Genomic DNA, 110,435 nt, shown 5'->3' on the forward strand with positions numbered 1-110,435 from the left:
AGTTTGGAAATTCCTAGTCTGTGGTTTTAAAAATCATGAGGATACAGACTGAGGGAAGAATGGAATCAGCTCCTTGATGGTGTAGTAAAGAGCTGGTCAGGCTTTGTCTCTCTCACACCCCTTCCTAATGCAGCAGAGAGTTGAGAGAGTTCTCAGTGCTTTCTAGAAGATTACCACTACTGTGTACTTACTCTGGATTTTCTGATCTAGAAGTAGCTTTAGAAAGCTGCTTTCAGTCCTTAGAAGCTAAAAAATAAAAATAAATGAGAAGCTTTTGGAGTAGCTTGTCCCTGTTTAAAAAGGAAGTAATTTTAGCAACAACCATTTAAAAAAAAAGGGAGGTGGGGGGCCAGGATGCTCTGCACTGCCATAGAAAGTGACCTGGCTTATTTTTGGCTGTTTTGTTCCCAAGGCCAGTTAAACAAGCACTGTGCCTGTAGAAGACAGGAAAAACTTGTCTTGAATAAAATTAACTGCCCCAGACTATTAAAGATTAATATAATGGAGCTTCCATCTTTGTCTTGGGGTGCAGAAATGGTGGCTAGATTGTTAATTTACCAAACCAGAATAAGTAAAACCAGAAACTCTTGAGTGTGTTGAAGGGTCATAAATCAAAGCAAAGCTTTGTTAGTAGGATTGAACAGGTTTTTTTATACTGAAGCAAACTTAATGAAAAAGTCAATGTACAAATTACTTTTTTTTGCACAAATCCTTTGTTTTGTTGCATTTTAGATACTGAAGTCTGCACCCACACCTCAGATTTTTTCCCCTTGGAGTAACAGTGAGGTCTTCATCCCTTAATATGACAGTGGAAATTGAGCACTGATTTGACTGCAAGAGAAGATGCACTGGGAAGGAACAAAGCCCTCCTTAGACTATGAATCAGCAGAACAGGAATGAAACAAATTGCATAATCAGTTATTTGGCTTTTAATTCCTCTATTCTATCCTTTAGTGTGGCATCCCAATTTACACTGGGTTTGGTTTTATTCAAATACAGCATTGCCCTTAAAGGCAGGTTTGCTTTGAGATGCTACTCCCAAAGTTTTGCTAGCAAAAAATCAGACACAAATTGGATTGAGAAATTATTTCTGAAAACAGCTAAGGACTTTAGGGTCTTGGAGGTTCTGTGGCATGTAATGTATTCATATATTGTCAAAATGAAATACTACTTTTTAAAAAGTCAGATCTTACAGGCTGTCTTCCAAGTAAATGATTCCCATAGGAAATATATTTTAAATATTATTTAAATATTTACTACTATTTAAAACAATTTTAAAGCAGGAAAGCTAATACTATGGTCACAAAATGTCAGTGTGTCACCAACCATTTCTTATTTTGTTGCCAGCACTTGACATTTGGTCTCTCTTTACCCTATTATGAACCTGTGCATTCCACAGTGCACATTCTGCCATATTTTATTATTTAAGCTAATATTAACATGTCATTGGTAATAAATGCATATTTTTCTGCATATCTGTTCTACATATGGCAAAAATGAAGCTAGGGCTAATTAAGAGACACTATGCATTCTTAGTCCAGATTTTCAGGTGGTCCATAATACAATGTATGGAAATGTGAAAAAGGACAGTTTTGTACCATTCATGATGTTATTAACTAAACCCATTAAAGTGAAAACACTTTTTAAACAAAAACCTTATAATGCTTAGTCATTTGTTATTAAAACAATAAGTCTTGAAAAGTCAAGATTGTTGGAAACAAATTGGCAATTTGGAATTTTTCCTGTATTTTCTGCTTGCAACATGAAGAAATACAATTCTACGGCTGGGTTTGGTTTTTTTTTTTTTTCCCCATTATGTTGACTGAAGTGAGCATGTCTGGTTGATCTGGATTTTTTAATTTTCTGGGTTCTGAATTAATTCTTAATTCTGAATTAATTCTTAATTCTGAATGAATTTGTACAATACAGCTGCCAGATCTTCCACTGCTGTGGTGGGTGAGGAGCCTGACTGTTGGGGCAAGAGAGAATCTGCTGCTGTGATTCAGGTGGGGTTTACCTGAACTTCACTCTTATTTGTTCTCTTTCTTGCTGGACTAGGATGTCATCTCTGTGTGGGTTAGAAGAAAAGGTGCTCACAGAGTTGTGGGATTTTTGTCCCCCAACCACAAGGAATTACCCTGGATGTTCTTAGCACTGCTTTTCCCTCACACAGAGGGCTGAACCCCCATCCCATGCTGTGGATCCACAGCAGCCCTTCTCTGGGCAGCTTGTTTGCAGAAAAAGGAGCTTCTGGAGGCTGGAATATTTTTTTTTTTCCATGTCTCTCTGTATAAGCTTCTTCCCAAACCAAGATGAATATAAAACGAGTCATTTTCCCATGAAATTAATTGTTGTTTTCTCAAAAAAAAAAACTTTGGGAAGCAGGTAGGCAGAGAAAGTCCGGCTGCAATCCTGAAGATTTCAATGCTGTGTTTCTGATACAGCTTTTAATTTCTGAAGATTATTTTTTCTTTCAAAAAGAATAAGGAAGAAGCTGAATGCACACAGCTTTTTAAGAAAGGAAAGCAGCTCCTACTATCAGCAGTTTGTGGGTAAGTATCTTAGGCAATCAAAATTACGTGCTCTGCATTAGCTATTTGCCCTTTCCATAGATAACCTAACAAATCTTTGTTTCATTTCTAGAAACTGAAGAAGAGAAAACCATATTAAAATTCTTTTCATTTGATTTCTTAAAAGAATACAGGACAAATACAGAGAACAAGCTTTTTATAAAGGAGAAAAATAAATGGTGAGTCAGGGAAAACAGCAACAAACATTTCAGGGCTGTACTCTCTCATTTGTCCTGAGTATGTCTTGGGCTCTTGCTTTTAAAAGTTCCACTGGGCATTTTCTTTTCTTTGTGTGTGCTTAATTTTGGTTGGTTTTGTTTGGGTTTTTTTAGCTACCTGATGCCCAAAGGGTAGAGGGAAGCAGCAGAGCCCCATGAGCACGACTGAAGGAGCAGCTAAGGTCCTTCATTTTAATTTTTTTGAATAAATGAGGTTTTTATTTACATGTGTTATTTGAAATTGTAAACTATATAATTGGGAATACATGTTGTAGCCTTCCCAAACTCCCACAAAATGTGATTGAAAGATCTTTTAAGTAAAATTATGTTGGCTTGCATCATCCTTTCCTTTCTAACTGTGCTGGCTGCTAGAGTGATTTGTCTGTGCATTATTTATGTATCAGATATTTTTGCTGTGGCAACAGAAGGTAAGTGATATGATAATTGAATAAAAGCTGGAGCATCAATGTTTTATTATGTGCTTAGGTCAAATGGGCAGCTTGCTCAAAGCTCTGGGAGAATGAGGATTTAGAGCTCTTCCCTGAGTAAAGCAGCTTTGGTGGCTGCTGAAACCTCCCAGATTTTTGTTGTTGGTCAGAATGCAGAAATTGCTGTCCCTACAGCTTTCCTAGCAAACAACAGTAAGGGAACACTTACTTGTTTCAGTGCAGCCTCCAGCAGCTTTGTTTAGAGGTGGTTTGACCACAGCCAATGGACTTTGCACTGAAGGAGTTGAAGAGAGTGCTCACATGTTCTGTGAGAATCCAAGTGTTGCAATGCTGGGACCAGCTGCCTTAAATAAACCCCACAAACCAGGTAAAAGGAATGCTCAGCCAGCGACTGTCACTTTCTCTTTGACATGCACTGTACAAGTTCCCTTTGAGTTTAGTGGGGTAATAAAATTCTGCAGGATTCTTCTCAGGACATTTTCCTATCCTAAACCACGGGCCTGGCAAATATGGCATAATTGAGTTAGGTGGCCTCAGCACATTGTACAGTAATAGAAAATGTAAATTATAGATTCCTGCTTCTAACAGAAACAAGAAGCCTGATTCTCTGCCCCAGAGCATATAGGATATGCAGCTGTTTTCTAAGAAAATCAAAACAAGGGGTCAAAATCAGGAATTCACTTTTGCTCAGCAAATCCATTTAGAGTTCTCACTTTTCTGCCCCCTCACCCACCAGCTCCTGCTGTCTCGTTAAGCTGGTGCCACTAGTGAGTGCTTGTGGGATTATGTCCTTTTCTGACCCAGACATGGGGCAACTGAGAGCTGTTTTAAAAACTTTTATTCCATTTTCAGTCTCAGGTGAAGGGTGAAACAATACAAATGTTATAATTCACACCATCACAATCAGAAATGAACTATTTCCTAATTAAAATACATCATAAGTGTTCCTTTACATATCAACTTTTACTACACCATGCTATTAAAACCAATAATCTAAAATTATCCCTCCTAAGTGCCACTACATCTTTTATAGTTCTATTTCTCTAAAATATCTAATCTTATTTGTAAAACCCTTCTTTAAAACTTGTTTCTGGTTCCATTTCTCTCTCAACAATATCTATTCTATTCTATAATGTTTCTAAGTCAACATTTTTTATCTCAAACTTTACATACTATGTAAACCTTCTGTCAAACTTTAAGGAATTCTCTACAATTTCTTACAAGTGCTCACTGGGGAGGAGGAACATGGAACTTGTCCCACAGTGAAGTTACCACCTGTATTTATTTTGGTTTAGGGCAAATTTTGGAGAGAACTTTTTAAAGGGTTTTTTTTTTTAACAAAGTAGATTTAATTGGCTTTTCTCCCCAACCAGTCCAGGAGAAAATATTTGGAGAAAAGTGGAAAAAACCTGTTTATTAAATAATAAAATTTAAACAATAGACATAGAAACACAAGAAGTTTCAACTGTGTTTCCTAGGGAAGCCTGTGGTACAAGAGAGACTCCTCTCTTCTTGATGAACTGAGAATTGGTTATCTGAAGAGTGTTGATAGACTGAGTGCTATCTGAGGAGTGGTAACTGAATTGAGAATCCAATGTTTTGTCTTACTGTGATGTGTTAGAAATTTGGTGGGGGGGGAGGAGAAATGTTTTAGAAAGTTTTCATTCTGAGTTCTGTGTGTGTTTCTTTTTACATACAGTTGTAAGTTAATAAAGTCTTTTTCCTTTATTCCTAAGTTAAAGCCTGCTTTGTTCTATTCCTGGTCACATCTCAGAGCAGACAATAAAGAAAATATATTTTCATGAGAGCATCAGTTATTCACAGTGTCTCATTGCACTTCTGGCTGAGCAGCTTTCTGGCCTGCAGAGGACACTGAGCCTTCGCTGTTCTGAGAGGAGTCTTTGCATACTAAATATTTTTCTTTACCAGCCAGGTTCATGGCTTGATCAGGGCTATAAAATTGGTTGGGAGAGATTTGCTGTATAGTGCAAAAAATTTTTTTAACATGAACAACTTATGAATAATTAAAGAAATATAGATATTTAAATTTTCTAGTTAATATGTGTCATAGTTTGACGATATGGTATCAGTGTAAGCAATGTCCTTTTCTTAGAAGTTAGAAATATGTTACTGATTTTAGTAGGTGACTTTTAGGTTTTTAAAATGCTGACAGTTGCAAATTCTTAGTTAAAAGACTTTGCAGCTGAAATTTGCTAATGATATTAGTAATTTCATGTTCTATGTATGCTTTGGACCTAGAATGTTAGGATGATTATATTATTTGAATTTCCTAGGTCGTTCTAGATATATTACAAGTAGAAATATTAAGAGAAAACTTATTAACATACATTCCAGGATCTCTTTAATACACAGTAGCCCATACCTGAGACAGAAGTGTAACGTCTTCTTAGGAACTGTAATTCAGACAGCAGTGCCAGGACTCATTTAGGGACAGTGAAGTCATCTAATCGTGCTTGAAGTCCCAGGAAACCTCCACTAGAGGGAAAAGTAGGAAAATCCACTTCAGACAAAATTTTTTCTCTTTATTAGGACTGAGAAATGGGGGCTTGTGACCTCACAAGTGTGGTGAGGTTGCTTCATTCCCACTTCCTTGCCCTAAGGCACCTGGAGGATCAGTGTGTGCCAGCTGCTGTGGCTGCTCCTGGAGCGTGGGAAATGGATTTGTAGAGAGCTCTAGGTCAAGAAAATAGTATTGTCCAAAAAAAGTGATGTTACTCTTTTCTTAACCTAGAGATGGGGCAACTGAGAAGTGTTTTAAAAACTTTTATTCTGTTTTTAGTCTTATGAGTAAAGTGAGACAATACAGATGTTGTCAGTCACGCTATCACAATTAGAAGCTATTTTCTAATTACAATACACTTACAAGTGTTTATATCACTTTTTTACTACACTATGCTGTATATGCCTTAAAACTAATCATCTAAAACAACTCCTCGTGATTCTTACTACAATACATCTCCTACAGTTCTATTTCTCTGAAGTATCTAGTCTTATTTGTTAAACCATCTTTTGAAACTCTTCTCTAAATATCTAAAATATCTAAAGTATTATAGCTCTATTTCTGTAAAGTATCTAGTCTTATTTGTTAAACCATCCTTTGAAACTCTTTTCTAACTCCATTTCTGTCTCAACAACATCTCTCCTAATTCCGTAACATTTCTAAGGTCAGCATTTCTTATCTCCAAGTTGACATACAAATGTGTGAGCTTTCTGGAAGCTCTGTACGAGTGCACCCCGTGTTCCAGCGGGGGTCAGTGTGCAGCAGCACGGCTCAGCCTGCCCTGCCCTGCCCGCCACAATGCTCCCTTTGTCGCCAGAACCTTCTGTCCTGGCAGCTTGTTCATTGTTCCAGGCCCTTCAGAAAGGCCAGGGTGGAATCCTTACAGATTTCACCGTGACATTCCAGAGCCGCCCTTCAGGAGTGAGCGGTGCCCTCACCCAGGCCAGGTGTGCTCTGTGGTCACTAGATGGAATCATTGTATCCCTCAGAACCTGCACCTGCCGTCTCGGTTTGGAAAGACAGGAGTCTGCTAAGGAAGGCAGGAGCCTCCCCTGAAATGGAGAATGTAAACCCTCCCCACCCCTCCCAACTGCTATAAATTTTAAATTAAGGGGCTCTCAGGTAAAAATATGGGAGCAGGAAATAACAGTTCTTTAATAGGGAAGGAAAAATAAAAGGATAAAATAAACAATGCAGTACACTAGAACAACACTGACAGAATCAGAGCCAAACATGACACCCTGTGGGTCAGGGTGTTGGTGGCAGTCCCATTGGAATTGTGGCTCAGCCCTCCTGCAGTGTCAGGGGTGGTTCTGTTGGAGCAGGGGGATCCTGTAGAGAAGGATGGATTCTTCCTCTGAAGATCCAGTGGAAGGAGAGGCAGCTGCTGTTCCTCTGGGGAATCCCATGGAGAAGCCGTGCTGGTGTCTCAAAACCTCTGGATTATATCTGGGTAGCAATGCTTGGCTCCTCCCTCTGGGCTCACATCTCCCAATGGGATGCTGCAGTTCTTATCAGCCACGCAGTGACATTCAATAGCTGTTATCAGCAGGGAGGAGTGATTGTGGTCACTCAGAGAGAGAGATAATGCAAACTGCCCACTTGACAAAGGTAATCTGCCATACAGATGGTAATAGAATACATCTTGCCTTGCAATCTGGAACACCTATCTGTCGCAGAAGGTGAAGGCCTTTGTCAGGGATGAGCCATTTGTCGGTGAGGGGAGACTCAGACACTCAATATGAGTGATAAGCAAATTCCAGTTTATTGAAGAGAGCATCAGACACTTATACAGCGAGTAATAAGCTTATGAATATTCTGTAAGCTAAGCAATCTATTGGTTAAACTATACCATCAACTCTTCCTCATTCCTTAGGGGTTACATCTCTCTTTTCTCATGTCTCTTTCACTGTTTGTTATCCTACTACAGCTAGGCCCAAGGACACTGCTATCTTGCAGGTGCCGGACTTGGAATTAGCCACAGCTTTGTAATTTTCCTTTCTCTAGCAGCTAAATTCCCAACACCTATCCATGCAGGGCGACCCCAATGTAGGGAATAATGTGCTCTGACTCCATGGTTCAGAAAGCTGAACAAATGCCACACTATGAGCTATACACTATAGAGCTATAAGTACATAGCTCATAAGTATATAAGCTAGAAGTATATAGCTATAAGTTATAGTATATTACACTAGTGCTAAACTAAATTACATACTAAAGAGATACTAAAGAAAAACCTGTGGCTGTCTCCAGACAGTCACGACACACACGTGGATCCAACTGGACAATCAGTCCAAACAACCCTCAGCAGAATCCAATTAACAAATCACTTTGGGGAAACATACTCCATAACACATTCCACATGTGCCAAACAACAGGAGCAGCAAGTAGAGATAACAATTGTTTTCTCTTCTTCTCTGAGCTTCTCACTGCCTTTCCCTAGGAGAAATCCTTGGGAACTTGTCCCTGCTGCTCTCTGTGACAAGAGCTGTGACACTACACCATCCTCTTTTGTAATTCCTGTGAGGATGGGAAATGAGATGAAGCAGAGTGACTTTGTGAGTAACCTACTCTGCATCCTAAGGGAGAGTGTCTGTGCTCTGCAGCCCGTGGAGCTCAGCCCCAAGCAATGCTCCTGCTCTGAGCTGCAAACGGCAGAACCTGTTAGTCAGTACTAAGGGAGATCCCCTGTGCCAGCTCTGTAATCCACCCTCAGATCTGTCCAGCTTGTCAAACAGCCCTTTGCAATCTGCTATTTTGTGTGAATAGCTGTTCACGTTCTTAAATTTGAGATTACCAGATGTGAAAATTGTGTATTTTATGATTGGCTTTTTGCAAATATTAAAATGAATATTATATGTGTTGTGTTAGAAAGTAATGCTGTATTAATTAAGTACTGTGTGAAATATAGTTTTAGGTTATAAAAAAAATGTTAAAATAGAAACTATGCTATGTAGGATAATTTTTTTAAAGAAAGGACTCGCAGCAAGACAGCAGCCACAGGACACCTGAATCTTTCAGAGAAAAAGAATTTATTGCCCTCTTATCAGAAGAAATGAACTTTTTCCCACCTCAAAGGCGCTGTTAGGATTCAGAGGAAGAAGTTGACGATGACCAGACAGAATCCTGTATTTGAATGGAATTTATGCATCCTGTATGAGGTGTATGAATATGCAACAGGTTATTGTTTTTAAGGGTTAACGTGAGTCGTTTTTCAGGCTCGTGCTGCCCAGAAAAAGGTACCTGGATGTCCACAACCTTTGTCTCTATTGTCTTATATTGTCCTAATTCAAATTGTCCAAATTATTATTACTCTAATTGTATTACTATTTTTATAACCATTTGATTACTATTAAACTTTAAAAATTTTAAAAACAAGAGACTGGCGTTTTTCACGCTAGAGAAGAGTTTTCCCATTTTTATAGGTCCCTTTCATTACTGAAAACCTTTTGCACTGGCCTTTGCATCCTCAGGCATTGAAGTAGAGCAGATTTGACAATGCCCTGATAATTGTAGCAATTTCTGTACCAGAAGCTGTTGATTTTCCCTTCCATGAGGATCTCTGTGCGACAGTGAACCAAATGCTGAACTTTAATTTGTCTCGACATTTGTCAATGGAATGGAGCAACATTTTAAGGGTTACTCTTTATAATGTACTCCTTTCATCAACTTCACCACTGTAGTGAATACAGGCATTGTTGATATTTAAGTGGGGAAAAAACAGAAGTGTAACTGTTCTAAATAACTGGAATATTTTTCTGAATTTTTATGGTAATTATTGCTTTGCTTTTTCAGAAACAGAAAACTATTGGCTTCAACAGATCCTGATGACAATGGCAATAAATTTTATGTACATATACATTTAAGCTATGTTGATATACACTTAATCTTTAAAGCTTTATTGTTGTGGGAAGGCATTTGAAATCTAAAGAATAAAGTTTGGTATAGAAGAGAGAGCCTTCTGACGTGATTGAGATGTAAGAGAGGCATGTGAAATGAAAGTGGAATCTGAATTCATTTGAAAATAAAAAATTGGATGGTACTGTTCTGCAAAAATCCCTCTTTATTTCCTAGTCAATTTTCAGACATAAGTCACTGTTTTGGTGTTTCAAATGTGAATACTAATTGGAACACTGAACAATTCTGGGTTTTAGAACAGCTTATGTTCCAGCTTTGGTGTCCTTCCATTTTTTTTTTTTTTAAGTTATGAAATTAAAACTTTCTCCTGTGGTTTTTTTTTCATGAGCACATAACATTTCCCAGTCACTTAACCAAACATTGATCTGTTGCAGATAAAACAGCAGCACCCCTATAAAATAGAATATTTTCTATTTATATGCCTCTCATGTTTTTACTTTGTAAGGTCTTATATCCAATTAGATCTCCTTTGTTATCTGGAAGAGCAGTACTCAGAATATCTGGAAATTCCAGGTGCTGTCACTTCCCCATCCTGGTTGGCAGCCCAGATTCCAGGTTCATTATGGGAAAAGCTTTTTGCATTTTGCACGCAGGTGTGCATCATTGCTCCCTTTGTGAGCTGCAGGTTTCCATTTTGCCTTCTCTCCCCCCATGATCAGACAAGACCTGAACGTGGCTCTTTATCCTTTACCATCTTTATCCTTGAGCAAACACTTAATTGACATGAGGAAGTTAATCAACAGACATGTCTGAAATTGTGGCTGTTGAATTTAAATACTCTGTTTCTGCTTTATGCTTTTAATTAAACCCTACAGGTCTTACATGAGACTCAGAAATTCTTGAAAACCGAAGTTTTTAAGTTCTTCAAAACATAACCACTCTCTTGATCCTTTTGTAGCTGGTAGGAGTATTTCTAGATGACCTGGAAATAAATGGAAATAGATTTTTATTCTGCTGTTCCTTGCTATAAAAGTCCATTGCTTTGAAAGGACTTTTGAAAGTCCTTTCACAGTTGAAAATAATTTGACACAACTGTGGCTTTTGTTAGGACTAGGACTTCTGTTAAAAATACATTGGTCTCAAACGATTTTATGAATAAATTAACATAATTTAGTGTCTTTATAATTGGCATTCTCTTGTGCATCCCGTGTTCAGGTTTATGGAGGTTAACTGGGGGGAATCTGCTGTGGAAGATGAAACCAGACACAGGGAGTTGTGCTTTTATCCTGAGCTCTTTCCGCTATGGTCTGAGGAATTCCCCCAGCCAAAACCATCCTGGCTGTATGAGGCTACAGTATTTAGAGTGACTAAATAAAACTGTAAACGAATTATTATATTGACAATAATTATGTATATATGAAGTTTAACTGTGCTTTAGGAAAGCATTTTATAATAATATTATTTTAAGAAATAGCAAAAAATGGCATTTCTCAGATCCTGTCTGACCAGCCAGTATCTGCTGCCTGCCCCGTCAAAATTTGGGTGTCAGGGCTGTGCTCGGAAGAGTTTCTTTGCGCCGAAGGTGGCAGCGCACTGGCACAGACACTCCAGAGCCCCCCGAGCGCGTTCCTGTTGTGGGAAGACATTTGAAATCTAAAGAACAAAGTTTGGTATAGAAGAGAGAGCCTTGTGACGTGCTTGAGATGTAAGAGAGACATTTGAAATGCCTCGCCGGGGGATTGCACCGGATGGTCCCCACGGGGCCCTTCCACCCACGCCGCTCGCCCCGCGGCCGCTCGGGCGGTGCCGGGCCGGTCTCTGCCCTTCCCGCCCGGTGCCGGCGCCGCCCCGGGGCGGGGGCGCGGCAGCTCCGCCCCCGCGGGCCCCGAGAGCCGCCTTGGAGCGGCCGATGCGCGGAGCAGCCGGCGCTCGCCATGGCCACGGTGCGGGAGAAGGCGGCGGCTCTGAGCCTCAGCGCGGTCTGCAGCCCCGCCGCCAGGCCCCCGGGTACGGCCCAGCCCCGGGGATGCCGGGGAGCGGGGCAGGGAATGGGAGCGGGAGCGGCGTGGAGTGGGATGCGGCTCCCGGCGGCGGCTGCTGCTGCTGCTGCTGCGCTCGGCGCCTTTCCCGGCTCCGGGAGGTTCAAAACTTGGCCGCGCTCCGGGAGCCGCTTCCGCAGGGATCCCGTCCCGGCTGTGCCCGCTCCGGGCCGGGCGGCAGCGCCGGGACCCGCGGGACCCTTCCCTTCCCTGCCCTGCCCTGCCCGCGGAGCTGCCGCCGGAGCCGCTGCCAGGGAGGCTCGGGCAGCTCCGCGGCCCCAGCTCGGTTTAGGAGCAGGTGCCTCGGTGGCGCAGCCTAAGCGGTGACAGGGCGCGCTCGCTGGAAAGCGGTTTTGCCCTTTTTCTTTCCCTGCCTTTGCCCTTTTTCTTTCCCCACCTTAACTCTGTGGAAAGTTGTTGTCCTAATGGCACGCTTCATACCGCTTCGCTCAGAAAAGATCCGAAGCGCTGGTAAGGCTGTGAGTGGTAGTTAAAGCATTGCAGGTGCTTGTGTTTATTCTAGCGATGGAAACCAGTGTGGTTTTGTGTTTGGTGGTGTCGGGTTTGGGGTTCTTCTCTCCCAAAGAGCATAGCTGGCTGTTGGAATGTGGGGCAGGAAGCGAATTCCGTGCTCGCTGTGTTTGTTCTGCCTTCCTGAAGGTGTCATCAGGTTAAAGTGTCAGCAGTTCTGTACCTTGTCCGTCTTGTACTTTTAGAGCTTTGGAAACTGGAGGTTCTGGGAGATTTCTCCCTTGGCTGTTTCAATGCTGTGTGATAGAAAGCCGCTTTGCTTTACTTTTCTCTCATTTTTTTTTCTTTTTTTTTCTGGCTTGAATCTTTTCAGAAACAAAAGATGCTGTCTTTCTGAAGAGTTGCTGTGTTCAAATGATGGTGTGCTCCTTGCTTTCTCTCCCTCTTCCCAGTCTTCACTGCCCCTATACCTTTCTTTTTCCCCTTGCTTATTTGCCAATTTGGGCTTTCCTGCAGCTGGGGATCAGCTGAAAACTGATTGGTGATTTGGTGCCTCAAACTGGAATACACCTCTCTAGCTAAAGCCACTTCAGACTAAACAGAATAGAAACAACCTCCTCCTGCATCCCTGTGGAAAACGCTCGTGGTAATATGTTCCAGAAGGAGTTGCATGTTGTTGTTTTTTTCAAACACTGCCTTGCACTGTTAATTCATTTGGTTTGAGGTCTGTCACAATCCCAGCTGGCTTTCTGTAGGATTGCTGCCAACTCTTCCTTCCATATTTTGTCCTTCAGCTTTTGATTTCCCTCTTCTTCCTCTTCTTTCACTCTTAGTAAATTATTCATCTCACTTAGTGAAAAACACGTTCTAATTCTAGCCTCCCTGGTGGCCGCAGCTCTCCCCAGTTGGGTGCCACCTGCTCAAAAACAAACTTTCGTGTGTTTTTGAGTCCTTGTGGAGGCTGAGTGTAGCCTCAGGTCAAACTGTTGGCTGCTGGCATTTTGTTCTGATCAGACTGGTAAATGAGTAATAGTTCAGTGGTTTCACCGGGGGAGGGAGGGCAGACGGGCTGGCTCACGGGAGTGGCGCTGGGTGACAGAGGGAGCCGTGCTGGCAAAGGGCTCTCTGGTGGCATCGGTGTGGGGTCAGTGCCATCTCCAGAGAATCCATGCACCTGTTAGTGCTGTGCTAAGCACTGTGTTAGGTAATTTGTGTGTGTTGTGTGCACAATCCTGGAGCAGGCAGGGTTTTCAGGAGTCTCTTCATCCCTGTTCCCTGCCCAGCTGCGTTGTGGAGGAGCCGGGGCGTTAGGAGTGCACGCAGCTGGTTTGTGGTTGTGGGGCTTAGCAGTGGCTCTGCAGGGGTGACCATTAGGTGACCAAGGGACACAAAAGGACAAAGCGAGAGGCTGACAAAACAGGAACTCCTGGTCGCAAAGCTTTAGGCTGGTGTAGCGAGGGCAAGCAGCAAAGAGAGAGAGGGACAGGGGCGCAGAGCAGGCAGACTTGCTGAGGCAGTAACACAGTGTTAATGCCTGAGCAACCCGAGCCAAAGTGGAAGTCTGACGGATTTCTAAACCCTTCCGAGGTTGAGGAAAGCTGGAAGCCAGAGAGGGGGCTGTTCTCTGTGGCTGCAGCATGAATTCAGGCTTTGTGTGTGTTCTCAGGCTTCAGCCTGGCGCAGAAGCCGTTCGGAGCCACCTTCGTCTGGAGCAGCATCATCAGCGCCCTCCAGACTCAAGTGGAAGTGAAGAAGCGCCGCCACAACCTCAAGAGTTACCACGACTGCTTCATCGGCTCGGATGCAGTGGATGTTGTCTTTGCCCACCTCCTGCAGAACAAGTACTTTGGGGACGTGGATATCTCCCGGGCTAAGGTGGTGCGGGTGTGCCAGGCGCTGATGGACTGCAAAGTGTTCGAGGCCGTCTCCACCAGGGTCTTTGGCAAAGACAAACGCTCCGTGTTTGAGGACAGCAGCTGCAGCCTCTACAGGTTCACAAACGCCCCCAGCCAGCCGGAGCTTGAGAAGGATTACCAGCAGTGTACCCCGCAGAGGTTAGTACGGGGAGGTGAAGAGAAATGGTTTACAAGAGGAAAATATTATGTGTTCTGGGGGAGAGAAAAGCGAACTTGCGCGTTTAAGGGGTAAAAATAGACACTGCATAGATGTTTGTGAAGATGTGGGTGGAAGACAGGTAGGAAAGAGCAATTTGAAGAGAGTAAACCACACAGCCTTACATGGCTGCTTGTTTTCTCTGTTATCACCTTGCCTTGGGGGAGGGAGGTGAGAGGGTAGAAATTAAGTGCATTTACATACTGATCTAAATCAATATAACCAGCTGGAATGCATCAAGCAGGCTAATGCAACAGGGCAATCTTTAGTAACTGCACATCTAGCTCTGGCATAAACCAGTAATCCATGCACCCTCTAAGAAAAAAATGTTTTCTCCTTTCACCATCTTCGCTTTGGTACACTTCCAACTTTACTCTTTTTTTAGCTGTTTCTTTATGCATGTATGACCTGTCCCCAGGCAGGGTAGCAGGCTGTTCTGCTGTTCTGCTATTGCAGTCCATCCTAGAACCAGAGGCAAGTGCAATGGTGAGGTTTTTTTGTTTCCCTGTCCCTTTAGGAGTGGGCAAAGAAATCCCTGGTGCTAACTAACCCCACACAAAGCAGAAGGTGTAGATGCCACTTTGCCACATAACTTCCCTTCAACAGTTTTTGTGAAGCGTTCATCTCTTCACCTATTCTGACATATTCTTACAAGAAACTCCGTGGATGTATTTAATGCAGCAGTTTTAGCAATGTGCACTGTTGGAGACTGTAAATGGTATTGACCCAAAATTCCTTATTTGACTGACATATTCATGTGAGTAGCAAATGTGAACTTGAGTGCATCAACCCTGATGAAAAAAAGTAGAGGAACAGAGATTAAAAATATTTCCTTTGTCCTGCTTCTCCCCTCTCTCCCACTGGCTCTTGTTCTTTCCTAAAGCATACTGTCCCAAGTCTTTATTTAAAAGGAGAATTCATGAGAAATTAAAATCACTTTAATTATATGTGGTATTTAAAAATACTTCCATCACAAGAGCTGTTAAATTGAGACTTAGAATATATTTAGCAAACAGTCATTAAACAGGATTATTCCTGTTTTATTAGTGTAGAATGAAGGTGTTTTTCTTGGCAGGGCACAGATCCATCGGGTTACATTTCTTCATTTACTCAAAGGAACAACTCTGTCAATACATGCATATCCATGTCAAAGGTAGTGGACATCAAAAAGATATTGCAGTGCCCTAAAACAAAGAGCTGGCAATTGAAATCATACAGCTCTGCTTGGAGAAACAGTAATTTTGTGGCTGGAGTGGTTCTGTTACATGCAAATAATTTTTGCAGGTATGATACATTCTCTTGGGTGACTTGGACAGAGGAAATGTCAGGCAGGGGAGATGAGGGGGATTATGTAAATATCTATACAGGAGAAAATTTTTGATCTTGGGACAGTTACCGATATCTGTATGTTGCATCATATATTTGGTTATCCATCTATTTGGTTATACATATACAAACTGGTTTTAATTTCAGATACGGGAACAGCACGTTGCTCTACTCTACCCCATTCAAATCAGAAAGCTTGGAGGATCTTTGGGAAAACCTGAGTCTAAATCCTGCAAGCAGCCCTCAAGTAAACATCTCCGACAGCTTGTCCCGTCGAGGTGAGCCAAATAATGTCCCAGTCACTGTCTGTGGGAGAAGGAAAATCCATCTGCAGGACTTGTGTCCCTCAGGTTGGAGAGGGAGGCAAACTGATACTCACAGTGTTTTGGTTTAACCACCATGTCATGAAAAGACAAATTATATTTGTTGCAGGCTTGCCTTTTGCCTTTTCATTTCATCAGACAAGAGGCGTTATCTCTTGATTGAAATAAATCAGCGTTGACTTTTGTGGAGAAGAATACCCAATGTGTGGAGCTTGATTTGAGTTAGAAATATTCATAATACTCAGTGACCTGCACTGATTGTGCTGGTTTTAGTCAGGGCAAATAGTCTGCTGTTAGCTGGAAGTGAATTGTGTATCTGCACACCCAGCACTCCTTCAGTGTTGTGTGAAACTCTTCTTGACAATTCACTGCTTGTCTTTCAGACCAAACTATGATCTGATGTGTTTTTTCCTTTGGTTGAAAGTGCTAATGCATCCTAGAAACTGTGGTTTCATCATAGGGAAATATTCAAGGAAGCTGTGATAAGGAGAGTATCACTGCTGTGCTTTATTTTTCATCCCTTATCTAGAACAAAGATTGTTTGCAAATTAGAGCACAAAGAGTGTAAGGCACTTCAGATTTATTCGAAAAGCAGTTCTCCCACACTTGTAGCTAACTAAACAAATGGGTAATTCTTGCCTTTTTGTGGCGATAAAAGGCACTTCAAGCTGATAAGAGCCACATGCTTTGCTACTGCAAGTCTCCGCTTTGGTAAAATCAATCTGTTAGGTTAGGCCCGATGGGAGGAAGGGAGTTATCTTCCTTGGGATCAGTTTTTGCACATTGCTGAGTCTCCCTGTGCTTTGTGTGTGCACCTTCCCCAGTTATTAATGAAGTGTGGCAAGAACAAACGATTGCTCGCCTGCTGCAGCTGGTGGACCTCCCTCTGCTGGAGTCTCTGCTGGAGCACCAGGAGATCCGAGCTCAGCTGCCAGAGCCCAGGAAGGCACCTGGCTGTGTCATCTCCAGCAACTACCTGGACAGAGAGATCCTCAAGGCTTTCAGTGACTCTCAGTAAGCAATCCTTGCTGTCCTCTGCAGCTCTGACAAACTTTCTGCTTTCAGGGGAGTGTAAAGCACAGTTGGGGTTCAGGGGGATGTAGCAAATGTAGCAGTCTCAGTGCTGCAGAAAGGATGTGAGTGTTTTTTCCCTGTTGGACTTGACTGGAATAACTGGTAAATATCAATTGCTTGGTGAGAATGTCTGCTGAGCACTGGGATGAGTTTTGAATGCAGTGACAATAGTTGATGGTGTTCAGAGGGGAAATTTTTTGTTGCATTGAGGGTTTGTAATCATCGTGAAAGTTTTTCCTGGAGACATTGCTTGTGAGGAACCAGTTTAGTTTCTCCTACTGTATTCAAAGAGCTAAGAATGTTGAGCTTGAAACTGTGCATAGAGGTGAAAACATTCTCAGAAAAACTTGTACCAGTCTGAATCAGATCAAGGTTCATGTTTCTGTTTATCCAGCGATAATTGTGTCCTTATCTAACAGTAGAGGACATGATTGACTTTGGGTTTTACTGCTTGGGCCTGTTTACTTGTGGGTTACTAATTTTTCATCTTGATTAAATACATAACAAAGAGGCTTATGGCTGTGATCTGCCCCAGCGTGTCAGGTGAGGTGTCTTGTGTGTGAATTTCCAGTGGGTTTTCGTGCCCGCACGCTCAGTTCTCAGTGTGATGAAGGAACCAGTCTGCCTGCTCTCTGTGGAAAGCATTGCAGCCAGCTCTGAAGGGCACCCACAATTAAAGGCACAACCCCAAACCCCTCTGTCTTCCAGGACAGACGAGTGGCTCTCTGCAGCAATTGATTGCTTGGAATATCTTCCTGATCATATGGTGGTGGATATTAGCAGGAACCTGCCTGATCAGCCAGACAAAGCCGATTCCTGGAAGCTGCTGCTGTTTGAAAACATTGGGAGATACTACAGCCAAAAAAAGGAGCCACTCTTAAGCCATGCATCTGAAATTCATTTAGGAATTGCAGAACTATTAGGTAAGTAAGACAGAGCTGTGTCCCAATGCTTACATATCTCAATATGTACTGCGAAACTGAGTGTTTACCTCAGGAGCTGAGAATAAAAGCTGACTTCTACAAGTGGCGTTTTGGTTTGGGTTTGTTTGTTTGAGGATTTTATGTATGGTTGGGGTTTTTTTTTTTTAATTTCTAGTCATAAAGACTGTTCTTTGACATTTTAGTTCTTACTGCATGCAGCTCTGTAATCATTGTTTAGGTGTATGTAGAATGGCTGTGAAACCAGAGTGTTATTATTTGGTACTAGCTGGTATCCATGGAAGTCAGATATCCAAGGGAAATGAAATATAAATATAGCCTAATAGTAAATATTTAGGCTGTAAGAGCTAAACTGAAAGCTGTACATACTTGGTATCCCATTGGCAACTTTTAGTTTTTCTTCTTTACTTGTTTTTAAATTTTGTTTGGACACCATTTTAGAAAGCTTATGATGTTTTAGTTCTCAACATTTTATCCCAGATCTTCTTATTTTTCATAAGTTCTCTGCCTTGATTATTCTCCTTTTTTCATGTCAACTGGAATCCTTAGCCTTTATATCCCATTCTTCTTCTCTACATGATAAAGGATATTAGCACAGCCTACTTCATTTAAACAATTCACAACTCTAAAATGACTATTCTGCATAGTAAGGCAAATCAAAACTTAGCAAAGTTCCAGAAAGTAATTTGCAATTAACTCATCAAACTAGCCCATGTATCTAGGACATATTCCTCAGGTTTTCTGAGGTCTTTATTACCACAAGCAGAGGTCGGGATTTTTTTTTGTTTTTAATAGAACCATTTTCCTTTTTCAGTATTTCTTACTCCCTTTAAGATGGCTGAACTGTAATTGAACTTAATTACAAGGGAGCTTTAATGCCAGGCTGAAGGTCTGTGTGTGGGATGTTGTCAGAGGCTCTGCAAGCAGCTCTCCTCAGCCTGGGAGAGGTTTTTGGGAGAATGGATTGCTGTGTTTGGCAGGTTCTGTTAAGAGAGAAGGGCATCTCTTCAGTGGCTAATTCAGGTGTTTTATGGTAACATTTACTGAAATGAATATGGCAATGGATCCCTTTCTCTCTCCCCAGTGAATGGGAAGATGGAGCAGTCTTTAGAAGCTGTTCAGCTCTATTTGAAGCTCCTAGACAGCCAAGTGAGGGAGGAGTTCAGGAGACTGCTGTACTTCATGGCTGTTGCAGCACATAGTTCTGAGCTCAAGCTACAGAAGGAGGTAAATCTGCATTCTTGACAGTTGTTTTGCTCTTTCTGAAATCCAGATTGCCCAGGTACTGGTCAGAAACCACCTTTGTAGTTTAAATTTGTGACTACAGGAAAAGCCATGTCTCAGAAGAACAAAGGTGGACACTAACTCTCCTCTTCTGGTCATTATTTCCCTTTGTTCTGTAGAGTGACAACAGGATGGTTGTGAAAAGGACATTCTCTAAAGCTATTATCAACAATAAAAACCTGTCCAGAGGGAAAACTGACCTCCTGATCTTGTTCCTTGTGGACAACCAGAGAGATGTGTTGAAGGTAGGAGCTGGAAAATGGCCAGGTTTTGTATGTCTGGTGTGTTCATGGAGAACTTTGATGGAAAAGCTGCTGTTGCCTTGTCCTCTCTTTCTGTTCCAGGTCCCAGGGGCACTGCACAAAATGGTCAGCAATAAACTGCTGGCCCTGCAGAAAGGCCAGGATCCCAGCAAGATACCAGGTAACCCTTCCCACTGAGCTTTGTCATCTTGTCATGCCCCCAAATGCAAAAAAAGTTTGTAATAATGGCTGATGTGATCTAAAGGAGGGTGGGAGGAGTGTGGTGATAATCCTCTGAGTGTCTCACCTTTCCTTTCAGGTTATACCTTTTGCCAAAAGCTGGATGAGAGAGAGTATCGCTCCAACACGGAGAAGACCACAAAAGATGAGCTGTTCTCTCTGTTGAAAGCTATTGATGAAGATTCAAAGCTCTCTGACAAAGAGAGAAAGAGGCTGCTAGATCAGTTTCATAGTAGTAATCCAAGCATTTTTATGCAGTATTTTGGAGACAGAGTTACTAATGTGTGTAAATATTGATTACTTTGTATACCCCAGCAGTGAAAACACTAATATATTTGTAAATCTTTTATATTCATGTATCTGCCTAATAAAGTTATTTTGTGGAAATTGATGGAATTTATGCAATTATTACCAATGCCAACAGTAACTGAGTTTGACCTTTATTTATAGTTTAGCTTTTCTCATTGGTAATTGCTATAGGACCAAAATAATTCCTTTTCCTCCCCAAAAGCCAAGTACTCACTCTATTCAAGTATCAAAATCACTAAGATGGAAGACACCATGAATGAAATCTCTGCCACCTTTGGCCCCAGCACTGAATTTTATGGGTTTTTTTTCCCTAATTTGCCTTAGATTATGTATTACATAACATTGATCTTTGACTTGCTGTGTGCTGAAAAGAGAGCTAAAAAACATGTTCTGCTTGATACTGCAGAGCTTTTCTTCAGGCTTGCCAGCCAACTAACCCATGTGTGTGCTGAATTGCTGTGCTGTTTTAAGCTCAAATGGCACCACAGTGAGGAACTGGCTCTCCTGGGGTGGTGAAGGCAGTCTGGATTTTTAAGTCAGCCTGGCTTTGGTTGCCACAGGATGTGCTGTCAGTGGCTGGTTATCTTCATCCCTGCAGGGCTTTGCTCTGTCTGTAACTCTTACTGATGGCACCAGCTGTAATTAGAAAAGGGCTGGAGCAAATGAAGGGCCTGTGGCATTTCTTCTTCATGGCTGGTCTGCAGTGGAAATACCAAGATTTGCAACTTGGGCAACTGCAATCACATGCGTATATATATATCTATATATATCTAACATGATCAGTTATCTAATTTTGACTCTTGTGGAGTTAACTTTGGAATGATATCGCCAAAACTTTATTACAGCTGCTGTTGGGAAAAAAATTACCAACCGAGTTTTGTTTAGTAAAGTGTTGAGCTCTGTTCTTTTATTTAGGAGCAAAACCTAATTTAATTATGATAACAAAGTAGTAATAACTGTTACAGTCATATGTGGTGAGCTGTTCTTAAAAAGCATCATCTTGTGTCAGACTCGTGTCTCACTAACTAATGCTTCAGTGATTAGTGGTGTCTGCTGCCAGGGGCCAGAGGGTTTCTCTGAAATGGAGCTGAAGGACTTGGTGTGCAACAGGACAATGTTTTACTGTGTCCTGATGGGGGATGGAAGGCAAAAATGTCAAAAGCTTCTTCTGGTTAATTACAAAGGACTTCTAAAAATAATCAGTTCCTGAAACCTAGCAGGGAAGCACAAGCCTTTATAGTTATAGTTCTTAGTTTTAACTGAAAGGGTTTTATTATGAATGCACTTCCTCAGAAAAATTGCCTTTAAAATGCTAGAGTGGAAATCCTAACTTAGTGGTGGTGTTGGATTGGTTTGCTCTTCAGCAGAAGTATTTTCCCTTTTCCACCTGCTGCCTGCTGTAACATCTCGGTCAGGAGGATGAGATTCCTGTCAGGGGGCTGAGCTGCTGCTGGTGGGCACCGCCGGCTGCATTCCGAGTCTCTGGGCTGGCCCCGGTGCCAGGCTGGCTCGGGCTACGGAAAATCAGCCCCGGGGCACTCAGAGGTGGGCACAGGGCAGGGCCAGCGCGCTCCTTGCTCTTTTCGGGCTGATTTAGGGAATCTGAGTGCCTCAGACTCCTCTGTGGAGGAACTGGCGGTCACTCCGTGACCTGTGTAAGGACAGCAAGGACAGTCCAGGACCGCGTTCGCGGGTTGTTGGGGGTTTGAGCTGAACCAGCGCAGTGTGGTGGGGCAGACCCCCATCTATCCACCCACCCATCGCTGTCGGGCAGCGCGGGGCTCTGCTGGGCTCGGGCCCCGCTCCCCACACGGCAGCCCCGGTGCCGGGCAGCCCCTCAGCCGCTCCGCCGCGGGGCCCTCGCTCCGCCCCGCAGCCGCCGCGGCCCGCCCAGCGCTGGGGCTGCGGCGCCGGCCCAGCCCCGCTCCGCGGCCGCAGGAGGGGCCGGGCCCGTCCGAGCCGGCGGCCGCGGCGGCTGCTCCGAGGGCGGTAAGGCGGGGCGGCCCGGGGCGGAGGGCGGCCCAGGGCTGAGGGGGGCGGCGGGCAGGGCCGGGGGTGGCGGCGGGGCCCGGGCCCGGCAGCCCCGAGCGGGCGGCGCGGAGGCTCCGGGCCCGGCCGGGCAGCGCAGCGCCGGGGCCCCGGGCGGGCTCGGCCCCTGCACCGCCTCTTCCCCGTTCGGCCTGGCAACCCACGGCCCCCCGGGCTCGTTCTCCCCCTTCGCCCATTGATGAAGCCCGGGGCTCCCGGGCCTTGCGAAGGGAAAACGTGGCGGGAGCAGCGGCGCTGCTGCAGGGCCGGTGGGGATGGGGACGGTGCCGTGTGAGCTGCCGGTAGGGATGGACGGGCTGGGCCTCACACGGAACCGGCAGCGGAGGAAACAGCGGGATTCCACAGCTTTCCTTAACTGGGACGGCGGACAGGCTGAGGCTTGCCTGCTAGCGGGTTATGAGGGAAATCAGCTGTGGTGTGGCAGGGGAACAGAGGAAGGGAAGAGTTCAGCGCCTGGGGAAAGAGCCGGGAGTGCTGGGCCGGGCTCAGGGCTGCCTCAGACGGTGGGGACAGCGCTGGGAGCCAGGAGCTGCTGCCCCAACCCTGTGTGTGTGCTCCAGGGCAGCACATGGAGGTTTATTTTATTTAGTGCCAACCCTGTGTGTGCTCCAGGGCAGCACAGTGAAGTTTATTTCATGCCAACCCTGTGTGTGCTCTAAGGCAGCACAGTGAAGTTTATTTTATTTAGTGCCCACCCTCTGTGTGATTTAAGGCAGGCTGTTTCGTGCAGGTGCCCATCACATGGTTTGAGGAGCTCTGATGAAATGAAGCTGTGGAAAATGTTTCGTTTAGATTTTAATTTGTTGCGTTTTTCTCGTTGCGTTTTATTCTCATTAAAAATAAACGCGAGGGAAGTGGCAAGAAGTAGAGTTTGCTCTGTTAAGAGTTGGGATTGTTTCTGTGAAAGGAGGGATGACGGTCATGCCTCTGGAAGAGGTATTGTCAAGCTTATTTACCCCGTGGAAAGAGGATATGTTCTAGATGTGTTCTGGCAATAATAGCAGTAATCCATCAGAAAAGAGCAGACTATTGCAAACTAAACAACTAAACCAACAAGTGTGCCTGTTTACATCATCTGCTGAGCAGTCATTTGGGAGAATGGCCCAGGAGTTCTAATACCTGCCCTCCATAGCTGAAATAGAATTTTTTAAAAACAAATGGTAACTAAATGAAATTTGGGCTGGGTTGGAAACCGTGGCTCTGGAGCTGCCATTTTCTGGAAGGTAACACTTCAGGGTGTAGTGTGCATGGTAGGAATGATGGCCTGCTGGGCAGAGCTGGGGCCAGGAATCATCACACTGATGATCTTGTCCCTGTCATTTATCTTCTGTGAGTCCTCAAGCAGCTGAACTCAAACCTCAGTTTCCCCTCTGTGAGATTTATTGTTTTTCTCTGCTTTTCTCAGGGTAGTGAGGATAAAGTGCAGTGAGAGATTGCAAGGCACTGGGGGTTGTTGTGTGCATTGAAGACTGTAGTGGGGCTTGGTTGAGTCATCTTTGTGGTTCAGATTTGACTTCAGGGGATGCTTTGTGGAAGAGAATGGATGGAAAGAACGACCATCCAGTCTGGAATGAGTGTGGAAACCTTTATGATAATGCTTTTATCCTAGCCAAATTCAACAACAGGTCTCTCTCTCTCTCTCTTTAACCAGTGCTATTTTATATTTTATATTGCAGTGGTTGCTATGCTCTTTTCTGTGAGCAGCCCTTTTATTACCAGAGCTCCTCATCCTCCATCTGGAGCTGGAGTGAGTCTGACAGTACCTGTGCTGATGCCTGTGTGCCAATAACTCTCCTGTGTTATCCATCCCAAGCTTCTCATGCTGTTTTCTCTTCTAAAATAGCAATGACATAGTGCTGTGGGCAATGTGTTGCATGCTGTTGTCTCTCAGGCACCGAGCAAGATGATGATCCTGAGTCATTGCTGTAGAGAAAGCTGTTCCTTACATGCCCTGAGCTTTCCAGCTGTCCTGGAATCACACTGTGCAATCAATCTAAGCCCTGGTGGAGCAGGGTTGTGTTCATATTCCAATAGGGTTGGTTATTACAGCTGTTGTATCAAAATAAATCTCAGTGCTGCGTTTTATATTTCTGTACCGTTGCTTGCTTCCTGCTGCATCCTCTCCAGGGTAGTTTTTGATGCTGTGTTTTCTCTCAGTGGCTGTGAGGTGCCTCTGGAGACTTTCTGTTGCTGAGTTTTTTTGGTTTATTTCAAAATGTGAAAGTGGAGATGGTGATGTACTAGCAGAAAAAGGAAGTTGTTATTTTTTCCAGGAGCTTTCTTTTATTTTGAAAGCAGGCTCTTCCGGACTCCCACTTCACAGAACATCTCAGTTATTTAATTTAGAGACATCATATGCTCTCTGAGAGATTTCTGTGAAATGAAAGGCTGAGCAGCAGCTTCCTGTGTGATAGCTTTCAGTGGTGGATGTAGAAATGACATTCTTGATAGGGAAATCTGAGAATGAAATAAGTGAACATAAGGAACCAAGTGAGACTTGGTTTTCTGTGGTCATTTTTTCAGTGTAACTTTGGGTACCCTGCAGGTGTCTGCAATGTGATATAAATATCCTTTAATATGTAATGTCTCATAAACCAAGATTTTAATTACAAAAACTATTCTTTACTGTCTTAATTAAAAAACCTAAACAACTGTGATATTTTATGCATAAATCAAGACTCTTGAATGTAATGAAAATATGGGAATAGAATTTTATATTCATTTCTTTCTAGTTCTTTTGCTGCTTCTTAATGCTTTTGGATGGCTCAGAGGGAAGTTTTTAAGGTGTGAGCAGTTGGGAGAGACCATAGTTCAGGGGTATGTTATGTTCAGGAAGATTTATTGCTGTGTAATAAGGAAATGTTGCCTCATCATCTTTTGTAAAACATGTTTGTGGCGTTGTTCTGAAGGTGTTTGTTGTTGTTCTCTCAAAAGCAGTGCTAGGAAAGAAAACAGTATATTTTTCTCTCTCTGTATCATTATGGCAAGGGAACAGTTTGAGATTTTTGAGAACTGACTAGGACTGCAGATAAAATAAATGGTAGCTGTGTTGAAAGCATCCCATTTTGTGGGAGATGGGAAGTGAGTCACTGAGTCCAGGTCCCCTGCCATTATGGGGATGACATCATATAACTCCTCATAAAAATTCTTTCATTCTTAATTTTTTTTCTTAATCAAGAGGACTCTTGGTAATGTTTACCCTCTCAGCCATGTCAGAAAATGCTTATTCATTCCCTTTTTCCTACTTTTTCTTTTTGTAAAGAACCAACTGAAAATGTCTCAGAATCCTGACAAGCTAAATTCAAGTGAAGAGAAGCTGAATGCTTTGGAGGAGGATGAGGAGGAGAGCTTGGACAGCTCGGATCAGTCTGGCCGAAAGAGGATACGCCAGAGTGCTCCAGGGTCCCACAGAGATGATACACCCAAGTGTAAGCAAAACTGCTTTCTGAAATACACCAAAAAACCCTAAATTCTCTAATTGTTGGTGGGGGCAGTCCTGGTGTTTGATAGCATTCTGTGCTTGCAGTTAAATACAGTGGGACTCTTGATGTTATGCCTTGAAACTGTAACACTTTTCTCCCTGTTTTCTTTGCATCTCCCTAATTGTACACACAGTGTGTACATTTTCTTAATTGCACACAGTGACCACATTGCTCTGAGCCACATGTGCCCTAAATATCCTGGTGATATATCCTAAATATGCAGGTGAGTTTGTGCTCTTGGAATGGATGAACACCACCCCAGTGTGTTCCAGCTAAGCCTACTCTGCTGTTTGCCTTACCAGCTGAACCTTGTGCATTGCTGCAGCCCCTGTTCCCAGGGCAGGGCAGGAAGGGCTGTTATCAACCAAGGGATGTCCTGTCAGCCCCCTCACAGGATAGATGGAAAGTTGTATATTTAATCCTAATGCTACTTCCATATAAGCAGGACTGCATGTTTTTCCTAAGGCATATTTTCTTTGCCATTCTGCTTTTAACATGAAGGTCTTGGATGCAATATGGGAGCCAATATTTCTGTAAATCTGTAGATAAAACCAAGGGGAAGTTTTTTGGCTTCAGAGATTCAGTTCAAAGAAGCAGAAGTGCTCAGGCTTCTGTATTTCTGTAGGGAGTAACATTTTGTTTGTTGCATTCTTTTTGGTTTTTGGTTGTGTTCAGTGTGGTGTTAGTCAGAGATGTTCTGAGGGAGTTTCTGTTCCCATGCCTTGCTGGTTGCCTGGTGGGGAATGGGGTGTTTGTGTGGAGAGAGGCCCTGAACACGTGGAAGGAAAAAGCATGGCACAGTCCAGCACTGCCCTGGACCACAAAGAGGTGCTTTGATCTCGAGCCCTTCCCTCCTGCAAGGGAGCAGGTATGAGAATGAAGTGATGTGATTTAGGAGCAATCTTTGGCCAGTGAAAGAGCCTTAGCTCTTGGAGCCCCCAGTGCTGGAGTGAAGTCATTTGGTGCTTGGACAGGAGCACTGTGAACTTTGCTGTCTGCTGCTTCTTCTCAGACTGTCAGTCCTTGCTGTGTTCCCAGAGTCACTGTGCAAGGCTCAGCTCCAAGCAGAAGGAAATCAGGATTTAGGGCTGCATGAAAAGAGCAAGACATTGATGAAAAACAAGCACATTGGAACCCAGCTGTATGAACTCAAAAAAGCTCTGCATGGCAGACAAGTGATGGACACTTCCTTTTGAAAGACCTTTTCTGTGGAATCACTTCAGTCAAATCAACATGGATTATCAAATGAGATGGTCATAGTTTGCCTGAAACATTTCTCAGGGAGAAATGGAGATGCCTGCTTGGTTTCTTTCACTTTTGGGATTAATGTGTTGCTCCCATGCCTGTAGCTGAAGTGAATGAAGTACAGAATGGAATGGATCCATCATCCACCAGCTCTGTCACCCAGTCTGAGGCTGCTGGCCCATCCTGCTCACTCCCAAATGCCTGCCAGGGGAACAGCTCCTAGCATTGGTGCTGCTGATCTCTGTTGTTTGACTAATGGCCTCTGGGGAAAAAAAAAAAGAGTTTGGAGGAGTGCCATTTGCATTGGAAGTAGTGAGAATAATTAGCTACTGGTGTGCTGCTGCTTAACAGTGATGGTGATTGTTTGTTGACTGCTTTAATGATGAAATCACTTCCTTGAAAAATGTAAAACTGAAATGGCAATATCTGCACAATGCTTGTGGAATTAGTATGGTGAAAACGGTGCTGTTTGTAATTATTTCTGCCTACAACGTGGAGAAAGATTCCAAGATGCTATTAAAGCCATCCTAAAGAAGTATTGGTTTGTGTGGGGAGTTTTGTTTGGAGGTGGTTTTTAAAAGATCTTGATAGAAGCAATTGTCATATTGAGCCCAGAATATCAACTGGGATCCACTCCTTGGTTTCTTGAAATACTCCAAACTTGTGCCATCCACCAGATGGGAAAGGAAGGGAGGGAAAGGAAGGGAAGGAAAGGAGGAAAATCTTCAGCTGATGCTGTCCTTTGACCCTGTGTGCTGTCAGTAAGGTGGGAAGGGTCCAAAGGAGTTTTTCTGCAGCTTTTGCTGAGAGCTGTCTGACAGTGTCATTGGTGTTGCAGCCAGTCCCTCTCGGCCTGTGTCCATAGAAGAGCTCATGGAGACAGCAAAAGGAGTCACCAACATGGCACTGGCACATGAAATTGTGGTGAATGGAGACTTCCAGATAAAGCCAGCTGAACTGCCAGAACACAGGTAAGGTTGGTACCAAATACTAATAAAACTGTGTTTGTAGAAACTGCAGAGCAGCTCTGGGGGTTCAGGTAAAGGCTCTGGCTGGTGGAGGAAGTAGGAAAGAATATAAGAAGAAGGTGGTAAGTGTGCAGTTCTGCTTCCCCAGATGTGTGTGAAAGGAGAACCCCTTGGATTAATTGGAGATGTGTGGTGCAAACCCCAGAGTGCTGTGGTTTCTGTTGTGTCCCCTTGGCCCAGGACCCAGAGGCTGCAGCCTCCCCAGAACCCCAGGCTGGCTGCAGATGTAGGTGGTGCTTTTAGCAATTTTTGAGCTTTCATTGCCTGTGGGAGTAAGAGGAAACTGGTTATTTTAGCTTTTCCTGTCTGTTTCTTCAGGCATATTTTAGACAGAGATTCCTGTGTTTTATTAGGTTGCTCCTTTCAAGTTGGAAGCCTTTCCTTGTCTGTGTGAGTCTGCAGTAATTGTGTGCCCTGCTGAGAGGGGAGAGGGAGAGCAGAGGAAGCTTCATCTTCTGTTTTTGCCTCTCACACACAGTGAGGTGTGGCTGACAGCCTCCTGCCTTCATTTGGGACAGGGGGTGCTTATTGCATGGGGGGAACTTGCTCTCCACTGGGGCCAGTGTTGAAGTTACACCTGGTGTGAGCAGGAACTGTCACTATTTTGAATTAGGAATTGGTACTGAAGCAGTGGAATTCATTTATTTTTTGTATACAGACTGATCTGGGCCCTTATCTCAGAGTAGGTGCAAAACTTATGTAGTGAAACCCAAGATTTTGTGTCAGGGAAATGACTTAATTTCTGTTAGGTTTACTACTGAATTTTATGTAGTGGAATTGATTTTACTTAGTGGGGCCTTTAAAAGGAACATGAATACTGGTCTTTTGAAGACAAAATGCAATTTTTGCTCTTTTTGTTTTGGTCCAGTTTTCTAGATGCAGCATGTGATAAATACTTTGAAAGGTTTTACTTTGTAGCCACCTTTGCTGGTGTTTAACCTTGTATTAAGACATAAACCATTCCAAATCCTGTGTCCAGTTTTTCCTGCTTTTCTGAGTAACTTTAAATGATGGATCTCTATTAATCATCACATCATTACTACTACATTATATTGATTTTATTACATGCTGGGCTTCAGGAGCTGCAGGTTATCTTTGTAAGGTGGTGAAGAGACCAATATCATTCTTTTGAACATGTTTTTTCACAGCTTAGAGAAGAAAGTCAGAGATATTGTGCATAAAGCTTTCTGGGATTGTCTGGAAGCTCAGCTGAAGGAAGATCCCCCAACATATGATCATGCAATTAAGTTATTGGGAGAAATTAAAGAGGTAAGATGGTGTGATATGAAGGGAAATGATTGAATTTGAGTAGCTGCACTGATATGAATGAGCAAAAGTGGCTGGAGTTTGGCTTTTCATAAACAATCCTCTTGTTCTTTTTCATTACTGTATCACTGTGAACATGTACAAGCTGTATAATCCTAGAGGAGAAATTTGAATATAAAACCAAATGTAAAACCATGTAAGGTGATTAACAGGTAACCAATACCAGTTCCATAATTGCAAGCTTCCTTCATGTTATGGCACTGGTATTAGTCATGGGATCAGTGAGATGCTCCAGCCCTGGGCTGATAAAACCAAGCACAACAGTCTGAAGTTTATTCTGTGCCACAGAGGGTTTGCCACTCAGTAACTTCAGCATCACACAGTGTCAGGTGAAACACTTGGAGTTGGTGAGTGGTTGGTGTAAAAATAAAAAAATCAATTATTTGTTGTTTAGATGAGAATGCCCCCAGGTTGGATGGGGCATTAAGCAAACTGGTTTGGTGGGGAGTGACCCTGCCCCTGGCAGGCTTTGGGAACTAGGTGGTCTTTAAGGTCTCTCCTGACCCAAACCATTTTATGATTCTATAATTCTGTGAGAGGTGGTTCAGTAACTGTTTGGATCCTTGTAGTCTTTGATGTAGAACTAATGCACTGTTAACTTGCCATTCCAGAGTCTTCTGTCGTTCTTGTTGCCTGGTCACACTAGACTGAGAAGCCAGATTACAGAAGTTCTTGACCTGGATTTGATAAAACAGGAGGCAGAGAATGGGGCCCTTGACATTTCTAAGTTGGTCAAATTTGTTATTGGCATGATGGGGACTCTTTGTGCTCCAGCTCGAGATGAAGACATTAAGAAACTGAAAGATATTAATGAAATAGTTCCTCTTTTCAGGTACTGAAATGTATTTATTAGTCATGTTCAGAGCCCCTTAAATAATTTTAGAAGTGGAGGGGGCAGCTTGAAGCTCCTAGAAAGAAAAGAGTAATAGGAAAAAAGATATAGCTGTGGGTGTGAAGGGGAGAGATGCTCCAGGGGTCATTACCAAGGGCCATCTCTGATCTGGTGAGTTGGAGGATTTGTCTGGCTCCTGCATGGCACTGAAGGACATTTGCTTAAATGTCAAATGCAAATAAGCTGTAAGGTAGCAGATGAATAATCAGTTTGTATCAGAATTGAATGTCAACAGCAGAAGGTGAAAAAAGCACACAGGGGCTTAGGGGAAAAGCATTACTGGTGTCCAGCCAGTTTGTCCTTTCCTCCCAGTTGGAGCTCTCTCTACCCCAGCCCCTGTGGAATTCCTGTCAGTTCCAGGGGCAGTGTGTGTTCCACATCTGGAGCATCCAGGCTTCTGCTTTGCCACCACGTTCTCATGGAGCAGCTCAAGGTCTCAGTAGTTGGGAGAGGCTTCATTAACCTTGCTGTTTTCTAATTTGAAAAGCTTCCAGGAGTTCAAGATTGACTTGGCAGAAATATTGCCAGCAGGAATTAGGTTGCTTTGAAATGAAGGTGTTTTTCTTTGGTGTTTGTTTGTTTTTTCTTTTTTGCCCTTTGGGTCTGATTATTCACTTCCCACTGAGGTTGGCTTTCCAGGCTGCCAAGAGCCATGGCATGCAAGGAAACCCAGATATCTTTTCATATACAATACTGCACATCCTGGGAGATAAAATCTGTGGAGCTGGTGAAGTTCATTCCATGGAAGCTTTTTTACAGGAGAGCAAGATTTGTTTCCCACTTGGAAGAGGCACATGCATGCATGTACATGCTTGCTCCAGCTTTCTCTGTCTCATGCTCTGAAGTTGTTAAGCTGTTACTGTTTCCCATGCATGTTTTTGCTCTTTCTTTAGACAGCCTGTAATAAATCTTGTAAACAGCACCTCTGAAACATCTGCAGCCTTGAATAACTTTTTCTGTTTGTTTGTTTAGAGCAATTTTCTCTGTATTAGACCTAATGAAAATGGATATGGCAAACTTCGCTGTCAGTAGTATTAGGCCAAAATTAATGCAGCAGTCTGCTGAATATGAAAGAAAGAAGTTTCAGGAGTTTCTTGAGAAACAGCCAAGTATGACTTTGTTCCTTTCTTTCTTCCCCCCTGACCTCCCAGTAAACTGCGTGTCTTTGCTTGTAGATCATGAAAAGAACTCAGATATTTTTATAAGTTCTAGAATTCATATGGTAAATGACATTTTGGGGCTTGTGCCCCAAAACTGGTTGGAAAAAGTCTGCCAGAGCAGTAGTTGTGCCCTTGCTACATTCAGTTTAATTTCAGTACAGTGTAGGGCATGATTACCCAGCATCATCTCACCTCTGATTTCCTGTAGCTGTGTGGTTTTGTTTTAGATGTTCTGCTTGATGCAATAAATGAAATGCATGTCATACCTGAAATCATGGGCATTAATCATAGTAACTAATGGGATTGTTTGGAAATTATTGCTGGAAGAACCTGACTGTGAAAATGAATTTTCTCAACAAGAGTTTTTTTCCCTGCTCTTCCAGATTCTTTAGACCTTGTCACAAAGTGGTTGCAAGAAGCAGCAGATGATCTTGCAAAGCTGGGACATGAAACGTTGCCTCCCCACTGTAATGATGGTGCCACTGGTGGAGCTTCTGCCTTGTGCTTCACTGCTGTACAAAATCAGGCCTATCTGAAGCTTCTCAAGTGGGATCACGTGAACAGGCCTTTTCCAGAAGTAGGTATTCAACAGAAAAATGGTTCTGTGCTTCTTCCACTCCTCTATTCCCAGCACACAGCAGAAGCTGTTGGGATTTGTAGCCTGGCAACACGTCCAGTGCTAAACATTCCTGTGTGACTGGGAGATGGGGCAGCTCTGACTTGTCTCAGTGCTGAGAGCTGCTCAGCTGGGGGAGAGCAGCCAGTGCTCTCACTGTGCTCCTGCTGCTGGCCTGCTGTTCCCTGGCCCTGTGCTGACCCTTGCCAGCCCTGCAGGCTGACTCCCTGCTCTGCTGGCTCCCTGCAGACGCTGCTGATGGACCAGACACGCTTCCTGGAGATGCAGCTGGAGCTGGAGCAGCTGCTGCTGGTGGGGACAGTGCTGCTGGTCACCTTCAGTGCAGCAGGCCCAGCTCTCATCGACGTGCCTGGCTTTGCAGAGAGGATCAAAACCATCGTCAAGGTGCTGCTGACAGGGATGCATCTCCCGTGAGTACAGCACTGCTGCTCTCAGGGCAGCTGCAGGAGCTCTCCTGGCACCCTGGGAAATGATCAGCTTCAGCCACTTTCTGCCTGGGGACTGCAGGAAATGCAATCTTTTTATGAGTCCAGCCTTTCTTCAGCTAACTCACACAGAGCCGTCTTTCCTTAATCTGCTCTTTCATGGTTTGTACAAACTTTGTGTTTTTCATTGTGCCAGGCTGGCACAGGAGAGTGCCAGCAGCTGCCCCTGCTCAGAGTTTGGGCCAGGCTCCCCAAAAACCTGGGAGATAAAAATATGGAGCTAGTGAAGTTCATTCCATGGAAGCTTTTTTATAGGAGAGCAGTGTTTGTTTCCCACTTGGAAGAGGCACAGTGAGCTGCCTGCAGAGTCAGTGATTACACCTCCAGGTTTTGCTCTAGTCAGAGCTGTCCTCAGGCAGAAAGTCAGCTCTTATGTGTATGGTTTGTTCAGGTTTTAAGTCTTGAATGATTTCCTACTTCCTTGCTTTAGATCTCAGCTTTATTTTTCATGTGTCTGTAATTTGATTAATCTTTATAATTGCCTTGATCTGCATTGTGCTTTTCCCACTACATTTGCTAAGTAAGGCAACTCTAATTGAATGATTTATTTTTAAAAAGTGGGAAAGCAGTGAGTAACTAACACAGTTGTGCTGTACCTCATGTTTTGTAGCTCCTTTAACCTGAAGGAATCCCTGGCCACCGTGGGTGAGAAGGTGTGTGCAGAGGTGAACAGCTGCCTTTCCCAGCATGGCTTTACCCCGTTCTCAGCTGAGAGGGAGGCTGTGCTGAAGGGGCAGATCCAGGCAGTGGGCAGCCCAGATAACTCCATCTCCAAGCTCATAGGTGGGTGTGCAGAGTGCTCTGCTCTGCCTGGCTGTGGAGCTGGGGCTGGGGGATGTGCAGGGCTCCTCTCCCTGCTGTTTCCACGTTGTTTCCATGTTGTCTTTGCTGGCCACCTTCAGGCTTGTTGCATTTCACATGAGGCGATGCTGTTTCTAATTCACCATCTCTTCTGCAAACAAACCAACCCCCTTTTTTTTTTTCCAGATTCTCGAATTCAGAAGTTTCTGGAGAATTATCTTGCATCCAGTCACCAGAAATCATTGCCTGCCATTCCTGGAGGATTAGGCCCCATTCAGAGGGAGCTGGAGGAGATTGCTGCCAAGTACATTCGTCTTGTCAACTACAACAGAATGGTCTTCAGCCCTTACTATGATGCAGTCCTTGGCAAAATACTGACTAAGGAAGAATCCCAAATTGTAGGGAAGTCAGAAGAATCATAAAACCAGTCTGTGTGCTATCACTACAGTATTGTCAGCTATTAAATAAAACTTGTACCAATATTTGTCTAGGAAAAGAGCTTTCCGTGTAAATACTGGTTCCTTTAACCCACGAGTGCTGACTGGTGAGGGAAACAGAGGAGATACCAAAAGGGTTCTGAGCTGAAAGATGACAGATGCATTTCTAATATAATTATGCAACCTGGGGAAGGGGATATCATAGGAGTTTTCTGGCTGCAATTTTTAGATTTTTGAGCTGGTGATAGGTAGGGCAAGTTTAAGAACCAAACTTTGTATTGAAGTGGCTCATTTCAGGGCATTTAACTCTTAATTTACAGTGAACTTACTTTAATTTATCCAGAGCTGATTAGCAATGGTTCTTCCCAGAAGGGGTGATTTGTTGGTTTTTTTTTTTTTAAATCTTACTTTAAAGAATTAAGTTAAAATTCTAAAGATGAACTTTACCAGACAAAACACCAAGCCAAACAGCACTTTACTGTAACATTATGGTGAGTATGGTAGGCTTACTAGTTTTTTCTGTATTTTACTGCATTTTTAATAGCATTTTTTTGCTGTTTACCTGCAGATGTTACAAAACATAATATATTTTTGTAGCAAATTTTCTGGTTATTGGGTAACTGTCCTCTGCTATGTACAGTACTCCCAGAGGTGGCAATCTTATAGATTGCAGCTGTATTTATATCTTGTAAAGATTTCAGAAAGGGCAGAGCTAAAACATTTTGATAAAAGTTGCATTTCTTACCTTCTTTTCTTTTGCTAGTAATTTACTCCTTTTTAGGTGAAATACTAATTTTAAAGTAAATTCTCATTTGCAGAAGGTGGATTTAAAGTGTGTGAAACTTTAGGTTGAAAATTTTGGGCTTTTTTAAAAACTACAACAGGGGATGGTTGCATATTCAATCATGTCTTCAAAAATATTATGTGCAGGGCACTGTGGGCAGTATCAGTGATTTTAATGTACTGTGGGAGGTGAATGGTTTGATGTTAGTTTGAATATACAGGGAATATTTTAGTAGATTTTTTCACTTTCTAGATGTGTTCTTGAAACTTAGAATATTTGTAGGTCTCGAATTTAATAAGCTACATGTTGTAGAGAGGAGAAGAGCCCAGTGATCTTACATTGCAATCTCAGGCTCAGCTGGGAGGTAAGTGAAATTTTCCTCTGGTTGAGCACAACTGTGTATTTCAGTAATCAATATTTGATGGTTTTGTGAGAGCAAAGTTTGTAGTTACTCACAGTAAGTGGCCCAAGTATGAGGTTGTCCAAACCAGAACGTGCTGTCTTTAAAAAAAACAACAAGGTAGGTGAAATAAATGAGTGAAGGGCCCTTGTATTGCCAGCAGGCAGGTTAATTTAGGAATCAGCCAAACAGAACTTGCAGAAGCACTTGATTATGATCCACTGTTGATGCTTCCCTTTCCAGTTTCCTTTGAATGTCAGTGTGGATAAAGCTGCACCAACTTTGTGTTTGGAGGGGGATGAGAGAAATAAGACCTTTTTTCCTATATCAGCCTATGCAACTCTAAACCAAATCTTTTCTCATGCATTACAAAGCCCCTTCCCCAAGGGAAAAACCCTGTGAGAGTTCATCAGCTCAGACAAGGGACTTTTCTCTTGGCCAAATGAATGTCTGTCTTTGAATCCTCCTTTGAGAACTCAAAAATGAGGTTGGTTAGCCAGAAAAAAAAGGGTTCTGAGTAGGATCTATTTCACTGTTTGGATCAGCAAAGGGTTCTACAGAGGCCTTCAAGGCTGCTGCCTCAGCTTGCTGGGCTTTGCTATTGGAGCAGGCTGTGCTGCCATCACAGCCTGAAGCTCTGCAGCTGCACCAGCTCCCTCAGCCTGTGCTGAGTGAGCTACCAGAGCCCTCCCTCACTGCTGGGGATGATGGCACCAGGACAGATAACCAGGCACAGCTGTTTCCATTTCCTCAATGAGAGCTGCACAGCTCAGGAGGTGCTGCTGTTGTTTTATCATTAGTCCTGCCCAGGAGCTGCCTTTAGAGGCACAGGGTGAGCTCGAGGGTGCCCTTGAAAGGTGTGTGACTGATGGCAGGGTGCAGGCACTGCTCTAGCAATGGGTAAAACCCTGACTGAGGAGATGGCTGCTCCCAGGGCTGGGATTCAGGGGTCAGGCCCACACAGGGAATCCCAGCTCAATCACAGGATGGGTTTGATCCTAAGCCTTTGTGTAGCAGGAAGGTCCTAGAAAGAGGGAACAGAGTGCAGTATTCACCTGGCTCCACACAAAGGAACAAATGCCCCTGGCACAGGTGCTGGGGGCCTTTCAACAGGAAGGACCTAAAGGAACTGCAATAACTTCCCACAAGTGCAAGGTAACGATTCTCCCAGGTTGTTCTGTTTAAGGAGAGCGTTTGACAAACATCTCTACATCCTCTCTAAAGAAACAGGGAGCTGCCATTGAGTGGCAAAGCAAGGAGGACATTGCAGGATGGCCAAGGCCAGCCCCGGCTCCTGGGGCAGCTGCTGCTTCCCCCTTGCCCAGGCAGAGGAGCCCTGGGGCCGCTGTGCTGGGAATGGCTCTGCCCTCTAGTCCAAAGGTTCTTAGGATCTTATCAGAGTCAATGCTATCACAGCCAATTCCAAGTTCAAAGCTGAAGTAGGCATAGAAACTGCTTGGAAAGCTCACATAGTGTTTCTTTAGCTTGTTTGAAGATAAGTGCAAGGATGTAGCTGATTATTAACATTTAGCTTTGTGCATTATGTGGAAGAGCAGTGCAGGTATCCAGGACCAGGCTGTGTGAGCCAGTGCTCCTGGATTACCCACACTGAACTGAGTTAGTCTTACAATGCTGTCTTCTTCAAACAGTCCTGGAATTACAAGCCAAAGTGTGCTGTATCCTCTAGAAAATGGAAAGCAAGCTCCATTCTAATATGTATGCTCTGATCAATTTCCTGTGACGGTATAATTAGCATTGCTTTTGAAGTGGCTGAGTAATATTTAAGAAGTACCTTGTTGTGTTTGAATAAAACCAGAATGAGGCATGATGTTATGGCTATCCTTTTATTTTAAAGGAATGGTCTTTTGTTGTTGTTTTATTTTTAAATTTTCAACTACAAAACAGATTCCTTACATTCTGCCATAAATAAAAACGAACAATAAGGCAGGACACTACATGAACAAACTGAGAACAACTGTTTTCCAGAAAATGTGAATTAAAAATGCTTCACAAGTATAAGCCATCCAGTTTTTAAAATAAAACTGTTGAAAACCCACAAGAGTTCAAGTGGTAGATGTGTACACCCTCGAAGAACAAAATACAGTTTTGACATTTTGCACTTTTGGTTTTGAAAACCGAGTTTTGTTCAGAGCACATTCTAAGGTTGTTCGGGCTGTTTTCAGATCAAGAACCATATGGGAGAAGAGGCACCACAGTAACAAAACCATGTTCAAGGATTTTTTTGTTTGCAGCTGTCCCTTTTAAATGCTTGACTTTTAAGAGACTGATTCAATGCAAGTCTTTGTCTGTCACAGCAGAACTCCAAACTTGTTTCACCGGATTCTCTTTTGCTGTCGTGCTCTGTAAATGTCATGTACAGGGGGAACTACAGATCCTTTCTCCTCATCATCATCAGAATCCTCGTGTGATCTCTTCACGGCCTTGTTGAGAATGGTGTTGTTTTCCACAGGTCCATTGCCCTCCACAGCGATCTCGGGCAGGCCGCCCGTGATTATCCGCACGGCTTCGTCAACAGCTGAGGGAGAGACACACACAGAGCACTCAGGGCAGCTCAGCAGGGACACCCACACACCCTGGGACACTTCTGCAGCATCACGCACTTCTCCTGCCCTCTTGGACAAATACTAAGCCTTGGCTGTCTGGAACTCTGAGCACCAGTTAGAGAGGAAATGCTGCTGCTCCAGCTGGAGCCCTCCCCTCCCTTTCCACAGGAATTGAGGTCGTTTGAGAGCTGCAATAAAACAGGAAGGCCTTTTGGGAATCAGGGTAACTAGTTCATGATTCACCAGAGAGGCTGCACAGCAAGTCAGTTTCTGCTTCTCAACAGAGGAAGCCTCAAAAATACCCTGTATAATTTAAATAGATATTTTAGTTTCACTCCAAGAAATTAAATCCTACATTTCTTTCTCTATGATAATTTTTTTTCCTCAAACAAGGAGCATGAAGAGTGGCATATTATCATCTGCTGTAGGATCTGTGCTTTTTCTCTGTTCCAGAACCCTCCTTCCCCTCTTTGCAGGGGCTCAACAACGTGCACTCAGAGTTATCCCTCACCATTGGAATTTCATATTGCAGCTGCAATGCTGCTGGAAACGCTGCCTTTAAAGGGCATTCTCAAAATCTTAATTTCTTTCTTTCAGTTGATACCACCAACATATTAAAGAGCAGCTGGTGATGTGCAGATTTCTGACTTTTTGTTGCCTCCCTGTAGGTAAAAGTGCAAACACCTCTATGCAGATTCCAGTGCAATCTCCTCTGCTCTCAAACACTAATTACAACTTGTAAATGAGGTCTGGGTTTTAGACACAAATATCCATATGTAAAAGCAAGTCTCATGCAGCACTAACCCTCCAGAGAGGACAAGTAACTTACTGTCTGGCAGTTTGCATCTTCTGAAAATCTCCATGAGCTCATCCACTTGAACAAAGGGACCCTGATTTGTTACCAAAGGAAAAAAAAAAGTTTAGAAGGTTATTGCCAATAGAGTGATACACACTGTGGTTCTGTCATGACAGAATGTCTTCCACAGCTTTCTGAAATGTTCAGAGCTCTTTAAAACAAACCTGAAAACAAATAGGAGGTGGCAGGAGCTTCATGAGAACTACAGCTGCTGGTGGAACAGGAAATACCCCGCCTGGGACAGGATGTAAACCTGGAGCTGTGGGGAGAAAAGCTGGGTGAAGCCAGTGCAGGACAGCTGGGCCAGAGCTGCTTTTGCACTGCATTGTTATTTGATACAAATAATTAGTGCCTTGTCCCTTTCGCCTCTACTAATTCCACACTGCTCACTCAGCCATCTGCTCTGTGATGTGTGTAACAGCTTATTACCATTTACCAGACCCCAAACCCCTTGTACCTATTTCCATGTGACCTTGGCACTAATTAAAACACATGTGCCTTTAGCAAGCCAGTGAAATGACAGCCTGAGAGTTAAGTACAGGGTTAGATGGCTGAGGAGCAGGAAAGCCTCTGATGAGGCTGAGCAGCCAGGTTCCCAGCTCACCACAGGTGAAACACAACCACTCCCCAAAGCCTGACTTACGTGCTAAGTGTCTTGGCTGGAATGGAATCATCTGCTGGGTGTCTGGTTTGGGGTATTCAGGTTTCCTGTCTACTTCATCCTTGAGAACAGGCACGATGGAAGGTGCAACCACAGGGTCTGGAATTATTGCTGCTAGCTTGGCACGGGAGACATCCTGTGAAAGCCAATTAGAGAGCGTGAGCTTGGCAGGATCACACTGCTAGCTTCAATTACAGAACAAAACCTCGCTCTGCACCAGTTGCTTTTTCTCACTTTGTCTTCATTATCATCTCAGATGGCCTCTCACAAGGCCATCTGGGCAAAACTTGCATGGTTTCATTAAAGATTTGAATCCTACAGCGACCCAATGGGATGGAATGGAAACACTTGTTTCTGTTCCTGAACGTGTGTTTGTCATTTTGGAGTGGCTCCTTTTTTAGGTTAACAGGATTTAGGTGAACAGGTGCAGAGCACTAGGCCTTCACAACTATCATTTCTCCTTCATTTCATTCCTAGATTGCTTTAGCTGGAAAAGAAGTAAAGCATAAGGCAGTCAGCAGGCGTGCAAAGCATCAGTTCAAACAGGATTATGTTTTGGCATGTTCCAAGCAGCAGGACTGCACCATCTTAGGTACACACTGCCCTGCATGCACTTAGCAAAATGTACTTGTTGGTAAGCTCACACCTAATCTCAAAATAACTTTGCCCCCACTGCATTCAAAGAAAAGTATTCAGTGGCTCGATGTGACTCTGATTTCCACCTAGCAGATTATTTTAGAGCTCTGTGATGGTCAACAATGCAGCTGCTTTGTTAACTTTGATGGCATCATTTTTCTGTGTAAGAAGTAAGTGGAAGCTGAGGCACTGCTTTAGAACCATGGATTGAGGGTTTCTTCCTGTCCATGCAAATGGCAATCAGCTGTTTCTGCTTCTCTGGCAGCCTTTAAAAATTGTAAACCAACATCCTGTTCTGTTCTAATGATTCCCCAAAGTGTTAAATGACAGAAATAGTAAAAATCCATGTGGTTAGAAACCAAGGAGGAGACCACCAGATGCAGGGGTCTGGCCTAGACTTTGAACTCCACATGGCAGCAAAAACTGAAAAAAGAGGCACCAGTGCTCCCTCAGCCACTCCCACAAAATGCTGGCACTGCAGCATTTGGCTTTGATGCAGTTCCCACTGGACTCAGGGGAGCTCTGCCACCCCAGAGCAGAAGGACAGCCAGCCATATTTCATACAGCTGACCTGATCCTTCAAATTTCCCACAGAACTCTGGTGTTTGAAGGAGCCCAGATGTGGAGTGGAGGCCTGTAGCTGCAAGGGGGTGGCATTAACACACTGACCTCTCCATGGGAAGATGGGAGGTAACCAGGAACACCCAAAATTGCAGCTGGTACTGATGGTCCTGGCTCCTTTACTGCCCAATGAGACCAGGAGGAGGAGGAGGAGGAAGAACAGGCCTATTTTACCTGCTTTTCTAGCAAGGGGAAGGACCATAAGGCAAGTCCTAAACAAGGACTGAGAAGAACACCAGTGAACTGAAGTGTTCCTAGCCACTCACCTTATAACCAAGGGCCTTCAGCTCGCTGGCAGAGCAAGGGTACAGATCCATGAATTTGTACCTGTCCACCAGCAGAGCTGTTTCTTTGCCCTCATACTCTTCCTTGAAGGCTGTAAACCTGCGTTTCTCCACCTTCAGGATGCTGGCCAGATCCCCAATGTTACTTTCAAAGGCTAAAAACCGAGCCCAGATCTCCCTGGAACAGAGCAGGACACTGAGGGTTACTGAAGGAGGAAGGATCACTGAGCACAACCCAGTCCCAAACCCACAGGAGCCCCTCTGGGAGGGCATGGCCACTTCTGTTCTGTGCTTTAGGTGCATCTAAAACAGGCACTGCCCTCCCAGTGCCTGCTGCATTTCTGTAAGAGCCCTCAGCCTGCTGGGCTGCAAAGGAATTTGTTACAGAAGGGAAAGGAATTCTGGTGTCAAGGACTGCAGCGTTTGAGGTGAGAGCTTTCATCAAACACTCTGCTCATCCTGCACACACAGCTTCACTCTGATGCTGACATGGGAAGGACCTTTTACCATGCATTATGATCACAGAGCAGCACATTCCAACTGGCAAGACCACAACAGGCAGCACTTCAGAACTTTATACAGCCCAAAATATAGAGTTACTGCTGATTTCTCCATGGAAAATCTCATATGTAACTTAAGCAACATCTGACCATATTTCTGGACTTGATTCAACTTATATTTTAGCTCTGGAGTTCATCTTTGAAGAAGGTTCAGCTTTTAAGCTCTTGTGTTTTGTCACTTTTAAATTGGGTATAAAAATATTTCTCACAAAAGATCAGAACTGAAGTGCAGAACAAATATGCACAGCAGTGCCATATTTGATTCCTTACTTTTGATGCTTTTGTAATAATGGTGAAGTGAACCCTCAGACTGCAAGGCTTTGGTGAGCATTTTTTTTGAGAAGGAAACTTAAAAAGTAGTAATGCAAACATGGCAGTGAGTGGTTAATCCAAGTCCTTTCTGGTTCTTTTCCTATTTTATTTTCATGGCTGGGAGATGCTCAGCACCCTCCTCAACAAATTCCTGACTCACCTTCTCAGCTCAGACCACTGAATCCTTACTGTACAGGAGGATTTTGCACTCTATCCTCAACAATCCTGCATCAGTGAGACTTTAATTTATTATTAAAGCAAATAAATTAATGAATTTCACTAGAGGTGGGGACTTTACCAAAGGGACTTTCCCAAATCTGTCACAGCTGTTGCTATTTTGGACAGCATGAAGAGGGGAAGGACCATCTGTACCTAATTTTGTCCTGCTGTTCATGTTTCTAATTTCTTTGGGATATTTATGGTTGAAAGGGGTTATGTATCTTTTCCAGAGCAGTGAAACTGCTTTTGCATACATACCCAGATTTCTCAGGTGGAAGGCTCCCTGAAGTTAAAACACGTTCAAACAAAACTCTTGTATTGTTGTCCTCTTTAAAAATAGAAAGGAAAAAAAAATCACACTGAGTAAAATATATTAAAGACAAGTTAAAATATGTCCATTCAAAGAGATGTGTACATTGAATTAAGCATAAGGCTGACTTTCATGGATTTGAATTTCAGTAAGTACAAAGAGATCTGAGTGCCCACATAAAACTTCCCTGATGTTAAATTCCCATGTGAATTTGTTCTTTGGGAGTCTTTTTTATTGATAGTGACAAACTTATCCTACTACAGGTTCTCTTATAAGACCACAGCTATTACTTAGCATCTCTTCAGGATTTCTGGGGGTTTTATCAATTTTCTTGAATTATCTCAGTAGCATATGTTGGCAAATTTAAATTTGGCCTTTCAATTCATTATTTCCCTTTTAAATCAGGGCAATATTAATATGCTTGTATTATCAGAATCCTCCCAAAATTATTAGAGCTGGCTCCCAGCAAGCAGTCAGCCTTTGCACATTGCCAGCTGGGGGATGGAGAGGTTGGTGCCAACTCCTGCCCTGTGCACTGCACCACCTCCTGCACCTACAGCTCAGAGATCAGTTCTCCTGCCTTTCAGCAGTTCTGCTGGGTTATTAAAATAGACCAATAAACTAGGGACTTCTAGGAGAATTTTTTCTCATGGCAACTTACAGAAAGGTATTGTCAATATTTATGCAGACCCTCAATAACTTAGAGCAAAATTAAATATACTTTCTCTTAGATAAAATCTCTCATTTTACAGCTCACAGGAGAAAAAAACCCTCAAAAATCTTTAAACTCCCAGTGCCTGAAAACCCCAGGAACTGCAGCCTGGCAGATGAATGAATGGTGCCTGGTGCTGCAGAACCCACACAGCAGCTTGGGTTTCCTTTTAAGGAGGCCATTCAGCCCCAGGGAATCCCACCCAGAGCCCTTCCACCTCCACCTCCACCTCCAGCCCCTGTCCCTGCTCTTTCCATTGCAGCTCCCCAGCACCTTCCAAGCATGACTGACAGGCTCAGTATTGATTTTACATCTTGCTCATCTCATCTGCTTGGGGAGAATGAGTTTAAATTCATCCTAATCAGGACCAGCTAATCCCTCACTCCTCTCATGCTGACTGTAAACTCCTTTAAATCTTTTTCCTCAGGATTTAAATTCCTCAGTGCACTTCCCACTGTTCACAGTTTTACAGATGCTGTAAAACTCCTGCACTGCCAGTGAGTTACAATTTGGAAAGTTCACTCTCTTCAGCAGAACCCAGATTTAATGTCACCAGACTTCTGGAGCTTCGGTTCAGACAAACCAGCAGCAGGTTTTGTGCTCAGATGAACTGCTGAGCTTCATGAAGAATTTAAACACCAAGAACCTGGTCTGAGTAATGCTTCATTAGACCTCTCAAAGCTCAAAGCTTACCATTAAGGTGGGAAAGGTAGTCGATATATGCCAGTACATATTCTGGAATGTCCCCATATTTTTTCAGCCCTAGCTCAAAAATCTTAAAGGCCACAGACTTATCCTGCAAACATTAGGGGGGGAAAAAAAAAAAGTTATTAGCTTCAGTGAGCTGTGCAGGCTCCTGGCACTTGTTGAGGATCAGGGTGAGCACCTGTGGTTACCTTACTACAATAATACTCCATTAAAGCTGCAGTAACATAGACATGGTGGCGGGTCCGGGCATCCTCTCTCGCTTTCTTAAATATCGTCCTTCCGGATTTAATGCCTTCTGCTCGCCTTGCAAATTTCATGTACTGGATATAAACCTAAGGTGCACATTAATATTTAAATAGCATCAGTGCTAACAAAGAACACCAGGCTATCATTAAGGTTTTTACTATGTCTGAAGTAATCATGACTCACAAAATACAGCAGATGAATCCTAATAGAAACAAGGCTGTCTTGTGCCTCTGTGTTGTTTTGCTTTATAATACTGAGGGAAACCTTTTTATAGATTTTTTTAAAAATAAAAAATGGAATACACCTAAGACTGATCCCATGAAAAGACAGTAGTGAATACAGAGATTTTTCAAGGAAGGGGAGGTAAGGCGATGAATGTCATTGACATTAGCTGGTGCCTTCAGAGAACTCAAGGCTTGTTGTAAAAATGATAACTTTCCAGTAAAGTTAAGATGTCCATAAAGCCAAGGAACAGCCAAAAGGCCTGATGAAGCATTTTACTGTACATGATACAATCCAAGATACAAATCCTCCTGCCTGCAAGTATTTATACCTGATCAAGGAAATAATGAACGTGCTACTTAATTCAGCAGCCAATTTGTGATTTGCATTTCTTTGGGATTCAACTCTCCTTCACTCTGAATTAGATCATGAATAGCAACATTCCTTAGCAGGAGGAACTGGCACATGGTTTCCCATACAACGTGCCTTTGGGAAGCATTAGGATGTGTCTCAAAAAGATGGCAAGTGTCAGGGAATGGATACCTCCCCTCTGACACTGCCCTGCTGTTTAGTGTTAGGCTTCACACCTTCTTTTGCCCCCTCATGCTTTGTTGTGCCTGTTTATAATAAACTAAATAACCTTTTGTGGTTGTTGTGTTATAATAAACTAAACAACCATTTCAGGTTGTTGTGTTGTAATAAACTAAACAACCTTTTGAGGTTGTTGTGTTATAATAAACTAAGCAACCTTCTGAGGGCAGGTTCCTGCTGACACCACTTGTTCAGCAGCACCACAGCTGGCACATGGACAGTGTCCTCTGTGTCACTGCAGCAGAGGTACAGCAACACTCTGCTACCTACACGATGCATTGCAGATTTATTTGCAAACTACATGGCCACGGGATGCTTGTGAAATATTTTATATCTTTTATCTTCATTACTCGTTGTAAAAGAGACACAGGAGGAAAGTGCACATGTCTTAGGGTATTTCAATGGATTAAAGATCGTAATTCTGCCACCTCAGTACTCCATGCCTGTGACCCAAGGAGTCCTGGAAGAGCTTCCCCACTGTGTGCATGCACTGGGTGCCAGTCCATGGGGATGGGGAGGCACTGAGGATGATCTTACCAGCGTGGGGTCGATGTCCTCGATGGCCAGGAGCCGGTTGTAGATGCTGTGCACCTTCTCGTACTTCATCCGGCTCTGGGGGAAGGCAAGCACACACTGCTCACTCACCCCCTCAGATCCCCTCCCAGAAGGCAAAACTCAAGCTGAAGACAAAACTAGAATTCTCCTGTTCCCATTTTTCCCTGGCTGAACACTGTGTATGTCAGCCCCTTTACCCAGATGCATATTCTGTCTTGTGCAGACATTTTTCACTTCCCACACTCATTTCCCACTACGTGATTTTCAGGAGTCCTTGAAGTCTTTTTCTGATGCAGTAATGCTGCAGCAGAGCTGCCATTGCAGGTGTTTGGCACACAAAGACTATGCTTTACCTGTGTCTAAAAGCAATGTGCAGAGAGGTGGGAACACCATCTCCTTAACTCTCCAACCTACACATTTCCAATAGCCCATTCTGTTCCCTGCCAGCTGCAGCCCTCCAGGCTGTATTGTGCAGCCTTGAAAAACCAGGACACAGCACTGAAAACCAAGGAAGGATTTTTCTTTTAAAGGCAAAGGCTTTTTTCCCCCCTCTGTTGTCCTGAAGTTCTCCCTGGAAAGATTCTTTCACAAGAAAATAAGCGGGCAAATTATACCCCACAGAAGACTCCACAGTGCTCATGTGCCCAGTGGGAAGCAGCATTTATTCCTGGTGGAATAAACACCACTGGGGCCCTGCTCCTTGTGGAGGCTCACTGTGGTCTGGGGAAAGAGATTTCTCCAGGGAGCTGCAGCAAAGGTGGCTCCATCTTCTGCCACAGCTGTGCCAACAAAAACGTCACCTCCCCAAGAATCAGACAGGAAAGCTGCCCTTGATGCCCACTTTAAAAGTGCAGAAGCTGATGCTCTGGGAAATGGAAATTTTTAGGCATTTCACCCTTATGATAATTTCAGAAATACAGTCAATATTGGAATGGAAAGAGAGTGGATTTTCATAGCTTTTCCTCTCCATTTTGTCAGCTTCCTCTCAGAAACACTGAACGAGAATAAGGCTAGAAGAATCAGTAAATTAATTCTACAGAATTTTGTGCACTCAGGATGTTTCAAAGAAATGACAGTATTAATAGGAGATGTTATTTGGATTTTAATGTCAGTACATCACTATTTTTGCTCACCTCTTCATAATCTGCATATGCAAAATAAAGAAGCATATTCTTCTTTAATAAAGTGCTGATCGCTCTTTCATAAATATTAGCAGCCTCATCACTGAAAAGTTTAGCATTGTTCATGTCCTGTTATAAAATAAGTATAATAATACAATTGTTCAGCATCTGTGACAATGAAGGCCAATTTATGGAATATCTTCTGTGTGTGACAAGCCCCAGTGAATTTCCATTCAGTGCTTCAACAAAGAGAAAATCATCTCCCCAGTACTTAAGGAATCACAAAATCAGGCACAAAAAATCCCCCAAGCCTAAAGCTGGCCAAGATTGAAACAATTTTTCACAATTCTTGTCTAAAATGCAGACATTTTTATTTCTTAAAATTTTTAGTTTCCCCATTTGAAAATTCTGAACATGACACAACTATGTTTTCACACCCCCCCTCCCTGATTCTGAGGAAAAAGTGAGAGTAGAGCACGTCAGAGCAAGGAAATAGGAGAAAGCCAGTGGCAAGCTGCTTACCCCTTTCTCAGCCAGCAGCTTGCTGGACTGCTCAAGGTACTGAGCTGCTTCATACCAGATGTCTGGGTGATGGCCCAGCACCAGGAGACACTGCTCATAGGCAAACATCACTGTGGGCAAAACACGAGACGAACACTCCTTGGAAATGGCACCACCATTGTACAACCCAAGCGTGGAATGCAAAATGCATCAAATCAATCAGACAACATCAACACTAATTGGCTTTGAATACAATGGTCACTGCTGCAGTTCTTTTATACTGCCAGGAACTTCACGAACCACAAGCAGCAGCTAAAACCTGCCTTGTCCACAGAGGAACAAGCACAGCTCACTCAAAATCAGCCATAAAATCAGGCTGCAATCTACTGTTCCCTGACTTGCACCAGAGGTTCGGTGGCACAAAACTGTCTCCCAAAATCCATTTCTTACTTTCAGCTTGCCTTTAGCAAAATCTAGATTGTTTTTTATAAAAAAACCACCCACACAATTCAAGAAACTCCACCAACATCTACTCCAGCACGATCCCTGAATACCGAATCACGTCGTGGCTTCTGCTGGAGCTGAGAAATCCAATTCTCTACGCCCTAGAGACATCTCATTACCTCTTTTTGTTATCAGAGTTTGATCTTCTGTTCGTAGAGGGTTGCTCTTTTCCCACTGGATGTACTTCTTCCACATGTCCACCTGCTGAGCCTCCTGGGGGGTGTTTTGTGGGGGCACGGAGGGAGCGTTGCGGTCCAGGCCCTTCATCACCGTCTCATATTCCTGAAACACAAGCAGGGCTTTGAATTTAAACACATTGAACACTTCCTTCAGGTTATGCTTCCTAAAACAAATGGAAATATTTTAGCATGCCAGCCTTACTAGTCTTTGCACACCTTTATTTGGTGTAAGAACCAAGCTTAATGCTGGCTTGTGGAGTTAAATAGGACAAAGAAAAGTCAACAGAAGGTTGTACCTTTGCCACTCGTCGTGCATTCATGTAATCTCTACTCCTGTCCTCGATCATCTTCTTGGCTAAGTGAATATTGATGCCCTGGAGAAGGGTGAAAAAAGGCATCGGCAATGTGCAATTTCCCTTTGGACATACTGAATCTTAATTTATGCAGGAAAGAGCTTGAAAGGGGATGCAAAAGTGACCAAAGACAAAGTTATTTTAAGATACCCATCTCAAAATATTTATTTCGCCTAATAAATATATGGGCAAGAACTTATACCAGCGGATGAACTCACCATTAAAATTCAAGTGCCCTGAAGCACCTCAGCTTATGTTTAAACACTTTCAAACATAAAATGAGCTCCACATGAAGTGTTGTGGGTCAAAGTGGGAAAATTTGTGATTTACAATTTCGCTCTTAAATGACGGTCAGTGACTGAGAGCACATGAGCAATGTGATTTTCTGGTACAAGGAGTACCAGGGATTGACCTCCAGGCTCAGAGCTCTGCCTTCTCCTCTGTTCCTGAAGGAACTGACAGCTCTTAGAAGAGAACATGGTTCCATGCAGAGGCTCCTGCCTGAGATGTGTCAGCACTGCCTGACTCCCTCCAGGCCTGCACACATGTCCCACTCGTGCAGAGGGCTCTGCAAGAGCAGCAGGGGCTGGGGCAGAACAAAACCTTGGGCAGGAAAAGCAGCCACCCCCTGGCTATGCCTGTGTCTGGGTGGATTTTGCTGCTGTGGTTTCCAGGACTGTGCAGAAGATGTGCACAGCTTTCAGCCCAAGTGCAAAGAGGCCCCTGAGCTGGGAAGCAAAGGGAGCTTTGCCCTCACTGCAGAAGCCAAGGCACTGTGTGGGATGGCAAACTGGGCCATGTGGCACACAAACCCACAGGACCAGGCTGAGGGTACAGCAGGACTCTCCCAGGATGCACCCCCAGCTCAGCAGCCATGCAGGTTTGTGAGCCAGATCATCCCTTTGTCACTGAGCCACGTCTCCCTAAAAGTTTTACCATTTTGTTAATTAAAGACTGGTGAGTGACAGGCTGGTATTGTTCGCTGGTGGCTACAGCTGAGCTGAAGGAAAGCTCAGATTACAGCAAATGGCCATCACCTTTCCATGCTGAGACCTGCATGAAGTCTCTGAGCTGTTGGGCAGCTGGGCAATCACCTCCCCCTCAAAGAGCCCTTCTGGTGAGGAGCATTCCTCTCCCTGTGCCAGGACACCGGTGAGCAGCAGCCCTGCCCCTGAGGTCAGAGGAGCCACAACAGGACAGACAGATCCCTGTGGCCCAGCAGAGCTCTGGCCCTCAGCTCCCAGCTGCTCAAACAGCCTGAGGGGCTGCTGGAGCTGCCTCAGGTGGGACAGCTCTGAGCTCTGCAGCCTCCCCATGTTCAATGAGAGCAGGAGGAACCAGCAGCGAGAGCCTTTGCTGGCTGTGTGGGAGGGGAAGGGCTGCTTTGTGGGGAAGTTGTGGTGGGGATTTTCCTACACTGGAGAAGGTGTGTCCTGGGCATCCTCTCTGGGGACAGCAGTGGTGTCCCCAAACACCTGTGGGGCAATGAGCTGTCATGGTACACGCTCGTGGCTGGGGATGCCTGGAGTTCTCCCACCCAGAGGCTCTCCCACCCACTAAGCACCACGGCCTTATTAACATGAGAGGGCACCAAGCTCACAACTTGCCTAATTAGCAACAAGGAAAGAGGAACTGGCCCTTCTCTGCTGCTCAGGGCACAGGGAGCCACAGCCAGCAGGAGCTGTATGAGCATCCCTGCAGGGCAGGGCTGAGCACCAGGGCACCCACATCAGCTCTGCACTCCCACTGCTGCTGGCTGGGGCTGCTTGGCCAGCAATGTGTTTAAAAACACACTCTGAAGGTGCAGCTCCCAAACTGGCCTGAAAGGGCAGAGAGCTGAGCTGGAGGCAGTGTGGGAGCAGACTCACCTGAAGGGGAGCTGGGATGGCTTCAGGTGGAGGATGGTGAGGAGCATTTTTAAGCACTGAGAGCATGTAACTTAAGGCCGTGGAGGAAGCCCAAACCATGGCAGCTGAATGCCATTTACTGTGAGTGGAAGGAGGGGAGTGCCTCCTTGGGGACACAAGTCCTCACTGCCAGCTCAGCTGCTCCACTGATGCCTCACTCACTCACTCATTTACCAGCATTTACCAGCTGGGAAATGGGACAGTCAAATGAATCTCATGGAGGGTCTTTGAAATAAATTTAAAAATCACTCAGGAGTGATTTTTTGCCACAGGAGTTGGTACATACTGCACACAAAAATGTGCTTATACTGCCGGTCATCTCTTTTATACATATGTGTTTAGAGGATATGGCTTGGGCACCATGTTGCATTACAGGATAATTACTTCTTTCTGAATGTCACAAAGAATCAGTTATTGGTTACCTCTTCATATTTGTTATAATCTCTCCAGAGCTGCTCTATGTTTATCATGGGGTTGACACAACCACGCTGGTAAACCCTACGGACAGCTGTGATCCTCTGGTTTTCTGCATAAGATCCTACTGCTTCTCTAAACAGTGGGGAGAGAGAGCAAGGTCAGCTATGACAGGTCACAACTGGCAGCAACATCAGCATTGCATCAACTGAGCTTAAAAAAAAGTGAATTTTCAGGTACTTACACGCCTTTCAAAAAATTGATGTAATCCACCCAGATCTAGGTGAGAAAAAATATTACATATGGTGAAACCAATGGTTAGCTGTAGTTGTCATAAAGTTAGAAATAAAATGGGTTTTGATTAAGAAAACATACCTGGTATGACATGATTTCCATGCCAATCTTATCCAGAGCAAAATCATATGCCTGAGCCATTTTTTCTCTGAGGGAAAGAACCACAAAGACCATAAAGCAAGTGTTTAGTATTTAAAAAATTCTTTATTTAAGTGTATTCTTTTGTGCAGCAAGTTCTAACCAAACATCAAGGAATCAGAAATATTCAACAGGTGAGAGAAAAAATTGGTATTCAGATAGCTTTAAATTCCTTATTCAGATTCTGTTGGGGTTTTGGTTGTTTGTTTTATTCAAGAATTATAAATTCATTGGTGGCAATCCAGCATTTTAATAGTTCCTGGCCCACCCCAAGTCAGTGGAAATCCACAAATATGACATGAAGCTGAGAAGAAACCAACTGCTCTCCCCATCTTCTCAGCTGACAGAAGCACCCATGGTTTCTTATTTTTTCCCCCTCAGAGTTCCCCAAACCTTTTTGTAATTCTCCAGGAGCCCCAAAGGGCTGGGACAAATAGGAGTAGCTCCCTTCTGTGGAAACTGCCCAGAATACTTCACACTATTTATTTCCCCCAAATTCCAAGTCTTTTCCCTCAAATTTAAAATGTTTACAGAATTTCCTTGGTTAAGTTTCAGTGAAAGCTCTTTTTTTCTCTCCCTAACTTTTGTCCTAGCTTCCTTTACTCAAACACACTTCAGTACCTTATTGCCTCCTTGATCACATTTACAGGAGAAACAGAGGAAAGGCAAACTGAATCTCCTAAAACTGTTTCAAAACAGTCATGTAAAAATAAATTAAAACCCCTTGCTTATTTTCTTTGTTAATGCATTACTCATTATAGTGCAAAGAAATTATGGTGGGCTGGGGAAGAAACAGTTTATAGATGCTGGAAGTCACTGGTAATTTCTGAAACTCAACCCACAGGAATATAAACAAGCAAAATGTAATAACTGAAAAGGGATGAAGATTAACATACCCCAACATTCTGACACCCTGAATTTTATGACTTTTTTATGCAAAACTTCCTCCAGTTCCTGAACTCTTTACTGCGACTGGTCTCAGCTGGAACCAGTGCTAACTTTTGTGGAGACTGAACAGGACATGGAGGGCAAGGACAACAAAGAAGAAATGTGTTTCAGGAGTTTCAGGTTTTTGGCTTAAGCACCAACCCCATCTGCAGGGACCTGGCATTGCTACACCAGCTCCTGCACTGCTCTTACCCCATCCTGTTAGAGGAATCCACACTCAGGAACCAATTTTACCCAGCAAGCTCAATTAAAGAGACCTGAATGTTTTCTAAATGCAGATTATATATTAATCCCTCCACCAAAAAAATCCCCAGACAGATTTGTCACCCAGGTTCTTCCCCATCCCCTGGTCAAAAATCAAGAAGAGATCCACCATAAAACTAGAATAATTCAGAGCAACTCTGGGAACTTACTTGTAACTAGGTAGCTTCCCCTTGGTTTCTCGTACATAGGAAAGGTAACATTTCCATAAATCAATGTGTAAAACCTTCATAAGGCAGCGCTGAAATAACTGTGCAATACAGCAAGAAGATTGATCAGGATTCCAGACACAGAAATTAGGTTTCTACTTTTAAAGCTATACAAAATGAATTTAAATAGCCCTTGTAATGATGATTCAGATTTATAAGGAAGAAGAAGTTAAACTACTCATTCTTTTGTTCCTATGCAAGGGAACTAGAGAGAATTAAGCAGAGAAATCCCCCTGCACATTTCACTGATTAGAGCTTGGCAGCAACAAGTCAACTTTAGTGCCACTTTTTATCTGTGTTTCACATTCAATGACAGCCACAGAGTTTTTTCAATCTGATTTAGCCCAATCACAAGGTACTTGCTCTTGCTATAGAGATATATTACATATATTAATATGACTCACCTTTTCCACCTTGTCATAATTTTTTGCTTTAATCTACAGGGAAGCAGAAAAAAAACAAATCACTTAAGAAACTATTTTAGAATAGTAGGAATATATTCTTCATACAGTACTATAGCATTCCAGTTTGTACTTTGTCTGCCTAAACCAATTACACCAAAACACCCCATAACGTTGCAAAAATATAATTAAACATACAGAAGCCATGTAAAATTAGCAGATATTTTATTTTTATTTTTAATTCTTCAATTCCAAAATGTAGGTACCAGTAGGCAAATTTGCTTTCTGGTTTGAACCCCCAGACTTAAGCCTTTTATTTCAAGGAACCTGATGCATTCAGAGCAGATATAGATGTAGAGCTTCTAGAACAAGATTTAGTAAAGGGTAAAGCACTTATTTACAAAATTACTAGGCTAATAAATGTATTCTCCTTGAATATTCATTTCTCAAGGTGCACTTTGCTGCAATCTGCTGATGCTGAATAAGGGAATAACACCCATGGAGAACCTGTTTGTCCCAGCCCCGTGCTCCCTGGGAGGAGGGAGCAAAGCACTCTCACATGGCAGCAGCACCTTCATTCATTCACACACACACCACAAGGGCAGGGGTGAAGTTCAGACCCCAGCTCACAGTTTGCCTTTCAGACAGGACAAAGGAAAGCACGAGATTTTCTGGCATCCTGCATGGATTTGTTAGCTCCAGCCATGGTAGCAGGCTAGGCAACCTCTACAGACACACCCTGATGACACAAGGAAAATCAACAACACCCTTAAAAGAGGCCTTGAAATTAAAAAAAAAAAAAAAAAAGGATTTGTTATGCTGTGTTGCATTTTTGTAAAGCATCAAACTCCCCTTTAGGATCTCCCTGCTCTTTGTTCACTTGGAGGATTCCCAGCTTTATTGTCCATCTCCCTGAGGAGCACAGTGCAGCAAACAGCAGCACCCTCTGCACCAGGGATTATTCAGGATTTCACTTTAGAGCATTCCCACTCCAGAGCACAGCAGCAGCATTTCTAATGGATGCACCTAAAATAAGAACACCACGCCTCCTCTCCCCTGAGTGTCTCTACTGCTGCAACACCCCAGCACTGAGAGGCTTCAAAGAGCCATCCCCATCTCCCTCACCCTCAAAAAAAGATCAATGAAAAATGAGAGAACTGAAAAAATATTGAAAAAAAACTTTATTGGCACACAAGGCAGACTGGACCCTTGTGTGTGTACCATACTTGAACTGGAGCAATATCCCACCCAGGCTGAAAGAATTCCACACAATCCAGGATGGCAGGAAGGTAAATCTCATTGTGTATTGCAAAAACTCCCAAAAAATTTTTAAAAAAAGACATTTTTACTTCATCCTTCTTCTCCCACTCCCTAAAATCTCCTGAGTGAAAAAGAACAAATGAATCTTGGGTTCTATGCCTTAGCACACAGGACAGCTGCCTGCACCTTCCTTCCCTTGTATTTAAGTTAAACATTCAACAAGATATGCAGGATAAATTATCTTTTTTTAAAGAGAGTGAGATAGGAGATAGTATGAATTCTTTTGTGAAAATCAAATAATTAATTCATGGCTCTGCCACTGACAAAAGCCATCACCCTCCGATTATTCAGTAACAAGATGAAAAATAATTTTTAAGAGCTCAGAAGGAAAAGCTGTAAGCAGACAGGGCAAAAAAATGAGTTTGCCTGCCAGGTGCAGCCAGGAAAACAGTGTCAGCAAGTTTAGTAGCTCCTGGCAGCACTGTCACCAGGCAGCATCAAAGGATGGAGCACAAGGAATAGGCATCAATTAGACTGCTTGCACTTCCCAGGACCAAAGACCTCGAAAAGAAAACTACTTTGCTAAGAAAAGGAGGTATATCCTTCATTTGCATGGGTTATGACTCAAAGCAAAATATTTGCTATGTGATTATCATATATATGAAAAGCTGCTGACCACATCTGGACTTCAAGTCAGCGTTCTATATTTGTTAAATGCACACAAGTGGTTTGGTATCTAAAAATTCAGAAACCATGGTACCAGTGAAGTTAGGAGGCTGGCAAGCAGGATTTAAGAAGAAAAGCAAAGCAATATTGGCCAAAGCTTACTGGATTTCTCAATGGAAAAGTGTGGAGGAGGTTTTACAGTGACTGCTGTGAGGCAGAGAGAAGTTTGATAAGAGGATCCATGTTTACCCCTGAAAGAATTTCCTACCAAGGTCATTGACATAAAGACCAAGAAAGAAAGAAGGATAAAGAAGAGAAATCTACACCTGTCTATTCCAATGAGCATTTTGTTTGTCTTTCCTGACCTATGAGTGAAGTGTAAACTCAGGGGTTCTGCAAGAATGTGCAAAAAGGATTCATGCTACAATAAAACCAGGTTTGAAGCCTTCTGAAAATGGAGTGTGTTGCTTTGTACTGTGACTGTCTCAACTATGAGAGAAAAGCATCTCTCCTGCAGGAATCTGCAGTTCTTGGCTCACACTCCCATGCCAACAGCCCTGCAGCCCTCAGGGAAAGCCCAGCACACATTTCTTGGTTTTCCTACGACAGACACTGCAACAGTGATGAGATGTGGGAAAGCATTAAAGAACTGACATTAATACTGTAATTTTGTCCTTAAAAGACAAACATAAAGTCAACTGTAAAGATATTTACAGCAGCTTATCCTCCAGTTTCTAGGCCAGGAGTCCTATTCTGACTGCTTTAATTCAAGGGGCAGGTTTAACCCTCACAAGCTGACACCAAGGAGTGGCTCCACCACAAATCCATCTCCTGTCTCAATGAGATGAGGGATATCCTCATTCCAAGGTAAAATCCATGTAATGAATGTCTCCCCTCCATCCTTGAGGACTACACAACACCACCCAGTCTGACCAGCTCTGCTTGGACATTCCTGTAGCAAAACACACCTGAACCTGCCCTCCTGTGCCCATGACAAGGAGAAATTCCACCTGCTTTGCTAGAAGAGTAACTTTAGATTTGATGCTCCAATTTTGTACAACATTAATTTGTAATATAAGTCAAATTTCTTCCCAGAATACACAATGTAATTCCCTATAATGAGCTTCACAAGCATTGAAGGGCAAATCTTAATCCATAAATTACACAGCACTTCATCCTTTTAAACAGACTTTTACAAGCCACATGAATCATTTCTGATTATGCAAGGCAAGTGATTTTACTAATCTAGAGACTTAATACTAGTTCTAGTTGTCTGGCAACATGCATCACCAGCCTAAAAAGCATCCCTGGTTTATTTTAACCTCTTCAGCTTTCCATCAAGCTCCCAAGGAAGCACAGTTAGTATATGATAATTAAGGACCAGCATGGTTTCATTTATTTCTATATCCCAACTCCATTTTCTTTCTAGCAATTGTTACTTTCCAGGGGAAAAAATATTTTCTCCAGCAGAAAATTTGATGTTCCCTTATTCACTCCCTGCAGCTCTTCCTTGGTGAGGCAGATCCTCTTGCTTTCCTTACTGCTCCCACTGCCCCTGCACTACTCTCCAAGGTTTTTTAGAGTTTTTTGTTTTGGACTCTGCACCCCTGAGACTGCAGCAGCTGATGAGAGACAAACTGGGAGAGAAGAAACACCACAGCTACACAGGTGTTACCTTTTTGAGGATCTTCCTAAAATCTGGCTTTGTTACGAACACTAAAAGGTGCACACCATCCTTATTGTTTGGGGTTTTTAAAAAAATACACAAAATCTGTTTCACAATATGCAAAATTACAACTAGAGTCTAAATAGAAGTATAAATATTGCTTTTGTTTGTTAACTGAAGGGAACTCATTGTGAAAGACCTATATTCGTTGACTGAATTCATTCAGTTACATGACTGGGTGTTAAATAAATAATTAAATAAATAAAATTAACATTTGAAAAATAATATCAGACTACACAAAATTTATCACCACTGAATCCATTTGTGTTGACCATTTGCCTTTTTTTTTTTTTTTACATCTTGATTGTTAGGGTAGAATAATCAACTCCCCACTGTCAAGCCCAGTGCAGTTTGGGTCTCCAGAACTGTGGATAACAAAATCCATTCACATTTCTCTGTTTCCAAAATACAGCCTAGGGACCACAGCAGCTCAGAGCACCTCAAAGGAGTGGCATTGGAAAGGATGGAGATGTTCTCTGTTCTATCTTCAGCACATTCAGCCTTTTGCTGCTTGCTGAGGCTCCCAGACAATGAAATGTGGCAAACTCCTTTGGCTCCAGCTCAGGGAGCAGCAATGGCCTTTGCAAACAGCAGCCCAAGCTCTGCCCACACACACGAAATGCAGCAAAAAGGCAGGGCTAGCACTGCACTTCCCTGTGCTCATTAACCCAAGGAGGCTGCACTGTCACTGTCTAAAGAACTGGATGCAAAACTTCTTTTATGGATGCTGAACAAAGCATATATTTCTTCAATCCTTTCTTCAAAACCATTAGTATGTGATTGCAGATGCAATTTCTGTAATGTATTGTTTTGCTAAAATTTGTACCAGATAAGGCTTGAATTATCAGGTATTTCTGCTGTCCTCATTCAGAGTTTTAATATTCCCTGTGAAAATACAGCTTTTATCTTGCTATTAGTAAAGCCTGCAAGGAAGAGATAGAGTACACTGACCATGGGAAAACTCATTTTCTCAAAAGACAGCAAGATGAGATTCTACATATTTTCATTCAGAACTGTAATTTTTCACATTCACCTGGTTATATGTTTCAATTTCAAAGTCTGCCATAAAAGTTCCTTAAAATTATTCTAAATTAAATGCCTCCTTACTATTTAGGACTACTTCTAGAGCTTCCAGAACCATGGCATGAAAATTTTAAAAAGTCATGTTGTTTCCACTAGATATAGCACATGAAAAAAGGATTCACACACAGCTGCCAAAATACCCCATCTGTAATGCAGAGGGGAAAATCCCCACTATTTTATAATCTGCTTCTGAGAAAACCTAAGAACAGAATATTTCAGTGGGAAGGAACCTAGGCTGGTCACCCAGTCCAGCTTCAGGGCTGACAAGAGGCTCAGGGATGTTCTTAAGGGCTAAATGACACTTAAATGTAATTTACATGTCCAAATGACACTTAAAGCCCAGCAGGCTCTGGGCCACCTCTCTGGGAAGCCTGTCCCAGTGTTCCACCTGCTTCCTGATCCCCATCATCCTTGAGGTGTCACATACACTGTATTTATAGCTAGGTACACTTTCTATTTGCTCACAGTATTTAAGAATAAAAAGCTTTACAGTAACTGAGAATATTGGCTCTGTTAATGAAGCAAAGCTGCAGTTCTGTAAATCCAATTACCAGTTCATATCCTGCACCCAAAAATAGTTGAACAGGCACTTACTGAACAGATAGTGAGAAAGCTGACTTTTAATAGCAAAATTCTGAGCCACATTACCATTTTCAACAGAAAAAACGTGGTCATGTCTACAGGAAAAATGATAATTAGGAAATGAAGGGCAGTAATTTTCATAGGGAGCCAAGTGGCAGCAGGAAATGGGGACAGGGCAGTGGCAGAGACAGAGCCACTGCATGAATGGGCAGCAATATGCAAAACTGCTCCTCAATCTCTTAACTTCTTGAAAATTCTCATTACAGCTTCATCACCCCAAGCCTTTAATAAAACCTGCAACAGCCTTGAGAAACAATTAACCACAGCATATCAAGGTAACACACTCTACCAACATCTCTCCTCTGAGGGGCAGCAGCCTGGAGAATCTCTGCCTAACTGCAGAAATTACACTGAGGACTTGAAAAGGCTATTTCTGAAACTGCAAACATAAAACTAGATTTATCTGGAAGTCTGGGAAAGAAAGGAACCCAGGGGGCCTGAGGGTGAGGAGGGAGCAGCTCAGAGCAGAAGGCTTTGGAAAAGGGTGCAAAAGAAGAACTTGTCAAATGCCCCTCTGCAGACAGAGTAACATTCCCCAGTTAAAGTGTTAAGAGTCATTCTTAATTAGAAAACCTATGTAAGCAAATAATTACCAACTGAAAAAACTGCAAGTGGAAGATGTCTTTTTGTTTAATCTATTAGACTGAAAGGCCCAGCACCTTTCATTTTCAGAGGTATCAGGAAAGGAATCAATCCACACAAATACTTGAATAGAAAGTGCTGAGGTATGAGCAAACTGCATTGCAGACGTGCAGGAATACAAGGCCTGAGGATGCTGACAGCCTATTTGTTACTTACAGCAAACATTGATCTAGAAGTGATGAAGGATTAATGCACCACAGTAAATAAACTTTGTTACTAATCATGTAGTTTGGAATATAAAAGAACTACCTATCTATCTAATTCCTAAATACCTACTCTAGTGTCAAGGGCAAATGCTTTGCTAACAAGAGCTCAGAGACAGAGCTACTAAAACTAGCAACTGTGCTTTGGTTTACACCTTAGTGCAATTTGATTAATCTTCTATTAAACAGAACAATAGAAATAGAAATAGAAATAGAAATTTGCTTACTTCTATGAAATAGAGAAATCTGCAGGAGCAGCATCTGCCCCTACCCCCTTACAAAAACTGCTGGCTCTTGGTCCTGCAGGGAAAGCCTTCCTTCATGTTAGTATTTTGAAAAGAATGCACAATTTTCAGGCACCACTCTCAAGAGACTAGATAAAGGGTGTACAGAGAAATATTTATTTACAGGCTCCCTTAAAAAAACCAAACCTGCAGTGACAAAACTCTTCAGTGATTTTTTTTCTGGTTGGAGAATGATTCTGAATTGCAATCACTGATTCACTCCCTACTTCATTTATTTCAGACATCAGATACATCTCTTTTGTTTTTCATCTGATTATAAAAAACAAGCAATTTCTCATGTGTCATTTCTCTTTCTTCTTATCTACAGCATCCTACTGTTCTCTCTTCTCATTTTGGGGTTTTACTTTGTTTCCAGAACACACTTTCATTTAAAAAAACCCAACACACTCCCACCCCAATTGGGAGTTCTGTTATGACTTGCATTGCTGCTCTTCCTGACTAACTGGGCCCCAGTACTGCAAACATCTCTCACACATCAGGAGTGAGGCGAAGCTGCAAAACCAGCCCTGGTAAATCATGATGAAAAGCACACTCTCTGCTCTTCAAAACAAACACAGTGTCACTTCTCTTTCACTTTAGCACCCGACAGCTCTGGCATTTCTGCCCAGAAATTGGGGGTGAAGAAGAGAACTGCTCCATGTCTAAGTTTCCTTTTCCTGACAATCTACTGCACTGGCTGTTCTTTGATGAAGCTCCCAGATACACAGCTCACATCAGCACTGCCAGCTTTTTTCCCTTGCTCTGTTTCTACCCACTCTTTAATATATTCTCCAACTTAGGAAAACCATTATCTTTTTTTATTTGGGCAATCTGCCCATTATGAAATGGAATGTAATATTAGCTGTATGAGGTAATTTACAAATGCTAAGCACCCACTAGGTTCTAGCCAGATTCTACTTCATACCCAGATTCTCAATCTCATTTTAATGAAAAGTCAATTTTCGACATGCCCTGTGGCTTGTAATTTCCTCTTCAATTTCACACTCCCTTTAAGGCACAGCAGAAAACACCACCCCACATCCACAGCCCTGCAAACTTGCTTCCTTCCCAACTTAGGCATTTTGGTTTTTCCTGTGTGCTTTAGTTCACTTCTGCTGCTCATCCCTTTCCCAACGTCCCTTGTACCTTACAGAAGCAGTGGGATGTTCCAGGATGTGTTTTTGGATAGCTAATACCCCCAGATCTACTGGGATCCTTTGCAGCTCTTAGGAAGTATGCAAAGCAGCAGTGCTTTTCCTCCTAGAATTTACTTTTTATCATTTAACTCTCAAATTATAGGATCAAAAGCACATCTAGCACCTATGGATTGCATGATAATCTCTATCTAACATGACAAAATGCAATGAGATAAATTAAAGATTTGCAGTCTTAGCTGCTGGCCAGATCACTGAAGTTTTAAAGTTTCATTAAGAGGGAAGACTAAAGCCAAGGTATTTGGCCCATCTCATTGGGCTAGAGATCCCTAATTTGTAAAATCAGAAAATTACACCATTTGTCTACTTCAATTGCTTCTCAAAAGAGAACAGTCCCTCAGCAGGGCCCATTGCAATTGAACACAGGCACTCCTCTAATGCTTTTTCCAGCTGATTTAATAAGATTATAGGCACCAGTGCCTATTATCTGAGGAGCACAGACCCACTGAGTCTGCCAGTGCCACCACAGGCCCTACCCCAATAGAGATGGAATAATAATAATAATAAGCACCCACTATGTTCTAGCCAGATTCTAATTCATAACCAGATGCTCAATCTCATTTTAATAAAAAGTCAATTTTCATAATAATATAATCCAAGCTGGATAATAATCCAAGCTGGAAATTCCTTGCTACACTCAGACCTAAAAACAAGGCAGGGATCAGAGCACTGCAACAGATTACATGGAATAAAAGGTATGTGAGGCATCACTACCTAGGGGAAAAAGGCCAATTGTTCCTCTCACACCTTACAAGGCTGTGACCTAAAATGTAATTTATTAAGACTCTTAATTTGAAATCATTGTGTTTTCTCATGTCTATCAGAAATCAGTGTCCATTACAGTAATGTACAGCTATTTAAAAAAATCATTCCTGCTTTCATTTTGCTATCCTCAAATTCTTTAAGAAAGTGGCAGTTTACTATGTCATTTGAGGTTATAGCTGGGGAAAATGAGGTGTTTTAGGGGGCACAGAGTTCCCCATTAGGTTTACAGTTTTATAATTTCTCCCTATACTCATCACATGCCTACAGTTTGGACACATTCTTTTCAGATGAAAAGGGTTTGCATAAAAGGGCAGAAAAGAGTAAGTTTGATAAGCAAACTGTCAATTATAGTGTTTCAGACAATTTTTTTTAGTAAAATATGGCTATCAAATCATAATAATTCTAATGGAAGAAATCTCTGTTCATTCACCAAGCATATGTTAAAAGTACACCTGAGCAATTTACAATTTCAAAGAGATCCTAGAATATAAAATATTTTAACAGCTACTCATCTGTAAGGCAGCCTCCACAGGGACTTAGAAAAAGGGCTGCTAACCCAAATGAAGATATCTTAAGACCAGAAAGAATTGCTGCCCTTTTGAGTGGTCAAATTCATTCAGTGGCCATGCATTCATGGCTCACATTTTCTAGCATGGAACTGGTCTCAGAAAGGCTCTCCCCAGTAAATCCAGCCAAACAAGCAATTCTCCTGAGGAAAAGGAATACAGGTTAGTCAAGGAGTTAAAAATAGGTAAAAAAATAGATGATGTAATTATGTCATGCAGCATAATCTTACTCTTATAATATTAGCACAAGACCAGCTTGGCCTGTTAGCAGAGAACAAATTGTTCTTAATATTTTGCCTCTGTTCTTAGAACATAAAGAGCAATTTCCCAATAATTTGTAGCAGAAATGGCCCAGAGAATGGTTCTCAAAACCATTAGACTGACCCTCAGCCTCCAAAAGTGCCTCAGGGCTCTCATGTCTGACCACAGGAGCCACTGTCTCATCACAGGAAACCATCAATCAGAAATGTTCAAGTTAATAGTGCAGAATAATGCTCAGGCACAAGCAATTCTCTGCAACTGCATCCCAGCATTGATTTGCAGCTGACAAGACGTTGTATGTTGTACATTGCATTACAAAATAAAGCCCAGCAAAGGTAACCCACCAATCCCAAAGCAAGCACACTTCAACTGCAGTGCCATGAAATGAATCTCTAAAGGAAGGGATGTGCTTCTGGCTTTGCCATGGATTTCCTATGAAATCATTAACAGGATTAGGTCAATCATTTACTAAAGAAGGATAATAACCTGCCTCAGATGATGACTGAGCTGCTTTGGTTTACATGAATGAAGTATTCCATTAATGAATTTCTTCCTGCTGAAGTTCAGGGAAGTTATTTTTCTAATATCAGCAGCTGCCCTCATCAAAAATCTTTCACATGTCTGTCAGAAATCAAGGAAATTCCCCCATGTCTTTTGTGAAAATGCATAGTCTTAATCATAATTACTGGGAAATCTCATCTACAATTTATATTGGAAAAGGAAAGACTCTATCTGAAGAGTCAATCACAGAATAAACACCCAGCTTTCTGTCTTTTGGCCATGAAGAGAAAACAGACTTCATTATAAAAACAGCATTCAGTGGTAAAACAGTTTCCTTCAAGACAGGAGTTTTACTGCAGGGTCTCAATATCTAGCAGCCATATCTGGACTGATCACCAACAACCTCATCCGAAATCACATGAACAATGCAAATCTTTTTGGTAAAAACTTGATCCAAAACTTTCTCTGCACAACTATTCTGGATCCTCTTTCCAGAATAGTTGAATTTGAGTGTAATTACTGTCCTGGCTGATGAGACTGCTTGTATTACAAATCCCTCAAGTTTCTAAAATATTTAAATGCTATACTGCTTTTCCCCTTAAACACTGCACAAGTTGAGTTTTTAAAGTGGGTTTCTCTTCTCCTTCCCTAAATTTCAGCTTCATGCCCTCAAAGGTTAAAGCTAAGGCTGCTCAACTTCCTTCATGGGAACTTATTCAAGAACCAGGATCAAGACAAAAATATTTGTATAGCTACTTTTAAATCTATGAGTTGATGTTAGTGCTTAGATAACTTAATAAGTGACTTCACACTTGAATAACTGGCTATGCAGTGATGCACTGAAGTTGGAAAATAAAACCACAGATCACACATGCTTAGGTGACATTGCACTGAAATGTGAGAGGGGATGGCTCTACACTGAAGTCTTTTAATTTTACAGGTCAGCTCCAAATGACTGACACTTTATGTGAGGTTCCTGTCTGCTTGTGGGCTTTTTCCTATACACTCTGTGCTATCAGAATGACAGGATTCAAACCCATTTAAGGCAGCTGCATTCGAAGACAAAAGACTTGCAAAGACAATTCATTCTGTTGTTGCTATCTGAAACTCCCTGGTGTTGGGTTAGCAGAGAGAAGAGCTGCTCTGATGGCAATTTCAGTATCACAGTGGTGCTAACACTCATTTCCCATGCAGCCCAGGTAGGTGCATTTGCAGCTTATTTCCTCTTAGGAGGAAGATGAAATGCAGAAACCCATCATAAAAGCAGTACAGAAACTCACTTGTAGCTTAAACAAGAGAGATGGAACATCATTGACCTCCCACCTATCCCCCTGTCATTATACTGAGAAGAAATACCAGGAGTTAGGGTCATGTATTTAAGGTAAAGCTTCTGCTTTTGGGGTCATGAAGAGAAACTGGCACAGGTAAACCCCCAGCCTTGACCCACCTGCTAGAAAGAACACCAGCTTACTGACCAGAATGTGCCACTTTTACAGACACCAGTGCACAACAAAAAACACTGCTGGCAGTTCTGCTCCCCCGCGAGAGAAGACTCAGAACAATTACAGCTTCTTTGCAGTGAAGCCCTGTTTGGTACTAATAATCTCATTTTTTTGTTGCTTTTCACAGAGAAAAGTGTATTTTCTTCTGCACCCCATCACCACCAAGTGCTGGCCATGCAGAATGAGACACATAGCAGGGAACTGCTGTTTTGAGAGGGCAGAACATCTGTTCAGTATGATACTCCTCTCCCCCACCCCTCTAACCAGGCATTTTGGGGCTTTTCTGCTGATCATTCAGAAGCCCATGGTAAAGTGCTCTAAAACCTTCTACAGAGAAGAGCCTCTTTGCTAGATGAACAGCAGGCACTTATCTGATTCAGGACTTGACTCTGACTCCTAGGTTAGGTGCATTTTTATGTAAATACAGAATACATTCAGACAGCACTTGCATTATAGAACGCTGCAAATGCCTGCAAAGAGAAAATTAAAGCCTAGTGTTAAAAATGGTATGTAGGCTCCTAGCTAATTTAATTTGCATGGAAGCACATAAGGGATCTCAGAAATCCCAAGACAGCTCTTTTTTCTTTTTCCTTTTCTATTTTGCTGCTTTAAGCCAGGATGCCAAGAGCAGGTTGGATATAAAAACACCAAGCACACATCAATCCCACAGCACTCTGGGCACGTGTCATCACGGTGATGCAGCAGCCTTAAAAATCCATTCTGAAGGCTCAGCACCACAAAAGCTCTGGGATGGACTGAGTCAGGCAGCACCTGAGAACTGATTTCCAGTACTTATTACTGCAGAAATCCCTGCTCACAGGTGAAAACCTGCATTTTCTAGACACTTACAGCAACTCTGCCAGCCTGGGAGGCAAACACAGCCACCAGCACAGGGTTCAAGCAGCTGCAGCAACTCAGCTTTTTCTGTGCATTGCAGGCACAAAGGCACACTCCAGGAGCAGTGAGAAATGTTTGACTGTGAAGCTTGTGCAGAAATGACACTGCTGGAAGTCTAAGGACACCTCCTCAGTGCTGGGTCTTCATTTGAGTCAGAGAAGATCAACCAGAATTATCAAACTTAATTATTTGAAAATACCAGTGCTTTTCTCACTGACAAATTAAAAAAAAAAAAACACAGCTGACCTTATTCACAACTTTTCTAGGGGTAAACCCAAACTTTGGGAGCATCAGTACAATGACAAATAAGTATGTCATCTCTAACTTCGTGCCTTTTTTCTTTTGTAAATAACTGATAATGCAACAGTGATTTTTTTTAACAGCTAAGACCCACTAGCACGAAACTTACCTCCATTTACTTAGTGCCAGAAAAAATATTCCTGAATTCAAGCCAGCTAATTTTAAAGTTCTACAGTATTTCTCTTTCAACACCCATCCTGTACACATACAAAAAAGCATGTGCTTTTGTGTATCAATCTGAAATTGAATTCCCCCCACCCCAACAAAAAAAGTGAGGCCTGAATTAAGTTTAGTCACACCTTGTGTGGGAGAACTTAAATTTTTATCCTGTAACAATAAATCATACAGTCTGTTTCCTGCTCAGGCTTACAAGCACTGATATTTTATCAGTAGGAGATACTGTGGAATATTCTGAGGTGCCTGCCCATCCTGCTCAAGGACTTCTGTGCAGAATTTCATTGGAGCTACAATTATTGATAATTTTGCCCTGGGGAACGGTAACTGGTGGATACAATCATGGGCAAGTAAGGTACCAGGGCAGCAATTTCTTTTGGGGACCCTGCTCTGCATTTAGCTTGCACCCACTGCACTTCTTTGGGTGACTTGGACCAACAAGTCATGCATTTGAGACTATTTTAAGAGAGCATTTTTACAAAAAATAAAAAAAAAACTTAAATAGCTAGTAGGGTTTTCCAGGGCATCTATGTGTGCTTTTAAACATTCTTCCCTGTGTATTTAGAACCAGTCCATTTGAACTTTATGTTTTTCATTATAAATGGACTGCACTTTCTCCTAGTCACTTTTTATCTAACTATTGGCCATCATCACAAGGAGTAAGAATATTGAGCACAATCCTTCAACTAGACAGAACTTCAAATTTCCCAAGGCACAGTGAGTCAGGACCAGAATGACAAAATTCCCCCAGTGGAATGAACCCTGGCAGACTGAGGCTCTCAGGGCAGGGCCTGCTGCTCTGATGTGCTATGAAGGAAATGTTTCCTCATGGAGGAACCTGGCTGCACTGGCAGCCTGTGCAGGGACACTTCCAAACCCCACTGATGGGAACTAAAACTGTTCATTACTGCAGTGCCATGGGAAAATCTTGGGTGACAAAGCTGGTGGAAGGAAAACTGCAAGCTAAGCTTCCACAAGCAATTTTTTGTGAACTTATTCACTGTCACTCATCTTTAGCTTGTATGAATTGTATATTAGAAATGCTTAACACCTCTAAGTAGCAGCAAGCCTATATATATATTAAATTCCCATCATTCTAGCCCCTGCTGCATTAACATAATAGCAAGGCTGCTTGGACCTCAAGCTCCTGCATGCTGTAATGCAATTTTCTGTGATACAACATGAAAGAGTAACCTACAGAGGCTAACTAAACCATGTCTCAGGGAGTTTAAAAGAAATTAATTCAGAACTGTTCCCACAATATAGTGCTCATCACAGGCTGTTAAATGTACTTGCACACTTTACAAATGCAATACCATTACTAACCAGCAGCTATGCAACTGCATAAGCATAATTTAGAGATAGCAAGAATACCAGATTTTTTCTGCAGTAACTGCAATGCTAAAAAGTCTGTAAGAGATTAATTTGAGATTTATTTTTTTAGATCAAATCAGTTCCATTTCAATACCAGGGAATCTCCCCCCCCCGTGCCCTTGCTGCCCTATCTGAAATGGTCAGGACAAGAACACGTCTGAGCTGTGCAGGGACAGCTTCTTGCCAAGGCCTCCTGGGCCTCCTCAGCATCTGAAAGATGAACTGCAAGCACACATGGCAAGATCCAGCAAGAGCTGAGACTGACAATTCTTACACTGAGTGACAATTCTTACACTCCTGTACCTGCCCATAAAAACACACAAACACAGGACTGTGATGGGTAGGTAGGAATGCAGAAAAGGCAGGCCAATACTGGGAGGAAGACAACAAAAATGAAGAGGAAATCCAGCTTTATCTTCCCACTCCTCCACACACAGCACCAAGGCGTGTTTTTGCACTCAGGCTGAAGCTGCAGATAATAAAATCCTTTTCACTGAAATTCTAAATATATTCTACACACATTATTTTTTTAAGTACTTATACACTTTTAGGTAGCCTGAGTAAATTACCTGTAGACAATTTGCACTGATAAGCTCACCCACTCCTATCCTACTCTATGATTTAAAAAGAACATTATGCTGTGTGACCTTATAATCTAAACATATATACACACACAAACACACATGCATATGCATAGTCTGAGAGATTCCTCAGGAATCCACAGGCATAGAACCTATATTAAGTCTGCATTTCACTATAAAAATTAAAATAATCAAAATCCTAAATGAAGAGTTTGATGTTTAAATGCAGCTCCACTGAACACAATGAAGTTAGCTAACAGGTTAACTTCCTGTCTGTTTTATCTGCAGGACAGCAAATATACAACTACACATCTGCCACCCCATTTTTGCAAATCTAAATTTCAAACTGAGAGTTCATTTTTATTTTCTTCAAACAGTAAAAATGCATTTGAAAACCCATACTTCGAGGGTGAACAACAGCTAAAGGAAGTTGACTTTGTTGCAGTGTGGACATAGAAAATACTATAAACTGAAGAACTAGGCATTATTTTAGTCCAAATGCAAGACCTGAAGTGTATTTTAAGCAATGTATTCATTCTCACAAAAAACAGTACAGAAGTATCAATTGTTTATAGCAAGAATGTACAGACATCTCTTGTTCTAGTTTCACACACTGGAAACTATTATTTCTGACTCTCTATTTCAAGCACTGATGCAAAGCATAAAGAACTGAGTATCTTGTCCTCATTAGAATCTCAAAGTTTCATCCAGATATATTATAGGAATTGAAGGAGGAAAGACACTTGATCCTCCATCACAATATTAAACTTCCCAAATTAGCTAATTGAGAGGAATAGTTTGAATTAAGGATAAAAAACTAGGTAATTTAAACATATGTAAGAGCTGCTTTGCTGGGTGAAAGCACGAGTGAAATTAGCCCACATCCTCAGCACACTAACTCCTCTCCTTTTGGAGGATGTCAGAGATGTTTCAGCTCTGAAAGCCTTGAGCCCAGCAAGGCTTACATTTATGTTACATTTATGATGTTCCAATGAACCCCAGAAATGCTCCCATGCTTTTGTATTTCTCATTACCAAACCAGCTAAACCCCACTACAGATCAGACTGAAATTACTCAGCTTATTAGAAATAACAGAATAAGAAAAATTCTATAGAAATAATAGAATAATTTCTAATTAGTTATTTAATTACAAATTAAGATTTCCTCATGTGTAGTTAACTACATGTACATAATGTGCACAAAGCAAATGCTACCTGTGCAATGTTACACAGTTATGGACCAATGGATATTTCTTCTCACTTTTGAATTGCTTTATGTAAGAAACAAGAAAAAAAAAAAAATCACAGGATGTTAGGTACACAAGCCATTGCAGAAATCCAAAACTGTCACTGGATATGGAGCACCCATCATTCTGAGGCCAGTGGTGAGAAAAATCAAGAATAAAACGAGGAGGAAACCCAATGCACTCTTGTAAATGAAGCCCACAGGGATGCCATGAGGAAGGACTCGCTTCCACAGAGCTTCCAGCTAAGAAAAGCCACTGGATTTCATCCCAGCTATGACTCAAAAGCCTTCCCACAGTCTGTAAAGACATTCTGCAGCAAACAGTCACACAATATTTTATGTAGTAGCACTAGCAGAGAAGGTTTAACAGAAAGTGTTCTCTCAATCATCATGTTTCTCAAAATCTGAATAAAGATCAGGAAACTCAACCAGCTGGCAGCTGGAAGAGATAGAGAAAAGAATCAAAAGATTACAATTCCAGTTTCCCTCTCCCAGGCAGATGGAGAACCAATCCATAGCAAATACAGCATACACAAGAAACCTGGTTTTACTTCTGGTTCTTTCAGGCTCTGACATAAGAAGCCCAAGTTCGTGCCTGACCTGACACTCAGATTCCCCCTTCAAAATATCAAAGAATCAACAAATGACTTCAACAGAAGAAAGCACACCAGAAGTTTCACTGTCCTTGTTACACCTGGAAGTGAGGCTTCAGAAGTGTTGTGAACAAGAGCACACAGCTAGCACAGCTAACAGGGAGATATTGCTGTTGCCCCACATGGAAAGAATACAACAGAACAGGAAGCAGTTTGTGTTTATTCACGTGTAAATAGCAACACACTACAGAAGAGGGTTCAGAGTAATCTCTTCATTAGGCAGCACTTCCACTTCAAAAATGTCCTAAACCTTCCCCATAGTATTTTTAGTGATCAAATACAGCAAATAGAATTATGAAAAAACCCACTAGTGTTGTACTGCATGCATCTTCCCCAACTACAAATGTCAGTATGTGGGCAATTTTCTGGTATTACACAGCTTGTAGGAGCAGGGGAACTATGCAAGATGTAGACACACCTGTATTGACACTTGGAGCAGAAGAGACAGGAAAAAGGTGCATTCACTTTCTAGTGCAAGTCTACAATAATCACACAGACAGAACAACATTTATTAACAGGAATGGAACAAGTCCACACATGAATAAGAAAAGATCATAAATAATACAGTTGTCAAAAAGATTGAAAATCTCAGACTGAGGCAGTCAAGACTGTGCAGTGTGGGTATTTGTACAGAGCACCTGTACAGCAGTTTCTCAAAGCAGGAGATTACCATGAGAAATGTGGCTGGCTATGGGGTGGCCTTGGATTAGCATGGGGATGCCTTCCATTAAGAAATTCACTAAGATCAGCTGGTGATACACACAATATATTCAGTTGAAAGCACCACTAAACAGAATCTCAGGTAAGAAACCTATTCTACTTTGACTTCTGATCACTCCAACTTCATCCTGACAGAAGTCAGTTCCCATTTTCCCCCAAACAGAATAATTTTGGTGATAGGTACAATATTCTCCTTTCATAACCAGACTAAAGTAAAACAGGGGAAGAAAATGCTTTGAAGAAACACAGACATTTTAAACAAAAACAATCATTTTTCTAAATGGTTTTATTTACATTTTTCATATACAAGTATGTTAAATGATACATTCTGACTAGTATCCACACCAGTGTGAATTAATTACATGGATTAAAGCTACTGATGTATTGCATATGATGAAATGCAAAACAATCAACCCTAAGCTGTGGTCCCACCCCCTGCATGTGAGATGCCTCAAACAGCATCTGTTACCAAGACATTTAAAATTCAAAATGTCCATATGAAATAGAAGTTATCTAAACAAATGTACCTGGTTGCATTTCTTTAGGACAAGCAATAACACAGGAGTCTTGCAAAATTCTCAAGACAAAAAATACATATTAACAGCCAAACCTTTTACATGTATGTTACCAGCTTTGTATTTATTGTTTCTAGACTTGGGCTACTTGTCACAACTGTTTTCTGGATCTAATTTTTATGTCTTTAATTATGGCAACCTTTCAACCCCTATTAACAATGTTCAAAGTGACCAGGATATAAAGGTAAAAGCTGTGGTGTGAACTGGCCTGAAGCATTCAGGACAATTACAGAGGAAAGTTTCCATTCAGAGTAACTGGAACTAAACATTCCTTAATCATAAAAAAAAAATGTTGAAAGTATGTGAATACAGTTTAATAAATGTGCCTAAGAGGATTTTCAACCTGGTGATTTCTCAAAGGAAACTAGCAGAGGAAAAAAAGGCAACTTCAAAAGCTTCAGAACTACTGAAGTATTCAGGAGACTGGTAAAGCAAATGTTCTTTCATGAGCATGAAAAGCATTATCAGGTCTTTCTGTATCTAAAAGATGGTTCAATCAAAGTGACAAAGGAAACAGCAACAGACAGGTGGGCCTATGGGATCACAGGGTATTAAACTGCATTTATTTGCACATTTCTGTAGCCCCTTTTAGGCAGGTGCCAAAAGCACTTTAATCACTAGAGCAGCCTCACAACAACCCTGTGAGGTAGGTAGGTATCTGGTAAAGAACAGGTTAAATAACTTACCCAGGGAGACACAGCACATCAGCAGAGCAGGCTAGAGTCCAGAGCGGGTGATCTATGGATTAATGGTATGGCACAGTGGGGCTGACTTAGCACTCCTTTATACAACTGCCATTCAACAGAGCCAAGGTTCTGAGAGGAGCTTTTTATGAGAAAGGTTATCAGAAGAAAAGTGTGCTTTAAGTAACTAGAGAAAAGAAGAGTTTGGGAAGAATAGCACTACTGTTCCACTTCCTAAATTTTAAGAGATGCAGAATATCAAGTTAACTATTTTGCTTGCTTAAACACTTATCACATCCAAAACTCTACTTAGATGTTCAAATATTATGACCCAAAACCAGCTGTGAACTGGGAGTTGTTTCATCCACTTATATCATTTCTAAGTCCTGCAATTCTTCTTTGAAGGTCAGAAGAAATAAGAACCAGTGCAAGAATCCAAACTTGTTTCAACAATTTCAACTTTAATAGTGTCATTCCCATTAACAAACTGTCAAAGCATGCTCTTCCTAACTCATCCCCATGTTCTACTGACTGCCTAACCAGTCACAATGCAGAGAGCAGAGCATCTAAAGCAGTGCTTGGCACACAAAATGCTCAATGTGAAGTATTTGGATACTTGAGCATGCTCTGTGTACCAGGTGTGGTGAGCTGGATGAGCACAGTGCTGAGCACTGCACCAGGGAACAGTCACACACCCAGAGCACAGCAGTCAGCAAGCTGAACAAACACAGCCAGAAAACCCAGAGGCAATCACAGCAGCAAGGCCTGCCCTTCCAAGTTACACATTACAGAAAGAACTGGCACATGCACTTTTTGTGCAGAGAGTTTATCAACAATTCCTACTGAAGGCTGGAAGTGACTGAAGAGAACACATTTGTTAAGTCAGACAAAGGGGAATTTAAAGACTTCCAACAACTTTGAGAGTACAGCTGTTTAAGGGCTAATTTCTTTTTTTGTAAGGCCCTTTTCATAACCCTCACCCTGGCTCATCTTGCAATACACCACAACTAAGGAACACTTTTCAGCTCTGATTTATGTCTTGCAGAGGGCAAAATTCTCTAGTGAAAGATAACCTGGCAGAAAAGAACCCCCACTTCCCTCCCCCTTTCTGTCTTTCTGGGATGCAGAGAGAAACGTTTTCATGTCAAAGAGTAAAATCCTTTTTTGACATCAGAGGAAATGCAGGCAACAGATGACTGAAGATTTTATGAGGCAGCAAAAGTAAATTGAAAGCAGTGCTGGAGATCTACCATGGGTTTATTTTACTAAGTCATGGCTAGAAAGTTATAGACTTCTGAACAGCCCAAGAAAAGTTTTCTAGCAGGAGGAGACTACTAAAAATGCCAAGGAAAAAAGCTTTTGGAAATACTTTCCTCATATTCCTTGCACAACTTAAGGCTGCAATAAAAAGAAGCCTGGACAGAATTCCTCTACTCAGCCTTCAAAAATTAACTGAAGTCTTTAATTTAACCACAGGGTGTAAAGAACATTTGATAAAGCATTTTGATTTGAATTCACCCAGATGGACTGCACAAATGATATGCAACTGAAAACAACACTGACAACGGTGCCCAATTGTGTGAGCATATCTGTTTTTAGAGAGGAATTTGGAAATAAGTTATTTCAACTTACAGCTATGTATGCTCACACATGCTTTAAAAAACCAGAGCAAAGCATATTGCTTTGTTTGGAAATTGGCCACTATCAGCTGGAACGTGTCACTGTAAACAGGAAAGTTGAAAATTAAGTCATAACTGGGATTTTAAAAATTTGGCTGTTAAGATAAAAGATAAATTTTGAAAACTACCTTCTTACATTTCTTTCAAATACAACCCTCTTCAGGTGGAGCCTCTACCGGAAATCCACAGTTCCTATTTTTGTTCTGAACAACAGAACTCTATATTCCATTTCTCTAATATCTGAAGTGTATTAATAAGCAGACACACAAGAACTGGTGATGGTTATGATAATTCTTTCCCTCTCAGAGTTACCTCGTGTTCCCTGGTACCCATAACTGCTGAGGTGCTGATCTGCTCTCCTTGATGGAACAGGTAAAAAACTCTGCCCTAGACTGATCCAAGTTTGCCACTGTTAAGGTTTCTAAATAGTCTTAATTAGAAATTAGGGGAGGTGATGTCTGTCAGTCCATCTCTGAACGTGGTTTAAGACAGGGAGCTTTACACTGACAACAGGACTTCTGCTGAAGGATGCACAGTGTGGTACTGGCTTTCTGAAATGGCCTCACTCAACCCTTAAACTTGAGGCATGAGAAAGGTAAAGGTTTTAAAAAAGCACAGAAATCAGGCAATTTAATGAAATTCTGAAATAAGATTAGATTCTAAAAACTAGAACCTGTAGCAAAAATTTCAGGGTACTCGTGTACTAATGGATTTGGCTGCAGGGTTTGAAAAGGAAAAACTTGTATTTGTATGTTAGTCCATTTGCAATCTCCCAACCATGAATAAACATCAACATTCTAACTACTGCTACAAACAGGATAGTGAAAACTCCAGATATTTAATTTGGTAGCATTCAATTTAGATGGCACTCACTATCTGGCACTGTAGCATCTTTCTATGAACTGCAATATAAAAAATTCTGCTCGATTCCCATGATCCCAATTTTCTGTATCTTCAAAATGTACTGCCAGACATTTCTGGATAAGTAATTGAATGTAAAATAAGATATGATAACTATGCAATGAAATTTCACAGCAAATGGAAGAAAAAAAGAGCTCATTTCTCATCTACAGAACACAGGTCCCCACCCCTGAAGTTCAGCATATAGAAAATCTGTCTCAAGGAAGATGTGCAGCCAGAGGATGCCCACAGAAACCATGTGTATTAGTAATAAATACCAGCTACAGAAAGGAATCAAACCAAAATGAACACCACCACCCCCCCATGATTATACAGGGAATTTCATGGCATGTCATTAGAGACAGTTCACTGACCAATGCACTTAGTGATAAGTCTTACCCAGTTATGGAAACAATCACAATTTGTTGGGATTTTTAAAAGCTAATGAGTTGGGCTAATGCATTTTCATTCCAGAAATTAGCTTCCATCCCCACACCCTCCCTGCAAACACTGTTCACAGAAACATTCAAATCCCTAAGAAAGCAAAAAAAAAAATAAATAAAAGAACCAAATATTCAGAGAAAGTCACTCAAATAAGTTTGTATGTGTAAATAAAAAAAAATTCTCTAAGTAAATGACACGGGAGGCAATAAATTGACACGACAAGCAAATAAAAGGCTAAAGCACTCCAATACCATTGAAACAGTTTTAATGTTGTTGCAATTCCATAATGCAACAATCATCAACTCATGAAAGACCCAATACTTTAGAATTCATTTTAATCATTCCTTTGTACCTATTTTACAAAATAAAGGCAAGGCATATTTAAAATCCCCTTTCCCCTAGATATTATGTGCCTATCTTATTCATGCTTCTAAAAATAGAAACTTAAAATCCTATGAAATGTTATGTAAGAAAAAAATGTAAAAATATTAACCTCTGCTTCAATGTACAGTTTCCAGAATCTGCCAGAACTGGGGAACTGGGCAACAAGGCGTTCATAGGTCTTCCGTGCTTTGTCTATAGGCTGATTCTAAAAATTGAAAATCAAAACAGCATTTACAGAATTATGATTCATGTCAATGAATATGCTGATTTTACTCCAGAACCAAATAGTGTGAGTGGACCATAGATAAGGAAATGTAATCCTATATCACTAAACCTGTGCCTCTCGAATGAGAATGCTCCAAGCGTCAAGGTCATATGGATTTTCTTCTAGTTTCTTTTCAGCTTTCTTCACTTTTTCTGGCACATATTCAGCAGTCTAGAAAAATTAAAAAGAAGACATAAGAGATCACAGGCAGCGTTTGAAAAGTTCTGTCCCACCTACACAGTCAAGCAAAAGAAAACATTTCAACAGTGGAATATTTTAAAATGCAGTTTCTAAACTGGAATTCAGCTGGAAAAGAAGAAATTGTCCCAGGAAGATAAAGCACACTCAGCACAAGTTCTACATGTTATGGACATCGACCAAGATGTCAGACTAAACCAACTCAATGTCTCTAAAACATGAAAACAAATTGGAGTTTGCTGGAATATTTACCGCACTATGAATTTTAAACATTTTTACCAACCTGCAACTATAAGATGCAAAAAGATTATTTCTATCCCAGAGCTGAGGCAAACAAATCCAGTTTATCCAGGAGTCATTGTGGACTTGGAGAACAGAATATTGGGTACCACAGGTTCAACAAGCAGAGCAGGAGATGATGTTCAGCAGGAACACACACACACCATCCAAGCACAATTCCTTTGCTCACTTTCTGATCTCTCAACCCTACAGATGCTCTCCTGTAGTTTTGGCCCTAACATCACCTTTTTTTTAAAACACTCAGACATTTTGATTGAAGTTTAAAGTTTTTTTTCAGGCTAAAAGTTGTACCAAACTGACTGCAAACTTTTTAACACCATTACTTTCAAACACTTTTGGAAATAACTTGCTTTATTATTTTCAGGGCTTTTTTTTTCCCAGACCTAACACTGTTAACACAAGTAGAATAAAAAAATTACAGTGTGAAGATCACATAGAGACACCCTTAAAATACATGCTTGTTACAACCCTAAATGGACTGAAGTTTATTAGTTAAGCCTGAAATATTGTTCTGAGCTGTACTCCAAAGCAGTTACTAACTTTGAACACCTGGCTCATTTTTAGGCATTTTGCTCATTTTCAGAGCAACACAAAACCCACACCAACTAAATCCCTGCCTCTGTGAGATGTAATAGTAACCCTTAAATCATTACTGTAAGATCTTGCTGGTGCAATTTTATAATTTCACTACATAATTAAAAACATTCATCTCTAATGTACCATGCAGTGTGACTGATTTATAAAAAAAATCAATTTTAAAACTTGCAGAAAATTCTAAAAAAAACAAACAAACAACCAAATTCTGTCATTTGCTAGAAGATTATTTCAAGGAGTTTGCTACACTAGTTCTGAATAGTTTTCAGCATCACCAGTTTTTGTGTCAGTCCCACTAGCAGGATATAATTCAAAGCATATCCCTTTAAATATATCACTTAATAAAATGGGAAAAGGTTCAAAAATATTGCACAACTGTTAAATGGACATATCTGATATTGCAGGTATACAATAAAGGAAAAAGCAAAAAAATCAGTAGGCTGATTTTATAGGAGGCAAAACACCATTACCTCTTTTGATTCACTTTTCAATTCTTAACACTAATGCAAAGCAGGGCAGCTTGGAAGGCAAACATCAAATCCCACATTAAACTATTATAGAATTAATTTGATTAAAAAAATCAAAGCAGCACTAAGCAGTCAACTCTGAAGTAGTAAATTCATAAACTGCCATATGAATAGTTTTACACTCCTAAGTCCATCAAAATTTGGATTCTGTAGTAGTTCAACTGACACAAGCTTAAGATGTAAAACAGTATAAAATATGTAGTGGTTTTATTTCTTCCCAATTGACATGCATAAACATTATTCAGCTTCCAGAAGCTGAAATTTCTGCATTTTAAAACTATTTCTGTAAGCTACCCCTCCAGGTGACCCAAAAGTGAAATGTTGCTTATTCAATGAAGCATTAATTGAAATACACCACCATCAGAGGGAAATTCACCTGTCTCACATAAATGATTCTGGGTACATGAGACAGAAGGGTCTGGCAGCTGCACCATCAATGTCTGCTACAACAAAAGGACCCCACCTACAAAAGCACAAGGTCCTGCCCTCTAAGTACTGACTTTTAAACAATATTACACAGAATGGGCCACTGAAGCACCTTTCAGCTATTCTATCAGTAGCTAAGTTGTGTTTCCTCAAATCTTTCCAGGTGACACAAAAACATCCATCTCATGTTAAGACTTCCAGGAATTTCATTCACCTATGCAGATACAGAGTCATAAACTCAAACTCAGAAAGGCAGAAAGAGCTCTGGAAAAAATAGATGGGGATAAGATGCACAACCACAGCAATCCTACATGAATTTTGTGTATTTGATACACAAATCAAACTGTGCAAGAAGCAGAATTACTTCTGTAACTCGCTGTACCTTGGGTGAGCTCAGTGAGCAGTCCCTGTGCACCCCCAGAGGTCTCAGGACTCGCTGCACTGCAGGCACAGCCATGGCCTGGCCCTACCCCTCACTGCATCTCCCCAAACAACCACTCCTAACCCCCTGCAGGAACCAACACTCGGCATTTTCCGGACGTTTGGCCAGAGCTGGGTGTGTGAACAAACACCTACAGCAGCTCACAGCAAAATGGAACCACGAGCCTGACCCTTAACCTAATGTCCGGTTTTCGGCTGTTTGGAGGGCCTGGAAAGGCCCGGGGTGGCCTTGGGGCAGCCCGCGTATCAAAGGACCAGAAGAGGCTTCAGTTCTTTTCTCGGTCTCGGTGTTTATTAATTGTTTATCTAAAAGATTTTCTCTCGGCCCGACAGAGCTCTGCTCAGCAGCCAGCCATGAGCACACTCCCCTCCCCTCCGGGCGGTCACCTATCTTTATACCCAAAGTTACGTGTACAATATTTATCATTTTTCCCCAATACCTTTTATTCTTATTGTCCGGTGCACTTTCAGTAATGACCAATCCCAAAGTGCCACCATCACCACAGAAGATGGAGGAGAAGAAGAAGAAGAAGAAGGACAGGACACGCCCCAATTCCTCCATCTTACTTCTCTAAACCCCCCTGTATGGAAATCCTAAACCCTGTGTTTCCCTCTCTAATTAGCTAATCCCTTCACCATTCACCCCGGTGAAATCCTCCTATCCTCATACAGGTGTCGTCTCCTGTGTAGGATCAAAGTCCAGCCACCAGACACTTCTGGAACATTCCAGGACTCCCGAGCCCCCCAAGGGTGGTCTCGGTGACACCTCAGTCCTGAGGTGCTGAGATCCCACAACCTAACTCAAGCACAGGCAGGAAAAATGTGACCCCAGTTTTGAGCTTTGTGCTTGCAGCTGCTGCTATCACAGTTCAAGGGCACACTGAAATGATGTATTTCTCATTGTAGGGCTTGCACAACAGCCAATGTCCAAACTGGGACCATGGAATTCCTGGCTGTTCACTGCCATTATCCTGCCCCTAGATAAGCATTTCCAGGGAAGCTCATCCTGTAGCAAACCACTTCAGGGAGTTCAATCAGCACAAAAATCATCCTGTTGGGAAAGGGATTCACTTTGTAATGGTTCAATCTCGAAAAGGGATTCACTTTGTAATGGTTCAATCTCCTGGTTTCAGGATCAGATGCAGCAAAAAGGACACAAAACCATTCAGGACTCCAGCAGCCTCAACTTAGACCAGCTGAAATACCACCCAGCTGAACCTAACCAGATACTGGCTTTTAACTTGTCTTGGCTTTAACTTTTCTTTTACACAGACTGTAAAAACCCTTTTTCCTCTGCTTTTGTTAACTCTGTGCAGCAGAGCTCTACATCATCAGGATCCTATCCCATGAGCAACTCTCTGAAGGTCATGGAATTATTTTAGCTCTTAGGGTTTTCTACAGATCACCACCACCTAGTCCAGCTCACAACTACCCTTTTATTATTTACACACTGCCAAACAGCAACAGAACTGAAGTCTCACAGATACTAGAAGTATAAAAAGATCTTTCCAAAATCTCAAGAGACCTAAACCCACATTTCTAGGAAGGGATCTAGGAGCTCCTTCCCATAAAATACATCAACTCCACAAAATCCAATTCTGAAGTCATAAAGGATGTCTGAGGGAACAAAACCAGAGGAAATCAAGTTCACTTTTAGTATTTGCTTATTTATCAATCATCTCCAAGGGAATATTCTTGGTTTATATTATATTCCTAAAATCAACAGTTTCCTCAAGTCTCTCAAATAAATCTTCATTATTCCAACCAAAGTGTCTAAGAAAACACCTAAATACCTTCAAATTGTTTGCAAAACTAAATACATCCAGTAGTTTAAGGCATCCTCCTGTTTCCACAAAAGGATCCTCTGCAGTGGAAAGTAAATAAATGTGTTTACAACACCTGCTACATCCAGGGAGTGGCCACCTCAAGATGCTCTAAAAACTACCACTAATGATGAAATAAGAACTTCTATAAACCAAAGCAGATTTTTCTTGCAGGATTGTGTGGGTTTAACATCACAGGAGGAGCTGTTGGATACAAAAAGGCAGGAATTGTAATGGCTACTTTAGTCAAATTGCTTTCTGGCCATTCAGACACAGCCAGTTTGCTGGTTTTGCACACTTCAGCACAGCCTGACCTGTGAATGGAATTTCAAATATATTAACATCCACTATATTAACTTGACAAGCATTGGTAGTTGTTCAGTTTGCTAAATTTACAGGTTGGTTTAGTCTAAGGCTTTTTGCCCTTTAAGCTTATTTAAAGCTGCATGTGCAGAGAAGAACAAGTTTTAAAGCCCTTTCCTCAGTAACACAGCCCTTCACTAGGGGAACTGTAGTTTCAGCCTAGCAAAACTTGCACTTTCTTAAATGTTTTTAATGCCTTGATTTCTTCTATTCTACACTAAACCACTTGGGAAAAATGTCCTTTAGGGCTGGAGCAGACACAGCCCAGGATATTCATCTTGACCAAAAAAAGGAACTTCTGTAAGCATTGCCCCATCCCAACATCATCTGGGCTCAAAACTCCAGAGAAATTGAAATTTTAGATTAGCAATGATTACCATTCTTTCCTCACAGGACTATTTCCCAAATGTTGCACTGAGACTTTTTTCACTTAACTTCTTATCTGCATACCTGGAACTTACTGACTCTGGAAATACATCTAAATGATAATTTATTTATATCTGTGTAAAAACTGTCATTAAAGCACTGCATTACAAACCCAGGAGCTTTCCTTCAGCAATACTTGCACTTATTGTGTCTACTTTTAAATGGCTCCTCCTGTGATGCTAAACCCACACAATCCTGCAAGGAAAGTCTTCTTCCAGCACTGCATTCAGTGACATCTATTTTTAAAATATTGAACTGAAGTTAACTACAACTTCACAACATTTACTACTGTCTTTAGCACGCAGAAACTTTCATGATGTACCACATCAAACAGACACATGACAAAGAGAGGAAGGAATCCAAAGGGACAGAAGTACCTGAAGAAACCAGAACAAACTGGTTTTGAGGTATTTTTATAGTCACAGAGACAATACAGACATCTTGTTTTGTACAGATCCATATTCATGGAACATAAAAATGCATCTCAGACTGGGGCAGCATCTTAGAAACTCTGACTGGGAGTGTGAAATGCATGTTGTAATCTTAAAAGACTGGAAGGCAGCTCAGGCAGGGGCAAAGCAAATGTTATGTGACCATCAGAGGAAGGTGATGCCTGGCAAGCATTTATAGTGGGGAATGGAGGTTTTGTCACCAAGGCCATGAAACTGGATGTGCACACAGAGGAGCACAAACGTGTCCAGACATGCACAGGTGCAAGCACGGGCTCTTTGTAACCCTGGGCAGAGCCTGCCATGGAATTTTCTGGCAAACAGTGGCAGATGCAGCAGCCCTTCAGTCTACAAAGGTGCATTTCTGTGACACAGGCAGGCTGAGTGCTTGCTCTTCCAGAAACTGACCCTGGAAATTCTGCTTTGTTCAACACCATGAGGCCTCGGCAGAAATCTGGCAGAGGCCTGATGGATTGGAAGCCCTCACATGATCCAGCTGGTTCTTCAGGACTAATCTGGCCCAGCACAGTTAACACAGAGCAGGAATTTAAATACACTCCAAGAGCTGTGGCTGCATTGCATTTCTGTGTCCTGCTCCAGCCTGCTCTACAGTAACACAATGAGGAGACAACCCACATCCCACAGGTCAGGCTCCTGGTCATGCCAGCCTCAGTTTCTCCAGCCAGGCACACCCAGAACCCTGTGCAGGGAACTCCAGGCTGGCCCAAGCAGCTGCAGTGAGGGTGCCCCAGGCACCAGGCTCTGCTGCTCCTCCCTCCAGCAAATCAGAATCCACAAGGAGGATGGAGCAGTAGAAAAAATAAATAAATAAAAATTAACCCAACCTATATGAATGAGCAGTTTTTTTTAATCTAAGTGCACCCAACATGCACACAGAAATAACAATGGGTAAAAAAAAGGAACCTTATTATGGCCCAAAGACCAAGTAACTCAACCTTTTGCTTATCAAATTCTCCCTTGCAAAAGAACAGAAAGTCTAAAGTCAGCAGGGCTGCAGTTAAATAGTAACACTTTACAAGCTGTAGAAACACACGTGCCCTTTTAACAAACAGCTTAACGGAGCCATGAAACATCAATGCATTCCTGAAAACATTCTGGAGTGGGAGAGAAATCTGGAACACGCTAACACTAACAACATTTTGCTGTGGCACATTCTTACTTCTCTGCAGCCAGAATGATGAAGGGAACCATCCTGAAGGATGCCCAAACACACTCCAAGCACACTGAGCAACTCAGAGCACACAGGGAATGTTGGGGCATTGCCCTAACCAGGCATATCCTGAGTATTTTACACTCTGAGCAGGCATCTGATGAAGGGAACCATTGTGAAGATGCTCAAACACACTGACCAGCCTGACACACAGGAATGTGGGACCATGCCCTAACCAGGCATATCCTGAGTATTTTACACTCTGAGCATTACATTTCCTATACCCACCCCCTCCACCAGAATAGTGAGCTTATAAATAAAATTGACACTCCATCCTTTAGGGGTATAGGCACAGGCATACAGAAATTCACCAGTTTGGTAAGAAACTAACATTCTACAAAGAAAAAGCCACTTGAACAAGCACTAAAGCATCAGCTTAAGTATTTCTAAAGGCTAAGACACGTGGTTGTTATCAATAACTCTTCCCTCAGTCAGGAATTTTCATCCCCACCCCTCCAATTGATACAGATTTCAAACACAACCCCAACTACTAAAAAATGCCACTTTGGAGAAACTCTGCCAGTAAGTCAGAAATCGTTCATAGTAACACTAGATTTAAAAAGGTGACATACAACACTCTGGTAGCTCTCTGTAAATTAAGAGATTAGAGTAAATACGGACTTTAGCCTATTAAAAAAAAAGAAAAAAAAAGAAAACAACGAAAACCAAACAAACTCCGCTGAAACTGCGGCTATTTGACAGAATCCCAGAAGGATGAGATTTGGAAGGGACCTCTGGTGCAACCCTGCTGCCCAGACAAGGTCACCTGCTGGAGTAGGTGACACAGGAATGCGTCCAGGTGGGATTTGGATCCGTCCAGAGAGGGAAACTCCGCGCCCTCCCTGGGCAGCCGATCCGGGGCTCTGCAGCGCTGAACCTAAAGCAGTTCTTCCTCATGCTGAGCTGGCACTTCTGGGCCTTTAATTTAGCTCCCTACTAAACGAAACGAGCGCTGCACTGTAAGAAAACCCTTTATCAAACAAACGCGTGTTTATCGTTTCTAGTTCAAGGATTAAGCGTATTTCAGCAATGCTTTATTCTGGAGGTGTCGTTGGAGGCCTTCGCCATGAAACGCCTGAGTTCGGCCAACGCTCGCTTTACATAACACCGCAAACTGCCTCTGTAAACAGCCCGTCCGAGCTGCAATTCCCTCCCGGAGCGCCTTCAGCGGCCACGACCGAGCGGGACCGGGACCAGGACCGTGACCGGGCAGCCCATTGTCCGGCTGGGCCTGAGAACCGGGGCTCCGGGCCCGTCACCGCCCGGGCCGGGCCAGCTCCGCTCCCCGCCTGCCTACGGGGCACACGGAGCTCCTCCGACGGCCAGCGGGGCAGGGGAGCCCGGCCGGGCTCAGGGCCGCGCTCCGCCGGGCCCCGCCGCACGCCCGCCCTCACCGAGCCCACACCGCCCCGCTCCCTCAGGGCGCGGCCTGCGCTCACCCGGCCCCGCCTCACCTGGTCGCCGGCGGTTCCCTCTCCGGACATGGCGCGTTCAAAGCGGGCTGGGGCGCGGGGCCCCGAGCGGGTTAAAGCTCCTTAAAAATCGCTCGTCCGGCCGCAGCCGCCGCGCCCGGAGAGCGACAGCGAGAGAGCGGCAAAATGGCGGCGGCACCTCCGGCCCGGGGGCGGGGGAGCGGGGCTGGCGGGAGGAAGTGCGTCATCGCGGCGCGCGGGGGCGGCCGGAAGGGGCGGGGCCGCGCTGAGGGCCGGAGGGCGCGCTGAGGCGGCGCTTCCTCTTCCCGCTCCTCTTCCTCTCCTTTTTCCTGCCCTTCCTTCCCTTTCCACGTCGTGGGGACAGAGCTGGCTCCCCGGAGCCGCTGTTGCCCCATACGGGCAGGATGGAGCCGCGATGCCCGCTCCAGCCCTGAGGGTGGCCCCGGGAGGGCGGGAGGCTGCGCTGAGGCGGCGCTTCCTCTTCCCGCTCGTTTTCCTCTCCCCGCTCCTCTTCCTCTCCTTTTTCCTGCCCTTCCTTCCCTTTCCACGTTGTGGGGACAGAGCTGGCTCCCCGGAGCCGCTGCTGCCCCACACGGGCAGGATGGAGCCGCGATGCCCGGCCCGGCCATGAGGGTGGCCCCGGCAGCCGCTGTAGCCGCGCTCATGGCACCCCTCAGAGGGATGGAGGGAGCTCGGAGACTTCCAGCGCTCCTCGCCGGCGCTTTGCCTTCGCTGAGGCAGCGCCAGAGGCGGCTGCCAGCCGCAGGGCCGTCCCTTGCACCTCACAAGCGCTTTTGCTGATTGAGACAAGTTCAAAACCCAGGCTGAGATCGGCGTCACTAAAGATGTCAAGGGCGCAGGAGGGAGCTTCCTCTAAAGCTACTTAGTTTTTGTGGAAAATGCCAATCACTTGTTTTTAAAATGTTCAAAGTTTAATAGTAATAAAATGGCTATAAAAATAGTACTACAATTAGAGTAATAAGGATTTGGGCAATTTGAATTAGGACAATATGAGACAATAGAGACAAAGAGTTACAGACGTCCAGGTACCTTTTTCTGAGCAGCCTGAAAAAAGACCCACGTTAACAAAGGATTAACCATTGAAAACAATAACCTGTTGCATATTCGTACATCTCATACATGATGCGTAAATTCCATTCAAACACAGGATTCTGTCTGGTCAGTGTCAGCTTCTTCCTCTGAATCCTAACAGTGCCTTCAAGGCGGGAAGAAGTTCATTTCTCCTGATAATGGGGCAATAAATTCTTTTTCTCTGAAAGATTCAGGTGTCCTGTGGCTGATGTCTCGCTGTGAGTCCTTTCTTTAAATAAAGTATCCTACATAGCATCGTTTCTATTTTAACATTTTGTTATAACCTAAAACTATATTTAACACAGTACTTAAGAGAATTAATACAGCATCACTTTCTAACACAACACATATAATATTCATTTGAATATTTGCCAAAAGCCAATCATAAAATACACATTTTTACAGTTTTGTTTACAAAATACCCAGCAGCCAGAGAAAACACCCTTGAGGCAGCCACTGCAGGGAAACTGCTATATTAAAAAAAAAATCTGGGAGGAGGCTTGGCACATACCAAGGTGATTTAGCTGCCTTCACAACAGCAGTGTAAGTGATGTTAAAATTGTGTAATCCATGAAGAAACTTGGTGTTAGTGCTGGGGTTTCTTTTCTACCTCATCTTGCAGAAGTCACTGTTTTAAACCACAGAAATGTGTGGCAATGGGACATAAGGAAAACATAATGTGCAACCTTCTGAAGCTTCACCTGGGAAAAATAAAGGGAGCAGAGAGTGGAGAGTTAATTGACTAATTGTGCAGTAACATTTCTCAGAACTTTGACTCTTCAAAAGTGAAACACAAGCATGTCTTGGCTGATAAGCTGTGCTGTCCTTGGAGAACAGGGACTACAAAAACCCTGCAATTTTCCAAGTCATTCTTGTAATGTTTTTCCACTTCCTACACAAGAACTAATTCCTTCAAAGCAATTGCTGGGAAAACTTCTAATTAGACAACACTTGTGTCATTGCAGGGCTGCAGAGTGTCAGCTGCCCCCCTGGCCTGGCTGAATCTCTTTTTTTTCTGGTTCTTCAGGTTCCCATTTTGTTGAGAACGCCAGCCTGAGGAAGCTGGGGCAGCCAGGACATGATGACAGGCCTGGCTGCTGCAGGCAGGGCTGCACTTGAGCTTTGTGATATCAGACAGGAGGATGTTGTTGGTGCCTGCTGTGATTCATGCTCAGCTCAGTCACTGATGTGGAACTTCATGAATTAACAAGGAAACTCTGGGTTATGCTGCTCTGGGAGGGAATGGGGCAGAAATCAAAAATCCAGAGCTGCTCAGGAATTAAAGGCTGCTGTACCTGCAGGGACTTGGAAATGGAAGAAAATGAGAACCTAGATAGATGTTGAACCTTAGAGGCTGCCTGGCCAGGATCTTGGTGAGCTGTAAGCAAAGCAAATTTGAAAAGAAGCTGCTTGCAGAGAGTTGGGGTTATCAAACAGGCCTGACATACCTGCCTCCCAAGGCATTTTAGCAGCTAGTTATGGAATCATGGGTTCTGTGCAACTAAAACCACTAAAAACATTGTTTGCAACCTTGTTCTCAGAAGGATTCAGTCACAGATGTAATTGTGTTGATTGTGTCTCAGTTTTAGCCCCTCGGATTTGAGCTGCCCTGGTAATTTCTGTGTGCCAGTGCTGAATCCCACCAGAGGGCAGAGGGTGCTGAAGATTGTCACCAGTGTCACCACACTTGTTGGAGGCTGTGGGCTGTCTCCCCTCCTCTGAGATGCATTTCACACACAGGGTGAAGGTGAGGACCTGGAAACTGAGAGATCCCACCCTGCTCTTGGCCAGGAGCGTGCTGGGGCCTGGTGTTTGCTCAGTTGAGACTTCTGCAGTGCCTGGGTGCCCTGCAGAACCCACAATCACCCCTTTGGTGTTCTAAAGTGACAACACCCTGGGGATTCTGTGAACCAAAGAGGAGAAAGCAGCCTAAATTTACATTCTCATTGGGCATGATTAAGAATGAATAAATTAATCCTTCTGATGGATCAATCCAGACTGGTGTTGCTCCCCATTTCACAGCGAGCTGTGTCTTACTAATCAAGTGTATAAATGAGGAGGGAGGCAAAACCCAAACAGGCTTTGCTGAGTTTGTTTTCTTGGGCTCTGCACTGGCACTGCTGGGCTTTGTAGTCAAGAAGGAAGGAAGCATCTGGGGGGGGATTTGGGTGGTGAGGAGGAGAAGGCAGCAACAGGATTGAAAAGAGTTTGGAAATTCAGTGTATGAGCAAGAAAACAGCTGAATGGACCAGTGAGCAGCTAGGGTGATCAGTAAAAAATAATTACAGCAGATCACATAGTTGCAGTAATGTATTTTAATAGTGTAATAAGATGTTAAAATTTGGGGTTGAATTCTAACCTCCTCACCATCAATTCATTTGCTTGAATTGCCTGTTACTTAGTGCTATTTATTACACTATTGCCTCATTTATTTTTTGTAAGCAGCTTTTTCAGTTTTTCTAAGGAAAATCGTCATGTCAATTAAATCCTGTTCTGTTTTCAATGCAGAATTATTTCCCAGTGCAAGTAGTTGTTACCTTCCTATAACACTTCTTGCTGTTGTGGAGCATTATTAGTATTCATCAATGTTTATTTATATTGCCTTGTGGATTCTTTGGAAAATTTACCACAATGAAATGAAATCTGAAGCTGGATTTGTGTGCATCTCTCTCTCTCTGGTTAAAGCTGTATTTTAAGCAGGAAACACTAAGCAGTGAACATAGTGCAGTAAATTATTTAAGCCCACAAGTGGGTATCCTAGTGGGCACGGTTACATTGGTTTTTTCCTTTGAGATTTGTGGTCAGATGTTTCTGTATGTCAGATATTTACCCTTTACAGTGTACATACAGTGGGTCTAACATGTCCCAAATGCTTTGTGAGCAGATCAGCTCCCCAGGATGGGCACAGTCAGCCCCCCATGCCCAGCAGCCACTCCTCTGGCATTCCTGCAACAGTGTCCAAGGCTCTGAAAATCAGAGATGCTGATACCCACCAGCTCTGCCCGGCCAAATTCATCGGCAGAAAAAGAGTAGAAATCTAGAAAACCTCAAATAACACAACGGAGTTTAAAAAGCCAACACACAGAACACCCCGAACCAAAACAACAAAAACCACCAAGCCAATGGCAACAACATCAACAAAAGAAAACCAACTAAGAAATGCTGTTCTGGATGAAAGTGGAGCCCAAATGAAGGGAGAAAGATGAGGTAATGTACACAAACAGCAGCGCAGTTCACTGATTGCAATGTTCTCAAACTTTGGAGTGTCTGTAACCCAAGTATTTTGGAAGTCCTTAAGATGCTCCTGGCGCGTTCCCCCGTGTCCCTGTGTGACTCCCCCGGGAGGTGGCAGGCAAACACCGCTCGGCCAGCGCAGAGAGGGGACGAGCTGCGCGTACCTGGCCCCTGCCCAGCGGGGAGAACGGCACGGCACCAACTCGGGGGGTTCATATCTGCATTACGGGATTTTTTTCCTGCCACATTGCTGTTGGACATCACGAGTGTCTTTCTGTGAATGCTGCTGTCGAGTCACAGCTTGCAAAGTTATAGTGTTTTAACTTTGTTTTAGGAAAAAGTCACCCACGTTTTGGGTGTAAGGGTTTTAACAGTTAATAAGAAGGGCAGAAAGTAGGAAGAAAATCCTACTTTCATAGAGTCATCAAGGGATGATTGGAAATCAAAGAGGGAACTTGCCAGTAGGCAGCACAGAGATCATCCAACAAATAAAAGGGAGAACAAAATGAGGTGGGGCAGAACATACTTACTTGTAATTGGTTTTGTGCTTTTGCATACAAGTATTTAGCCTCAGGTGTTTTCTAGTGTATGCTTGCTTACTCTGGTTGCAAATACACAGACAAAGCCCTGTAAAAAACAGAGTGGTGATTGCAGATATTTCTCACTTAAAGCCGGTGATACAAAATTTAGTGTTCATTGTGATTAGTGGATATAGTACTTTCAAAAAATGCTAGTGATTAACAATAAATAATTGACTATCTAAGCATAATGTTGCTTGCGCTCAAATGCCTTCTACTCAGCTGAATAATCCAATCATCACAAGATGATGTGCGAGAGTCAGTTTATAAGACATTACATGCTGTTCATTTTCATAATGTACTGGAGAGCATGAGCACAGAACATCACAGGTTTCCACCTCGGGGTGTTTTGGGCAGAGCTCTTGTTTTCCTAAACACAAGTTGTCCGCAGGCAGGAAGCTCACCCTGCCCACATAGATCCTACCTGTGCAAGCACCGTGTTTGTGCAGCCTGGAGAAACAGGAAAGGTGGAACTGGCCACCCGCTCCACCTGTCATGGGGGTGGGGAGGTTGCTATGCAACTTTGGTGTTTGATGTTTTGCTTGAAAGCTCAGCTCCAGGAAACAAGGGTTTACATAAGAATCAATCTTTCTTTCCTCTAAGTTTGTTTCCTTCTATTATGAAACAAAGCTTGTTTGTGTGATTCAAGTGCATCACAAGCTCCCAGAAACCTAGAAGCAATGTGGAAGAAACCAAAGTTTGGGATTGTTTCAATCTCCTTAATTTTAGGCAAACTTGATCTACAAATCCTGGAAATGCCTGTGTAATGGAATAGTAACCACCCCCTCCCCCTGATCCACAAGATACCCCTTGCTTCAGCTCACCTTCAAAACCCATGGTGACTGTGCTGTGTGTCCCACCTTAAGCCACATTTATGTCTCTAATGCCATTATTGTTCCCAAAGCTAATTTTGAAGAAATGACTGATGTTCCTGACCTCTGTGTGAATCTCCTGCACTTCTGATGTCACCTCGTCCAGACCTGCTCGTGAAATCCCAGCCCCCTCGGAGTTTGTGTGAATTTACCTTGACAGATTGCATGCACTTTGAATTAAGGACTGTGTTTTCATATTTATCTCTAAAGCAGCTGGGTGCCATGGTGATCACACCAGCCAAGCAGACAGATCCACTTGTGCTTAATGATAACTGCAATGCTGGGGCCCTTTCCTGTAGGAAACTGGGATTCATGTTAACAGAGCTGTCTTCTGTAGTTAAACCAGTGATTCCAAGTTTCCTTGTGTGCCATTTTTTAGTAAATTAATAAGGACACAAAGCTAAGGAGGTGCTTTTATGTTCTCTTCGCTGGCTAAGCTTACACTGCATTTGAACCTGTAATGACACCCCAGCCCAATCACCACATGCTACAGTAGAATTTGCTTTGTTGTTGCATTTCTGAAGTAGTATAACACTGCACTTTGAAATCTCATTTAAGAGAAATGTCTCATAAGAAAAAGCACCCTTCAGGTCAACAGTCTGAAAAGTATTGCCTCTTCCAGGCTGCTCTAATTATGTATTGATTGTACTTAAATCTTGCATTACAGTTCATTTCATGTTACATGCGTGCATTTGTTATTTTTTTCCTTGTGTTGTTTTGACAGTTTTTAAATAATAATACATGGGTGAGTGTTTACTCTGGAACAGCCATTTCATTTTGTTAGCATACAGAGGGCAATGAGGCAGAAAAGGAAATGTAATGCTTATATATTAGTTAGTACTTGTTCCACGTAGCATCTTTCCAAAGACTGGGGACAATTCCTGGGGAAATGACTCAAAATGTAATGATCCTGCAGTGATTTAACATGAAAAAATGAGGTGCCTTGGATTTTTATTATATTTGTTTGCTCCTTGACCAGAAATGATGTGTCTTTATTTCTCATCATTCAGGCTTTCGTTGCAGTTGTTTGTCTTGAGAGCAAAGAACTGGAGCTGCTGTATATCAGAAGTGTAGTGTACATCCATTATATGAAAAAACAGATTTTCAATGTAAATTCGGTCGAAAATGAATGAATCCCGCAACTTTCCTTTTTTTTTTATGTTTCCCCCTTTTTTTTTATGTTTCCCCCTTTTTTCCCCCCGTTGTAACTCGTTAGAAACCATGAGCACAGAAGGACGTGTGTATCCCAGCACAGTTTGGAAGTGCCATCCACTCTGACACGACAGCAGGTTTGGGAACACTGTCAACACTAATTACCTTGTAAATCCAGGCGCCCATTGCAAGAACTGCGGCTTTCCCAGTTACAAACATATTGCCGGGAGATTTGGAGCAATTAAGCAGCAATTGTTCTCACAGAATGGGAGAAACAGGGCTCTGTAGTTGGGATGCTGCAAGAACCAGGGCACTTTCTCCCACAAGCTGTGGGTAAAACTATCACTGGGAGATAGAAGGAACAATGGGAAGGGTTCCACTGATTGATGAATAGAAAAAGATTGTATTTGCTTTTACAAATAAACTTTAGGTGTGCTGATAAATGAAATTAAACACTGAGAGACGAAAGAAACAACGGGGAAGAAAAAACCCTAAATTCAGTAAGAATTAAAAATTAAAAGGGAGAGTTATACATTAGTGGGAGATCTTCGGTATCAGGGAGTCTGAACCTCTCAAGTACCTCAGCCAATGGGGAAAGAGAGAAGGGAAATATGGGAAACTGGGATAAAAAGGAGGCTGCATCCTCCAAAAATCTGAGAGATCCCAGAGGAATGCCCCATGGCCTCTCCCTTTATTCCAATAAAGTAAAAGGACTCCTCTGTCTCCTTTTTGGACCTTTCCAAAGAATGGCACCTTTCCAACCATTCAATATCTACACATGAAAACATACAACAATTACCAAAGAATATGACCAAACTCAAAATTAAAAAAAAAAATTAAATAATTTGTTTAGTTAACTAAACCATACACCATTGTAAAAAAAACTTTAAAAAGAAGTAATTATCATGATATTTATACCTCATCTACTTCAAGTTAACGCTTGCTTCAGATAATGAAGACAATGCTAAGGCAGTGTGATAAGTGAGCTGATCACCGTGGGCACGTGATGGACTGAAGCGTGGCACCTTTCCAACCATTCAAATCTACGCATGAAAATATACAACAATTACAAAAAAATGTTACCAAACTCAAAATTTAAAATAAATCATAATTAAATAATTTGTTTAGTGAACTAAACCATACACCATTATAAAGAAACTTTAAAAATATACCGTAATTATTATAATATTTATACCTAATCTATTTCAAGTTACTGCTTGGTTCAGGTAATGAAGACAATGTTAAGGCAGTGTGATAAGTGAGCTGATTACCGTGGGCACGTGATGGACTGAAGCGTGGCACCTTTCCAACCATTCAATATCTACACATGAAAACATACAACAATTACCAAAAAATATGACCAAACTTAAACAAAATAATTAAATTATCTGTTAACGAAATGTTACACCATTATTTAAAAACTTTAAAAAGTAAAACATAATTATAATAATGTTTATACCTCATCTACTATAAGTTAGTGCTTGGTTCAGATGATGAAGACGATGCTAAGGCAGCGTGATAAGTGAGCTGTGTGTGACTGAAGGATGGCGCTGCGATAGCTCTGGTGAGTTATTTGCTCATCAAAGGAGGTAATTGTGTTTAGAAAGGAGCGCCAGCAGGTTGTGCTGGTTGTGTGCCGTGCTTGCAGCGCTGAGTGCATTGTGTGTGTTATCGAGTAGATAACGCACACAACTCGATACTTTTCCCCAGCCCCATCTCGGCGCTCTCGCTGCCTTTTGTTTCAGCCTTGGCAGTGTGACTCATCTTCATAAGACGCATTTGCTACAATTATCTGCTGGGTTTCGTAATGAGTCCCACTCCTTCCTTTTGCCTCTCTTCTTTTCAGGCTTGCTCTCAGAATTCATGCTTATAAATTCATGAGGTTTTTTGATTTTTTTTTTTCTTCATTTTTCTCACAGGAGGTACCAGTTACCAGCGTGAAAGAACCACGCCTAAACTATGTGCTAGATCATGACATATCTTTTATTTTCAGACCAAATTCAAGTCTGTAAGGAAAAGCACTGCTGTATGCACCAGAAAAGGGAGAACACTGTGAGGAATGTTAATACCAAGCAATAATGAGGAAAAACGCCACTGTTTAAAATACAGTGGTAAATGACCCTTACAACTATGATAAATTTCAAACGCATATCTGCTCACATTTTCAAAGGCTCCAGAAGAATGCTGGGGATTAAAAACTGTTAATGATTGCTTTATCCCTCTCTTTTGTACTTAAAAGCAGGAGCAGCTGTTACACAGAACCACTGCTATCTGAAAGAATTAACTGCTTACATTAAATACATTTAAAGTGTCTCTACAGCTTTTTAAAACTCCTATATCTATGTGCTTATATTAAATTGAGTAAACAGTTTCTCTTTCCCAGCTGAATTTCATTTGTTCTGAGTTTTGCCTTGAACACTTGAAAATGAGGACACCCAGCACACGACAACAGCACGGACAAAGGTATAAGAAGGTTTATAAATAAACCCCAGACACAAGGTGTCTGTGTTGAAAGGCAATTTCAATCTTGCATCTGGAGGTTCTGATTGTTTTTTTCTAAATCAATTTAAAATATTTCATATTATTAAAATACATTTTAGCTAAGAATTCCCTTAGGAGCAATTTTTTTGTGCCCTTGCATTGTATACTCAGGGCATTGCTTATACATTTTTCTCATCTCTTGTGCGCTTGACATAGGGTTCTAGAACATGAACTGAAATTGTTACCAAATGTAGGCCAAAAACTACTTTTAGGGTGATAGAGTGTGTTGCCTGACAGCCATCTGACAGAGCTTTCTGGTGGCATTGCCATCTATTTCAGTAAAACATCCCAGTGACACAGAACAACAAATGACTGAGAAATTCCAGCGACGTAAGAAAGAGGAATGAAAAACAAGCAGCTATCTTGAGAAGAGCTAATTTATCTTGTATTTTTGTGAATTCAGAAAAAAATATTATTCCTAATGATTGTCTGAATATATAAGATTCAATTAAATCAATTAAATTAATTTGTTTTGTATTTTAGAAATATTTTGAATAAATACAGTTTCCCTTGTAAGCTGAGAATAAAAGGGTAAGCGAACACTTTAGGCACTTGTAAAATGACAAAATTCAGAGAAACATTTGTGTTACTATTTTGTGGTCAGGTTTGAAACAATATTTAGAATGCAGTATTAAAATGTGTAAGAATTAAACCTGCCATAGACAGAACTTGAGGGGGATAGAGTAAGAGAAGTGTAGTAGCCCTTTGCTTTCTCTTCAGCCAATTTTGTAAATAAAAAGTTGTAAGATACGGAGCTAAAATCTTCAGTGTGCCAAAGCCTGTATAATTTATCTCCTTCAAATCCTAGGCACCCTTGAATCAGCACTGAAATTTACTGTCAAGTTCATCTCCAGGGAGTAATGAATGCTGAATATTGGAGTGCATTTTGAAAGAAAGTATAAAAATAAACAAAAAACAGACCATTACTAAAGGAAGACCAAGTCCAAACATGCCATCTGAAGAGTTTGTACTTCCCACATGGCTATCTTGGACCTTCATTTCTTCTCTTTAGATTGCCCTTGTCTTTGAATTAAATTCTGATCCTAGAGAAGGTAGTTGTAAAGCTCAAAAAGACCTTGTTACCGCCCTCTAAAGAATCATCACTTGCTGGAATTTGCAAAATTTCAGCTCAAAATGGGGTTACAGCTCAAAATGGGGTACATATTTGAGGTGGCCATCTCCTTTCCAAGTGCAATGCTGTTTTCTGCACATCAGCTGTGTCAGATCCTGTCGACTGTTGCATTTGTCCCCTAATTGCAAGAATAATGTCTTGTCCCTAGCAATTACTATAAAAATGTGAAGAGGTGCTGTAGTTCCAGAGCAAATCGGTTCCTTGACACCTATTGACCCTTCAAATCCTTTTAGGAACTGGCTATCTTTGGGAAAAAAAAAATCACAAAATCCTTATTGAATTTGCTCTCTGGCCTCTCTCTTTCCTCTCTGCTTGTTTCCTGGCCAAAAAAGCAAAAAGGGATTTTAAAAAAGGCATTAAAAAGAGGGAAGTTCAGTCCAGACTGGTCTGGCAGCTCCAGGCTGTTTGAGTAGGGGAAAAGTAAACAGCTTTTGTAAGAAAGATTACAATTGCAAAGAGTAAAAAGATAAACCCAGAAGAAGACATATTAGCTTGTTTATTTGCTCACCTCTTAAACTTTCCCTACCAGCTTTTGAGAACCCTGTCACATCCAGCTCTGCTATTCATAAAGCATCTGTGTTGCTTTTTTCATTGCTGTTTCTGCTACCAATGGTGTGCTTGCAGCTCATCAGCTCCCCTTTACTACAGGCTAGCTCCCCTCCAAAGGCAGCATTTGAAATCCAGAACAGGGGTTGGGTACTGGAAAACATCTCCAATCTAGTGGGTGCTGAGCTGGGATGTTTTCCTTACAGGATCTTCGCTGTTCCATCTCAGGGCTAACACTGTTTTTTTGGGTTTTTTCCCCTTTCATTTATTTTTTTTTCCTCCATTCTTACAGAATATTTAATTTAATAAATTGCATTCAGACAGGGTTTAAAAATAAAGGTAGAAGACATTTAAGAGAAGACTGCAAACCCAATATTTTGATCATTTCTCTAGAATAATTTGTGCCAACAACTGTGTCACATCACTCTGCTGAGCCCTGGGATTTGTACATGTGTCATGGGTGACACAGTCTGCTTCATATTCTCTTTGAAAATCTGTCCTGCTTTTTTCATTGCTGTTTCTGCTACCAATGGTGTGCTTGCAGCTCATCAGCTCTCCTTTACTTTCCAGGATCTTCCCTATTCCATCTCAAGGCTAACACTGTTGAGGTTTTTTTGTTGTTTTTTTTTGGGTTTTTTTTTTGCTTGTTTGTTTGTTTTTGTTTGTTTGGGGTTGTTGTTGTTGTTATTTTTGGTTTGGTTTGGGTTTTTTTTTCCTTTAATTTAATTTTTTGTCTCCATTCTTACAGAATATTTGATTTAATAAATTGCATTCGGACAGGGTTTAAAAAAAAGGTAGAAGACATGAAGACATTTAAGAGAAGACTGCAAACCAAATATTTTGGTCATTTCTCTGGAATAATTCCTCTGCACAGCGCTGGGGTTTGTACATGTGTCATGGGTGACACAGTCTGCTTCATATTCTCTTGGAAAATGGGAAGGTAAGGAGTAACTGGCTCCTCCCAGACACTGCTGGAGTAGATTTAGGACTTCAGGGTACGTGCTCATTAAGTTGTGCCCTGGTTTCCTCAAGTGTCCCAGTGTAGGAGTTGTTACTGAGAAAACACAGGGACCGCTGTGCAACTCCTGTGAAAACAAGTCACTGGGGCGTGCCAGGAGTCTACGTGTACATGCACAGGGCTCTGCATTAACATTTGCCTCCTTTGTTTTTCCAAGTTAAGCAACCAAGAAAAGCAAATGGAGACGGAAATTGTAATTTAATCGGAATACTTGAAGGATTTTTCCATATCTCGATTTTACGTTACTTTTCCGTGTTCAGCTTCTGGTAGGAGAGAACAGAAGTGCTGCTTGTTGGCTGACCTCAGTCTTCATGAGACAGATGGGTGGGTGGCTTTACCAAATGGCAGTTGTCTTCTCTGTCAAGTCTGACCCTGAAGGTTGGGCAGAATCGCTCCAGGTTGGGCTGGGAAGAGTATTTTCTCCGTTAGATATGGAGAACTTTCTCCATGGGGTGTTTTGTCCCTCGTGGCCACACCAAGGTGTGACCCAGTGAAGGATGTGCCTGTGGTGGTTGGAGTGCTGTGCTGCAGCCACAGCTTTGCCATTTGGCTGGAAATAGAAGGGGAGCAGGAACCTGCCCACTTAGCCCCAAAAGGAAGAACAGACCCTAGAGGCAGGCAGCAGACACAGTTCTCTCACATTAAGTCACCAGTTGCATATAGTAATTTGCCTAACCTTTTTGGCCTTTTGTGTCTGTAGAGCAGATGCTAATGCACCTGAAAATAGCAAGTCTGAAACTTATTTATTCACCCTTGTTTCGTATTTTAAATCTTGTGTGTATATTTATGCATGAAAATATGTGTACAAATATGTCCCTTGGGAGCCTTTCATGGTGCTCCCTGCCCTGCTCATTTGCATCTTGCATGGCTGGCTCCCAGGGATCTCCAGAGCCCATCCAGCACAGGGAACATCCATGCTGCTTTTGCTGCTAGGCTGGGCACAGACCATTTCTGCAATTACAAGGCACTGGCAGGCTTTCTGCACATGCCATCCCTTGAAATAAAACTCCTGTTTATTCCCATCCTGCCCCAAAGCAGAACATGTGTAGATACTGTTCTGTGGTTATAGGTGGCCATTGAATCTTAGTGTGTATTGTATAGGTGGCCTTTGAGCCATAGTAAAATCTATGTATTCTAAAAGTGGCCCATGAATCTTGGTAAAATATATGTATTGTGTAAGTGGCCTATGAGTCTCGGTAAAATACATGTATTGTAGAAGTGGCCTTGCCCCAGTCCTAGTTGTTCTTGATGGGCTGCAGCTGTGATGTCCTTAATTGGGCAGCAGCTGTGGCTAATGAAGATAACTGGGATAAAAGGGGGTGGGCTTGGCCAGTCAGGGAGAGCCTTGGAGGAGTCCTGATGGAGAAGCAGGAGCAACACTGCTGTGAAGAGCTGCTGGTGAGAAAACCACCCAGAAGGTATGAGACTCTAGAAATATGATAACAACAAGTGGTGGCCCTTTGGAAAGTCCTCTTGAAAATCTTTGTTGAAGTATAAAACGCAGCAAGCCTTGTGAGTAGTTGCCTAATACTGGTGAACCTCCAGATGGGTTTTCTGCTCAGATCCTGCATTATAGGGCACCTTTTTTTGTAATAGCTAAATGTCCTGATAAGGGGAATCTCAGACAGGTGGTGTGAGATCTTTGTGTGGTGGTGCTTGTTGGATTAGCTAATTTCAAAATTGCTTGTTTTGGCAAGCTGCTCCGTGTTGCCTAACTCCTGTTCCACAGGTGCCACAAACAGATCCCAGAAATGAAAGATTCCTTTGAAATCCACCCAGGGTTTTGTCAGGAGGCTTTAGAGGAGTTTGGGAGTAGCTCAGTTTCTGGTGATGAATTATAAGGGCATCTCTGAATTTCAGACTGGCTTGACAGACCTGGGAGGAAGCATGCCTTGGTGAGTGCTTTGACTGGTGTAAATACCTGCTGGGAAAGGCCCATCCCAGGCTACTTTTCCACCTGCTGCTGGGTTTCCTTCCCAGTTTAGTCAGGCAAGTAATTTCAGACTGTATCCAAATGATAAGATGGGATCTAAGCACTGTGATTGCAAAATCATGATTAATTTTTTTTTTAAAGGGGTGAAGTGCTAGCAAGTGGAGAAATCACTCTAAAGACTGAACTACTGGTGGTCTTAAGACTAATTAGGCTGAAAATTACTTTCATGATCTAAATGTATACTGAAGATACTGAGACCAGAAGAGTGTCAGGATGCTGACACGTGTTGGCAGCACCCGTGTGTTTGGAAAGGTTATGCAGAAACAAAATGTGCTCTCCTCAGGAGAAAAGGAGTACAAATTAGGGCCTTGTCTTAGTGGGGTGTCCAAGACAAGTCTCTGCATCTCCTGAATTTTTCTGCATGGGTTGCCACATCCATTGATCTCTATGCACAGGTTTTATTGTACCAGCATGGAGGTACTGGGGAAAGAATAGCTCTGAAAAGCAAGTTTTAAAATAATTGCTTTAGAGCAATTTTGAAAGATGTTTTTTCTTTTATTCAACCATGAAATGGAAGTGTCCTGCTGATGGCTCCAGCATATTTTTTAATTGAATAATTAGCATGGATAATAGGCATTCAACAGCGTTTTTGTTGATAATCACTGGATTTACTAATCTCCCAGAAGGTGGGATGATTCAGAATCTTTTAATGCCCCAAAATAGAAGATAATTAAAACCCTACACACACATCTTGAAATAGAAATGAGTACAAATGGTGAAGAGAAATTAGAAAATGAGCTTGAGGGAAAAGGATGGTGGTGGTGGGGATAAGAGTCCTAAGTACTAAGAATAATCAGGATAGTTATGAATTGACACATTTAGTACTTGGAGTTTTCCTTGCTGTGCCACACTTTGCTCTCACCAAGTCTGTGTACCATGGGGCTCAGCAGGGACTCGGAGGTCACACACGTTCACAGGAATGGGTGTTTGTCTGGGTTTGGAAGGACAGGTGTCTGCTAAGGAAGGCAGGAACCTCCCTTGAAATGGAAAATGTAAACCCCCTCCCTCTGAATTATTGTAATTTTGAAATTAAGGGGCTCTCAGGCAAAGATATGGGAGTAGGAATAACAGTTCTATACAAGGAAAATTAAAAATACAAATGCAATAATGCAAAAATAAAAATAAAACACTGCCAGAGCCAGAGCAGTCCCTGCCCCCTGTGTGCCAGGGGGTGTCCCAGCCCCATCCATGGGGGCTCAGCCCTCCTGCAGTGCCAGCTGTGGCTCTGCTGCAGCAGGGATCCTGCACAAGGGGGGAGTTTTCCTCTGCAGCTCCAGGGCTGCTGCAGATGGGCCTGGGCTCCCTCTGGCCATGCAGGGCAGCACAAAGCTGCTCCTCTGGCAATGCAGGGGGCAAAGGCTGCTGGGGTGTCCCAAACCTCAGATTGTATCCAGGTAGGAATGCTTGGCTCCTCCCCTGGGTGGAGCATCTCCCCATGGGATGCTGGGATTGGATCAGCCATGAAGGGACACTCAGTGCCCATGGACAGCAGAGATCTCCTGGAGGGAGGATTGGCTGTGGGAGAGATAAAGAAAAAACTGCCCCAAGAACAGCAGAGAACTGCCCCAGCTCTGGCAGATGGGACAGAACACACACCCCCAGCCTAAGGCAGTGTTGCAGCACTCAGCTGCTGAAATTTGCATGTGCAGTGATTGCTGGTGAGCTGGGCACGGTGAGAGGAAGCTACAAGGGTTTTGTGTGGAGGGCTAGCTCATCTCACCACTGATATGTCCTTCCCAAAGAAAGCCCAGCAAGGAAGGGCCCACCTTGGCTGGACTCCTCGTGCCTCTGTGCGTGGGGACAGGGGATGGAGCCCCAGAGGTGCAGGGGGAACAAGCAGAGCAGCAGGTTTAGGTGAAGCTTTGGTGTGCACAGTTTAGGTTAAGCTTGGTGTGACAAGTGTGACACGTTTCCTTGCACCAACACCACTGTGGGTGTAGCCCAGTGCTCCTGTTCCCTGTATCACTTACCACATATCACTTACAGCCGCTTGACAACAGGGGGGCTGCTGTGTGCTCTTGGAATTAATTCTCGCAGGAATGAAGAATTGACACAAACTGGACCACTTTTTCTCTCATGTGCAAGAGGTATTAATTTAACATTAACTTGTCCTCCTCTGGAAGAGGTGGAAAAAACCCTGCAGTCACAAATCTGCCATTTACTTGACTAGGTAGAGACAGTCATGCTGAGGTGACTGGGCATGGGATGGAACCCAAATGGAATAAGGGATTACTAATCTTCTTTCCATAAAACAAGACTATTAATTAACCTGTTTAATAAGTGCTGTTTTTACAGAGGCACGGTGGATACTTGAAACTTGACTATTCACTTTAAAGAACGAGTGATCAAGTTCGTATTGGCACAAGCAGGGCAGGGCTGGATTTCTCTCCAGCGTGCTTCTCTGCCAAATTCTGCCTATTAAAATACATGAGTGTGTGTTTGAAACATCCTTTTCCAGCTTTGGAAAAAAAGATGCCATTCAAAGGCAAACATTTTTTGCTAATTTGGAGGCTAACTTTGGTTTGTGGCAAGCATCTGTCATGAAATTGGGAATCTCTAGAGAAGCCTGGCCTGCTCCATTCAAAAATTTCTGCTCCAGAAATTGTTACAGTCCAAAAGTCATTTCTCCAGCTAGGTGTGTCCACCTGGGGACAAATGTTGCCAGGAAGGGAATGGCCAAGAGGACCACGATGGTTTCATTCCCCATTAAATCTCTACAGGACTCAGAAAGGAGGAGCTGCAATGCCTTCTATTCAAGTGGCAGCTTTTAGGAGTCTCTCCTCATTTCAGTGCAGCTGGTTTGGTTTTGGTTTGGGTTTTTCTTTAAAATCCTGCTGGTCTTGAAAAATAAGTTCGGTTAGCATAGATTTTCTTGAGCAACTGTTTTAGAGAACAAAAACAAAGTAGTGAGCTTTGAAAAGACAAGGACTGGAATTTAAACAAACCCAGTATTTATTGTTATTTTGAAGTCTTTAAGATGCCTGACTCTGGTTTATAGGTCTGTATCATGCTTTCACACACATTATTGTACCAACTGTGTCTGGGAGTGCAGCTCTTTGCAGAAGCACAACTTTTGCCCCAAAACTCCATGGGGTACTATAGCATTTTACTACTGCAATGCTAAGGGGGTTGGCATTTTCCTGAGTATAATATTCATTAAATACTTAAAAAAGGTCTGATGCTACAAACTTGATCCCAGAAGATTATGTGGGGAATTACTAAGCGGTGATTATTCACATGACTAAAAGTTGCTCATGTAAAAACATTTTTACAGGAATAAAATCATATAGATATTGTAAGTTATTTGACGTAGAGGGAGTTCTGAATTAAAACTGGGCTTTGTTGGTAGAATACAGTTATAATCACAGCTGAGCCTTCCTACAATGTCTTTTGTAAATTTCCACCCTCCTGTCTTTTCCTTCTTTCAAAAACCAAAGTCCTGGAGTAGATGGTTTAGAAACTGAATTTTAAATTTCAGGCTTGCATAAACTAAGTGGTAGAGCCATTTCAGAAGCTTTGAATTCACTTTGGGTTATTCTGTGCTCCAAATTTTGATTCATTTGGTGCTTTGAAGTACAACTGGGATCAGAGAACACATTGTCAATGTTAATAAAATCGAGAGACCTCAACATTATCCATCCAGTTTTGAAATAGAGGAGGGATGGGGCCTGTCTTACTTCACATAATCAAAAGAATAGTTGTTGATTAGTAATTAAAATTTCCATTCCATACATGCAAAACAATGGAAATGTCAAAGATTTCCAAGATGCTTTTAATATACTGAGGGGTACTGTTAGTCAATGTGCTGGTAGAATTTTTGGGAATTCAAATCTGTGAAATTTTTGGGAGTTCAACTCTGGCATACCAGAGTTCACTTTTTGTTAGAATCACAAGACATTTATTATGGATGACGATCTTTGCCCTTTTTTTTGTTTTTAGTTAGGTATTACTGTTTTGAGCAGCTTAGGATTTAAGAAAACATTTTGTTTAATGTACATTGAATCCGTTCTCATTTTCAGAAGGCTGCTTGTCCCTTGTATGGCTTATTATATTCTTGGTTGATTGAATGGCATTGAATTGTCATCTGCTGTCTGAGCCGGCCTTCCTATTCCAATGGCTCCTCACTTAAGCGTCCAGAAATTGGGAGTGAAGGTTGCATTAAAAGGTAATGCTGTCCTCTCATTTGCATGTGCCAAAGATGCTGCTTAATTACTTAAAATTAAAAAGGATTGGAAAGAGGAGGGTGCTGGGGACCCTCCCTGTTACCATTGCTGGGAACTTTGTAGTGATGCTGCTTATTTTTTACTCAGACATTTTCTTTTTTTTTTTATTTTCCCCTAATGAATTATTGCTTTGGTCAATATGCAGTATTTCATGCTATTAGCAAATGTTGATAAAAATATTTAGCATATAAGAATGATAAATAGCTTATGCACAAGGTATCAGGTACAACTTAAATTGCCTGGATTATTCAAAGAAAGGAGTGAGTAGAAGTGGTGATATGGCATCAGAGACTTGGCTTGCTGATAACTTTAAGTATCTCCTTCCACTTTCAAATATTAAAACTCAGGCTAAGAAAACCAATATTAAATATTTCCTTTTGTTTAGTTGCCCTGGTTCATTTAATGTTTTTCTGCAAGTTTATATATAAAGAAAAATCTATTTTAAAAGCTTTTTGAGAAGTCTTTGTCTTCCATCTGGCATGAGGAGCATTTCTGGAGGGGAGGGGAAAGAAACAGAGAGCTGTCTGAGGTAAATTTGATAGTAGAAGATGGGATAAAACAAGAGGCACTTAGACTAATTTAATTAATGCCATGGTGGATTTAAGAATATGCTGTTCTCTACAAGCATAAACATAGATCAGTAGCTGAATTAAGGAAGCAGTATTAGACTGCACCTGTTGGGTTTCAAACTGAATTCAGACCTTGTTTCAGTATTGCAGTTGGGACTGGCAGTTGCTGAAGGGATTAAATTATTTAAAGCCTTCAGCTGGCTAGTGTAGGCTAGCAGTAGCTTATAAAACACTTAATCTATTTTTTTAATCTCTTCATATGTTTGCTTTACTTAGACAGTAAAACTATACATGACACACACCTGCCACACTCTGAAGAGCCTTTGTCAGACATTTTACATTTATCAATTAGAGCAGCCTTGAAGCTGTGGCCATTTGGGTTTCACTGAAAATACCCTTCTTGTTAGCCCGCACATTTTCTCTGGTGAACTCAAACCCAAACATGAAGTATGCAGACACCAAGTCCTTTTTCCACAATTTATTCTGAAAAGAGATGTTCCCTCCTAAAGGCAAATGCTGCTCTCCAAACAACTAATGCTTGCTGTTACCTTTTGGGTTGTCATTTAAAAAAGAAGCAAACAGTTTGGAGCTCTGGAACCATTTTGTGCAGTGTATTAGTTAACTGCTTACAGGATGGTACAGTAAAGCAGTTCAGAAATAGGGGATAGTGTTTAGCTTGTTATGTGATATGTCTCTTGTTTCTAGAAAGCCAAGAGTAAGTAATGAATAGCAACAATATGGATTGGACAGAAAAGCCATTTGGATAGCTGTGCAACACAGGATTAATTAGGCAAATCCTCTTAGGTTTGATAAGCCACTGCTTAGATCTACAGTTTATTTTGTCATTGCTTGCTCCTATTAATGTCTTCTTTCTGTCAGAGTTTATTACCCTGATTTCAGTTTTGCATTGTACCTTCTTGTGTCAAAGTGAAATGTCACTTCCAACCTTGTGAGTGCAAAGCAACTTACAACTTTCCAAATAATCAGCAGAGAAATGCCTGGAGTCAATTCAAATCAATGCTGGCACCCTCTTAAGAGTCTTTTAAGTAATGAACTTTTTATGTGGATAATTTCTGTTCAGCAACTGGTGTATGACATCTTTTAATTTTGGCCTTCAATGTTAAGTTACAGGACAAGCAGGCATATGAGCCTGTTAATGAGGATGAGCAAATGCTAATTGATGGAGATGAGATGGTTCCTGCAGTATGCTCTTCATAAAAAGCATATGTTTTTGATATTTCTGGGCAACCTTTAACTTTTTTCTTCTTTATGACATTGCAAAACCATAATTTAATATCTGTAAAAGAGGTTTTCCTAGTACCATCAGTACAGAACTTCACTGCCTGAGCTAGGTTGGGGTTGGTTTTTTTTTTTGATAATGTGTAGAATATACTTGAAAAATATAAAGTACATACTTTGAAGTCATTTTACTAATTAGTGTTCACACTCTGTCTCAACTTTTTTTTTTTTTCCAAACTGGAGAATGTGCTGTTTTTCAGAAATAAGAAAAAACAGAGGCGAAAAAAAAATCCTTACTGGAAATAAAAAATCTTAATAATAATAAAAATATATTCTGAGAGACAGAGACTAACAAGCACATTTATTGATGACACCTCAGGACTGCAGCAGGACGGGTGGGGGGGAAATATGCAAAAAAGCACAGGGAGAATTGGGCATTTCAGTGGGTGGTAATCAGGGTTTCATCAGCACTGGGATTTCATTTTGTTAGACAATGCTTTGTACGTGTCAGGGCTCGTGGCTGCGGTGTGCAGGGAGCACAAAATGTGGGAGAACACTGTTTCCAGTTCTTCTTGTTAGTCAGAATTTTATTGCAAATCTTTATTCAGCAATCACCTGAATATTGTTTTTTTTCTGTAAGAGGGTATTGCATCTGAAATTCTGTTCCACCTTGAGTGACCTGGGAAATTTTTCATGTATGATTCATCTGATCTGTGAATTGGGTTAACCTCTGTCATGGTCCCAGACCAAACCAAAATAAATCTGAATTACAGTAGAAATGTAACTGTGAGAAAGCAATAGCCTTTAATAGAAAATCAATTGAATATCACAGCTGCTTGTAAGGGAAAAAGGACAAACCAGGAAAAGGCAAACCGGAACATTGGCTGGAAAAGTGGGGAATGCACAGGACTGAGTGATACCTTTGAGTTTTAGTCTGTGAAAGATGAGTTTGCTCCTGGCTGACAAGCTCCCCAAGGCCATTGCAGCAGGGGATGGAATCCTGTGTGTGCCCTGGCTGAATTTAATAATGTTAAATGTATATAATTGTTGGAACCCAGGACATCCCTCTGGCTCTCCTGAGCAGCCAAGACCCTGCCAAGGATCTCAGAGACCCTGGCACAGAGCTCATAAATGCCCCTGTGGTTCTGATTGTGACCCATGGAGCCAATTTCCAACCTTAGATGAAGATCTGCAAGCCATGACAAATTAAGTAGAATGATAGTGAATTTATCACAAGGTGAAAAAGTAAATTTTGGGGTTTTTAGAATCAGGGGGAAAGATGGAGGAATCTGGGCATGTCCAGCCTTTCTCCTTCTTCTTCTTGGCCTCCATCTTCTGCTGTGATGTTGGCACTTTTGGATTGGTTTAGAGTAGAAGCTCACTGTCTAACATAGGTGAGAGGTGTTGGAAAGTAATTGTAAATAACGTACACGTAGTTTTTAGTGTAAAGACATAACAGTGCCCTGGGGGCAGGCAGAGTGCCTGAACTGTCCTGTAGGATGGACCTCAGCAGGGCAGGAGAAAATTTTTTATAGATAAGATGCAATAAACAACCTTGAGACTGACAAATGAAGAGCTCTGACTCCTTGGAGTGCCGGGCTGGGAAAAGAGACTTTCTAACTTTCCTCGGGGTCACTCTGACAAGCTAGAGATCCCAACGTGTAATGTTTCTAAGGTTTAATACCATCTCATTTGAAGAAAAAGAAAACCTTGCTGATATTGCAGCTGATTTTGTACTTCCTCACAGAGCACTACAGAACACTACCACTTCCCTCAGCTGGGAAGCAAATTTCCTGGAGAGCTTTGTGATGGCAAGAAGAATAATCTTGATTTTAGCACTGTTTTTCTTTGATTCTTTGGCTGGGTTTCAGTCCTGCCCGGTGTCCCTGGGACCATCAGGGGCATGCAGTGACACCACAGCTGCTGTGGGCACATCCATGGGTGCATCAGGGAAAGGAAATTCTGCAGGGATGGGGTTATGTTGGTAAGGTTTTCTTAGGAAAAAATATTCAGTGAGTTTCATTTGAATTAATACCTAAATCAAGTTCAGCAATTTTGCAGTGTTTACCATTCTTTTCTGGGAAATACTGATTAAACCTGGATCTCTACTAAGAAAGGCTGATTTGACTCAACTGGAAGAATTCATGGAAGGGTAATGATTTTATAGATATCTGCAATAAATAATGCCAACATGTTGCAATGTAATCAAACTGTTGAATTTAAATTATGATTTTTTTTTCCTATGTCCTTCAGCTCAATTCCTTCTGTGGGCTGTCTTGGAGTGTCTGAGGTTAGAAGAACCTTTTTTCATTTGTCAAGGCAAACATTCTAGGGGATGTGTTATCCCTTATTTTACATACTCATTAGCAGCAATTAAGCAGGAATAGTATACAGAGAAGGATTATAGAGAGGCAAAATTATTTTAAGGTGTCTGGGCAAAAAAAACCCCATGGATTTCTCATTCTGATTTGTGGAAATGAATTCTTTTTAGGCAGCGTTAGTGATATTCCCTGCAAAAGGTTACTTTTAATGGTATAATATATGCTCTCTGGCTTAGACAGAATAATTTTCTGAGCTAATATTGATTTAGGATTAGAGTGAAAAATAGATCTCACTTTTTCATGTTAAACTAATTCCAAATTAAGGTTTAAATTAAAAGGTTAGAAAGAGGTCTCAACAATAAATCACTTTGGAGGCCCCACAACTCCATTATTGTTTGTCTAATAAACATCAAGCTTTTCAAATTATACTCTGAATAGAAACTAAATGAAAATTATGATTCAGAAAGGAGCTTTGCTAGAGATGTTTTAATGAGGAAGTTTGATTCCACAGTCACTTAGTTTAATAAGGTACAAAGGGCAATGTAAAGTTGTAAATAACATAAATGCAAATGATGTTAGAAATGACAGAATTGAGGCTGCTGTGGAAAATGTGAGATACACTCACTGAAATGAAAGGGGCAAAGGCTAAATGCCCAGGTTGTTGCCATCAAGACACTCCACCACTGGTCAGAAATAAAGCCAGGAGATGCTTCTGGTATAAAACATCTTTTTGCTTTGGTATAAAGCTTAACTTAAGGGACATGAGTTAACCAGCTCATTTTTAAGTATGACTTAGTGCCAAAGCTACAGAAAGTGATTAAATTAGTTTTAAGTGCCTTCCACTAAGAAGTACATAGTTAAAGAACTGGATAACTAGGCAATTTCCTATTGTGTTTTTAATTAAAGGTAGTATTTTGTGCTTGGAAATGAAACACAAGGAAGTTAATTATTGAATTAAAATGGAGTTTTTCAGTATTGTCTGCTGAGTGGAATGATATTCTGCCTTAAAAGTCTCATATAAGCAGCTAAAGTAATCTTTCACACATGTAACAGATACAACTATTTAATAAAAAATGAATGAGAAGCTACTCATACCCTGCTGTGAAATAGTTATTAGTTTCTGCTATAATACATGAATTTGCTTCTCCTGAAGAAATGCATTTAAATGGTGAAGAACAGTTGATGTCTGATTATTACATTTCATGTGTTAAACCAAAAACATTTATACTGCTTTTGAGTTCAGGAGTCAAACAGCTGTCATCATGCCAGGCTATAAAAAGCTGATTTCCATGTCTTTATGATGGAATGTAATGATTAGTGGAACCACACTAACAATCCAGGTTTGTTTGGGGTTTTTTTTAATACTTTTCTCATTCAATTGTCATCTCCAAGGGCTCGCTTTTGAGGGGGGATGGATACATGTCTAAACAGTACCTGAAGAAATAGAAAATATCTGAGTAAAATCTTGATCCCACCCACGCTACTGATGTACTTTTTGAAGATTTCAGCGCGACTTGCATGATATTTGTTGGGCTTTACACAAATACACGCAGGTTTTTGTCTTTCAGAAGAAGTGTTGGCAGTCCTACAATAATGAATAAAAACTGGCACTGGCAGAATTTCTTCCTTCAGGAAATAAGGGCTCCTGAGGCAGGTGGGCAGCTGGTGCACTGAAATGATGTTCCCTACAGTGCTGACCAAGGTTGTCTCCTCATTCCTTCTACACTCCTCTTTTTCTCCATGAATCCATCTGTCATCTCTTGTCTGATGCTTGGATGGCAAGCTCTGGAAGATTTCATTTGGAAGCGATCTTTACTTATTATATCTATTATAATATAAATAATATTTATTATATAAATAAATATAAATGCTTATGGTATTTAAATATAATTTAAATAATATAAATATTTATTAAAATATTTTTAATATTTTTATATTTTTTACTCCTGATCAGGAATTTCTGGTCCATAATTGAGGCTACTTTGTTAATACTGCTGTTTCTATATCCATTAAAATTAGTACTGATATTCTGGGTAGTTCCCCTAAATGTTCATTAGTAGTTTAATATAAGTATTGTGAGATTTTGAATAAGAACTATTGATGACAGTCTCCCACATTTATGTAATTAAATAATAAATTAAATTGATTAATAAAGCATATTTTAAATGAAAAGATCTTTACTGTCAGATTTGTATTTTTTTATTTCTAAATTATTTTATTACCTGCCCATAGAAAAATAACGAAGTCTATACAGATGCATTTTTTCAGTGAGGTAGAAAAAGGATAATCTAATTTGAACATCCTAAATTGTTGTTGTCAGTAATAGCTGTACAAATTTCCTTTTTAAGATATGGCACAAGAGGTATGAATGGAAGTACTCCAATCCCTGACATATGTACTATTTCTGTAACATGTACCTCTTCATTATCTTATTCAGTTTGTATTCAAAAAAGAAAAATAAACCTGAAAATGATGTGCAGATTTAGTGCATATATTAGAACTGTGGAAACTCTGTTTTTTAGGTCACAAGTATATATTGACAAAAATAACTTAGCTATAGAAGGATCTCCAGTTTTTTTGAGTCCTCCATTGAAGGAGCATCTGAGCCTGGAGCCCTGGGCCTTTCCTTGTGCTCCCCTCTGTGGTATTTTATGGGGTCCCCAGGGTTGGAAGGAAAGCTGAATCTGACTCCATGTTCTTAGAAGGCTAAGTACTAAGTACATATTATATTGCATTACATATTATTTTAATATTTTTTATATATTTTATATTTTTATATTTTATTACATATTTTTATATTTTTTATATTACATTATTATATTATTTTTATATTTATTATATTACATTACATATTATTACATTACACATTACATTACATATTATATTACATTGTATCATATCATATATCATACATTATATATTATATATTATATTATTATTATTTTATTATATATTACACTATTATGTATTATAATTTATTATATATTATATTTTACTATATAATATATTTTATTATATATTATTTTATATATTTATATTATATTACTTTCTATTACATTGCATTACATATTCCATTACATTACATATTACATTACATTACATTACATATTATGCTATACTAAAACTATACTAAAGAATAGAGAAAGGATACAGACAGAAGGTTTAACAAGATACGAATTAAAATCTCATGACCCTCTCCAGAGTCCAACACAGCCTGACCATGATTGGCCATTAAGTTAAAGCAATTCAAATGTTGGATAAACAATCTCCAGCCACATTCCAAAGCAGCAAAACGCAGGAGAAGCAAATGAGATAATATTGTTTTCCTTTTTCTCTGAGGCTTCTCAGCTCCCCAGGAGAAGAAATCCTGGTGAAGGGATTTTTCCAGAAAATATGACAGTGACACCCCTCCAAGGGAAAATCCAGCAAAATCCAGCAAAATCAGGGGTGCTGCTGCCAGACTCTGAGGGTGCCATGAGAACCTTTGCATGGACATGATTTTGGGTCAAATCTCACCAGGATCTCCCCAGGCTCAGTCCCCCTGGGCTATTGGCAGTGTCCTGTGCTCTGCAGTTCCTGTCCTTTCATTTTCTCACCTGTTGAATCTCGCTGCTGCTCATTTGGGTGTTGAGCATAATGTGATATTTATGACCATGTTTTTATTTATGATCATGTTTTTATTTATGACCATGTATTTTATTTTATATTTTATTTTATTTTATATAAAAATATATCTTTATTATATATATCTATAATAAATATTATTTATTTAATTATTTCTCCCATTCTTTTCAACATCAGGCCATAAGTGTGTAAGGCTGCACTCCCTGTTTCAGTAGCTGAGAGTGGTAATTATATCAAAATACGAGAAAGCCATAAAACCCCACTGATTTCATATCTACCTTTGCACAAAATCTAATTAAAATGGCACGTGGGTACACATGATATTTTTGTGTATTTCACACTAAAACACTTTAAAATTCAATTTGTTTAACCGAGCGTGCCCGTGAGTCAGAAAACAACACGAGCTTTACGTCTAACTAGCCAAGAGGTGTTTAAAAAAGTAAATAAAAATATTTATAAAAGTAAAAATTCAATAGAAACCACATATATAAAACTATAAATGTACAATATATAAATATGTAAATATATAAATATACAAATATATTAATGTGTAAATATATAAATATACAAATATATAAATATACAAATATATAAATATGTAATATACAAATATATAAATAAGAAATTATTTCTATATTATATAAATATACAATATACATAGAAATGTATGTGTATATATAAAATATATACGCAATATTTATATATAATAAATAAAAATATTTGTACATAAATTATAAATATAAAATATTTCTAGAATAAAATGATAATGATGGTAATGATGATGATGATAATAATAATAATAATAATAATAATAATAATAATAATTCTCATTAAATGAAAATGCTACAGGTCAAAGTACCACCAGCAGCACCAAGTGCAGATGCAGTTGGCTCAGAAGTGTTACCTGATCTTCCCCTGCATTGTCTGGGGAGAGATTGCTCCGAGGTGAAGGGGCTTTGTGGCCGTAGTGACAGCCTGCTGCCATTGTTCCTGCCATGTGACACTTTCTGCCGAGTGTCTCATTACCAGGAGGGGACACGCTGTGTTCCACTGGGTCAAAACAATTCATTAAACTGCTGCCGAGCATCACCTTTTCCTTTGGAAAGCGTTTGGGCTGTTACTGGTTTGGAACGGAAAAATAAAAAATAAGCACAAGTTTTGTGACTTTTGCAAGAATCCTCTCAGAACACATAAACACATTTATAGGGAAATATGTTCTTTACTAAAGAAGGAAATGTTTTTTTCGTTATAATGGTTTGATCTGTTTTCATAACTCATGTAATTAATACGCCTTTTCTGTTGTTCATTCGAGGAGGAGAGTCCTTAATGTGGTAATTTACACCTTTAGAAGATATTTTTAACTGGTTTTCCATTTAGGATGTCTCATGGGGGATGGGGAGAAAATAGGGCTATCTGCTTTTAAAAGGTAGGAAAACCCATGGAGAAGTTGCTGATGTATTAAACTGATAAGGGAGGGTGCAGGTGGACGTGGGCTGGGGTAAAACTGCTTCTCAGGGGGAATTTGTGCCACAGACAGATTAGGAACAGGGCCTTACCCCAGTGCCACAAAAGGGGCTTTTTGTGCACTTTGGGTTTGTTTTTAGCTGCTGATAGCAAAGCCCTGGCTCAGTCCTCAAGTGCTTTCACAGTGAGCTTGCAGAGAGGCAGGTAAAGAGGTCATCTTCCATTTAATTCTAAAATAGGCTTGGCTGTGATTCAGTGATTCAGACTTAAAGCAGGCTCCACTCCTGTGGGGCTGCTGGGGGAGGCTGACAAATCCTGCATGAGGATAAAACTTCTCTTTGCCGTGGGAAAACATCAGCCTGGACCAGCAGCCAGCTAATCAGACTATTTACTTTGGAATACGCTGTGTGAAAAACGCCAATCACTTGTTTTTAAAATGTTAACATT

General features: G+C 41.8%; 3 protein-coding genes across 9 annotated transcripts; 2 read left to right on the top strand and 1 right to left on the bottom strand.

Annotated features, from left to right (window-relative positions):
- The first annotated feature begins 11,494 nt into the window (after positions 1-11,494).
- Positions 11,495-20,149, top strand: DEPDC7 (DEP domain containing 7). 3 transcript variants are annotated; one of them, XM_064714051.1, is made up of 9 exons: positions 11,495-11,623; positions 13,793-14,180; positions 15,712-15,842; positions 16,712-16,901; positions 17,670-17,884; positions 18,987-19,129; positions 19,306-19,431; positions 19,531-19,609; positions 19,748-20,149. In XM_064714051.1, exons 1-9 carry the CDS (start codon positions 11,551-11,553, stop codon positions 19,963-19,965), a joined length of 1,563 nt encoding a protein of 520 aa, XP_064570121.1. In that variant the 5' UTR covers positions 11,495-11,550; the 3' UTR covers positions 19,966-20,149. The 3 variants fall into 3 exon arrangements, with proteins under 3 accessions (XP_064570121.1, XP_064570124.1, XP_064570122.1); XM_064714054.1 differs by having other exon boundaries at positions 17,745-17,884; positions 19,748-20,057; XM_064714052.1 differs by lacking the exon at positions 11,495-11,623 and adding an exon at positions 11,890-12,126 and having other exon boundaries at positions 19,748-20,058.
- Positions 20,150-21,870: 1,721 nt separating this feature from the next.
- TCP11L1 (t-complex 11 like 1) lies at positions 21,871-33,580 on the top strand. 4 transcript variants are annotated; one of them, XM_064715665.1, is made up of 11 exons: positions 21,892-21,966; positions 23,703-23,773; positions 25,289-25,454; positions 27,592-27,724; positions 28,930-29,050; positions 29,719-29,939; positions 30,972-31,108; positions 31,543-31,736; positions 32,025-32,206; positions 32,892-33,064; positions 33,269-33,580. In XM_064715665.1, exons 2-11 carry the CDS (start codon positions 23,711-23,713, stop codon positions 33,502-33,504), a joined length of 1,626 nt encoding a protein of 541 aa, XP_064571735.1. In that variant the 5' UTR covers positions 21,892-21,966; positions 23,703-23,710; the 3' UTR covers positions 33,505-33,580. The 4 variants fall into 4 exon arrangements, with proteins under 4 accessions (XP_064571737.1, XP_064571735.1, XP_064571736.1 ...); XM_064715667.1 differs by lacking the exon at positions 23,703-23,773 and having other exon boundaries at positions 21,871-21,966; XM_064715666.1 differs by lacking the exons at positions 21,892-21,966; positions 23,703-23,773 and adding an exon at positions 22,458-22,600.
- Positions 33,581-36,531: 2,951 nt separating this feature from the next.
- On the bottom strand, positions 36,532-82,597 carry CSTF3 (cleavage stimulation factor subunit 3). Of its 2 annotated transcripts, none has more exons than XM_064715662.1 (21): positions 82,412-82,597; positions 74,249-74,350; positions 74,024-74,119; positions 51,994-52,026; positions 51,533-51,630; positions 50,115-50,181; positions 49,984-50,018; positions 49,748-49,874; positions 47,362-47,439; positions 47,006-47,168; positions 46,404-46,513; positions 45,894-46,010; positions 44,743-44,817; positions 43,335-43,478; positions 43,132-43,234; positions 41,675-41,744; positions 40,308-40,503; positions 38,767-38,920; positions 38,288-38,382; positions 38,097-38,157; positions 36,532-37,239 (listed from the first exon to the last, which is right to left on the bottom strand). In XM_064715662.1, the coding sequence occupies exons 1-21, from the start codon at positions 82,439-82,441 to the stop codon at positions 37,037-37,039; spliced, it is 2,157 nt and encodes a 718-aa protein (XP_064571732.1). In that variant the 5' UTR covers positions 82,442-82,597; the 3' UTR covers positions 36,532-37,036. The 2 variants fall into 2 exon arrangements, with proteins under 2 accessions (XP_064571732.1, XP_064571733.1); XM_064715663.1 differs by lacking the exon at positions 36,532-37,239 and adding an exon at positions 37,286-37,455 and having other exon boundaries at positions 82,412-82,579.
- Positions 82,598-110,435: the final 27,838 nt, after the last annotated feature.

Source organism: Zonotrichia leucophrys, chromosome 5, assembly GCF_028769735.1.
Source record: "Zonotrichia leucophrys gambelii isolate GWCS_2022_RI chromosome 5, RI_Zleu_2.0, whole genome shotgun sequence".
Lineage (NCBI taxonomy): Eukaryota > Metazoa > Chordata > Aves > Passeriformes > Passerellidae > Zonotrichia > Zonotrichia leucophrys.

Coding starts and splice junctions, on each gene's coding strand:
- DEPDC7 (XM_064714051.1), top strand. CDS start 11,551: ATGGCCACGGTGCGGGAGAAGGCGGCGGCTCTGAGCCTCAGCGCGGTC. Junction 15,843..16,711: donor CGACAGCTTGTCCCGTCGAG/GTGAGCCAAATA, acceptor CACCTTCCCCAG/TTATTAATGAAGTGTGGCAA. Junction 16,902..17,669: donor AAGGCTTTCAGTGACTCTCA/GTAAGCAATCCT, acceptor TCTGTCTTCCAG/GACAGACGAGTGGCTCTCTG.
- TCP11L1 (XM_064715665.1), top strand. CDS start 23,711: ATGCTCTTTTCTGTGAGCAGCCCTTTTATTACCAGAGCTCCTCATCCT. Junction 27,725..28,929: donor GCTGAACTGCCAGAACACAG/GTAAGGTTGGTA, acceptor GTTTTTTCACAG/CTTAGAGAAGAAAGTCAGAG. Junction 29,051..29,718: donor TATTGGGAGAAATTAAAGAG/GTAAGATGGTGT, acceptor TTGCCATTCCAG/AGTCTTCTGTCGTTCTTGTT.
- CSTF3 (XM_064715662.1), bottom strand. CDS start 82,441: ATGTCCGGAGAGGGAACCGCCGGCGACCAG. Junction 47,440..49,747: donor ATTATAACAAATATGAAGAG/GTAACCAATAAC, acceptor ACCCTTCTCCAG/GGCATCAATATTCACTTAGC. Junction 38,921..40,307: donor TGAAGGCCCTTGGTTATAAG/GTGAGTGGCTAG, acceptor TGGCTTTCACAG/GATGTCTCCCGTGCCAAGCT.